Genomic DNA, 129,801 nt, shown 5'->3' on the forward strand with positions numbered 1-129,801 from the left:
AAAGTGTGACTGTTTGAGGTTGTGGACAGGTGTCTTTTATATTGATAACAAGTTCAAACAGGTGCCATTAATACAGGTAACGAGTGGAGGACAGAGGAGCCTCTTAAAGAAGAAGTTACAGGTCTGTGAGAGCCAGAAATCTTGCTTGTTTGTAGGTGACCAAATACCTATTTTCCACCATAATTTGCAAATAAATTCATAAAAAATCCTACAATGTGATTTTCTTTTCTTATTTTGTCTGTCATAGTTGAAGTGTACCTATGATGAAAATTACAGGCCTCTCTCATCTTTTTAAGTGGGAGAACTTGCACAATTGGTGGCTGACTAAATGCTTTTTTGCCCCACTGTACTGTACTCTATATCATCTACTGCATCTTGCCATCTTTATGTAATACATGTATCACTAGCCACTTTAAACTATGCCACTTTTTGTTTATATACCCTACATTACTCATCTCATATGTATATACTGTACTCTATACCATCTACTGCAGGGGTGTCAAACTCATTTCGCATCGTGGGCCACATACGGCCTAGGGAGATGTCAAGTGGGCCGGACCATTAAAATTATACCATACTCTGCTATAAATAACCAAAATATCATGTCTTTCCTTTGTTTTGGTGTAAAGAAGCACAAGAACATTAGGAAAATATTGAAATTTAATGAACTATCCTTTTACAAAACATTTCATGAAACACCTCATATTTCCTTAGACAAATGTGCAATTTACTTTTTTATGTGCAATAAAGCTTGTCGCTTCTCGGGACATACAAGTTCAGCCGCCTTCATCATGCATCGTTTAACAAAGTCACCGTCGGAATACGGCTTCGATGCTAATGCTATTTCGCTAGCAATTAGGTAGCTGGCTTTTACCGCTGCTTCACTGACTTCTCGGCTCTGGATGAAAGTTGACTGCTGTTTCCTCAGACCCGCCAGCAATTCGTTAATCTTATCTCTTCTCAGTTGTCCTTGCAAGCCGTCATATTTTTCGCTGTGATGAGTCTCGTAGTGGCGTCGAATATTATATTCCTTCAATACCGAAACTTGTTGCAAACACACCAAGCACGAAGGTTTTCCGTGCATCTCTGTAAATAAATAGGACGTGGTCCATTTTTCTTTGAAAATTCTACACTCCTTATCTACTTTTCTCCGTTTGGATAACGACATTTTGGCTAATGAGGGTGTAGCGGAGAGGTAGAGACCAAGGTATTAACAACGTCGTAACAAGCAGCAGATGGCGCATTGATACCGTCTGCTGTTTTCAGTCTGTCTCAGTGATGCAGCTTGTCTTCTACTCTGATGGAAAGAGTGCGCCCCTTAGCGGATAATCCATGAATTGCAGCGAATTAAAAATATTAATTCCATGTCTTTTATGCATTTTTTCCACTTTCAAATGATCCTGCGGGCCTGATCGAACCTCCTTGGGGGCCGGTTCCGGCCCGCGGGCCGTATGTTTGACACCCCTGATCTACTGCATCTTGCCTATGCCGTTCTGTACCATCACTCATTCATATATCTTTATGTACATATTCTTTATCCCTTTACACTTGTGTGTATACGGTAGTAGTTGTGGAATTGTTAGGTTAGATTACTTGTTGGTTATTACTGCATTGTCGGAACTAGAAGCACAAGCATTTCACTACACTCGCATTAACATCTGCTAACCATGTGTATGTGACAAATAAAATTTGATTTGATTTGATCTGACATGACTGGATTGGTGAAATATATTTGGTGGAATCCTTGCCTTCACCCATCCAACCAGTGATTATTTCAAGAGGGGAGGATGGATGGATCATAGACATAGATAGATACTCTATCTCTATGGGAAGGATGCCCTCTTCAAGTATTCAAACAGGTCTCTTGTCTCTCCAGCACCCTCTGTTTTGAAGGTCTCCCCAGTGTGCTGTGTGTTCGGCAGTTGGAGGCGGCTTATGGTAGAGAAATTAACATTCAATTATCTGGCAACAGCTCTGTTGATATTCCTGCAGTCAGCATGCCAATTGCACACTCCCTCAAAAGAGACATCTGTGGCATTGTGCTGTGTGACAAAACTGCACATTTTATTGTTCCCAGCACAAGGTGCGCCTGTGTAATTAATGATCATGCTGTTTAATAAGCTTCTTGATATGACACATCTGTCCAGGTGGATGGATTATTTTGGCAAAGGAGAAATGCTCACTAACAGGGATATAAAGAAATTTGTTCACAACATTTGAGAGAAATAAGCTTTTTGTGCATATGGAACATTTCTGGGATCTTTTATTTCAGCTCATGAAAAACGGGACCAACACTTAACATGTTGCGTTTATATCTTTGTTCAGTATACATGCTCTTACTTTTACTGTTCTTATAAAACACATACATGTCATACATGTTGATCAAAGTCTCTTGAATTTCATTTCCATTCGTACTAAGGTGATAATATGTCTCAAACAGCTCTTACTCATTAGTCATGAATGATTTAGTGAAATACATGACACATGAGAGTGTTTGGACTGACACTGCTTTAAATCATAATGGCCATGTTAGTCATTGAGAGGATTGGTGCTACCCTGCATCCCATGCCCTAGCTAATCTCTTTGCCTACTCATTGATGCCAGTAACACTATCTCCTGGGCATTGTGAGCCCAGCTATGCTGTTACATCAGGCCTGATTGTATGGTGCAAGTCGCTTTTTCCACCATTGATCTACCATAATATTCACTAGCTCTCTTATACTGTATGTGATTTTCCATTAAAGTCCCTTTTATCCATCTTTGCAAAGGTTACCTGAGACAGCTAATCTTATGGTAAGTAATCGAGGAAAAAAACTATGCTTATAATATAAACTACAGTATGGACAAACATATCATACATCATGATGGTTTCATTTGATCATTTTCCCTCACAAAGAATATGAGGTTAATAGAAAATATATGTTGTTTGTTGTACCATAGTTTACCATTCTCTCTCCCCTTGTCTGTGACTTGTAGGGGTTTCAGACATAATATCACGTGGAATGCTCAGGCTCTGGGCTTCAACTCGCAGGGCCCTCCCAGCACCCCTCCCTTCCTCTCCTGCCCCTCCATAGAGAGTGAGAGAGGGGACCCCAGACCCCCACCACGCCCCTCTCGCCCTAGACCAGCCCTGTCACCCCGCAGGGTGCCAAAACAGAAACAACCACCCAGCTTAACCCCAGTACCCCGCCGTTCCCGTCTCCTCAAGCCCCAGTCTGAGGCAGTAGAAGTTGGCCACAGCCACCTGAGAGAGATGGGGTACTTTGCCTCGGCAGAGATCCTGGAAGCAGCATGCAACGCCTCTATCCCAGGCCTTACTGGGGTGTCCAACTTCACTGTGTTCCTCTACTGTAACCTGTTTGACATGACGATGGGTCTGTGAACCCGGAGGTTGGTCAGGTGGGATCCGACCTACACGTCACATGTTCTGACGCCGCCTGGTACCTGTATGCAGCCGAGGATGACTTCTTGTGGGTCCACGTCTGCAGCGAGTTCTTCACTCACCAGTTCAACAATACTGTGTGTGCCAACTCCTCCTTTTGGCTGCAGAGAGCACACCAGGTACAGTCCATGATCAAACCCCACTACTGAATGCAAAAGAGTTGGGTTCCCAACTCACTTTTTTAACTTCTCCACAATGTCTAACTACATTCTGCCTGTGATGTTTGCAGGCTGCAGAGATGAAGGACTACCACTACTCCAACCAGTCCAACCTATCTCCTGATTCTGCCTCCTCAACCCTCCTCTCCTCCCTTTCTGCATCCTTTGACTCTCTATGTCCCCTATCCTCCAGGCCGGCTCGGTCCTCCCCTCCTGCTCCGTGGCTCGACGACTCATTGCGAGCTCACAGAACAGGGCTCCGGGCCGCCGAGCGGAAATGGAGGAAAACTCGCCTCCCTGCGGACCTGGCATCCTTTCACTCCCTCCTCTCTACATTCTCCTCTTCTGTCTCTGCTGCTAAAGCCACTTTCTACCACTCTAAATTCCAAGCATCTGCCTCTAACCCTAGGAAGCTCTTTGCCACCTTCTCCTCCCTCCTGAATCCTCCTCCCCCTCCCCCCCTCCTCCCTCTCTGCGGATGACTTCGTCAACCATTTTGAAAAGAAGGTCGACGACATCCGATCCTCGTTTGCTAAGTCAAACGACACCGCTGGTTCTGTTCACACTGCCCTACCCTGTGCTTTGACCTCTTTCTCCCCTCTCTCTCCAGATGAAATCTCGCGTCTTGTGACGGCCGGCCGCCCAACAACCTGCCCGCTTGACCCTATCCCCTCCTCTCTTCTCCAGACCATTTCCGGAGACCTTCTCCCTTACCTCACCTCGCTCATCAACTCATCCTTGACCGCTGGCTACGTCCCTTCCGCCTTCAAGAGAGCGAGAGTTGCACCCCTTCTGAAAAAACCTACACTCGATCCCTCTGATGTCAACAACTACAGACCAGTATCCCTTCTTTCTTTTCTCTCCAAAACTCTTGAACGTGCCGTCCTTGGCCAGCTCTCCTGCTATCTCTCTCAGAATGACCTTCTTGATCCAAATCAGTCAGGTTTCAAGACTAGTCATTCAACTGAGACTGCTCTTCTCTGTGTCACGGAGGCGCTCCGCACTGCTAAAGCTAACTCTCTCTCCTCTGCTCTCATCCTTCTAGACCCATCGGCTGCCTTTGATACTGTGAACCATCAGATCCTCCTCTCCACCCTCTCCGAGTATGGCATCTCCGGCGCGGCCCACGCTTGGATTGCGTCCTACCTGACAGGTCGCTCCTACCAGGTGGCGTGGCGAGAATCTGTCTCCGCACCACGTGCTCTCACCACTGGTGTCCCCCAGGGCTCTGTTCTAGGCCCTCTCCTATTCTCGCTATACACCAAGTCACTTGGCTCTGTCATATCCTCACATGGTCTCTCCTATCATTGCTATGCAGACGACACACAATTAATCTTCTCCTTTCCCCCTTCTGATAACCAGGTGGCGAATCGCATCTCTGCATGTCTGGCAGACATATCAGTGTGGATGACGGATCACCACCTCAAGCTGAACCTCGGCAAGACGGAGCTGCTCTTCCTCCCGGGGAAGGACTGCCCGTTCCATGATCTTGCCATCACGGTTGACAACTCCATTGTGTCCTCCTCCCAGAGCGCTAAGAACCTTGGCGTGATCCTGGACAACACCCTGTCGTTCTCAACCAACATCAAGGCGGTGACCCGTTCCTGTAGGTTCATGCTCTACAACATTCGCAGAGTACGACCCTGCCTCACACAGGAAGCGGCGCAGGTCCTAATCCAGGCACTTGTCATCTCCCGTCTGGATTACTGCAACTCGCTGTTGGCTGGGCTCCCTGCCTGTGCGATTAAACCCCTACAACTCATCCAGAACGCCGCAGCCCGTCTGGTGTTCAACCTTCCCAAGTTCTCTCACGTCACCCCGCTCCTCCGCTCTCTCCACTGGCTTCCAGTTGAAGCTCGCATCCGCTACAAGACCATGGTGCTTGCCTACGGAGCTGTGAGGGGAACGGCACCTCCGTACCTTCAGGCTCTGATCAGGCCCTACACCCAAACAAGGGCACTGCGTTCATCCACCTCTGGCCTGCTCGCCTCCCTACCTCTGAGGAAGTACAGCTCCCGCTCAGCCCAGTCAAAACTGTTCGCTGCTCTGGCACCCCAATGGTGGAACAAACTCCCCCACGACGCCAGGTCAGCGGAATCAATCACCACCTTCCGGAGACACCTGAAACCCCACCTCTTTAACCTGTTGGGGACAAGGGGTGATATTTTCACTTTTGCTGAAAATCGTATGATTTTTAAACGGCCTCGTACTCAATTCTTGCTAGTACAATATGCATATTTTTAGTACCATTGGATAGAAAACAACCTCTAGTTTCTAAAAACGTTTGAATTTTTTCTCTGAGTTGAACACAAGTCATTTGCAGCACTTTCCCTGAGCAGGAAGTAGAATGCAAGATGTCTATGCTCGCTTCAACGCTCTGCCTATACATGGTCATGCCACCTATGACCCGAAACACACATCACATGCCTTCCCATGGGTGTCAAGAGGACGTCAGAGGAGAAATTTTGTGTTTATCTTGTTCTGACGTGAAATAAGACCTATTTCTTTGACGTGACCGTCCATTTCCGGAAGTCTGAAGTGCGCGACTTTGAAGAGAGATTGTGTTTTGTTTTGCTGCCGTTTCGGATGTCAACTATCTCCGGCTCGGATTTGATTTGATAAATGAGACCATATCATCGTAATGTATGTTTTTTCAATATAGTTTAATCAGATTATTTGATTTTTTTCGGGAGTTTTGTCGTGTTCCGTCGTGTGACTTTGTTTACTTGGAGAGATCCGTGCCACGCGACTAGTACCCATGCTAAATGAAGTGGGAAAGGTACCATTCTGAATGTAATGAACGACTCATCTGGACTAAGGACATCTTGATCAACATTCTGATGAAATTTCAGCAAAAGTAAGATCCAATTTATAATGCTATTTCATATATCGGTGTGCATGTGAACTGGTCGTGGGCGCCCAGCTGGTTCTGGCTGGCGTGGCTATGCTAATTTAGCGCTACATTTTGTTTTCGCTATAAAACATTTAATAAATCTGAAATATTGTCTGGAATCACAAGAATCCTGTCTTTCAATTACTGCACAGTATGTATTTCTCAGATATGTTTTATGATGAGTAATTAGTTATTTGACGTTGGTGTCTGTAAATGTTATGGCTGCTTTCGGTGCAATTTCTGATTGTAGCTGAAATGTAATTTATGATTTATACCATAAATATGCACATTTTTCAAAAAAAACATATGCTATACAATAAATATGTTATCAGACTGTCATCTTATGAAGTTGTTTCTTGGTTAGTGGCTATATATATATATCTTTATTTGGTCGAATTAGTGATAGCTGGTGATGGAGTAAAACACTGATGGAGGTAGAAAAGTGGTGTAATAGATTTACATATTTTGTCTTCCCTGTAAAACATTTTAAAAATCGGACATGTTGGCTTGATTCACAAGATGTGTACCTTTCATATGCTGTATTGGACTTGTTAATGTGTGAAAGTTAAATATTTTAAAAAAATGTTTTTTTTTAATTTGCCGCTCTGCCTTTTCAGTGGAATGTGGGAGGAGTGCCGCTAGCGGCACCCGTGGCCCCTAAAGGTTAAGGAATACCTAGGATAGGATAAAGTAATCCTTCTAACCCCCCCCCCCCCCCTTAGAGTTAGATGCACTATTGTAAAGTGGTTGTTCCACTGGACATCATAAGGTGAATGCACCAACTTGTAAGTCGCTCTGGATAAGAGCGTCTGCTAAATGACTTAAATGTAAATGTAAATAGGTGACCTGTGTGTGCAGCTGTCAGGGGAGGTGGTGGAGGGCGGGGCCAGCCCAGGGCCTGACGAAGCCTGCCTGGCCCAGCTGGGCACCAGGTCCCTCAGCACCCAGGACATCAGACACTGCTTCCTGCCCAACACTTCTGCTCTGGTCTCAGCCCTGTGTGGCAGCGAGTCCCCTGAGGCCCATCCCTTCCTCCCATCCCTTCCGGAGGGCAGCTGGGCTGCAGAGTACTGCTCCAGGCTCCACAACTCCTCCCACCCTGAATCCATAGAAGAAACATGTAACTACAGGAAGTGGAGCCTGCAGCATTTCACCAACGCCACCCTACTGGAGCTCTGTGGCAGTACATCTGTCCTTCTCACTATCACGCATTAGTTTCGCTTCCCCACCCGCCATTTTTAAAAAGACCCGACGGGGCTCATTGCCTGCTTGAATTATGCAGAAACGGGCAGTGTTTAGGTCATGTAATTGATTTTGTTGGAAAGGGGAGAAATTGTGCTTTACAATGGTATTGACATTAGAGTTGATCTGGAAGTATTACGTTTTTGGGGCGCTAAAATAAGGGCAATTGTACGGACCAAGGCGATGTACGAGTTTACGTGAGCTATCTAACAACAACAACCAAATACTTCCTGTTATGTCTTTTTCTGCGATCGCAAAAAGCCAGTGTAGTCTGGCTGTAGTGTTGTGATACTTATTTACTACCAACATCAAGTTGTAAAAGCTCTACCTGATTACTAATGAAAAGCTGTGTAGTAAAGCTGTAGTGTTTTGACTACTTATTTGAATACAACATCAAGTAGTAAAACTCTACATGATTACTACTTGAAACACTGGTTTTCCAACTGAACTCTACTTGTGTATCTTGAGCAGTGCATGAACTACACATTCACTACACAATCCCTACAAGTCCCTACATAGTCACTTCTACAACAAGCATAGGTTTGTATAGTAATTCCATAGTACTTTTTCATGAGGGATTCAACTGTATCAAACACCATAACATATCAGAAAGTCTACAGTAATGTTAGCTAGCTTCCTTTTCACATTATGATGGGTGTTTAGGTCATATATTATGCCTATTGTCCCTCCATCAGTAGATTCATATGGTAGGTAGGCCAACATACCTTAAATTACCTAACTAGCCTCTTGAATGGAGGACTATGGCTATACGTATTAATCCAATAACACAGGCTGGTTTGCTAACCTAGAGAGCTAGCAAGACTGGTTCGCACCGGATAGCGAATGTTGGGTTGTTGGATCAAATCAAATGTATTTATATAGCCCTTCTTACATCAGCTGATATATCAAAGTGCTGTACAGAAACCCAGCCTAAAACCCCAAACAGAAAGCATTGCAGGTGTAGAAGCACGGTGGCTAGGAAAAACTCCCTAGAAAGGCCAAAACCTAGGAAGAAACCTAGAGAGGAACCAGGGGTGGCCAGTCCTCTTCTGGCTGTGCCGGGTGGAGATTATAACAGAACATGGCCAAGATGTTCAAATGTTCATAAAGGACCAGCATGGTCAAATAATAGTAATCACAGTGAACGGGTCAGGGTTCCATAGCCGCAGGCAGAACAGTTGAAACTGGAGCAGCAGCACGGCCAGGTGGACTGGGGACAACAAGGAGTCATCATGCCTGGTAGTCCTGAGGCATGGTCCTAGGGCTCAGGTCCTCCGAGAGAGAGAATTAGAGAGAGCATACTTAAATTCACACAGGACAAGACAGGAGAAATACTCCAGATATAACAAACTGACCCTAGCCACCCGACACATAAACTACTGCAGCATAAATACTGGAGGCTGAGACAGGAGGGGTCAAGAGACACTGTGGCCCCATCCGATGATACCCCCGGACAGGGCCAAACAGGCAGGATATAACCCCACCCACTTTGCCAAAGCACAGCCCCCACACCACTAGAGGGATATCTTCAACCACCAACTTACCATCCTGAGACAAGGCCGAGTATAGCCCACAAAGATCTCTGCCACAGCACAACCCAAGGGGGGCGCCAACCCAGACAAGAAGACCACGTCAGTGACTCAACCCACTCAAGTGACGCACCCCTCCTAGGGACGGCATGGAAGAGCACCAGTAAGCCAGTGACTCAGCCCCTGTAATAGGGTTAGAGGCAGAGAATCCCAGTGGAGAGAGGTGAACCGGCCAGGTAGAGACAGCAAGGGCGGTTCGTTGCTCCAGTGCCTTTCCGTTCACCTTCCGTTCAACTCCTGGGCCAGACTACACTCAATCATAGGACCTACTGAAGAGTTGAGTCTTCAATAAAGACTTAAAGGTTGAGACAGAGTCTGCTTCTCTCACATGGGTAGGTAGACCATTCCATAAAAATGGAGCTCTATAGGAGAAAGCCCTGCCTCCAGCTGTTTGCTTAGAAATTCTAGGGACAATTAAGAGGCCTGCGTCTTGTGACCGTAGCGTCCGTGTAGGTATGTACGGCAGGACCAAATCGGAAAGATAGGTAAAAGCAAGCCCATGTAATGCTTTGTAGGTTAGCAGTAAAACCTTGAAATCAGCCCTTGCCTTAACAGGAAGCCAGTGTAGGGAGGCTAGCACTGGAGTAATATGATCAATTTTTTTGGTTCTAGTCAGGATTCTAGCAGCCGTATTTAGCACTAACTGACGTTTATTTAGTGCTTTATCCGGGTAGCCGGAAAGTAGAGCATCGCAGTAGTCTAACCTAAAAGTAACAAAAGCATGGATACATTTTTCTGCATCATTTTTGGACAGAAAATTGCTGATTTTTGCAATGTTACGTAAATGGAAAAAAGCTGTTCTTGAAACAGTCTTGATATGTTCATCAAAAGAGAGATCAGGGTCCAGAGTAACGCCGAGGTCCTTCACAGTTTTATTTGAGACGACTGTACAACCATCAAGATTAATTGTCAGATTCAACAGAAGAACCCTTTGTTTCTTGGGACCTAGAACAAGCATCTCTGTTTTGTCCGAGTTTAAAAGTAGAAAGTTTGCAGCCATCCACTTCCTTATGTCTGAAACACAGGCTTCCAGCGAGGGCAATTTTGGGGCTTCACCATGTTTCATTGAAATGTACAGCTGTGTGTCATCCGCATAGCAGTGAAAGTTAACATTATGTTTTCGAATGACATCCCCAAGAGGTAAAATATATAGTGAAAACAATAGTGGTTCTAAAACGGAACCTTGAGGAATACCGAAATTTACAGTTGACTTGTCAGAGGACAAACCATTCACAGAGACAAACTGATATCTTTCCGACAGATAAGATCTAAACCAGGCCAGAACTTGTCCGTGTAGACCAATTTGGTTTTCCAATCTCTCCAAAAGAATGTGGTGATTGATGGTATCAAAAGCAGCACTATGGTCTAGGAGCACGAGGACAGATGCAGAGCCTCGGTCTGACGCCATTAAAAGGTCATTTACCACCTTCACAAGTGCAGTCTCAGTGCTATGATGGGGTCTAAAACCAGACTGAAGCATTTCGTATACATTGTTTGTCTTCAGGAAGGCAGTGAGTTGCTGCGCAACAGCTTTTTCAAAAAGTTTTGAGAGGAATGGGAGATTCGATATAGGCCAATAGTTCTTTATATTTTCTAGGTCAAGGTTTGGCTTTTTCAAGAGAGGCTTTATTACTGCCACTTTTAGTGAGTTTGGTACACATCCGGTGGATAGAGAGCCGTTCATTATGTTCAACATAGAAGGGCCAAGCACAGGAAGCAGCTCTTTCAGTAGTTTAGTTGGAATCGGGTCCAGTATGCAGCTTGAAGGTTTAGAGGCCATGATTATGTTCATCATTGTGCCAAGAGATATAGTACTAAAACACTTAATTGTCTCCCTTGATCATAGGTCCTGGCAGAGTTGTGCAGAGTCAAGGACAACTGAGCTTTGGAGGAATACGCAGATTTAAAGAGGATTCCGTAATTTGCTTTCTAATGATCATGATCTTTTCTTCAAAGAAGTTCATACATTTATCACTGCTGAAGTGAAAGCCATCCTCTCTTGGGGAATGCTGCTTTTTAGTTAGCATTGCGACAGTATCAATTTTTTTTTTTGTGTTTGTTCTTATTTTCTTCAATTAAGTTGGAAAAATAGGATGATCGAGCAGCAGTGAGGGCTCTTTGATACTGCACGGTACTGTCTTTCCAAGCTAGTCGGAAGACTTCCAGTTTGGTGTGGCGCCATTTCCGTTCCAATTTTCTGGAAGCTTGCTTCAGAGCTCGGGTTTTTCTGTATACCAGGGAGCTAGTTTCTTATGAGAAATGTTTTTAGTTTTTAGGGGTGCAACTGCATCTAGGGTATTGCGCAAGGTTAAATTGAGTTCCTCAGTTAGGTGGTTAACTGATTTTTGTCCTCTGACATCCTTGGGTAGGCAGAGGGAGTTTGGAAGGGCATCAAGGAATCTTTGGGTTGTCTGAGAATTTATAGCACTACCTTTGATGCTCCTTGGTTGGGGTCCGTGGTAGTGGCAGACTCCACTAAGCTGGCAGGCTGGCTAACAGCCTGCTGCCTGGCCTGCATCCTTATTTCATTGTGGAGCTAGGGGAGTTAGAGCCCTGTCTATGTTCTAGATAAGATGAGAGCACCCCTCCAGCTAGGATGGAGTCCGTCACTCCTCAACAGGCCAGGCTTGGTCCTGTTTGTGGGTGAGTCCCAGAAAGAGGGCCAATGTATCTACAAATTCTATCTTTTGGGAGGGGCAGAAAACAGTTTAACCAGCGATTGAGTTGTGAGACTCTGCTGTAGAGTTCATCATTCCCACTAACTGGGAGAGGGCCAGAGACAATTACTCGATGCCGACACATCTTTCTAGCTGATTTACATGCTGAAGCTGTTGCGCTTGGTGACCTCTGACTGTTTCATCCTAACATCGTTGGTGCCGACGTGGATAACAATATCCCTATACTCGCCAGTTTTTGCTTTAGCCAGCACCATCTTCAGATTAGCTTTAACGTCGGTAGCCCTGCCCCCTGGTAAACTGTGTATGGTCGCTACTGATTCGTTTTAAGTCTAATACTGCAAGTAATGGAGTCGCCAATGACTAGGGTTTTCAATTTGTCAGAGCTAATGGTGGGAGGCTTCGGTGTCTCAGACCCCGTAACGGGAGGAGTAGAGACCAGAGAAGGCTCGGCCTCTGACTCGCTGCTTAATGGGGAGAACCGGTTGAAAGTTTGTCGGCTGAATGAGCGACACCGGTTGAGCATTCCTACAGCATTTCCCTCCAGAAGCCATTTCCCTCCAGAAGCGATGGGATTTATACTACTATCTGTACTTACTGGTGACACAGACGCTGTTTCATCCTTTCCTACACTGAAATTACCCTTGCCTAACGATTGCGCCTGAAGCTGGGCTTGCAGCACAGCTATCCTCCCCGTAAGGCGATCGTTCTCCTGTATATTATGAGTACAGCGACTGCAATTATAAGGCATCATGTTAATGTTACTACTTAGCTTCGGCTGTTGGAGGTCCTGGCGAACCATGTCCAGATAAAGCGTCCGGAGTGAAAAAGTTGAATGAAAAAAAGTTGAGTGGGGGGAAAACTAAAAATATAAACTGTAATTAAAAAGTAAAAACCGTAAAGTTGTCAGGTAGCAAAGTAAGGTTAGCAACAAAACGCACAGCAGCACGTAAACAAGTCTACAAGTTGTGACCGGAAATGACACGTTCACGTTGGTTTGATAGGTTTAACACTAAACAAATGGGATATTTCATTTAACATTCTAGAACACAACTGATCAGGGGGCGCGCTGAACGTAACCACTGCCAGTAGTCCAACCAGTCGCAAGATGGAGGTATTATTCCTAAAGGTTTTAGCTAAACTTTTATTTGAGTCGACCACTGACCAATGTTCGGTGGAAGATTAAAACACTTTTCAAATTTTATTTTCAATCTATCTACTAACAGGGTTGCAATTGTATTTAGCCTTGGATCAGACAAGCCAAGGAAAGTGACCAGATTGAAAAGTATAATAATGTCGTTGATTGGCTGAGTAGGCTGGCGTAAATAAGCTATAGTTTGCACCAATGGTGCGACCTGCATGTCACGCGGTAGGCTATTCAACAGCGTGTGCATGATTACACGCGCCATCCTTTTGCAGCCATTAAATGGCAGTGAGCACCAATATACTTCAACAGAGCCAGGTGGGTTTTCCATCCTCACTTGTCTGGGCAAAGACAATTTAAAAGGCTGGGGTGGAAGGGTTTGCTTCGTTTGAGTTCTTCTTGAAAGGCTCCTCAGCTCAGAGCTTTTGAAAACGAATTTGAAGTGGTGCACATCACTGCTTGTTTTAGGGTTGTGAGTGAGGGCCCTATTATTTTAAACCTAAACCATAATGTTATGCATATAGGCTATATCATGATGCATATCTGATGCTCATCAAAATGAAAACATCTGGTCTTTGCACCCCCCCTAAAAAACAATTATTAACACTGTGCAGACAATATTTGTTATAGATTATTCCAGCAGATGGCGCTATACTACTGTGTATATTACTCTTGAGCAGTAGGTGTGTCCAAATCCTGTGCATTTCTCCTTGTCCTCGTTCGCCATGACGTATTTCCTGAGGGGCTATGTGATGTGGACCCCTCAGCTGTTTTGAGAGGTTTCATACGATCATGTTTTTTTTTTACCATTAACAATGTAGTATGGTAGTTGTAAGACTATATTCGATGAATTAGTATATCGAAGAAGACAGGGGATCATGCGTAATGTAAACGGGAACTGGTAAGCCTACAGAATAAACCCTCCTAAGGCATTGGAAAGTTTCCTGATAATTGAGGCGCTCATGGGGAGTTTTGTACTGGCGTACCTTCGTTCCTGGAAGAGGCCAGACTAGTTGCTTAGTGTGAGGAGTGTGCTTTGCCTGTCATCGGTACTGCCTTGTCCCTATCAACGGAGACACTCGGGCTGTAACTGTCTGTGTCTGCCAAAAGGGCATTACGAGCCTGGCTGTAACGTTAGCTGAAACATGACGCCGTCGACGTAGATCCCGGTTGTTGTTGTTCTGTGGAGTGGATTTGTTTGAAATTATATTCCGATTACCGTCCAAATCGGAAAAACCAGAGAAACAGGCTGGGATTAGACACGGGAAAAATTGTGTGAAAGAGCGCGTGCTCTGAGCGCCGCAGAAACGCAGTAGGCTACATTGTATCAAGTAATTGTAGCTGATAACGCGACACAGTGTTACTTTACTGAAATACCAGCGGGAGACGATTCAGGAACGTCTTGTATGCGAAGTTTATCGCCCAGCTGTATGCAGTTGTCAAGGATATTTGTGGTAAGTTGTCGTTTTTTTAAATAGCAATAATACGCCATTTCTGCTATGAACCACAATTGTTGTCATAAAATATAATGAAACTTGAATGGTTTAGTGAAACGTGGGATAACTTTTTGAGACACGAGCAGAAGTTTTATTTTATAGCCTAACTGGGCATGTTGACTGGTATAACTGCCAAAAGAGGAGATATTCACTGTTTTGCGACCAACATTAAGAAAGACGTCTTGAAATACTTTTTGATTTGAATTGTAGCTTGGCTCCTTATGATTTGAAGAAGGATCTATTTGGTGGAGAAAACGCCATTACTGTAGCTTTGCTACTGTATATGAGTAATCATTTTACATGGTAATGTAATACTTATGGCAGGGAATATTCATTATCTGCAAGCAACATACAGTGGAGTGTTAGAGGAGCTCAAGACAAGAAGACAGGATATTGTAGTATGCTGTAAATGTTCAAACCTTAGGACCTGGATATTCTTTGTGGATTGTGATACAAATGTATTGTCTTCATCACGTATTCAAGGGATTATCACCTTTAAGTGCCCCTATCATGTCTCCGTGTTAGAGTGTGTGTCAGAGCACAGCAGTCCTCTCCCGGAGTTCAAATTTGCCTATGGGGAAAATGCAAATTGTGCAAATAACCACTGGGCTCTGTGAAAGTTTGTTCCTGTTTGAGATTTATTGATTTCTTGACTTTCTAGCCATTGTTCAACTCCTGAACCAGTGGCCATGTTTTGATTGCTAGTAGGGAGACCTGACACCTCTGGCAGGGGAAAATGCTGAAGGATTCTAACCTTGGGCACTGCTCTGTGGTTTGCCAATGTTATCTCCTGTCAAGGGCAATAGCAGCATCACCACCCCCATCTGCAGTTTGACTTACACTTTGTGAAATTATCACCCAAGAATGTAATGTGTTTTCCATTTGGCCTTTGGGTTACCCTTTTAGATAATTTCAAGCAGAGTTATGAAATGTATGACTACTTGGTGATTTTGATTCACATCTATCTGTTAACACTTGTGCAGCTTTATAAGATTTGCTGCCAAACTTTGACGTATGGTATCATTTACTCTGCTAACACTTATGAGCACTGGCAGCAAAATGGCTGGTTTCCCAGTTTCTCCTGCGAGCAGTAAAGTAGTTGAGCTTTTGTTATTCCACGGTGTATGGTTTTTATACTGACATTAAACTCCGGCTGAACGGTTGAGTGCCCAGATGAGGTCACTAGGGGTGTGTGTACTTTGAGCCATGCATGTCTGTGAACGTTAAAGGGAGGCTTGGGGAAGGTGCACACCTCTGTCTGTGTGTGCTGCCTCCGCATCAGATCGGACTGCATCAGAATCACAACAACAACATTAGTCTGAAGCGCAAAGGTGAGCTGCATATCTTACAGCTTTTTCCCCTTGAAAGTGTTATGCTCTAAAGACTGTAGTTTTCTTTAGGGCATTCAGAGAAAACCCAGTGAGTTTAATCAAATTTTCATCCAGATAAGTATTTTGTCTTGTTTGCAGCCTCTTAAATTGGAATGTTTTGGTCTCTGAGCTCGACAAACAAGTTGTTTTGCCAGAAGCTAATTACCACTCTGACCATGTGGTTTAGCAGGTTTTAAACCAATGCTTGATCTGGACCTCTGCATTGTGTCTTTAGCATTGCAAATAATTCTGTAAGTGGATCATAAATCTTTGGTGTGCCCGAATAAATAAATTAACCGTAGAGAATCAGACTGATTCGTGCTCATCTCAGAGGAACGGTCTGACTTTACAGACTGTCTAACTTTGTGTTTGCTGCTCTGATAGCACTGGCTGCAGTTGGCAGAGCAAACTCCTCTCCTCTCATAGTTGTGGCAGCACCGCAGTTCTTCTTCCCTGCAGGGTTCCACATGCACTGAGGTTAAGGGAACAATGGGCCAAATAGTGTATCTGGGCGTGATATAATGGCTTTCGTGTGGCTTAAATGTTTCTCATTTCTGAGCTAAGGCTTTTTCATTTTTTTGCCAGGCATTTTTTTTCTCTCAACCTTTTCTGTGAAACTAGTAATGTCAATCGTCATTGTGGGATAATTGGAATGTCAGTTTCTTGTTTCTTGAGCTGTCAATCCGGGCATATTCCTGCTATTGTAACAGTGAGGTTCTTTCTGCCATTTATAGTTAAAGTTAAGATTGCATTGTATTTGGTGGCTTTGGCCAAGTGTTCTGTCAGAATAATACATCCGTTCTGAAAGCTGAAGTTGTTCCACCTGAGTCTTCATACTGGTACTTTTTGTGGAGTTGTTTTTTAATTGTTTAGTGATGAAAAGATTCATCACCCCCTCTAAAATATAATCATGTTGCCGGCCAGTACGACAGCAGAACAAGGCATTATATAAAGTGGAAATGTTGCTGCTTGTTAGGTGGGTATGTTTTGTCGGGTCTATTGTAACAGCTGTAACAGAACACACTGCCTGGAGCACTGCACAGGGATTTGACGGCCACTCTGCCAATGGATTTCACAATTCCTAGTGACTAGTAGTATTTCAACTAGGTCTTTGAAAAGTTCTCATTGAAGGAAATAACCTGGAATGCATCACATGTTTATTCAGAATTTTTTTGTCTTGTTTGTTGCCTCTTAAACTGTAGTTTTGGTCGCTGTTGAGCTCAATAAACAAGTTGTTTTGCCAGAAGCTAATAATCACTCTGACCATGTGGTTGAGCAGGTTAAGACAATGCTTAATCTGGACCTCCGCATTGGAGGTCGACCGATTTTATGATTTTTCAACGCCGATACCAATTATTGGAGGACCAAAAAAAGCCAATACCGATTTAAAAGTATTTAGTCAGCCACCAATTGTGCAAGTTCTCCCACTTAAAGAGATGAGAGAGGCCTGTAATTTTCATCGTAGGTACACTTCAACTGACAGACAAAATGAGAAAAAAAAATCCAGACAATCACATTGTAGGATTTTTAATGAATTTATTTGCAAATTATGGTGGAAAATAAGTATTTGGTCACCTACAAACAAGCAAAATTTCTGGCTCTCACAGACCTGTAACTTCTTCTTTAAGAGGCTCCTCTGTCCTCCACTCGTTACCTGTATTAATGGCACCTGTTTGAACTTATCAGTATAAAAGACACCTGTCCACAACCTCAAACAGTCACACTCCAAACTCCACTATGGCCAAGACCAAAGAGCTGTCAAAGGACACCAGAAACAAAATTGTAGACCTGCACCAGGCTGGGAAGACTGAATCTGCAATAGGTAAGCAGCTTGGTTTGAAGAAATCAACTGTGGGAGCAATTATTAGGAAACGGAAGACATACAAGACCACTGATCATCTCCCTCGATCTGGGGCTCCACGCAAGAACTCACCCCGTGGGGTCAAAATGATCACAAGAACGGTGAGCAAAAATCCCAGAACCACACGGGGGGACCTAGTGAATGACCTGCAGAGAGCTGGGACAAAAGTAACAAAGCCTACCATCGGTAACACACTACGCCGCCAGGGACTCAAATCCTGCAGTGCCAGACGTGTCCCCTGCTTAAGCCAGTACATGTCCAGGCCCGTCTGAAGTTTGCTAGAGAGCATTTGGATGATCCAGAAGAAGATTGGGAGAATGTCAGATGAAACCAAAATAGAACTTTTTGGTAAAAACGCAACTCGTCGTGTTTGGAGGACAAAGAATGCTGAGTTGCATCCAAAGAACACCCTACCTACTGTGAAGCATGGGGGTGGAAACATCATGTTTTGGGGCTGTTTTTCTGCAAAGGGACCAGGACGACTGATCTGTGTAAAGGAAAGAATGAATGGGGCCATGTATCGTGAGATTTTGAGTGAAAACCTCCTTCCATCAGCAAGGGCATTGAAGATGAAACGTGGCTGGGTCTTTCAGCATGACAATGATCCCAAACACACCGCCCGGGCAACGAAGTAGTGGCTTCGTAAGAAGCATTTCAAGGTCCTGGAGTGGCCTAGCCAGTCTCCAGATCTCAACCCCATAGAAAATCTTTGGAGGGAGTTGAAAGTCCGTGTTGCCCAGCAACAGCCCCAAAACATCACTGCTCTAGAGGAGATCTGCATGGAGGAATGGGCCAAAATACCAGCAACAGTGTGTGAACCTTGTGAAGACTTACAGAAAACGTTTGACCTCTGTCATTGCCAACAAAGGGTATATAACAAACTATTGAGAAACTTTTGTTATTGACCAAATACTTATTTTCCACCATAATTTGCAAATAAATTCATAAAAAATCCTACAATGTGATTTTCTGGATTTTTTTTTTTCTTCTCATTTTGTCTGTCATAGTTGAAGTGTACCTATGATGAAAATTACAGGCCTCTCATCTTTTTACGTGGGAGAACTTGCACAATTGGTGGCTGACTAAATACTTTTTTGCCCCACTGTATATATTATATATTTGTAATAATGACAATTACAACAATACTGTATGAACACTTATTTTAACTTAATATAATACATCAATAAAATCTATTTGGTCTCAAATAAATAATGAAACATGTTCAATTTGGTTTAAATAATGCAAAAAGTGTTGGAGGTGAAAGTGCAATAAGTGCCATGTTAAAAAAAGCTAACGTTTAAGTTCCTTGCTCAGAACATGAGAACATATGAAAGCTGGTGGTTCCTTTTAACATCAGTCTTCAATATTCCCAGTTAAGAAGTTTTAGGTCGTAGTTATTATAGGAATTATAGGACTATTTCTCTCTATACCGTTTGTATTTCATAAACCTTTGACTATTGGATATTCTTATAGGCACTAAGGTATTGCCAGCCCATTCTCGGGAGTTGATAGGCTTGAAGTTATAAACAGTGCTGTGCTTCATGCATCGGGAAGAGCTGCTGGCAAACGCAGGAAAGTGCTGTTTGAATGAATGCTTACGAGCATGCTGCTGCCTACCACCGCTCAGTCAGACTGCTCTATGGAATATCAAATCATAAACTTAATTATAATAAACACACAGAAATACGAGCCTTAGGTCATTAATATGGTCAAATCCGGAAACTATCATTTTGAAAACAAAACGTTTATTCTGTCAGTGAAATACGGAACCGTTACGTATTTTGTCGAACGGGTGGCATCCATAAGTCTAAATATTGCTGTTACATTGCACAACCTTCAATGGTATGTCATAATTATGTATAATTCTGGCAAATTAATTACGGTCTTTGTTAGGAAGAAATGGTCTTCACACAGTTCGCAACGAGCCAAGCGGCCCAAACTACTGCATACACCCTGACGCGAATGCGCTTTTGTTAAATCATCACCCGTTTGGCGAAGTAGGCTGTGATTCGATGATAAATTAACAGGCACCGCATTGATTATATGCAACGCAGGACAAGCATGTGTAGTTAACTAGTGATTATGTTAATATTGATTGTTTTTTATAAGATAAGTTTAATGCTAGCTAGCAACTTACTTTGGCTCCTTGCTGCACTCGCGTAACAGGCGGTCAGCCTGCCACAGTCTCCTCGTGGATTGCAATGTAATCGGCGTAATACCGATTTGTTATGAAAACTTGAAATCGGCCCTAATTAATCGGCCATGCCGATTAATCGGTCGACCTCTACTCTGCATTGTGTCTTTAGCATTGCATATAATTCTGTAAGTGGATCATAAATCTTTGGACACGAAGAAGTTTTGGTGTGCTTGAGTAAATGTTGATTTTTTGTTATGTTATTTGTGATGGAATTAGGATGCTATAGTACAAATTTAAACATTTAGTTATGAGTCAGGAGGGATTTTTCCTCATCCCTATACATTTTCTGAAAGGCGCAGTCAGAAGTAGTTTTATAGCTAGATCAGTATTGAAGCGATTTTAACTGTGTCATGCTACTTCGTACCTCTGCCTGCTATTTTTATCTTTAATGGGTTGAATCCTCCAAGATTTTTCACCCAGCTTCTCATTTAGCATATTCATGCCATGCAACACTATCTCTCTGCTTTGTTTCTGCATTTCAAGACAGTCTTTCTTCCAGCCGATCTGTAATTTGCAATTATTGGGTTTCAATTGCCAAAAGTGCTTCAAAGGGGAGCTGAGCGTTGCATGTTTTTTCATATTTTCTTCTTTCAATTTTCCTGTGTGGAGCTTGAGCCTCCAAGGTTCCTCAGCCAGAGCCTCATCCCAGCTGAGGTCTCATAACTGACTGCCAATGGCTAACACTCATCCTCATAGGGGAGATTTCAGCTGGTCGTCCCATCACTCTCTCTCTCGGACCCACTCTGTGACTCATCATCATCCAATTTCCTTTTGAAAGACCGAGCTGGAAATGAAATGTTTTGTTCGATGAAAAATCTTCTTGGAAAGTTGAGGAACAGGTAGGGCCAGTGTTCTTTGTAGCTTTTTGGGAGGTAATGGAAGAACGGAAGTCTCAAAGCAGCCTCAACCACATTCTCTGAAGTCAGCAGGCTACATTTCTTAATTGGTTTCACTCTGAACACCTCTCATACTAGTGGTTAGGGATCTCTATGGGGTTGGACATTTTTATTAGAATTTTTTTTTTTTCATGATTCCAGTTCACAGTGCTCTTTACTTGGAAAAGTTTGTCTGAAATTGGAGTGCCAAGTTTTCTCATGAGTGAAAACCTAGACTAGTCATTGCTGGGTGACTTCTAGTCATTGCTAGGGCGAAAGTCTATCTTGCCTTACAGAAGGAGAGTGAGAGGGGAAGTAGAGTTGTACATGTTTGATCATAAGCTTTGCATTATACATGGTAAGAGACATCCACTTCTCCACCACCTCCAGTGCTGAGAAAAGCCAAGAAGCAAAGTTAGGAGAAAAATAATTCCGTATTTGTTACTAGTTTGTCAGGTGAACAGGCTGTTGAAAAGTCTGCCACACACAAACCGTCTGCATTTGCAATCCACATTTTCATGCTATAGAAATTGGTATGGATTCTGTTTCCTTCAACTAATGATTGTTGTTTTCTTTAAAGTGCCTTTTGTAATTCCAAATACAATACAAGTTTAATTGTCATAGCTTCACTGAAAGGGAGAAGTAAGGACCTTGGACTCCTTTAACTCAAGTCTGTTGTTAATCTTGTATTGTTCCCCTGTAAATGTTGATATCTTCACATCACTCCGTTCTCCTTTTGTAATGCTGTTGTCATGGTTGCAATGTAACAAGTGAGCAAACCTTGGCAGGATTAACTTCCCTCTGACAATACATGCTGCTTCAGCACACTATTACAGCAGTCTGAAAAGAAGTTGTGAGTTGTTGTTCTCATTGTGCTGAGCTCTGCTACATGTTTGTAACTCTCTCTTTCTTCTTAGGTGATCCCGGTGCAGTGACTGTCCTGTGCTGTCTCTCTGCACCCCTGTATGTCCCCCGGCCACCCCCGGCCTATCATAAAGACGCTGAGCTCAGGGACTGCGCTGCTGTAGGACCCCATGGCTCTGGGCCTTCCATCCTCCTCCATGGGCCCCTGGTCCCGGCTTGCTGAGCGGCTGCTTTTGGTGCCCCTGCTTGTCCTGCTGGTGTCTGGGCTGGGCATGGCCCTTGGTCAGAGGGTTTACACCAACACATGGGCCGTCCACATCGCTGGAGGACCAGACGAGGCTGACCGCATTGCTAGTAAACACGGCTTCGTCAACCATGGCAATGTGAGTTTTTGGGGATTCTTCACCCTCTTTTGTTTGTCTCTGTGTGTTTTGTCTAAGTGAATAATTAGGAAACATCTACTGCAGAAAGTGCTGCTCTAGACCGCTTTTCCCACATTGCCTGTTAGTGCCAAAATACCTGACCTTAAATTGGCTTAAATATTTATTAGAGGCTGGCATCTTCCAAGTCTGAGGCACTCGGAACCAATTTAATTATATCACTTTACTATAGCAGAAAAAATACTTATCTTTAAAAATATATAATATATTGGAGTAATATTGACAGTGTTTGATATTTATGTCCCATATAACTTGTAAAAAGCATTGCTTCTTCTGGAGATTTAGGCTAAATATTAGTTTACCAGAGGCAGTGGTCCTTATAGAAACCCCTTGATGACTGTTTAGTTTCAGTTCATCCATTCCAGAGAAATGACTCACCCAAAAGACTAAACAGAGTTACCTGAACGACTGCAGCATTGCCTTTCTGGGTAAGATTTCTCTTCTGTTACTCTCTTACAGAGAGTGGCTGACCACAACCTCCATACGAATCAAATCACATTTTATTGGTCACATACATGTGTTAAGCAGATGTTATTGCGGGTGTAGTGAAATGCTTGAATCATACACCTGTGTGTGTCTGTGGAGATTTCTGCACTGTCCTGAAAGCATCACTCTGCTTTTCACACAGCTTTTGATCTCATTGCTTAAGGGGAGGAGGCCTTCAAAGTCCCCCATATGCTCAGCCTGCTGTTTTGTTTGTGGTAAATGAGTTCATCAGAAAAATGGCCTCCTTCGTCTCTCTAACATGTTAGCATTCTCAACACTAACAGTCTTCCATGCTTTTCAGTTTCTGTTCAATGAAACATCCCACAAACTTTTTTCTGTGGTGGTCTTCCTTTGTCGCAGATGAGAGGCAAGTCATGGTACATTTCATGTGGCGTTAACAGAACTTCTTCCCGCTCGTCTACTCAATGCGTTGTGTTGTGGCATTTGTTTGCATAGCGGAGCTGTGTGTTTGTCAGGAACAGATGATCCTATAGGAGCTTCCTGACCGGAACGCCCAATCAGAGCATGGGTGAGATGGGACTTTGAACTATGAATTGCACAGTGCGGCTGAGGGAAGACTGACAGGAATGGGACTCCAATCCTATGAGCAGCACCACCAGGTTTTAGGTTTTCACTTTTCCTCTCCTTCCTTCCGTTTTGAGGACAATCTATGAATAATTAAGCTCTCCTTGGGATAGTTTGTTGTTGGTGCCCCAGTGGGGGGTGTAAGAAATTAAACATTTCCTGTTTGTAAGTGGGCCATTATATTCTCTGGTTGCTCCATCAGAAGACTTCAATGTGGGCATGATGAGTAGAATTACTTTGTTTTTTTGCATCCATTTCACATTTAACTTTTATAGCTTCCTTCCTGGTTAGCCTGTATCCTGCTAGGCAACTAGATTTCACGTCTTCCAGGTATAGATCATTCATGATGCATCTGTTCATGGAATAGATCTGAGTGTAAGATAATAATTATTCCGGTGATATTGTTTTAGTTGGGTTTTTTATCATTCTGACATGTCTCTCTGTAATAGTTTCCATACAGATTTTTTGAATGCTGCCTACTTTGGAAATGTAGTGGCTGTCAGTCAATTTCCTTTAAAATGCTCTTTTGCCTAAAGGTCTATTTTATACTAATGCCATAGGCAATAATGTTGATTTATCAAATAATGATCTGAACCACATAGTAAACATCAGCTTAGCCCTTTTTAGAGCTCAGACCGACTCAATAAAGGTTGCAAATGGGGGGGGGGGGGGGGGGGGATCAATAGTTTCTGAAAACTCACCAGAGAGATGAAATAAGATTGCTTAATCCCTTTGGGGAAAATATGTTGGGAAAATAACTGGGGAGGATTGCGAAATCACTAGCTAGTGAGCGAACACAAAATGGTTGCAAGAAAATATGATCCTTTTTAGTTCATTTCTTTATAATTTGTTTACATTGCATCCATGAACAGATTATATTTTGGGCTATGGGAAGGTCAGACGATAAACCTTCCCTCCCACTGACTCCTAGGTTGTGTTTAGTGGGTGTATAATGTCAGTAATTGGTAGTGGTGTGGGCTTGTTGGCTGACGTGTGGGTTACTGATTGGTTCTTATGGAAAGGGGGACCCAGTAATTCTTCCTTCTGAGGGAATCGAAGGAGAGTTTAATCAGCCTGCCCTGCCAGTGTGACCGGTGACTGGCCCTAACATGTGGTAGTTTCAGTTTATTTTATTTTTACTGGGACAGTGCACATTAATCAACGTTTCAGTAAAAGTGCCGGTTTTAGCCAGCCGGCTAATTTTCAACCGCAGTCCTGAGCTTAGCTTACCTCTGTAGCAGTCAGCCAACCAGGGACAGTAGTGGATATTTGGGGGGCAAGGTAAGAGATTGTAGCTCCTTCTTCCACACCAACTGACCCTTCTTTCCCCTGTGTGATATGACAGTAATTGAAGAGCTTGGTCGGACATGAAGCCAGGCTTCCTGCCCTGGGGCAGGCTTGGCCTGTGGGTCTCTCTGTTGACAGATGTTAGGCTTCTCCATTTTAAAGACCCCACCACTCTTCACAGGGCATCCATTTTTGATTAGTGTCCTGTTTTCCGACAGCATTTCTTACTGATCATTAGGAATGTTGCAAACTAATCAGTAATCTCACTGTGAAATGTCCAATGGCTTTGTTTTTACTGTGATTACTGGTAAGCCATTAACTATGTGTTGGCCATAAGGGAGTAAGGAAACCAGACATGACCATTAGAGACACTTACTCAGACTGTGTCCAGGAAACTGCGAGCTGTGTGTGGGCGTCTCTTTCTGTATGACTGCTGAGTAGATTTGTCCCATCACCATAAAGGGATCTGAACATGTTGGAGACTTAAAAAGCTGTTTAGAGTCAAAATGGTGAAACGTTTTGGGCCTCTGTTCGGTTGACCAAAGCCAAGTTTAGCCAAGCCTCATTGGTCAGATCAGTAACTCTACTCAGCTAATGTGCTTTACTCTGACCTTTTGCTCTGGCAAAAAACAACACTATTTTCTCTACATGGTTATACCTGGCCCAGTCCCAGACCTACAGCGGGAAGGGACATGCTGTAATGACAACACTTCAGCTTTTATAAGCTCTTGTCCTCCACTTTAGAGTTGTCTGAAATGTAGTTACATTTTTCTCTCTGCAGCAATGTGGTATTGGAGTCTTCTCAGACATTTAGATTGCTCTTCCATTGCCCTCGGGACTCTTCTTGAGGAATAAGGCAGCCAACTTCCTCAATACAAGCGTGTCACTTCTGTGGTGTTTGCACCCCCTCTAATGGTATATATTTGGCCTTCATGTTTACTCAATTGCAGTGTGCTCCAGTTAGAGGACAAAGTTGATCCTGGTATGCTGTTAGCTTTCACACTGCTAGTGAGTACTCAGTCACTGTGTGTGTGATATTAGAACGCTACCACCTCCAATGTGGCTACAGGAAAACCACAGTGTTTTGACATCTGCATAGGCTGTTGTAAACACATTATCTTGACAACCAGATCAACCACCTCACTAGTAGTTTCTACATGCCTCATCCGCTGTCTCTTATCAGCTTGGTGACGCACTGCGTGACCTTAACTCCCTCAGACCCAAATCAAAAACCTGCCGGGAGGAAAAGGCCTTTCACAGGGTGACGTGGCATGAAACCTGCAAACGTAGAAATTCCCAGCCAATGTGTCCCTGGAAGATTGAACATATCACCTAGAGCAGCACTGACTACAGCTGTGTTTGTTTTGTGGACAAGGCAAGGCCACAAACGGCATCAGGCAAGGTTGATCACTTGATGGGCTGTTGATGCAACGTGTGCAGCCCCCCCCCCACTCATTAAAATAGACCATTAGGCAAAGGAGAGCGGGACAACTGGGCACTAAAAGTGAGAGGGAGTGAGGAGCTTTGTATGGCCTGCTTGGCTGAATGAAGTGTGAGATGATTGGCGTATGGTAATGAGGGGAGCAGCGTTTTAAATTTATGAGGGGGTGCTGGGGTGTAGAGCAGCGAGTCGGACGGCGGTTGTGTGTGGTAAGGTTATGCTGGGGGTGTTCCGTCCGTCTGTATTTTGAAGGCCTTCCGGACTCCATCTCATTACCATGTGGATCAGTGTGAGTATGTGTTCATCTGCTTTATCTAGCTGTATAGAAGGCCATGGCTAGAGCCCACAGCTGCATGGACAGAGGCCATATAGAACCATGACTACACCTTACTACATGGAACAGTCACATATGTTCAGCCAACAGTACATCATTTATGTGCGGTATCTGGAAGGAGATAAAACGATCATGCAGAAATGCAATAATACCATCATGCAGAGAGAATCTCTATTGAATAGTTGTACTTAATGATCTTCCTGATGCAGTGAGGCATCCATCACCAGTCATTTGGGAAAAGCAATTGTAGTAGATCTCTAATCAAAGCAGTGATTCTGCCTTCCCTGTACTGCTGGTGAAGGAAATGAGGGTTGCATGAGCAGGACCTGGTGAGGAATGGCATGCCCCAGCTGTGGTGTGGGGCTGGTGTGTGCAGGTGTTGTATTGAAGTGGAGGGAGGGCAGGGGGATCACAGGCTGCAGCTGAGGAGGTTTTATGACCCCCCTGATTGTCCCTGTAGAGTTCCATTCCACCCCTGGGACTCAGCAGCTCTGGCCCCTGGCTGTTTTTTTACAGCAATGAGCCACTGATGTCTCTGTTAAAAACGCAAGCACCTTTTTCTAATTTCACTGTTTAAAGTGGATTTGATAGGTGGCCAAATGGCCCGAGAATATATCATTTTTCTTGTTGCGTGCTAGAGCTCTCCGAGAATGCAGGTGTACTGCAGTAGTTGGCGTTTCTCAACCTTGGGTGTTTTGCCTAAGCTCTGTGTCAGGCCTGCCTGAGACGTCTCTACTCCATCATGCTCGAGACGTCTCTACTCCATCATGGCTGAAGCTCATAAAGCCTGTGATGTTGTTGATGAGGCTTGAGTCCTGGTGTTAAACCTGTCCCTCTGCTGGAATAGTCTGCTATTTCTGGGGCTTACCTTGACTCGTGTGGTTTACTGCCCCTACCTGGCTTAATGGTCTCATCTCTCTGGTCCTCTTTCTATCTAATCCTGATTAAAGACATCTATCCACAGTCAATTACTGTCATTATAGAGTGATTTCACCCTGGCTTTTATAACATGGGTGACCTTCTGGCACTGTCATTAGGTTGGGGTAAGTCAACTAGCAGAAGTTACACACACTTGTATATGAAGTTGAGAGGTGTTTGAAAAGCAGTGTTTGCATGATGGATGGATGGATGGATGTCTTTTCTCCACCTACTTTCATAGTTCCCAGGAATTTAGAACAGGTTTGTGCTGTTTCCCTTTTCGAGAAATGATGCAAATGCCTTGCTACTGGTGTACAGATCTTTAATAAAATCTTCATTGTCTGTCCTATTTTCTTTAATGACAACTTTTGATTATAGACATATGTGGGAAGGAAGCTGATGAATAAATAAATGCCTCATCGTTTCCTGCACACGCACATCAAAGTAGAATCCAGCGTTTCTCAGAACCCTGCCGTTTCCTTTTTTCTCAGAGTGCTGTGGTTTCTGTCACTAATGGCTGATGTGAATGCTTCCTGTGTTCAGGGTGTAAGCTAGGATGAGGAAGTGCAAGGTGGGGTACTCTTATTAGAGAAGGTCAAATCTCTTCATCTTTATGATAATAAGTACAGGAGCCTCCAGTTCATTCCACTGATTCAACCTCCAACTCTGTGCCTGTATTGTGTTAAGAGTACTCTATCCCTTCTGTACTACGTGGAACCACAACGCACAAGGCCTAGCATTAAACCCATACATGATCTAATGAGGAAGGATGGTCTATCTCTGCCATCATGAGACAGGCTGATTCTAATCAGTGCTGCTACAGACCAGCACCGTGACTGGGCGTGATTAGTGTTACTGGGGGCATTTCCATCTAAAAGGACCCATGAGCATCAACATGTGAATTTCATAGGCTCATGTCAAATGAAGGCGAAGAGTCTATCCTTTTTGAGAAATTAAGGCATATACATTTTTCAACCATTTTCCATCGTACACATTAGGAATAAGCAAAGGTTTATCAGTAACGGAATTACTGCAATGAATTGGCTACAATGGGAGATGATGGTAGTCACAAACCACAGTTGGCTCACCTGCTACTGTCCTCCCTTCCACTGGCATACTGTTTTGGCTCATAACCTTATATTTTCTATATTTTTTTCCCCTTTTCTCTGGTGGTCAAAGCAAGACTGTGAAAAAACTCTGGACAACCCCTCCCTCTCACTTGTTTTCTCTCTGCTGCTCTCCCTCTTCTCTCTCCAGTTAAAGGGTGCATTCCTCTGCTGATGCCTGCCAGATCTTACAACGCCTAGATAGGTATTTTATCAGCTAGCCACATATGTTATAACAATCTGTCAGTTGGTGACAGTCAATGACGTGCCATGCAATCAGCGTCTGAGCTGCATGCACCTACTACCTACCCTCTTTCCATTTACTGTAACAAGCATCTTCACCGACAGACACTGGATGTCCATGGACGTTGAAAAGTAGTTAGTTGAAATTTGGTCAATCCACCCTGGCCGGACCAAATCTGAACCAATCATAGATGTCTGTTTCACAAGTTTGGACAGCACAGTACAGCAGTGCACACTGGAGTGGAGTACAGTATAATGTACTATACTGAACATATCTACTGTACTCTACTCTGCTCTACTGTGATGTCCAACTTGTGAAAAACAGATGTATATGATTGGTTCAGATTTGGTCTGGTCCAGGTCAACCAAATGTGGTCTTGTTTGGGGGCGGAGCTCATTATAATAATAGCCAGTGTGTAGATTAATACCCAAATAATAGAAATATTTCTACCTTTGTGTACCAATTCAGGCTACATCACCTTGAAGATAATGATATCCATAATTATGAATTTCTGTATAGTACAGCTCAGGGACCAATGATGTAATTCTGTTACCGGATGTAAATCCACTTCACCTACTGTATTTCAGTAACCAAAATACATTTTGGTTACAAGGTGTCATGTCATAGCTGACAACCCATTCTTTCTGCGGACTTAATCTTCATTCGTAGCAGATATATTTTAGTTTTTGGAAAAAGTAATTTTTCTGTAATTCTGTTACTAAACTTTGCATCTGCACAGCTCTTCCAGTAATTGTGTTTTTGTGAGATTTTCTGTGTAAATTGTTCAAAGTAGTCCTTGTGTTTTAGAGCTATGGTTTGTTAAACATTGAAATTGATGGTTTTTCTTTGGCATACAATTTAAAGTGAAAAATCAGAGTCAAAGCGTAATTCTGTTATTGTGTAATTGCCTTGGGAAAGATTGACATCAATTTCCTAAAGGCATGGCTAACTATGGAAAGCTAAGGCCTATACACTACATGTAGCAAGACTGGAGGCCTATCTGTGCACCACAGGCATCCGCAGTGTTTATCTGTTAGATTCCCCATCTGTGTAGTTCTTGTTTTCGCTCTAGACTTCTCTGTTCTGTTGTCAGAAGTCTCTCTGCTCTCTCCTTCCCAGTGCTTTTATATTTGTTTTGATCTTGTGATTGTGCGAAACGACAAGGTCATTTTCATTCAAGGTAATGCACAACACATCCAGATGCTCATCTCTTTAGCAGTTGATCTCTGGCATAGAGATGGACAATGAGGACTAGAAGATTGTAAGTGCGCCTTGTAGCGGTGCCAAATTACTGTTGGTTCCAAATGTCCATGGGCATATTGTAGTGCAGTGCCAGAACTCCCTGCACCTACTGTAAATCACCAGGCCTGGTGCCAGGTGAGGACAGATGAACGCTTGCCGCTGCAGAAAAACACTATGTAAGCAGACACACACACACACACACACTCTCTTTGCTATGTTGACCGAAGTTGGTTTTGATAAATAGCTTTGCCATGTCTCAAATCGGACAGAGGGCAATCTTGAACGATATAAATATAATCCAGTGTTCATGGGAACTGTGTGTGTTTCCAACTCTTCAAGTCTCTCTACTAGCTGCTGGACCTGGGCCACTCCACCAGCAATAAATCATCTGTGACCCTTTTTGTTTTACTCTTGATGCTTTCTCTAGCCATCTAAAATGTAGCTATGGCTAATGTGGAACAGAACCTCAGGCTCAAATACAAGAGGCTGGACTCACATAGCCCATAATTGGTCCCTGGGGAGTCCAGGCAATTGCCTGGGAGGCAAAGGGGGTTTGAAGTGATTTGCTGGAGAGCGAGGAATGAGGAAGTTATTGGGAGAAGGCGACACGGAGAAAATGGCGTGCTGATGGGCTTTGAGGCACCACTAGGCAGAATTCAGCTCTACTCCACAAAGGTGCTTTCTCCTGTGCCCAGCACCAGTTGAGGTCCTAAACATAACTGAACTCACCCCTATCATGCTCCCTCGCTCCTCTTCATACAACCTCTCTCAAACACAAACTCCACTTCAACCCCTACTCCCCCTTTCCTCTCACAGCCTGAACAAGGACTTTCTCATGATATGGTTTCTTGGAGAAACTGTTAGCGCACATTGTGGTGAGGTGACTTTGTTGGCTTACGAGTTACCACTCCCTTGGTTGGAGAGACTGTATTGCAAACACGTTGGCTATAGATCTGCTGTGGTAAGTATTGCATTATGGCTTTGCAGTGTTTTGTAACATGGCAGACTTGTGCAATCACTGTGTCAATCTTTAACAGGCCTGTGACTGTGCTGTGGACTCTACTGTGGCCTAATTTAGCCAATGAGAGCTGACGGGTCTAAGGGAGCGTGCAGCTTCTATACAGCCAGAGCAGAATGCCTCTTAGAGACTGCAGCTTTGAAGTGCTGTAATGATATCACTGCGACCGTGGCTCTTAGACCTAACCATGGGAGTTGGCCCTTTGAGATGGGCGGTCTCATAGTGCAGAGAAATGCGACTTTCTCCTCCCACCTCTTTAGTGGTCAACAGTTTACCTCTGCATTGTCTTTGAACTTTGTTGCTCCCTATAGACGAGTGCCCCCCCCCCCCCCCCCCTTCTCCCATCCCCCTCTCTGCTGCGCCCCCTGACATGCATTACGCTGTAAAGGTATTCATCAAAGTGTCTCTGGCATCTTGCGAATGGTGGAATCAACTTTGTTTTGCTCCAGAGTTGGAGTTGAGGCATGAGACATTTTGATGGTTTTGGAACACGTATAACTTTTCGTAATCTTTTTGGTGATGAGCCTGAAGGCAGAGCATTGTTTAAAAGGTAAATGACCTTTCATCATCTGCGAAACCATCCTCAACTTGGCCCGTGAGAACAGTCAATAGTCGAGGGAAACGCATTGCATTGCAAAAGCTGCTCTTGTTTGGTGCTGCTTAAAGAGACACATGACCTGAGTATGATGTAAATCTCTGGACAGAGCCGCGCTGGGATGGCCGCACCCCGACTCCCAAACAAGAAAAGCCAGCTGGTCAGCAGGCGGCCATCTGGAGCCTACATCGGAGGAGTGGACACCTAGATCGCCAGGGACCAGAAACGAGCCAGGGGAACTTCAGTGTCTGTTATTCCCCTGTTCTCCCTCAGGACAGGGATGGGTCAGGGCTGAAGGACTGAGGTGAACCACTCACAGGTCACAAGGGCTGTAACTAGAGCCAGATGTGCTGAGGGGACACAAATGACCGCACACACTCACAAACACACGAAACAGGCTGGGCCACCTCTCCTCACATCTGACAGGGATGTGTGTAGAAGGCTGTGACAGTAATTGAATAACCGTGTAACTGATGGTTATGGATAAAGACCTTCATGACCATAAAATAACCGTCAAAACGGTTTAAATAGGCTTACATCCATTTTGGGATTTTATTTTTATTAACTTTATTTTCATGTAGATAAAGTTGTCCTAATAGCAGGAGTGTGCTAATGATTTAAGCAATTGTTTTGCTAACTTAGTCTGTCTATTCAACTTTCTACATCTCCTCTCCTATGGCACTTTAGTAAAAATGATTTTATACAATGCACGTTTTCATTGCTTGCTAGTAAAGAAATAAATTGGTCAAGTTTTTTACATTTATTCAACAGCAGTCGAGAAGGTTGTTCTGGCTCTGAGGCCTATAATGAACTAATGTTGTGTCGTGGACAATGCGCCAATCCTCTCCAACCTGGCATGGTATAATTTGATACGGAATAGTTTCTTAATTTATAGACTAATCAATGCTGATCAGGCCCAGTTCTGGCTGATATGCCGCCCTAGCCGAGAAAGAAAAATTGCCGCCCTCCTATCCCTTCCAAGTAGAATAGTAGCCTAGGCTATACAGTGTCGGCCTGCAATGCATTTTTACGAATGCCCATGTGGTAGCCTTGTGTTTGAAAAACAGGCAATTTAATGTTAATCCCTGTCATTTGGTTATATTCATTTCTGTGAATGCATGTATTATTTACCGTTCTCACGCCTGCTGCGTGCAAAATGTAGGAAAGTGCCCATTTGGCAATGTCTGATTTCTTTCATAACTCAACACCTCCACCACTAATAAGCTGAGCTTCCCAGTAATTTTTTCTTCACCTCACACGATGTTAACGAAGTCTGTTTTTCTCACATCTATTGCAAAAGATAGTTCCTTAGTATTTGAAAAATCTTTCCAACACTCCCGGGCCTCTAATCACCAAGCCTCAGTGTGAAAGAGCAAAATATCATGATCTGAAAATTCCAAATATCCAGTGGAAACGTCATTAAACAAAGTAATCTGTCCCGAGCTCACTGGTGCGGAAAACTCTGAAGGCCCAGAATAAGCTAGTTGATACAATGTTTCAAGTCAGCTATCACCAGCTTCTGGCTGGACCCAGTTGATGATTTGATGCAATGTTGCACTTTACTAGCAATAGCTCAAGTCAAAGTGAGGCAGGGAGGTGGAGTAGAGAGATGAATGTGATAACCAGAATTTTCAACAGAATATTTTCTGTTTTTATTTGTCTGCTTTAGGCCTATGTATTTTACTTAGTTGACAATGGAAGTTATAGGCCTACTGCTGCACTGGCCCAATAGGCCATCTCTGAGTTCTATGCGTTCATTTCTTTAGCCGCCAACGGACCACAGCGTATCAATGTGTCCACATGGCAGAGGCTGGTGCTCTCGCCTTAGTTGAATTTGAACTTTTAGATTTTTTTGAATTTTACTTCATAATTTTATGATTAAACACGTGACAATGATTTTAGAAATAAAAATGTTATTGAAATGAAACTTTCACAATAATGCACATAATAAATAACTGTCATGCAGATCGGTAGAAATGGTAGGATAAATTGTAAGCTTCTCCAAACTTCCCCTGAAAAGAACCCGCATCAATCAAAGCCACCAGCATATGTCAGACACGAGCAAATATTTATCCTTTCCTTAAAACGTATGAAAAAACCTAGGCCTACCGTAGGCTTTCCGGATAGGCTGTAAGAGAATGAATTGACAAGGAAAGTATGAAGGCGACAGCTATGCTGTAGTATGAAGTTGACGACAATTAAAATAGCCTATTTATCAGTGACGCTGATTATTGAGGGTGAGTGTGTTGGAAAGATTTTTTTAAATACTGTAAGGAAATATAATAATCTGGATGTTGACTTACTGTGTGAGGTGAAGACAAAATGGCTGAGAAGGCCAGCTTATTAGTGGTGGCGAGTTTAGACAATCAGACATCCCCAAATGGGCACTTTCCTACATTTGACATTTGCGAGAAGCAGGCCAGGTACTTCTATGCATGCTCAGGCGCGTACGCATCGTCGACATTAACGAGACAGAGAAACCAGACACATGCTCATTGCTCACATGGAGTGCCTAAATAATGGTATGAAATAAACCAAAACGTGCTTCTCACAATTGTAGCAAACAACGTCTCCTCTACGAGAATGATAATGGTAAATAACTGTAATTAATACATGCATTAACAGTAATTAATGTAACCAAATGAAGAGGGATTAATGGTATATTTACTAGGCCTACTGGTGTCATATGTAATGGGGAATTGATAAAAAAACAATCAAAGGGCAAACAATTCACACAATGAATGCGGGAGACAGCTGAGCGCATGCATTCTGGAGAGAGATGCCATTCTTTGCCACCCCCCCCCCCATTCTTCTTGTTGCAACATCTTAAATTGTACTGAAGACACATTTATCTTCACATTTTAGATGCTTTTTACTGACAGCCGCAACTCAATCAGCTAGACATATTGCAACATGCGCTGCGCAAATTGCAGGCTTGCGAAGTGGGCATAGGCCTACTCATTTGTGACTTCAAACAATCCACAGCTGTTTTTTAAAAAGAAACCAATGATCCTCTGTGGCTAAGTTATGCTCTCTGGTGAAGTTTTTATTTTGACTGGAGTAATTATATAATTTGGGCAAAACATCAATTTCCTTTAGGGGAAGCCAGCACCCTAACTGTGCGCTGCGCACCCGCTAACTTTCATTTCCAATTCGCAAGAGGCTGAAACCAGAGATCTATATATAATGCTCATGAGATGCTCATGTCTCTAACAATGGGAGTCGTTGTCACAAAGGCGGGAAGGCAGCTATGATCCATTATTAATGTAATTTGTGTGCCGTTCAAAGAGTGAATGGGCAAGATTTGAAGGGGTGCCCGAAAGATGGCACCCTACACAGGACAATGTTTCCATTCACTGCCCTGGGGCGTTGGGATAATTTTTTAGGCCAGAGGAAGAGTGCCCCTTACTGGCCCTCCAACACCACTTTCAGCAGCATCTGCTCCTCTGACCAGGACCTACCCTGCTCAGCGGCAAGCCAGCAGTGGGATGCAGGGTGGTATGCTGCTGAATAGTTTCCTGTGTGTATCAAGAATGGTCCACCACCCAAGGACATCCAGCCAACTTTACATAACTGTGGGAAGCATTGGAGTCAACATGGGCCAGCATCCCTGTGGAACGCTTTTGACACCTTGAAGAGTCCATACCCCAATGAATTGAGGCTGTTACGAGGGTGGGGGGAGGGTGCGCAACTCAATATTAGGAAGGTGATCCTAATGTTTGGTATACTCTGTATGCCTATTCAGAAAGTTTCCTGAAATAGCCTGTCTGGACTCCATCTCTTTAAGATCGCGCCTGTCATGATTTCATCTTGTAAAAGCCTATTTTCAGTAGCTTAGGCTACATTATTTCTGTCATTTCGGCATCCTCTTTTTGAAGAACATATGCCAACGTTGTTGCGGGTCTTGCTTCCATTCAGCCACAAGACCATTAGTGAGGTCGGGCACTGATGTTGGGCGTTTAGGCCCAATCAAGTTCTGCCACACCGATCTCAACAAATAATTTCTGTATGGACCTCACTTTGCGCACGGGGACATTGTCATGCGGGAACAGGAAGGGGCTTCCCCAAACTGTAGCCACAAAGTTGGAAGCACATAATCGTCTAGAATGTCATTGTATGATGTAGCGTTAAGATTTCCCTTCACTGGAACGAAGGGGCCTAGTCTGGACCATGAGAAACAGCCCAAGACCATTATTCCTCCCCCACCAAACTTTACAGTTGGCACTGCATTTGGGCAGGTAGAGTTCTCCTGGCATCCACCAAATCCAGATTTGTCCATTGGACTGCCAGAGAACGCGTTTCCACTGCTCCAGAGCCCAATGGCGGCGAGCTTTACTCCACTCCAGCCGAAGTTTGGCATTGCGCATGGTGATCTAATGCTTGTGTGCGGCTGCTCGGCCATGGAAACTCATTTCATGAAGCTCCCGACGAACAGTTATTGTGCTGACGTTGTTTTAGAGGCAGTTTGGAACTCGGTAGTGAGTGTTGCAACCAAGGACAAATTATTTTTACGCGCTGAGCGCTTCAGCATTCGGCGGTCCCGTTCTGTGAGCTTGTGTGGCCTACCACTTCACGGCTGAGCCATTATTGCTCCTAAACATTTCCCCTCCACAATAACAGCATGGGTAGTTCTAGCAGAGCAGAACTTTGAAAGTCGCTGAGCTATTCAGTACGGCCATTTTACCTCCAATACTTGACTATGGAGATTGCATGGCTGTGTGCTCAATTTTTTTTTTATACACCTGTCAGCAACGGGTGTGGTTGAAATTGCCGAATCCAATAATTTGAAGGGGTGTCCAGACTTTCAGAAAGTTCCCATGCTTGAGGGCCAAGGAGACTTGAGACTTCTGCTGAAGCTTGTTTTTAATACTCTGAGCTGTTGAAATGAAAAACTATCAATCACGCTGATACACTTTTAAAAGGATATTCCTCAAATATTTGGTTGTAAAGGATACAGCGTGTGGGAAGGGAAAGTTAGTGTCTTTTGTTTCTGGCAGCTGGGAGCTGGGTTCATTGTTCACTATTGTGCAAGCGCTCAGGGAAATGGTGTTGGCTGGCGTTCAGCAGATTGAATAAGTCCTGTAGGTCGCTGGTGCATGTGGCTGGATCTAATATCACGGACCGTCTACCCGGGACAGGAACCACTGCCCTCAACCAGGTCCGCTTGAAACCCTGCCTGCCAGCCATCCCCTGGATGACCTAGTCTCTCACAGCCAAGCACACACACACACACACTCTCTGACTGTTGGAGGTGGAGTGACCGCTTGGTGTGTTTTCAAAAGGTTAACGCTTAGATCAGAAGACTTTTACAATGAAGTCTGCCTTAAAAGCCTTTTAACCAGTGTAATGGTTGTGGTGGTGTAGGATGAATGCAGGGTTTGGGTGGAGTTTTTATGGTGTTTCCTTGTAATAGGAGTCATGGTGGTGGGTGTCAGATCTTAGTGTAGATTTGAGCTGTCTGCTCAGCACCGCTCTGTAACACTGTAGCAGAGTAGCTGGGCTCACATTTCAGCTCTTCTGTCAGCATTACCACAGAGAAATGTAACCTGGGTATCATTTTCTGCTGGGCTTATTGTGTTGTGGACGTGCTGCTGCTTTGTTGTAACATCATGAATGAATCACCAGGTCATACATTGCATTAAATGCTCTTACACCACACATGCACACACAGGCCTGTGTTGTGAGGAGGGCTGCTGCATTAGGCATGCCATGCTGTGGGTCTCTGGTCTCATCCTGCCCACTGCCAACACCCCAGAGAAGGCTGCTGTAGCCACACTGATACTAACATCCTCCCTACTTGTTACACTGTCTCCCTATCTCTTTTCACACTCTCCACCTCTCTCCTCTTACCTCTCTCTCCCGCTCTCCACCTCTACTGGCCTTCTGTGTGACACTGTCCTCTATTCCACTCTCCCCTTCTCTTCCCTATCTACAGTATTGTTCTCTCCCCATCTCCCTGACACCTACAAGACTCACCCTCCTCATCTCTATATTCTGAACTTTACTCTTCTCTTTCTTTACTCTTCCCCCTCTTGTCCCCTATCACCTTCCCTCTCTGTTGATCATTTCACCTCCCTCCGACTCCTCCTAGTCACATCACACACATCACGCCATTACCTCCACACGCCACCGTACACTCACTAGACTTTGATTTGTTTTTCTATGGTTCCAGTAATGTCTTGGTATCGTGCCAACTCCACGGAAATCATTATTTTAGAGGACATTCGCTCCTGAGTACACCATCTGTACAGTAGTTTATTTTATTCAGTGTTTATTTTTAAAGTGTTTGATGTCTTAGTGCCTTGTCGTGCAGTCATCAGACTGCCGTATTAAAGCTGGCAACTTAGTCAGGATGCAACTTGATTCTGTTCCTCTGAATTCTCATTACATTTCACTAGAAAGCTTTGAAATTGTTTTGATCTTGACTGCACAGTGACTCACAAGAAAGACAGGAACACAGTCACTAAACATACCAGTAAAAACAGCTTGTATGATCTAGGAGGCTGTATGTCTGTTGCTGTGGGGTAGCGTACGTGGGAGGGTGGGTGTTTGTGTCTGTCTTGGTCTTTTTACAGTATCTGTTGCAGTGATGCATTTGACTGCATGTGAATATTTTATTATCAGAGATGCAGGTTTTACATGAAGGGACCACAGCCAAGCAACCCCCCACCACCCTTTGTTTCATCAGTTGTTAATGAAAGTTGACTCTCCACTCCATATGAGCAAATTGCTTTGACTGTTCTCATTCCCTGTTTTGATTTTATTTGTGAAATACACTCAACTTAGCTATGACAGCAATATATTTAGATTACTTTGCGATTGTCTGGGCTTGCTAGCAGTAGCCAATAGCTAGCCAGCCAGCAGCCCTGGGTGGAGAATTGCACCCTGGGAGTTAAAATGCACTCTGGGAATCGTAGTATGCTGTGTAAAATCCATTGAATTTCTATGGCGTGTAGACTATTGCAATAAAGAAGCTTCAAAAATGAGCTTCAGAGTTTTTGTTTCGGAACTAAACTATTCATTTAATACAATAAATGATTTAGCTGTAATGAAAAATGAATCTTAGGTTTAATGAATGTAATTTGACCAAATATTATGGCCATGAGAAAATTAACCCTGATATGTATCAAATTACAAAAATATAATTTAATACGGATGTAATTAAATGTGTAATTATTGTCTCAGATATGATTTTTCATAAGGAAAATGTATATTCTTCTGTTAATATGGTGTTTTATTTTTTAAGAAGTTATAATAGAAGATATATTTGAGTTTTTCTAGCTGTTATCAACATATTGTTAAATGTTTTAAAAATTAAAGCCCTATGGGTATTCTGACTTTAGCTAATATGTTTTTTTTTGCCGTGGTATGTCTTCGGTATCGTTTCCGTATCAAGTATTGGAATACAAACCTGGTATCAGTATTGAAGTCAAAATTCTGGTATTGTGACGTCACAAATATTTTTTTGTGGTTATGACAGTTATATTATTTTCATGACAATCTTCATCCATAACCATTGGTTACACAGTTAGGGCTGGCACAATTACTGTATATCTGGGTCTGAAGCTGGTTTGGCTGAGAGGGCAACACCACAGACTAGGACAGAAAGCTAGCGAGGTTATAATTGGTAGGCCTCAGTTCTCTTTCTCTCTCTCTCTGCTCTCTCTGAGAGACTCCGACTGCAGCCTTTCTCTGGAAGTCCAGCTCCCTTCCATTCCTCGACTTGCTAGTACACGAAGTAGACCACAAGGCCTGCAACTACGGTGCATGTGAAATAGCTGAGCAATGCCTGCGAGGGAGCTTTCCCAACCGGTGGGGTCAGTCCTCACTCCACACAGCCAAGTCAGTCGGCCTCCCGCTGCTCTGCAGGCCCATAACATTCTCCCCTCGGACGCAAAACCTGCTCTCGACAAACACACTGAGACTGTGAGCTGCTCAGCTGAGGCCAGAGAAACCTCTCATTCTCTGTATCAGTTTGGCTTGTTTGCCTATTTTATAACCACTGCTTCTTTGGAAGTCAAACTTCGACTGTAGGTTGAGCAATAAGTTAGCTTACAGTAAACAGAGGCTGATGAGTCATCAGGGTACAGTAAGTGTAACAGTCCTGCTTCCGTCCCTCTCCTTGCCCCAACCTGGGCCTAACAAGAAACCCTCTGAACACATCGACAACAGTCACCCACCTATCGCTCCACAAATGCCGCTGCCCTTGCAGAGCAAAGGATACAACTTCTTAAAGGTCTGTGACGACACCGATTTGAAACGCTACTAGTGTGCACTGCTAACTAGCTAGCCATCACACATGCATATTAATGCACACTTGTACATGTGTGAAATAGGACAAATATAAGCACCCACCAAATTATGATGATTATTATTTCACACCAGTTACATAAGCAGATTTCTGTTTGCATGTTCAAGTTCAGCCCCGGAGGAGGATGGTGAAGTGTGTTTCATGAAGGTTTGATGTTGGAGGATGAGTGTGAATTCCTCTGATGACTGAGAAAATGGTGTAAATGTGCATTCAATGCTGCCTTTTAATGGGGGTGCTGGGCCTGCACATTCAAATACTCCAACACCATCCCTTAATTGGTTAGTGTTTTGATCCAAATGTGTCAATTACAGTAGGTGTTGGAGCTTTTGAATGTGCAAGCCCTGCTTTATTATATTACTGACTACAATAGTCTCTGAGTGGTGTTAAGGGTTTAAGTTTTGGTTGGCCCTCCTGACATCTCTCACTGCTGAGCAGGAGGGTGGCTGGGGGCCAATAGTGACCTGTGACCCTGAAGCAGTTGTCATGGTGACCGGCTGGCTGGCCGCAGGGCTCAGAGTGGGGGTGAACCCTTGGGGACAGAATGGAATGTTCCCCCCTGTGGGGTGACTGACCTGATGTGCCTGTACAGCACACTCCAAGTCTGAACACCACAACCTCTCAAAACACACACTACAATCACTGCCAAGAACTTTGTTCACAATGGTCTAGTACCCTGGACAAGAACATCATGTCACCGTTTTAAATAAGTAAATAAATAATCCTTTATTTAACCAGGAAATCCACATCGATATTGACATCTCTTTTTTTTAAGTGAGTACTGGAGTTTATTTGTCTATGGTCTGCTGCTTTGACTGTGTCTCTTGTTTTCTGTTCTTGGACGTTGTCTGCTGATGAGGGGTGTCAGGTGAGGAGGCTCAGTGTTTGGCTGCTGTCTGGAGGAGAGTCTGCCAGGTGGCTCTGTGTGCTCAAGAGGACATTGAACACATCCTGTCACCGCTAAGGAAGGCTCTGCTCTGCCACCCTGCCCCAGGCTCCATATCCCGCTGCCATGGTGTTTGGCAGAGCGGCAGGCTTTACATTTAGACTACTGCTGGGAAGACACCTGATTCCAGTACTCCTGAGAGACAGTAGAGCGTTTGGCTTGACTGAGTTAACAGTATGCACACACAGTCCTATCCAATCCCCACACCTCTGTGATTTTACAGGGACAAAAGCAACATGAGCGCAACTCCTGTATTGTTTTAGTGATTCAGTGCCTGCTCGCTTTAGCTGGGCTGTGCATCTCATTTATGCGTGCTCATGTCCTGGTTCGCGCCTGTGTCTGCCTTGCATCCTGGAAACAGTGTGTCTGATTGGTTTATTTGACGTTGGGCCCAATTCCGAAGTCGGTGACATCGATCTGAAATACACCCATGTTATTAGTGTTCAGTGGGCTCCTCATAGACACTCAGTGTAGATGATGAGACTGGGGTTGTCCTCTGCTGTGCCGCCGCTCTCTGTATGAATAATTTTGTGTACCTCTCCTCTCCTCCCCACACATCTCCCGTTGCCTGAATTATTTGGTTGGATGAATTTATTTATTCATTCCGGCTGCTGAGAGAGAAACTCTGTGTGGAAATCAAAACAAAATTGACCCAAATATGCTGGAAATGCAAATGTTTTTTCACCCCGAGATGAGAAATGTGTTGATTCTCTCGGAAATAGCAATAGCGAGGTCAAGTCCTGTACCATTATCGCCCATCACTCTACCGGTTGGATGAAGCCTCTTTCATTTTAGTTTGATGAACAGTCATTCCACTCCTACCTGGCTTGTGAACCAGCAAGCAACCCATTAGAGGCGCTTCCTAACCATTGCACGGCTCTAAAACATCCCTGATGTTTACCCAGTATGGAACTGTTAGACTAATGATCAACCAATATGGACACTGTGCTATGCATCGTGGTTGCCCAGTGCACAAGAGGAGCAGAGCAGTCTGTCAGTTTGGTCTAGTTTCCCCTGCAGCTCAGTCTATAGGCCTACACTCCCAACCAACACCTCCCCATCACCTGGCCCTCCTTCCCTTCCTGGTCTCTGACAAGGGTTAATAGCCTAATTGTATTAACCAATCAGACCTCTTTGACAGTTGGCCTCAATTGTTTCATGAATGTGAGACAACCAGAGCATATGTTTTATCTGCAGGCCGTGTGTGTGTGGCTTATGCATTTTTTCAGTGTGTGTGAGTCTGCATACATTTTGTCTGTGTGCGTGCGTGTGTGTGCGCCCAGCTCTCTAGATCAGTTATCTTACATTGTGGGATTGATTGTGTTAATCCTACTGTGAATGTCAGTCAGTCAGGCAGGTGTTCCACAAAGAGCTTCCCCATGCAGTGTCCTTCAGATCCAGCCCTCATTGTGCCCTGGCTAAGAGCTGGAGTTCCCATCACACCCTCTGGTACCCAGGGAAATGATCCTGTACTTAAAATATGTCCTTTTATTTCCTCCTACAGATAAATCTCCAGAAAGTGCTTCTTGAAAATGACCCTCGCTTATCTATAGAAACACTATTTCCTGGAGCTTTTTTTTGCCAACAATGTGTGATTTAATGCCACCCTATTTGATATCTATTACAGTTTTGACTTTGGGGAGGGACTGGCGAATGCTGGGCCAACAATCCTATCCGGTGTGAGAGAACAGCCTGAACATAATACTAGAGGTCGACCGATTTAATCGGAATGGCCGATTTTAATTAGGGCCGATTTCAAGTTTTCATAACAATCGGAAATCGGTATTTTTGGACACCGATTTGGCCTATTTATTTATTTATTATTTTTTTACACCTTTATTTAATCTTTATTTAACTAGGCAAGTCAGTTAAAAACACATTCTTATTTTCAATGACGGCCTAGGAACAGTGCGTCGTTCAGGGGCAGAACGACAGATTTTTACCTTGTCAGCTCGGGATTCAATCTTGCAACCTTACAGTTAAATAGTCCAACGCTCTAATCACCTGATTACATTGCACTCCACGAGGAGCCTGCCTGTTACGCGAATGCAGTAGAAGCCAAGGTAAGTTGCTAGCTTGCATTAAACTTCTAAAAAAAACAATCAATCAATCATAATCACTAGTTAACTACACATGGTTGATGATATTACTAGTTTATCTAGCGTGTCCTGCGTTGCATATAATCGATGCGGTGCGTATCGTTGCTCCAAAGTGTACCTAAACATCAATGCCTTTCTTAAAATCAATACACAGAAGTATATATTTTTAAACCTGCATATTTAGCTAAAAGAAATCTAGGTTAGCAGGCAATATTAACCAGGTGTAATTGTGTCACTTCTCTTGCGTTCATTGCACGCAGAGTCAGTGTATATGCAACAGTTTGGGCCGCCTAATTTGCCAGAATTTTACGTAATTATGACATACCATTGAAGGTTGTGCAATGTAACAGGAATATTTAGACTTATGGATGCCACCCGTTAGATAAAATACGGAACGGTTCCGTATTTCACTGAAAGAATAAACGTCTTGTTTTCGAGATGATAGTTTCCGGATTCGACCATATTAAAACTTCTTATGGCTGCAATCCCGCTAACGGGATCGATATGACAACAGCCAGTGAAAGTGCAGGGCGCCAAATTCAAACAACAGAAATCTCATAATTAAAATTCCTCAAACATACATGTGTCTTATCATTTTAAAGGTAATCTTGTTGTTAATCCCACCACAGTGTCCGATTTTTCAAATATGCTTTTCAGCGAAAGCACTACAAACGATTGTTAGGTCACCACCAAACCACAATAAGCACAGCCATTTTTCCAACGAAAGATAGCTTTCACAAAAAGCAGAAATAGAGAAAATGAATCACTAACCTTTGATTATCTTCATCAGATGACACTCATAGGACTTCATGTTACACAATACATGCATGTTTTGTTTGATAAAGTTCATATTTAAATAAAAAAATCTGAGTTTACATTGGCGCGTTACATTCACTAGTTCCAAAAACATCCAGTGATAGTGCATAGCCACATCGTTTCAACAGAAATACTCATCATAAATGTAGATGATAATACAAGTTATACACATGGAATTATAGATATACCTCTCCTTAATGCAACCGCTGTGTCAGATTTCAAAAAAACTTTACGGAAAAAGCAGATCATGCAATAATCTGAGACGGAGCTCAGAACAATAGCCAAATTAGCCGCCATGTTGGAGTCAACAGAAACCAGAAATTACATGATAAATATTCCCTTACCTTTGATGAACTTCAACAGAATGCACTCCCAGGAATCCCAGGTCCACAATAAATGCTTGATTTGTTCGATAATGTCCGTTATTTATGTCCAATTAGCTACTTTGGTTAGCCCGTTTGGTAAACAATTCCAAAGTCACAAAGCGCGTCCACTATAACGTGACGAAATGTCCAAAAGTTCCGTAACAGTCAGTAGAAACATGTCAAACGATGTATTGAATCAATCTTTAGAATGTTGTTAACATACATCTTGAATAATGTTCCAACCGGAGAATTACATTGACTTCAGTTGAGCGATGGAACGGGGCTGCCTCTCACGTGAACGCGCGTGTTCAATGCGTGGTCACCTTATGGCAGTGGTGAATCATTCCTGTCTCCTTCGGCCCCCCTTCACATTAGAGTCATCAGACAAAGTTCTATTGACTGTTGACATCTAGTGGAAGCCGTAGGAAGTGAAAACTCATCCATATCTCGCTGTAATTTCAATGGGAGCTTGGTTGAAAATCTACCAGCCTCAGAAAAAATCCAAACAGGAAGTGGAACTTCTCAGGTTTTTGCCTGCCATATGAGTTCTGTTATACTCAGACATATTTCAAACAGTTTTAGAAACTTCAGAGTGTTTTCTATCCAATACTACTAATAATATGCATATATTAGCAACTATGACTGAGGAGCAGGCCGTTTACTTTGGGGACCTTTCATCCAAGCTACTCAATACTGCCCCTGCAGCCATAAGAAGTTAATGACCTAAGGCTCGTATGTCTGTGTGTTATTATGTTATAACTAAGTCTATGATTTGATAGAGCAGTCTGACTGAGCGGTGGTAGGCAGCAGAAGACTCGTAAGCATTCATTCAAACAGCACTTTCCTGCGTTTTGCCAGAAGCTCTTCGCTGTGCTTCAAGCCTATCAACTCCCGAGATTAGGCTGGTGTAACCGATGTGAAATGGCTAGCAAGTTAGCGGGGTGCGCGCTAATAGCGTTTCAAACTTCACTCGCTCTGACACTTGGAGTAGTTATTCCCCTTGCTCTGCATGGGTAACGCTGCTTCGAGTGTGGCTGTTTTTGTTGTGTTCCTGGTTCAAGCCCAGGTAGGAGCGAGGAGAGGGATGGAAGCTATACTGTTACACTGGCAATACTAAAGTGCCTAAAAGAACATCCAATAGTGAAAGGTTAATGAAATACAAATGGTATAGAGAGAGAGAGTCCTATAATAACTACAATCTAAAACGTCTTACCTGGGAATATTGAAGACTCATGTTAAAATGAACCACCAGCTTTCATATGTTCTCATGTTCTGAGCAAGGAACTTAAACGTTAGCTTTCTTACATGCCACATATTGCACTTTAACTTTCTTCTCCAACACTTTGTTTTTGCATTATTTAAACCAAATTGAACATGTTTCATTATTTATTTGAGACTAAATTGATTTTATTGATGTATTATATTAAGTTAAAATAAGTGTTCATTCAGTATTGTTGTAATTGTCATTATTACAGATTCTAATCGGTATCGGCTTTTTTTGGTCCTCCAATAATCGGTATCGGCGTTGAAAAATCATAATCGGTCGACCTCTACATAATACCCTGTCACTTACACCTCCAGTCGATCATCATCTCCTGCTTCTGTCTCCGCTAGGGGGGTCATCAAATTACCCCAAGGCCCATCCGCTCTCACTGTTCTGTCACTGTAATGTTGTCTCTCCCCGTCTCTCTGTAGATGGAGGGGTAATACACTGAATCATCCAAATAGAGAAATGGGTCTCTGTCAGCGTCTCCGTTTGTTGGAGTGTGTTTTGGCTCACTCAGATTGCGTACAAGTGGTTTCAATGCTGAGTAGGATTATGAGTTGGATTAGTTTTGACAACTTGTTTTGAAGACCAGACACAAACATGAGATCACATACAGTGTGGCAGATGAATAAGCTACTACATGTTTTGTACATGTAGAGAAGTCTTCTACAATCCATCTGGTGACTGGAACTTGTAGGACCAACAGATCTGATGTGAGTAATCTTAAGCCTTTTCAATTTCCTCACTGTCTGTGGCAGGGAAGTTCAGGTTTCGAAATGTTTTACTTTAGATTTTGACACCCCAAACATCCAATATTGTTGTACATAAACGAGCATAATGTTTTAAGTCTAGCAGCTATTCTACCCCCGCCCCGCTTAACAAAGACCACACCGTTCAAGATTTGATCATAAACTGATTTTATCGTTGCAGCTTTGTCTCCATGGGAACGGGAGTAACTAACAGTCTTGGAAAGCCCGTCTCCCATCTGTTGTGTATTGGGGCAGTGTGGACAACTTTCTTTTGTCCAACTTTTCCTTCCTTCTGCCCATTTTTTACTTACAGTGCAGTCAGAGGGAACACAATGACGTGAGCGGCTCTTGGAGAGGGAGGATCACACATTGTAATGTGGGCGTAGCCGCGTGCCTTGGCAGCAGTGGAGTGGATGGACGGGGGGGGTTGGTGGGTGTTACTCCATTTTATGTTGACTCTGTTCACCTGCAGTCAGAGGGCCACCTGGGATTGAGATGGTGGAAAGACTAATGAAGATGGGTCATGTGGAGAAATGGAGAAAAGGAAGGGTGCTGATGAGAGAAACTGAGGAAAGGACAGACTTTTAAGACACTGCATACCTGTATATGCAATTGTTGGATTGGAGGGTGTTGGCTAGGGCCATTCCCCCCAGAAATGTCCGGGAACTTGCAGGTGCCTTGGTGGAAGAGTGGGGTAACATCTCACAGCAAGAACTCATGGACTGCACCAGATTTGCCAGGAGGAGATGCACTGCACTACCTAATGCAGCTGGTGGCCACACCAGATACTGACTGTTGCTTTTGTTTTTGACACCCCCCTTTGTTCAGGGACACATTATTCCATTTCTGTTAGTCACATGTCTGTGGAACTTGTTCAGTTTATGTCTCAGTTGTTGAATCTTGTTATGTCCATACAAATATTTACACATGTTAAGTTTGAACTAAACTCAGCAAAAAAAAGAAACGTCCTCTCACTGTCAACTGCGTTTATTTTCAGCAGTCACATTTAGTCTGGGTCTGCATTGGCATCCATCACTTAGTTTGAGCTCCTTAGCGACTCGCTGGAGGAGAGCGGTAGAGAGACCGGGCCTAGTCTCACAGGCTAACTGTTTCTCACTAAGGACAAAGCTGCTTTTAAACTGCTTTTAATTCCCAGGGTGACTGTGACACTTCTGGAGAGCCCTCTGGAAAGTCTATTATAGCTTGTCCAGGAAGGGGGACCAGTTTTAGCTCCCCAGCGTAGGAGCAGTAAGAGAGGTAACCTACCCCTCTGAGGGGATGGGGACAGGACTACTGCTTTAGAGAATTGTTAGAGGCTGTTAAGTCTCTTCCCTCAGAGGGCCCAGTGCTGCTTCCATGTTTCTGTTCTAATCCTGTTCTGTATATCCTCCTGCTCTACTCTTGGAAAGTGTGAGGCGACAGAAGGGAGAGCGGAGAGCTATAAATAGATCCAGGAGTTGATCTCATTAGCCTCTGGTCTCCCCGGCCTATCATGACTGAACCCACCTGAGAGTTGGCCCGCTCGGCTCTGTGTCGTGTGATAGGAGGGGAAATGAAGTGCAACCCTGGAGAAGGAATGGGAGCCATGAATAATGAACGAGTTCATCAGGATGGCTTTAATGGCTTCTGGTTTAAGAGGTAGGGTACAGTTGCCATGGATATAGTGACCAGAACCATTCTACTCCTTCTATCCACACACACAGTGCAGAACTCACTGTAGTGCCCTTACTTGCTAGTACCTCTGTCAGCATCGTTGCCCTCTTGTGTGCAGTAAAGTTAACCTTTTAAAATGTTTTTGGAATGTTGAACACTCCAGGCCACAATGACAAGTGATCAAACTGTGACACTGTTAGTGTATTTTAAAACACTCTGGTTCCACTGGCATTGCTGTGACTCACTCCTGCATTCATATTATCCCTCATGTTTATTCATCAACACACATTAATTCTGTTGAACCCAGAAGCATGTATAGCATTATGCTGTGTGTGTGCAGTCCCGGGTGGTACTCTCTCCATGCATGTCTACACACACAATGTCATTTGTGCCAGCGCTATAATTTCCTTGTTGCTGTGGGACGTGGCGGGCTGCTCCGTGGTAATGCAGAGAAGAGCCTCGGCCTCGTCTCAGATTAGATTTAGCGCTCCCTCACAGAGACCTGAGCAATCATCCAGCCTGCCATGCCACTGATAGGGCCAGCTCCCTGGTGTCAGAGCCTGATGTCCTCTCTCTCTCTGAGCAGGGTAATGTGTTACTGGCTCAGGTTTAATGAAATAGAATTCCAGACCTGCCAAAGTTTGAGCTTGCCCACCAGGCTGCATGAGAACATACACATTTGAATAGATTATTTCTGCTCAGGGCGGATATGATTGCAATGAGGGTGACCTTTCATGTCCACAAGCATAAACAAGTGATGCAGAGCAGCTAGACTGACTTCCAAAATAAAGATTTGTAAGGCAGTCTGGGAATTGCCAATATTATCACAATACTTACTGTAGGTGCCGATATGTATTGAGATTTTCACGATTAAAATGTGCAGTGCATTCAGAATGTATTCAGACCCCTTGACCTTTTCCACTTATTCTAAAATTGATTAAATTGTATTTTTTCCTCATCAATCCTAACACAATAACCCATAATGCCAAAGAAAAAACAGGGTTTTAGAAATGTTTGCAAATGTATTAAAAACAAAACACTGAAATGTCACATTTACATAAGTATTCAGACCCTTTACTCAGTACTTTGTTGAAGCACCTTTGGCAGTGATTACACCATCGAGTCTTCTTGGGTATGATGCTACACGCTTGGCACACCTGTATCAAGCTTTGTCAGGTAGGATGGGTAGCGTTGCTGCACAGCTACTTTCAGGTCTCTCCAGAGATCTTCTATCGGGTTCAAGTCCAGGCTCTGGCTGGGCCACTCGGGGACATTCAGAGACTTGTCCCGAAGCCACCCCTGCGTTGTCTTGGCTGTGTGCTTAGGGGTGTTGTCCTGTTGGAAGTGGAACCTTTTCCCCAGTCTGAGGTCCTGAGCGCTCTGGGGCAGGTTTTCGTCAAGGATCTCTCTGTACTTTGCTCTGTTCATCTTTGCCTCGATCCTGACTAGTCTCCCAGTCCCTGTAGCTGAAAAACATCCCCCCACAGCATGATGCTGCCACCACCATGCTTCACTGTAGGGATGGTGCCAGGTTTCCTCCAGAAGTGACACTTGGCATTCAGGCCAAAGAGTTCAATCTTGGTTTCATCAGACCAGAGAATCTTGTTTCTCATGGTCTGAGAGTCTTTAGGTGCCACATTTTCATACTTGAGTAAAAGTAAAGATACCTTTTTAAAAGAAAATGACTCAAGTGAAAGTCACCCAGTAAAATATTACTTGAGTAAAAGTGTTTGATTTAAATGTCCTTAAGTATCAAAAGTAAAAGTATAAATCATTTGAAATTCCTTATATTAAGCAAACCAGACGGCACAATTTTATTTTTTATTTTTTTATTTACAAATTGCCAGGGGCACACTACAACACTCAGATGTCATTTACAGATGAAGCATTTGTGTTTAGTGAGTGTGCCAGATCAGAGGCAGTAGGGATGACCAGGGATGTTCTGTTAATAAGTGTGTAGACCATTTTCCTGTCCTAAGCATTCAAAATGTAACAAGGGCTTTTGGGTGTCATGGAAATTGTAAAAAGTCATTTTTTTAAAGGAATGTAGTGAAGTTAAAGTTGTCAAAAATATAAATAGTAAAGTACAGATACCCCAAAAAACTTTAGTACTTTCAAGTATTTTTACTTAAGTACTTTCCACCACTGTCTGGAGGTCTGTCAGTGACCATTGGGTCTTTGTCACCTCAGTGACCAAGGCCCTTCTCCCCAGATTGTTCAGTTTGGCCGGGCGGCCAGCTCTAGGAAGAGTCTTGGTGGTTCCAAACTTCTTCCATTTAAGAATGATGGAAGCCACTGTGTTCTTGGGGATATTCAATGCTGCAGAAATGTTTTGGTACCCTTCCCCAGATCTGTGCCAACACAATCCTGTCTCGGAGCTCTACGGACAATTCCTTCGACCTCGTGGCTTGGTTTTTGCTCTGACATGTACAGTCAACTGTTGGACCTTTTTTATATAGACAGGTGTGTGCCTTTCCAAATCATGTCCAATCAATTGAATTTACCACAGATGGACTCCAATAAAGTTGTAGAAACATTTCAAGGATGATCAATGGAAACAGGATGCACCTGAGCTCAATTTGGAGTCTCATAGCAAAGCATCTGAATAATTATGTAAATATGGTATTTCTGTTTTTAATTTAAGAAAATTGCAAAAATGTCAACCTGTTCACTTTGTCATTATGGGGTATTGTGTGTAGATTGATGAAAAATATTAATTTCATCCATTTTATAATTAAAAAAAATATTTGACCTTTATTTAACTAGGCAAGTCATTGTAAATAAGAATATATTAACTGACAGCCTAGGAAAAGTGGGTTAACTGCCTTGTTCAGGGGCAGAACGACAGATATTTACCTTGTCAGCTCGGGGATTCTAACGCTCTAACCACTAGGCTGCGTGCCGCCCCAGAATAAGGCTGTAATGTAACAAAATGTGGAAAAACTCTAAGGGTCTGAACTTTCCGAATGCACTGTATTGCGGTTCATTTTTGTCAAGATAAAAGTGCTATTAACAGTTGTCTCACTATTTAAAAAGATGGAGAAGAAGCTATAGGATGAAAAATACTGTAGTTCTGACGCAGGTACAGCTGACCAGCGCTAGCTAATGCTACCTACCTACTGAGTTAGAGTATCGATATAATATTGCAATATGTAACTGTATGGATTTTCCCCCCTATTACTATTGGTGGGTGACTTGATATGGTTGCGACTGCGAGGGAGGTTTTTTTTGTGTTAGATGTGTGGCTGTGATTATATAAAGGACTCTTCGGGCCGACTCCTTTAGATTTCATGCACCATGCTTGTTATATCGAAGGTTCTTTGAGTCCCTACTTCAGGCGTTCCTTTCCTCTTTTTTGATTTTAATGAAAAACATGTGCAAATCTCAGACAGAATTGCACAGCAAGAGAAGAAAAAGTCTGTTCCTCTTCAGATACTCTGCTGTTTTCCAGTCTCTCGTAAAGTAGGCCAATGGCGTGGTGGGGAGTGTTTGTGTAGTGGGGGGTGGTAGTCTTTGTAGGGTACGATTATGGTATATTTGTACTGTAGGCCAGGGGGGATAGCTAGTCTGTAGGATTTTAGATTCTATTTAGATAATTTTGTATACATTTTGTAAACTGTAGTCACTCAGGTTGCGCTGGGCAAAGTAGAGCTGTTTAGCAGACCCATTCTGAGCCTGTGAGGCTACATGAAATTAACCCCCCCGAATCTCAGAAGGGGTTATTAGTGACTAAGTCTAGTCCACATATGAACATTCCAGACAGGCTCTTATTATATTACCTGCCCATTTAATATCAGTCACCACCACTGGGCCCGGTAGAGCTGATCCCCATTGAAGGGGCTGTGTGCTGGGAACTGTCTGCCAGGTGTGCTGGTGTAATCTCTCGTGGACAGATTCTCGTGGACAGAGGGTTTTCATCATTGATTATTTGGATGAATCAGGATTGGGTGAAGGCGGTGCTTAAACTGATGCATTGATTTTCAAGCCTGTGTTCGGATGATAAGCGGATTCCACAGCCACAAAGGCAAAAATTCATCCACAAAATATTTGCTTTTTGGCCATTTATCAACACATGAAATTAGTGGAAGGGAGGGGTTTGGACGAGAGTTTCCGTTTGCGAGGGAGGAAACTTTGCTGCCTAATCACAATTGTTAATGGCATCCCCCCCCAGAAGTAAAACAAGAAATGACAAACTTTCACAGTATAATTTTACTTCTGGGTAACCAAGATTGATTGTGGTGTGCTTGCGGCGAGGTAGTTGTGTGTGTAGTGGTCCGGCACTTCTCAATGGAACTGGTTTAGTTGGTGTCATGTCTCCTTTGGACCTGTGTGCAGGTGTTTGCGTGGGTGGTAATGTTTGTTGGGTGGTAGTGTTTTGGATTTTGTGTGTGTGTGTGTGTGTGTGCGCGCGCCCCCCCTTTACTGCAGCTTGTTAACTCGCTGATGCACAGGCCCCGTTAATGGGGCGTCTCGGCAGAAGTAGCCCTGCATCTTTTCCTACTGCCTAGAGTAAATATTAGCTTTCCTCTGGCCACATGCTCTATCCTCATGTCTCTTCTCCTGTCTGAAGCACTTCATCCTCACTGGGTTCACAAGCTGAGAGAAAAAAGTATAACATCTGTCCTGTTTGATTGTTAGTATAATGCACCACACACACACACTCCCATATTACGAAACGTATTTATGTCCCCTATTTGGAGAAAGTATTTTTAGTGTGTATTCTTCTTAGAGCTTCTCACTACTGCATGGACATGAAAAAGTTCAGCCTAGATAACAGAACCTCCGATGCAGACTTCAGTTGCAAGAGGAGTATTATTTGTTTTCATGCTTGAAAAGCCAGGGCACTGAATGTTTATTTTTCAGATATTGCTAAGATGGTTCGCCGTCAAGCTGTTACATGAAAGTCATGATTAGATTTTTGGAGCTCTAGAAATAGTGATTCCATTTTATCAACAAGCAGATTAAAAACAAAGGGAAACCAAGCCATGTTTCTTAGTTATTTACTTGGAGGAAACATTGAATTCATAGTAGCAGCATGAAGCCATATGTGTGTCTTTTCTGTCCGCCTGGCTCTTTACGCTGAAAAAGTGTGGTGGAACGGATACCATTTCATTTTTTAAATTGAATTATTTCCATTCTCAACCCCTTCACACATGCTCACACACATGCGTACATTTGCAGTCTATTATTTAAACATTGCACCGTAGGACTCAATGACTGAAATTGCATGTTAATTTTGAACAGCAATAACTTTCCATTCTCATATCTGTGCTGCACGCTGCCTCTGTTCCCAAGGCCAACGACGGTCCAGCGTTTCTATAACGTTTGTCTTGCTTAAATGGGTCCTGGGGAGTGTGACTTAATTAAAAGCTTAAATGATATTCCCTCCTAGTGAACACTAGGATTAGTTTTTCCTGTGGCTACTGAGCTACACTCCACCAGCTCTCCTCTGTTCATAGAAAGTCTGTTTTCTCTTTGGTGATTTGAATTGTTGAACAGACTTCAACATGTTTTGTGCAAGCTCCATTGAATTGTGACCTCCGTCTAACCATTTCAACTGTCAAAAAGACAAAGGCTTTTTAGATTTAATTACGTTTTTGATTGAGGCCATTGTGTGGCTTTATAAAACTGTCTTACATTTTCTCTGATTCACCTTTAAAATGGAACTTTCACTCCATCTGGATATTTCTCCAGGGAATGTAGCGTGGACCTCTAAGGACAGTTTTTCATTGTGCCAAAACATCTCAATAGACCAGCTATTATTCTCAATACTGTTGAATTTCAGACTTGTACGGAATGTTAACGCTCGATACAGCAGTCAACTGGTCAAATCTGGTCGAGATGATAACTTTTGTGGGAAACACACCTGTGCATCCCACAAGTTAACTCACTATACTGGCACAACATTAAATGGAAATATTTAGTGTTTTTTTCTACCAATTCTCCATTAGGGTATGCCGGCTGTAAATCAATATATTGATGTACAACATCAACAAATTGAAACAAATCATGTTTTGTTACAGCCCCATTCACCATGAGGCCTGCTGAAAAGTAGTGTTGATAGTTGGAGTACTCGGCGCTTTGAAATAGACTGGACCATCTCTCCTAAAGTACAGATGGTCACATTAATCTGTGAAGTGTTGCTTGGTCATGGAATATTCTAAACATGGTTTTGTATAAACTTTAATTTACAATCCAAAATGGGTAAATCATGTTTGAGTTGTCACAAAGTCAGTATGCTCATTAAAAAAGTATTTAACACTCTGGGCCTTTTGTGAATTTCCCTTACATTACAACTGTCACCTCTGTACAATTTAGAGTATTCTCACACCGTTCTTAATGGTCTTGGACTGTTTGTTCAGTGTTTGTGCGAGGCCAGCTGTTTGAGCCCTCAAAGGACCAGTCAACTTTAACCTTTGACCTTTACTCACCCCCTAACTATAATGCCCTTGAAAACACTATGCACTTCAACATTGGAGGACGATGTATTGTCAGTTATTTAAAACGTGTGTTGAGTCAAGTTGCCTTTATGCAAAGTTTCCCCTTATCACTTGACTGGCCACTGTGTTCCAAAGCACAACACTGGTGATGTAGAAGAGTCCCATCTGCTGAGTTGTCAGGTGCTCAGCCGTATTGATCTGGCTGTAATTGATTATGATAGTCTGAAGATAAAGGCTTCTGTTAAACCGTGGCTGTGCTTTTGCAGGGCCCTGTAATTGCATATGCACGCTGTCCCTGTGCTTATCTCCCTGCTTTCTCCCAGCACCATACAGCTCGGTCAGCTTAAAGACCTCAGCAGCACGGCGAGTTATGCCTCCAAGGACACTCCTCATCAACACCAGAGACTGACAGCCTCTGCAGTAGTTGTGCTACAACACTGTAAACTTTTACACACCGATCAACTCCATAAACTACACTGGTACTCCTGCTGCTGGGGGTAAAGGGATGTCCTGTCCTCCGCTTAAACTTAAATAAACCCAGTGGGTTTGGTTACACGACATGCTAACAGATTGGGTGCGTGTGTGTGTGGCTGCCAGTGGGCTCCCACCCTCACCCCCAAACCATTGACCACCACGAATTGGAACACTTATGTTTTACCCGCAACTATACACACAACAGTTTCTAAATACTTTGGCCAGAGTTTAGTTATTATTTGGTTGCTGCAGTTATTGTCATTAAAATGCCAACATTTTGTCACCCAAGTCTTATCTAAGTCAGTTGTTCTTGTCAGCGCTATTAAATCCATTACTGTAAACTGTTTTCAGAACAACACAAGCAGGCAGTTTACTGTTCTGAGAGTGATACACCCTGTCAGACAGTGCAGAGAGAGGAATTTGGTATCTTGTCCGGAATGGGCTGGTATGTGGATAAATGAGTGTGCTGTAGAGGGCCATATAAGGTTTCATAAACACACCGTTTATCTGGCAGGCGGACGGATGCAGTAGTATGGTGCTGCCGGAGTGAAGGAGAAGTTCTGTCAAAGTTGTAAGAAAATCAAATAACGTTTTATTTGTCACATGCGCCGAATACAACAGGTGTAGACCTTACAGTGAAACGCTTACTTACAAGCCCTTAACCAACAATAAGTGTTAAGTAAAAAAATAAAAGTAACAAATAAATAAACAGCACCAGCGGCTATATACAGGGGGTACTGGTACAGAGTCAATGTGCGGGAGCACCGGTTATTCGAGGTAATATGTACATGTAGAGTTAAAGTGACTATGCATAGATTATAAACAGAGAGCAGCAGCAGCGTAAAAGATGGGTCTGGGTAGCCCTTTGATTAGCTGTAAGAAGAACAGAATGCATGTCTGCTCACTGTGTATGGCTCCCAAACCATTTATCTGAGGTAATACATTCATGTTTTGACTGGCATGCTCATCTAATTAAAGTTTGCCTGTCTGGGCCATGGTGAATGGAGGGAGGTAGGTATTTATTTGTATAATCTGGTTAGATTTGGTTGTTTTTGCTAATCTGAGAGGCGTATAATCTGGAGTTTGGGGTGCTCTAATCTGGAACCAAAGACAGACCCACATTAACAACCCACTTGAGCAGACTGGAAGGAGAGTGTAAGAAGGAAAGATGAGAGGATGGTGGATGAGAGAGAAAAATGACTCCTGAAAGAGATAATGGAAAAGAGGTACCAACAAGGATGAGGAGAAGGCGTATTATTCTGGCAGACTGAATGGCAGAACAGACCCATCTGCAGTGTGGGCATATAGGCCCGGCTTGGCCCAGCCCGCCTGACCATTATTAAGGGAAACTGCCTGTTAGCGCCAACTGCAGCCCAGTGCAGCGTGGCCTGGCTCTCTCTCTCTGCCACCTCCCTTAGCCCCTGCCCTCAGAGCAGCAGCTGAGACGAGGTGTGGCTCCCAAGACATTCTCTAAACCTGGAGGAGGCATTTATGTTCCAGCGCAGAATGTAAATAAGGTGGGAAATCATTTCTGGGAGATGTTATGTTTTTAACTTGTTCGTCTAATGGCAAGTATGTATTTCAAAGTTTGTTGATTTTATAATAAACTTAACCTTAAGAGGTTAAATCTTGGTTCTTTCTAGAAATATTGGCCATTGGCAGACCTCTGTACTAATCAAGTGACTCTATTGTGCTTCACTTGGGAAATGAATGTAAAAAATGGAGGCTGTGAATCACTTTAGATGTGTTGAGTCAAACACATTGTTCCAGATCCATACCGGTCTTTACTCTTTCCACACGCGCTGCTCTATAGCCATTGGAGCTGCTCTAATCACCAGAGGTATTCCCTTCCTGAGCTCATAACTCCTTCTGGAATAGAGAAACTTTTACTTCACTTTGTTCCCATTAGGCCTGCCCCTCCAATTTGTCTCCAGACATTGCGCTTTTTGTAATACCTAATTGTGTCTACAGTCTGAAGACGCCACACCTTATGATAAGTGCATTCCCACAAGGTAAAGTTGGCAGGGCTCGAGTAGAACGAACAAACAACCCAACAAACATGCAGTTATTTCGGAGCCTGTTGCTCTGCATCCCAATGAGGCTGATGGATTAGCGCTCCGCTCCAGTAATGGGCTGAGAGGCGGAGTGCCAGAAGTCCCATTCTGCTTTTATCAGTGGCTCGCTGCTTCTCACATTTGTAATGGTTTCTGAGCCGGCTGTTTTCCACATTTTCCTTATCTAAACTTCTTTGGTGTGTAATTGCAGTAAATGGCCTGTTTCCCCCACAACCGACTAGTTAAAGTTTACTGCCCGAACGTGGATGCCAGATTAGATGGATGACAATAAGGCTCTTATGTTTGGTTCACAAATGCAGACACGGGGCTAAAATAACCCAGGGGGCTTTTAGTCGTGGTGGAATGGGTTTATGTTTGAGTGTTTGAGTCCATCCGTTCGTAAGTTTACGCGTCTTTCCAAGAGTGTGGTGTATTCTTGATGTATGTGTGTGTGCTCTGCTTGGTCCCTCCGAGAGCGGAGTACTCTCTGACTTCTACTGAAGGGGCAGGGGTCATCTTTGAACTAATTGGGTTCACCTCGCTCTGGTCATGACATTCTGGGGTCACACTGCTTTCAAATGTCAGCCTCCAGCCGTGTTCCATGCCAGCCAGTCCTGAGAGCAACAGAGCATCAATGCCACAGCCTCTCTACCCATTCAACCATCTCGGCCGTAAACCTTGCCAAGGACCGTCCACCCACACATCTTTTGAGAACCATTCGTGAATTCACCTTTTGTATACAATGACAGTACATTTCTCACATCCTGACTAAAGTCAGCGGTGCGTGTTATAGAGTTAGGACATTGTTATTGCAGTTTTTAAGCTCTGCAGTTAAGAAGTTGGTTTGTAAAGGCCCTTCAGTGAACTCACTTCTGATGTAGCAGAGGAGAGGGCTGGGGTCTTTCTGAATGGTTGATGATCTGGAAAGGACAGTAACATTCTGTGATGTAGTACTCTAGGACAGTGTGGCGTGATAAAGAGTGTTTGAAGGTAATCACAGACCGGCCATAGCGTATGGCAGCAGTCAGTCAGAGACTACGCATAGAAGCCTAAAATCCCTAATTGATTCCATGGTCATGTTTTGAGTTAACGTTTACTTTATGGCGTGCTGCTGTGCGCTTGTCTTCCAAAACATTCCACACTCTTTCAACTGTCGCCTAGCAGCATTGAGGTTTGGCACGAACCGTCAAGACTTCAACCACAACCCATTATCTGATTTTTATCAGTGTCAAACTCTCAGGCTTAAACCATTTCTCAGACCTCTATTGAATTCTAAGGCCGCAGCGTTGGAGAATTCTTAACCGTAATTTCCAGGCTAATGAAGCACTGTAAAGCGGATGGGCGATCTTAAGCAGCGATCACTTTGGCTGAATCAATCCTGGCTGCTTTGTTTCACGCGTCCCTTTTACTTGGTGTTGATGTGATTTAAGAGCTGCCTTAATGGACCCTGCGGCTCTCTGTTGAAGCCATATCTACATATCTCCCCCCTCCACCTTACTCAAGTCTTTGATCGAAGCCCACCCTCTCAGGCTGTTATCTAGGCTCACACACAATGGGGCCCTCAGCCCACCCTCTCAGGCTGTTATCTAGGCTCACACACAATGGGGCCCTCAGCCCACCCTCTCAGGCTGTTATCTAGGCTCACACACAATGGGGCCCTCAGCCCACCCTCTCAGGCTGTTATCTAGGCTCACACACAATGGGGCCCTCAGCCCACCCTCTCAGGCTGTTATCTCACACACAATGGGGCCCTCAGCCCACCCTCTCAGGCTGTTATCTAGGCTCACACACAATGGGGCCCTCAGCCCACCCTCTCAGGCTGTTATCTAGGCTCACACACAATGGGGCCCTCAGCGCTCCAGGTCTTCTTCCCTTCTTTCTTTAGCATCCGATCTCTTCCATCTCTGGACAGGACAATGGGCTCTGTGGAGCCGCTCATGCTTATGTGATGTCAGCATTTTATTCCATTTTCATCTCCCTCTCTCATGGGTTTACATTCTGTTCTTATTCACACACACACACACACACATTTCCCCTCTCCCCATCTCTTTTGTGGTGGTGGGTCGGGCTCTGGGAGGCATCTCATTGTGAATCATGTCATATGCTCTTTCTGGGTTATTGCCTCTCTATTTTCCGCTGGCTGTGTTCTGAGAGGGGGGATATTTGTGTTGACCTGCTTTGAGCCAGCCTGTTTTCTGGGATTTAAATGGGAGCAAGAGATGCTGAACCCCCCCCCCAGAGTGGAGGACGGGTGTTCTATTTCCCCTCCACTGCAGCGTCTAAACGGTACTGTACTGACGCTGCCAGCCAAGACAAAACGGCACAGTCACTATGTGGCCTGAAATACCCCAGCCTAAATGGTCAACTTGGTTATATAAGGGCCATACTGTAGCTGGGTCATGCTAGGCCTATTCATTCAGAATAGTCCTTCCTAGCCATGTCCCAGCCCTAGGCTTTGTCACAGCCAGGATAAACATATTGTACTATTTATTATTACATAGTCTGCCAAGATTCAGTCTGAAGTCATTCTCTGGTTTTCTAAAGCAGTGCCCTCATTTGGTGTAGACATGTTATGATCCACCTACAGTACTGTTAATGCTGTAGACATGTTATGATCCACCTACAGTAGTGTGTTAATACTGTAGACCTGTTATGATCCACCTACAGTAGTGTGTTAATGCTGTAGACCTGTTATGATCCACCTACAGTAGTGTGTTAATGCTGTAGACATGACACATCTAACTGGCAGGCTTTAGTTAGCTACAGTGATTTATACACTTCCATTCTTTCTAATGAAATCATTAATTGGCCATTCAGAACCGATCAGGCTGCCATTAGGTTGAGCTCTGCTCATTCACAAGTTCTGGGTGGGCGGTTCAGCACTCTCTCTCTCTGAACATTTAGCCTTTTTCATTTTTGATTGCTGAGGGCCTCATTTGGTCTTTCTCGTCTGACAGTGCTCCAACTTCACACTTCCTGTCTCTGGCTCTGTCATTCTTAGCGGGGGAGGGATTGATGCCCAGCCCAGCCACACCACCAGACTACCGTCTACCATCACATGCTGCTCTGTCATTAGGAAAGGTGCAGAGGGCATATGGAAGGTTGACTCATCAACACTGTGTGTGTGTGTGTGTTTTCACATATTTAGCCCAGGACTAGAGGTGTTATTGTGTGGTTATAATAATCTCTGCACCCGCAATGACTGGACTGAGGGCAGAGGATTATGGGACAGACATGGCCTGTGCCCTGTTTAACCAGGTCTCTGTGTGTCAGACAGTTTCTCTTAAACATACGTGCACTGTACACACACTGTGTCCCAAACCATCTTACTCAGTGAGGTCACGGCCAGGGCAGCAGCTGTGATCCTGCCGTTGACCTTGTTTTAACCAGGGCCCGTAGCGCTCCGCTACCCTCCGTCAGGTCGTTAGTGCAGCTCGTTCTCAATTAGTGTCGCTGTAATGCTGAGCTGTAATGCTGCGTTGTTAGGCCCTGCTGGAGTACACCAGGTTAGAGACTGTTCCACATCTGCCTCCCTTCCTCACTTGGTAGAGTACTGTACAGGATCAGCCTGATATCATTTCTCTATGCTATTTTCCAACTGTGTGCTTTCTCCTTGACTTCTGTTCTGAGCTAGTCCATGACCTTGTGGCAAGAAACTTCTCTACATTGCGGCACTTCCTTTTTTAAACTTTGTCTGAGCTTTCTAGAGAAGGTGTCAAAGCAGGGCAGGTAGTTTCCTCCTGAGCTCTGAGAGCAGCTGAAGTGTGCGTGTGGGTGTTTTGTGGTACAGTAACTCAGACAGGGTATGTTTACTGCAGCGCTGTCACCCCCTCAGTCTCTCCAGGAACTCAGCTGTAACTCATGAAAAATAGCTGTATAAACAATGCTAGAGGGATTACATGTACTGTTTGATGATGAATACTGGTGATCAAATTCCTTGACTTAATGGAATCATAATGAGATGAATGGATTCCTATGTATATTTTCATGAATCCATAAGTCAGAATGAATTGGCTGTTTCATCCTCAACTTTAACACACGTGTCAAACTCATTCCACGGAGGGCCGAGTGTCTGTGGGTTTTCGCTCCTCCCTTGTACTTGATTTGATGAATTAAGGTCACTAATTAGTAAAGAACTCACCTGGTTCTCTAGGTCTTAATTGAAAGGAAAAACCTGAAGACACTAGGACCTCCTATGGATTGAATTCACTTTAACAGGACATATTGTCTGGCTTCTGTCTTCACACCCCCTCATGTATAATACGGGTGGATTTACATTTGTAAAGTATCTAGTGATCTATCTTCAACATCAGATTTGCAACTTTTATGTTTACACTAGCCTGGGATGTGGTGTGGCCAAAAACCACATTCCTGTGTCTTGTGAGTGCAGCTATTAGCATACCGTAAATATCATAGTATATAAACAAACAAAACAAAAATTGCTATTCAAACTATACAGGAGCTTCTCAACTAAATCTTGTTGCACACTTGATTTAATGCAATGATTCACAAATGTGTGGATACTTTTAAAAGCAAAAATGCTGTCTGCTGGTATAAAGGTAATTATTGCAGGTTCATGTGGTGTGGGAGAGCCATTGTCTTTGCACTGTACCACTCAGAGGGGGCTATGTCTCCAACACTACCGTCGGAGCAGGATTCCCCTCAGGGTTCCCCTTTAGGAAAATGTGGTGCCGGACATTTGACCGGCAACATTTAAATATACCGGACATTTGAGAAATTCTCCGGACCCATATGCATTGAGTGCGTAACCTGATTAAGGCGTCCACCCACGGTGCACAGAATGACAGAAATCACATTTAGAATATGGTAATTTATATTAACGGAACATGTAAGTTGAGGATTCAACGATGTGCTGTCCTTACCGATTCTGATGTTCACTTTGAACATGTAACTGTCCATATTTACTCTTCCTCAGCCAACAAGACGAGTAACGAACAGCAAAATCACTGGCATATGTCAATCTACTATAGTAAAGAAGTTTAGGCTGCCTATTCTATTGGTCAGCTTGTCGAGAAAGAAATAGCCTATTTCAAACGGACTCTGGGACAGTTGTGGGACGATAGATCCCAAATTCATACAACCAGTATGCCTAGGCTCAGTGGCGATTTTAGAATGTAGATCTTGGTGGGGCGAGAAAATAAAAAAAAGTGGGATGCATGCCAGCAAAGCCACTACACAATACATTCATTGCACTATACCGGTGACAAGTGGTGCCCACAAACTGTTAGGGCCTACATAAAACTGTACCAACAGCAGATGCACGTAGTCAATATAACTATTTGTTCAGCACTTTTGAAATGTACAGCGACAGTATTCATGTACACCGAGGAACTTAACTTTCCACCTTCTCCACTGCTGTCCCGTCGATGTGTATCGGGGGTGCTCCCTTTGCTGTTTCCTGAAGTCCACGATCATCTCTTTTGTTTTGTTGACATTGAGTGAGGTTATTTTCCGGACATCACATTCCGAGGGCCCTCACCACCTCTCCGTAGGCTGTCTCGTCGTTGTTGGTAATCAAGCCTACCACTGTGGTGTTGTCTGCAAACTTGGAGGCGTGCATGGCCACACAGTTGTGGGTGAACAGGGAGTGCAGGAGAGGGTTGAGAACGCACCCTTGTAGGGCCCCAGTGTTGAGGATCAGCGGAGTGGAGATGTTGTTTCCTACTGTCGTGTCTTTGGCTATGCCGGATTAAGTGATATGACATGCTATTCTATAAAATAATTTCTCTGTAATTAATATTACCTGATTAAACTAATCATGTAGATGTAATTAACTAGAAGGTTGGGGCACCACGAAAGAATGTTTATAGAGCTGTTATCTTCCGAATAAACTCTTAAAGACCTGGTCATCTTTTACCTCAATAGCAGTCAATATTTAATCGCCGCCTTATTCAGTCTCATCTGAAAGTTGTAAATTCTTGGTTATCTTCACGAACCCTGGCTAACAAGTTGAATCAGCAATACAAAATTGTTTTATTTATTTACTAAATACCTAAATAATCACACAGAATTACATCTACACAGAATGGATCATACATTGATTACAAATTATGTCAGAGCCAACATGTCAATTCTAATAGGCTTTTCGGCGAAAGCAAACACTGCTATTATCTGAGGATAGCAACAGAGTAAACAAAGAGAGAGAAGCATATTTCAACCCTGCAGGCGCGACACAAAACGCAGAAATAAAAATATAATTCATGCCTTACCTTTGACGAGCTTCTGTTGTTGCCACTCCAATATGTCCCATAAACATCACAAATGGTCCTTTTGTTCGATTAATTCCTTCTATATATATCCAAAATGTGCATTTATTTGGCGCGTTTGATCCAGAAAAACACCGGTTCCAACTTGTGCAACGTGACTACAAAATATCTCAAAAGTTACCGGTAAACTTTGCCAAAACATTTCAAACTACTTTTGTAATACAACTTTCGGTATTTTTTAACGTAAATAATCGATCAAATTGAAGACGGGATGATCTGTGTTCAATACAGGATTAAAACAACCTGTAGCTAGCTTTCTGGTCAAGCGCCTCTAACAAACAGTACACTTCAAGTGACCCTCGTTCAAGATGGCCGTTCTTCTTCATTACACAAAGGAAAAAAACTCAACCAATTTCTAAAGACTGTTGACATCCAGTGGAAGCGATAGGAACTGCAAGAAGGTCAATTACAAATCTGGATTCCCAATGAAAACCATAGCTACCTGGCCGCTTATAACGTTAGCTTTGGGCAACAGGGTTAAGTAGCTGGCTAGCTATTTATTTTCATGAACTGAAGTTCAATTTCAATAGGCGAACAACAATTCCCTACCTAGCTAATACTTACTCACACGGATTCCTAAATCATTGCTAAGAATAATGAAAATGACTGCAGTTTCTACTGATCATTGTTTTCAGGCAGGTTGTATTGGTGCTAGCTAGGTACCAAGCAAGCTAGCTAGCTACCCCAGAAGTTGCGGTCGAACAAATAATGCTTTATTACCAACCCACTATTGTAAACACATTGTTTGTGGCCGTTGTTTGCTTGGTTGCAGACTTTTTTTTTGTACAGCTTTGCCAGTGCTACTGATAGCGTTCTTTAATAGAACTGTGTTATTTGACGTGTCAAATGAAAAGTTTATTTAATGCGTCATAGTGTTATTTGAAATGTATCCTTTTTGACACGCAAAGACCCAAACGGCATTCCATAGTATGTCGTGAAGCTAATAGCAATGACGCTATTATTGTGTAACCGGTAGGGCAATATCTGAAAAATAGCGCACTTGGTAGTGTGTACCGGTGCTCGACCAGTCGCGAAAGCCAACCAGTCATGAAAGCCAACATCACCCACGACAGAGAACGGTTGATTGTCAAGGGCAATAAATTCCATTATCTTGGCGTTTCTGGTTTTTGCCTTTTGAGTTGTCTCGCTGAATTTTTAAAAACTCTTTCAAATGACTGTTCAACTTGTTGACCGCTCGATCCACACAGCAGACATTGTGGGCTTGGTTAGGAATGCTGTGTTGCACGTGTAGCGCAAAATTACATTATATAGATATGCACGTCAGCTTTGACATCGGTTTTGCACACTGGCGTTAAACTAGACAGGGCCTATACCAATGTAGGCATTTTTAGCTAATATCGTCCAATTCCGATATGTTCACCGATATATCGTGCATCCCTAATTAAAAATGATTTCCCAGTAGCTTGTCGGTTTGATTCATGATGATTGCTAGCTAAGACTTTGAAAGTAAGATGTTGACATGATCAGTCCAATCAAAGCTACTGTACATATAATGTGATTTGATGTAATTTTTTCTCTGGCCAATGAACTTGAGCCTTCTTGGAAGTGCACTTGTAATATAACTCAACGGTCATCCATCTCGGAATTCGAAGATCCCTGAAATCCTGATTTGACCTCCTTCCCAGTTGTCTTGAAAGCACAAGACTTCAGCAGCAGTGCTTGCGCTGTATGACAGATTTTTCACTCAAAGGCTCTGTATCTGTATGCTATACGGGTGTGATAAATAAGATACATAACGGATAAAATGTACACGCACCAATTTAATTCCACTCAATTATGCAAAGTAACCTATAGACCAATTTAAGCATGACCAGTCTAATGTATTTACATGGACTGGTATTTCCGTCAATGAATAGGCTGAAAAGCATTATTTTACATGGATTTTTTCTTCTACCTGCGCCAATTTTATTTATTGGCTTTTCTATTTTTTGATAGGACGAAAGCCAGCTATTACCGGGTAATGGATAACTTGTCCCGGAAGTAGTGTGAGAGACATCTCTTAAAGAGATTACATTTTTAACTACACAAGTATCTCTCCTGGACCTAGTTTGTGTCGTAGAAGTAGTGTAAAGAGGACCCTTGCAAATTGAATACCTTATCTCCCTAACATGTAGTGATGCTGATACACTGATGCTGCATCAGTGACGCTGGGATTAATGACTGTTTGTGTCTGTCTGCAGGTATTTGGTGACATCTATCACTTCCGGCACCGTTCTGTGGAGAAGAGGTCTCTGTCGGATCACCGAGGGACGCACGTCCGTCTACAAAAAGAGCCTCAGGTAAGACGCCTTGGGAGGAGGTGTGAGTGTGTGTAGATGTTGGGTGGGTGAGTGTATCAAAGCGGATGAGGAGGTTGAGAGTGAGTGTACAGCAAGAGCGGGTGGAGGGATGTGAGTGTAGGGGAGGATGGGTTATATCAATAACATGACTTCACCAGCCGCAACAGAGGGTGGGGGTTGGATTGGGCTTGTTGAAAGATGATTCATTAATCTAGAGTCATACTGTAATGCACCTCCCATTAACAACACAGCCAGTGTGAGAGAGGTGAGAGGTGATGGAGGGCAGTATGTGAAAGAGGTTGAGAGTCACTGTACTGTAGCTAGGTTGGATTTGTTAACTTATATTCCATAACATGACTGGCGGAGCCGTTGGTACTACATCACCACCTGTGGAGTGGCCATTAGGCAGGCAGTGGGGGTCAGGGTCGATGCAGAGGGGACCACGGTGAGCTAACAACCACAGGGCAGAGTGCCAGAGACCTGAGCTCTCATTTATCACCTGCTTTTAATGGATGTCTCGGACACCCTACAGCATCTGCCTGGTCTGTTTCCTTTCCCTGCTTTATGTTAGGGCTGGGAGGCGAGAGCATGCTAAACATGCTACTCACATACACACACGTATACAGTGCTTGGCTATACTGTGGTGTCTAATGATCTCATTCTCAAACCACCTCTGAATAGATTAGGTTTCCAGTTTGATTTCTAATGCCTGTCATGTCTGATTTCTCTTCCACTCCTATTGTGTGTATGTAGTGTGTACTGTGGATGTTTGAGTGATGGGGCCCTGTTTAAAAGGTCTGTGATTAAGTGTCGCTGGGGCTGTGTGTAGTTCTCTCCTGGTCTCGTGTTTCCCTCTGTAGCTCTTTGGGCTCTGGCTGTGTTTCCATGGCTGTGAAAGTCGAGCGTTAGTACTGCGGCACAATGAATGTCCTGCCATCTGCAACAGCCGTTCAGAACCGCTCCGCTGTTTGTCACTCAGCGCAGCTCAGGTCCAGATGGGAAGATCAGAGAGAGAGAGAGGGCTTGTAACGCAAACTCAGACTCATGTCCAGGAAAAGCTAACATGCACGTGCAGATATGCATACACAGTCACACTCACCACTAGTTCCTCCCCTGACTAACTAATGTTGGTGCTGTTGTGGGCTGGTTCTGCTAATGGGGGCGGCTGGCAGTTCCACATGCTGTACAAAACACAGCTTTAAAGGTATGCAGGACCTGCTGATTCAGAGGTACTCTTCCCCTCCCATGTCCAAGAACAGACGTGTGTGATTGAGTATGCTTTCTTATGGGGGTGACTAGGTGTGAATGAGCAAGACCTGTGGTACTAACTGACATCCCCTGGGAACCCACAATTGAAAATCCCCTGTAACTATGGAGTGTCATGGGAAGTCCATTGTGTGTTAAGGGAAGGACTAAGTGCTACTGCAGTCTGCCAGTGGACATCTCCCCTATCCAGCCCTGTTCCTGTAGAGAACCCATGTTTTGGTTTCCCAGCGTTATGGGAGGTCATTCAGCCAGCGAACTGTGTGGCCAAGTCTCGCTGCTGTTTTGTCTTGAGCAGGCGCACGGTGGGAAAAGCGTTGTGTGGCCTATCTCCTCTTACCCTTAGCAGCACAGCACCAAAACAACACTGCTCCCGCCCCAACCCCACTCCTCCCCTCACCACTCAACTGATGGGATTTCCTCTTTCGCCGCCGCTCCATTTCCTGTTGTTGAATTCCTTTTCTCCCTGAGCACCTCAAAGAAAGGGGAACCTCCTTGCACCTCCCTCCCTCCTCTGCTCAGGTCAGCCCTGTGGCCCACAGCAGTCACACTGGGGGAGATGGATCTCAAACAAAAGCAGCAATAAACCCTGCTCAAAGACCCACATTACTGTGGACTAAACGGCCAGGGACTCTGCCAAAACGTAGTCTGGCTGACAGACCCCGCTGATCTGGGAGCTAATGCCTGGGCTTGGCCCGGCTGCTCATTCACATCTAATGGTGATGTATTGCTCTAATATTGTGTTGCTGTTGTAAGACCATTGCTGTAGTGAAATTGTGTTAGGCCTAAACGATATACCCATAGAAATGCCATCAATCCAGCCATCAGTATTACCTCAAGTTATTCCTGGTCAGGCCATGTGGTCAGGGAAAACCCCTGGACCTAATCATTTTACAATCCATACAGCTACCTTTACTACAGCAATGTAACACTACAGCCATGCTCTGCCATGGTAATAGTACTCTAGCTGTGGTCGTTGCTTTGGTGTGAGCCTAAGGTTGTGTTTTGTTTGGTTGTGTTCATGTTTGTATATGGAGGAGAAGAGAGCAGGAAGGAAGGCACAGAGACCTGTCTGCTCAGTATCTGCTGGACAGCAGCGTTTAACCAAGCAGCCGGGGTCCTGTATGTGAATGGTCTGGAGCGAGGAGAAAAGCTGTCTCAGATAGCTGGTATCCGGGCCCAGTTATAATGCAGATCTTATCTGTTAACTGCTAGCTGTTCCCTCTGTTCTGTTCCACTTCACTCGGTCTGTTTAAGAATTCCCGGAGACTCCCTCTCTGGCTCGCTCCGATTTTCCCCTTTTCAAACATTTGCTTAATTATCTCTGTTTGCGATAGGGAAACTTTGGCAAAGGCCTTTAAGTGTAATTAACATTGGAAACGTCTGTCTTTCTTGACTGAGGATCGGATGGTAATCTGTGGTAAACTTAACTCAGAGACAAAGTTAACTTCTCTTATTGTGTTGATTTTAAATCATCCATTCAAAATGTTTATTCACTCCCTGTCTCATATGAAAAACACAAGCCTCATTAATGCTGTTTCTGGGGGTGATCCGTTAGGCTAATTTGAAAAGAGCAGTCCTATGGAAAGGATTGGTTGGGCCGTGTGAGTTTTAGCCTTCCCATCCTCAAATCAAATGTTAATGGTCACATACACATGGTTAGCAGATGTTAATGCGAGTGTAGTGAAATGCATGGGCATCCTCTATGCAGTCAGGCGCTACTTGATAACCCTGTGCATCTTAAGAGAGGGGATTTAGCTACTCTGGGATGCTATCTTTCATGATTGACCTGTTTTAATCAATAACCGCAGAGATACTGACCCCCTCCCCCAGGCTGACGCTGTCTGAGCTTAGCAGACTGTTCATTAACAGTCCAGAACCTCCATTTCTAATCTCATCTCCCCTGGTTGAACTGGATGGAGGTTTACCATCTGGAACATCAAGGTAACAAACTATCAACAGTGTTCTTTCTGGTTGTATTGTGGTTGGCAGAGTTCATGAAAGCAATGACAGGCTCCATTGGCCAAATGTAGACTGTAAACAGTGTTGCCCTGAGTTACCATAGAGACTGTTGTTTTCATGGAAAGTGAGTTTCTCCCTAATGTGCTATGTGTGTTCTCAGTACTCACACCACATAGTGAGCCCAGTACCGGCAGCTAATCTGCATGCTTGACTGAGTGTGCTTGAGCTGTGATTAAGGGGTCTTGTAGCAGGCCTTGTTAATGCCTTGTTTGCAGGAGAATGAGCCCAGACTGTGGCATGGCACAATTACAGGGGTCCTCTCCCTCCCTCTTTTGGCCCTCTCACACTCCGCATGGCTGACCTAGCCTCATTCTGTGGCCGCCAGTAAATCGCAGAGTAAGAGACTTAACAGTCAGGGGGAAACCATGTTGCTTCTGGCCATGCAATATCACCGTTTCCTTTTTGAACTTTATTTTTGATGTCCCTGGTCGCCTCAGTCGTCATTATTCTGTGGGGAGCTGGTGAGTGTAAAGCTGATGACTGGTCTGTGGGGAGCTGGTGAGTGTAAAGCTGATGACTGGTCTGTGGGGAGCTGGTGAGTGTAAAGCTGATGACTGGTCTGTGGGGAGCTGGTGAGTGTAAAGCTGATGACTGGTCTGTGGGGAGCTGGTGAGTGTAAAGCTGATGACTGGTCTGTGGGGAGCTGGTGAGTGTAAAGCTGATGACTGGTCTGTGGGGAGCTGGTGAGTGTAAAGCTGATGACTGGTCTGTGGGGAGCTGGTGAGTGTAAAGCTGATGACTGGTCTGTGGGGAGCTGGTGAGTGTAAAGCTGATGACTGGTCTGTGGGGAGCTGGTGAGTGTAAAGCTGATGACTGGGTGAAGACTGCAGCCTGGATTAGAGATCAATGGAAACTGTTGCTTCCTGACAGGAAGCCACGTGGACTCATGGGTAATGGAGTGAAGTCGGATGGTACATCTCAATAGTCTAACGTAGCTTCCTCATCTCCTTTCCATTGCCTGCACTGACATTAAACTGGGACAGCAAATTCCTGGTAGGCATCCTGTCATTTGGCTTTCACCTACCTTAGTGTCAGTGCAGAGACGAGGAGACATGGAGGAGAAGCCTCTTGTATTGTGATGCCCCCATAGACTGAACTGGGAGAGTGGTTCAGCCTCCCTAAACCTCTTCTCCTATCCATGTCCCACTATTTAATCTGATATCCCCTGCTGTAGGACACAGACCATCACCCATGTTATCTCTGTTTTCATATTGCTGCTGTCCGTACAGTAGCACCCCACCCCCAGTCCCCCATTCTTCGTAATGTGTTGACCTTGTGAAGGGGCCACCCACTGTTGAAGCATCTGCTCCAGTGTGATTCTGTACAACTGCCAACCAGCAAGGGCCTTTCAACACTGATTCATGTAAACACGTCCGATTTCCCCCCCCCCCCCCCATTTAATTTCTTTTTTTTTTTAAATAAAAAATCTGTACACCAATTATTGGTTGGATGGCAGCGCATAAAGGTGCGTGTTGTGTCGGTAGTAACTTTGGTGTTATTGACGCTCTTGTGGTTTGAGCTGTTGGCAGAGAGGGGGCTTCTGTGGTTCCTGGTTGACCTTCATGCCTGCCTCTCTGTCCTTGCAGCGGTCTCTTGTCTCCCTGCTGCAGCTTCTCGTCCACTTCCCCCTCTGCCTGTGTCCCTTTCAGCCACTCCACTGTACGTGGAGACAGCAGCCCGTAGAGGGGGTGTGACGCAGGGTTGTCGTTGTGTGCAATCTGCCTCTGTCCACACTTTCTGCCGCACGCCGGCTGGAACTCCCAGAGAAGAATTGCTCAAATCACATTTTATTGGTCGCTTACACAGTTTCTATCTCCAACAGCGCAGTAATACCTGGCAAAAATAATAAATAAAACACAACGCACACATAATCCAGAAAAATCCATCCCTGCTTACTGTTATTACCAGGGCTTTGTGTGGGGAGGCAGAGCACAGCGAGGAGGGAGACTGAGGATAAAGACTGGGTGTCGTAGTGTGTGTGTGTATCCTCCTTTCTATGTTGATGTGTTGTTTGTTTGTTTGTGTGTGTGCGTTTAATGTGATTTTGTGTGTCTGTGTGGCCCCCTATCTGACCTCATCTAGCAGTTGTAATTAGTCTCAGCGCAGGCCGTCGTTAGGCTCGGTCTCTAATGAGGAGCCCCTGAAACGTATGTTAGAACTGCTGTTCCCTTTATCGCTCTCTGCTGTCATCCCGCTCTGCTTGCTGAAACTAGATTTCTCTTTCATTCAGGGGAAACGGTGACCCTCATGTTCCCTCCTGCTCATCGTTATTTCTTATACCCTGTACTAATGGTCCTCTGGTATATTGAGTGCTGTTTTAGCACGGCTACTTCAGTAATGGCCCTCCTCTGGTTGAAATCCCTGTTACTAGTGTAGTAGTGGCGTTCCCATCCGCATATTAGCATGGTGAGCGAGTCTACTTAAAGATGGAATCCGCAGTAGAGGAAACGGTGCCACTGTCTGCCCCACGGCTTTTGTTATTGTTTTTGTTTTGTTGACGAAGTGGATGTGAGGAGTGTCGCCCAATGTGGTCAAAAAATTGCAGTACACATTGCTGCTTCTCACTAGTACACTGTCTAATGAAGGAAAAAAATAACAGTTTGCAATAACTTTTTTGTTGTAGTTTCGCGAAAGAATGTGGTAGTTTCACAATTAAAGATTCCAGCTTTAATGGAGTGCCCAAGCTGAATGTAATCACGTCTCTCTGTTTAATGCCATGACTGATGCCTCTCTGTATCTGTCTGTGTGTGTGTTCCTCAGGTGACGTGGGCAGAACAGCAGGTGGTGAAGAGTAGGAAGAAGAGGGACATCTACACGGAGCCCTCAGACCCCAAGTTTACCCAGCAGTGGTACCTGGTGAGTAGACCTAGTCTGGCTGACGTTTAACAATCTGTATCACTTTATTATCTCTCAATAGGAAGAATGTGTCTCAAATGCGTAGGGAGAGAAATCAATACCCACTCTCTGCTTCATTGCTGTCATAAATAAGCCACAAATGCTTCCTCAGTGTATGGACTGAAATTTCAGAAACATCCTCTTCAGACTACTGCCCATCACTGAAGCCACGGTGAGACAGACAGTTCAAACCTCTTCTCAGTTGATCAGTAATTCCTCCCTGTGCTCGGCTGTGTGCAATGTTATGTCTGGATGCACAGGGCTCTATAGAGCCTGTATCTTTATTAAAAGGGAAATGACATAAGAGCCCATTCAGTGGCACAGCAGTGCCCAGCACTCTGTTTGATCTGTCTGCCCGTTCTCAATAACTCAGTGGATAGTTCCCTGTTGGCTGAGTAAAAAAATAAAGTTTACTCTATTCAATAGACTGTATTAATACATTAATACCCTTTGTTTGAAGGAGTGGATGCGATTAAGCGTCTTGGTTGATGCAGAATGGACTGCTTAATGACCATGGTCTTTTAGGAGTCCATTATCAGAACGGCATACACATTTGGGTTTCCAGTCTTAAATTGAATTCATCTATTTATTGTATTCCCCAGACAATGGCACAGTCCCTGAACGAGGCAGTGAATACAAATAATGGACTGAAATTAAACCAGTCTCAGTTATTGACTGTATGTATCATCTTAAATGCAAAGTGACGCACTTTGACTTTGAGAAGGTTACACAGTCTGATCCAGTGGTCCATGAAAGAAACGGTGAGATAAACAAGTTGTGATTTCTCTTCACTTTGCTCCACCTTTAATTAGTCTCAAAGAAGGTTCAAGGCAATATAATAGAGTTGATTGTAATTCTCAACAAACAATCATTCCTCGCTTATTCTCCAACACGCTCACGCTGGAGCTGAAGCAAATCCAATTTCGCCCCATGTCCCCGAGCTGTTGTTGGGGGGGCTGACTTCACCAGTGTGACTAGCTACATTTAATTCCCCTCCGGAGTTCACAGCTCTGTCGCACACAGCTCGCTAGCTAACTCTCCAGGCACACTGATTTGACTAAAGCAGTTTACTATCACGCTACAGAGGGAGGCAGGGAACCCGGGGCCCTGCGATGGAGAGGTACAGCTGGTGCTACTTGCGGTTAGTGGGTTTAGTAAGGCTACTGTGGAGTGAGGTACGAGGAGTAGAGAGTATGCAATGAGATGGTTGTGAGGGTGTAAGGAGTGTAGAAAGGGTATTTAGTTTTAGTGGGAGCATGTAGCTGTAGCAAAGGTATAATGTGCATATAACAAGGGTGCAGTCAGGCAAAGCAGTTTTCTAGATGGGGTGCTGCTGTATGAGCATCTGAGAGCCTAGTCTGAGAGCCTAGTCTGAGAGCCTAGTCTGAGAGCCTAGTCTGAGAGCCTAGTCTGAGAGCCTAGTCTGAGAGCCTAGTCTGAGAGCCTAGTCTGAGAGCCTAGTCTGAGAGCCTAGTCTGAGAGCCTAGTCTGCGCCCAGGTGATTCTTGGTTGCAGATAGTATCTGTGTAGTCAGTTGACACTGTGTCTCTATGATAAGGACATGGATAGACTCTGCTGCTACTTCCTCTGCTTATTCTTATGTATGACAGCAGCTCATATCACTGGTCTGTCCCTCATGGATTAAAAAAAAAAAAATCTCAAGGCACAGTGTGAGATTTCGAAGGCAGGAAAGTTTGTTCATGTGCCAATATTTAATGCAGTAAGAATGGTCAATTTAGGCATAGGAAAAATACAGAAATACCAATGTCCAAGACCATTACAAGAACCTGGAGAATTTTCAGGGTAATTTCCAGATTTGAGCAGGATTTTCTGAGTGAGATGAATCCACACAGACCAAAGCTTTGGCCATGGATATCTGACACTGAAGGCCTTGGATGAGAGGAAAATAGTAGGACGCTTTTCAGACAAATTACATTAAATTGCGGCAGCATTCTAGAGAAATGGCTTTGAACTGCAAGGCATTAAACATGGTATTTGACCAAAGGTCAAGTATGATGTGGAGAGAATACCAAAAGGCCTGTGTAGAAGTCTATACCATTACCCTGCTAGATGGTTGTCCACTAACAGAGACTCTCGGGGTGGCTCTGTGAGATGTATGCTGGGTCTGGTGTGGGACTGATGCTACATGCTGAGTGATGAGTCTGCCTGTCTGCCTGTCTTTGTCTGCCTAGCACCACAGGATGTTGTAAGCCTGTCTGGTGCCACAGGATGCCGTCTGCCTCCCGTGGGGATTTAGTCATTTTCTGTTATGATTGATGTCTAATGCAGTCTGACACATTTCTCATGGAACACACCACCCAAACACTCATCTATATATTTCTGTTTGGAGACGATCGCGGTATATTTTTTCATTTCATAAAAACAATTATAAACTGGGTGGTTTGAGCCCTGAATGCTGATTGGCTAACAGCCGTGGTATATCAGACCGTCTATCAAAACATGTATTTTTACTGCTCTAATTACGTTGGTAACAAGTTTATAATAGCAATAAGGTACCTCAGGGGTTTGTGGTATATTGCTTAATTTGATGATGCAGAGATATGTTTGATCATTTTCGTCATCTAACATATGTGTCTTGTAATGGCTCTTTAGACTCCATTGACTGTTCTTGGTGTTTTCTACTCCACAGTACAATGCTAATCATCGTGACCTGAATGCTAAAGGTGCATGGGAGCTGGGCTACACTGGGAAGGGAGTGGTGGTGTCCATCCTGGACGATGGTATAGAGAAGAACCACCCAGACCTTATATCAAACTATGTGAGTATCACCATCATATTACTCCTAGCTTCAAGGCTGGGGCTGCTGCATCTCAATAGTTTAAGGTGGCTTCCTTTCCATGATCCATGTTGATGAGGAGAGGAGGCCATTTTGGACTATTGGTATTCACCCCTAGACTTTTACTCTTACCCCTCTTATCATAGATGAGTGATTCTGATTGTCTCTGTCTGTCTATAGGACCCAGACGCCAGCTATGATGTGAACGACGGAGATCCAGACCCTCAGCCACGATACACACAACTCAACGACAACCGGTAAGACCCTGATTTTAAAAAGACACTGTTTCAGTGGCAGCAGAATTTGATCTCACCGTGCCTAACTTGATTCTTTATACAAATCTACCATTGACGTCAATGCATGATTAACATGGAAATACGCGTCACGTCGTGTGCCCATGCCACATTATGATTCAGTTCTGAGAGAAGAGACGTGTAGGATGGTTCTTATATTAGGCAATACTTAACGCATCACACGGGAAACGTCACGCCTCTACATGAATAGGCTGATTCATTGTGGTGTCCTCATAAAAATACTGTCATTTCTCATGCAATCAGATGGGTGTGTGGTTCTATTGGAGAGACACAGAGGAAGGGATCTGGAATTGGTGGGGTAATGGAGTGAGTTATGGGGACCGTCACTCTGGCTTGGGTCCAGGTCTGTCAGCTGTTAGAGCAGAGTTTCTCTGAGTGAAAAGAGAAAGAGACATGCACTCAATGAATGTGTTGAATGTGACAGTTGAGTTATTTTAATAAGCCGGGAGACAGATTGAAGTAGTAGACTCTTAGAGGGTCGGAGAACATCTCAATGGGTTTTGGGTCTCCCCCCAATCGAGAGCAAACGCATGTGCTTTAGCGTCTTAAATCACCCAGCTGCTACCAGGGCATTTCTGTGGCCTAGTTAAGTGGAGTAAATCTCCTGGGATTAAGTGAATTTGTGAAGAAAGCAGCTTTACTGCAGTGGCCTGAGCAGATAGCATTAAGACTTGTTTACTACCACCCCTGATGTCTTCCCTGCTGCCCTGAATTGATCGAATTAATTTCATCAGCGTTAACGAATACAACAAATCTCCGGCCTCTGGAAAGGCCTGCTCCTCTCGTTCTGCTCCCCTGCATGCTTCCCCTTTCTGACTTAAATTTGTGATTTTCCGTAATCTGCTGTTTTCGGGCTGCTAGCCAAATACCCTTTTTTTAAATCTTGAGGCTAACCATGCTTGGTGATGACAGGCAAAGAGGGTTATAGTTAGACGCTAGTGGAAATCAAAGGTCTCCAGCTGAGACTGCATGGGTCTGGAGCAGGCACTGTCCACATGGAGGCCAGACTGGTGTAAGGAGAGATGGAGATGGCCTCAAGTAAAACGACAGTGCATACATTACTTCCTACACTAGTGTGTATAGCCATAGGTCTTGAGCCTCCTGCTGTCAAGGCGAGAAAGTGAAACGGCGGAGTAAGAGCTAACGCCAATGGAGCTCTGCCACTTACCACACACACGCGTACACACACACACACACACACACAGAGCCATACATTATGATTCCTCCAGCATACACACAGAGCCATACATTATGATTCCTCCAGCATACACACAGAGCCATACATTATTATTCCCCCAGCATACACACAGCCAACAGACAGTTGATTCCCCTATCCCCCACACACAGTGCAGTAAATGCCTTTGGACTGAGAATCCTCCTGGCTTGTACTCTCCCCCCTGCCTAGCTCACCCCAGCCCTTATCTCCGGCCGCCCAGCTTTGCCTCGCTTCCCCGTGGCAGGACTGAGGTGTGTGTAACTGCGTGGGGTTGGTGTAGGCGTGTGTGTAAACACCCTGTGGGCAGGCTGGAGCTCTGTAAGGCTGTGTAAGGGTCTGTTCCCTGCAGAAAGCCCAGCTCTGTTCACCTCCATAAAGATCCCTTTCTTCCCCTGCGTGAGGAACGCTCCTCTGCAGCAATGTGGCCATTCAGCCCTGTATTTGTCCAAGTCAACATGTGATCTGGCCCTGTGGCTCTGCAGCCATACTGTCTTAGACCAGGATGCTCAGTCTCTCTAGGGGGCTCTGCTGCGAGCTAAAATTGGAATTGAGGGGGTTTTCTTTTTATGTATTGAATGTTTCCCAAAATGCCCATCCTCCGCTGGGAGTGGCAGGCTTTAAAGCTAGGTCTAGCGCAGGATAATCTCCATAAGATTTGAACTGAGGTTCTCTTGTAATTGATTTTGCCCACGGAGGCTTTTCTGTTATTTGAGGTATTTTGGTAAAGCAGTGGGAAGTAGACTTGAGATTTTTTTTTTTAAATGTCCTGGAGGAAGTTGATTTTATCACGCGGTGCTGTAACTGCTGTACTATGGCTGATATCATGTTATTCATATTTTAATTAAAAAGAGCCAGGGAGTTTGAATCGTGCATTACATTAAGTTGGCTTGCTGCAAGATACCATCAAGGACAATAAACTTTGATTAACTGTACTGTAGTTGTACCCACACACACAGTAATGTAGCTGTATATTGGGTGAACATTGGGGATATTGCTGGTAGCAGTAAGTGTTGGTGATCATCATCTGACCACCTTTTCTCCAGGGTGCCAGCACTCTGTCTGTTAGTACAAGACAGAAAGACCTCTTGCTTTGAAACAGCAGGCATGTGTGTTTGTGTAGTCTTTGCTTTCAGTTTCCGCTGTATCACTGTCACATGTCAGGTTGTGTGCACACAGCTTGAAATGTTTAGTACATACACATGTTTGTGTCTGTGCCAAGGCTGCAGGGGCCAAGGAAAATAGTTCAATTGATGTTATAAGTTTGCGTTCTGACTTATCAAATGCTGCTATCAGTTAGAGGAGGAGAACGCTTGTTCTTCATTACAGCCCTTCATTTCTTTGGAACATTAAATCCCTCTTCCTAATGTGACCGGTCGTCAGTGTTGGGAGGAAGGCTCTATTTATCAGGAGCACTCCACAGAACAACCCAGGTTGATTCATTTTACATTGTCTCAGATTAGTTACACAAGATGTTTGCTTTGTATTCCCCCTCTGCCTCTGTTCCATAAACACTGAGAGACCTTTTGTCCTGTAGGTCAACTCATTAGTCAGCTGATTAAGTAGGAGCGGGGCCAGAGCAGTTGTTCAGATTTACCGCAGGCTAATGATCAGCTGGGGCCACTGGCCCAGTCTCAGAGAGCACAAATGATTTTCTTCTCAGTAATTAATTTAGGTTAGGAAAAACAGTGAGTGGAAGGAGCGCCTTGTCAAGCTATCAATAGCCCAATATGGCATCTGAGAGTGAAGAGCTCTCACACAAAGACAGGCTACTCAAATGGAACCCTATTCCCTATGTAGTGCACCGCTTTTGGCATCATTAAAAAGTAGTGCACTATGGGTAATAGGGTGTCATTTTGGATTTTGAACCAGGACTTCCGTGGACTGGATGGTATTTTACAGCTTCCAATTGTACCTGCCTTAGGAAGTTTCATCATGTTACGCAACGATAATAGGTCTAACGTTATGTATGACCTGAAAGGACATAATGGCTGTTAGCACTGTGTTTCTGCTCTGTAGGAAACCTCTAAAGTTCCACCTGTAGTTTTTCCCACATAAAAATATTTGTCTCGTTAATCTCTTTTCTTATAACAGTTGGCTTCGTTTGAAATATTGTCTTTATGGAAGTTCCACCTGTGGTTTCCCCATCGTATAAACATTTATTATGCTAATGTTAAGACCTTTCAGGAGGCAGCTGGTTGCCATGGGGATGTGAGCACCAAATTGGCTGAGTCATCCCAAAAGTTCATCAAACTGTAGCCGTATGGTTTCAGCACTCCAGTTCCACACCAGTATGGGAGCGATGTTCTATCGAAACTGATAACTATGAAATATGAGTTCCAGCTAAGGAGAAAGCCAAGTCAGCATTCTCACAGCACAATGATAATGTTGTTTTAGCTTACCATGGAAATCAGCTTTCCTGTTTTATTTTAATATGCCCTTTGATTAAGTTAGTCCAAACTTCTGGGAGGTTTGTCTCGTTCCTCTCCTAGTTTATCATTCCAACACCGTCTACAGTATCCTATCCTCAGTTTACCTTTATGTATTACTTTCTGGCCAGCTCAGTTAAACTGGCTTTGTCAGTGGTGTTAAGACTGGCGATGGAGATGGCCGTATCTCTGCTCCAGTAGTTCTGGTCAGGCTGACTTGCCAGCTCCTCAGGGACCAGCCTCATTTCCTGCTCAACTGCATCCCATATGAAGGAAGGAAGGAAGGATGGAGTTGCCCCTTCACACTGAGCGTAAGTTCTTTTTTTCGTTTTCCCCCTGCGGGTGAGGTTTTGGGCATGGTAAGCTCATCCTAGATCCATACCTAATGGTAAATTCTGCCAGGAGGAACGGCCAGCTAGCGGTCTGACGGAGATGGATTATTTGACCTACTGCAGTTGTCAATTGAAGCAAGGACAAAGACAATTGACCCAATGTCATTACATAAAAGTAAAATTAGCACTTGGTCTAATTCAATGTCAGTTTTGAATTCTAGCCTAGGATTAGGGGAGCTGATCCAAGATTTGTGCCCATCTTCCAGACTACAGTAAAGCAATTACTCAGAGTTAGTCTAATGTTTCAACGTGACTTTGGTGAGGTATTACCCTATGGGTGTATCGGAGTGCCTGGACACTGCCTGCCTGCTTTTAGTTGAGTCAGTGTTTAAGAATCTTAGAGTAGAAGGTGTTTCCTCCACACAGTGATGTGATGCAAGTAGGGCTGTCTGTTCTTTGAATGAATGCTAATCTAATGGTTGGCTTTGGGCTGGCAGCCAGCTGTAGCTGTGTGTAAGTCTGAGTCTTCTCTCCAGACGTGTGTCTGTGATCAGATAATGCCTGTTGTGTTCAACTCATTGACATGGCTTTTTGTTGCTCTTATCCCTCTAGATAAATATCACTTTTGTGTAGAGGCTACAGAGCATTGTTACACAATTAGTCAAAGATTCAGAGGATATTATAAAGGCTGTGAATAGAGTTTTGGCTCCCGCAACTCTTGAAAACCTAAGGATCCGGATCCCGTTCTGCGCATGTGTTATTTTACGTGCACAGTTTTCTATGTTGCTGCTGCTGACACTCCACCGCCCTTCACATTTCTCTCTTTTACTCATCCTCTTCTGAACCATGGTGATAGCCTCTGCCTCATAGTTCTGAACAGCTGAAATAAAAACCCTGCAGCGATTTGAATGAACATTCAAGGCCATTAGGAAGGCTACAACCTTCTGTCTGTTGTAACGGATATTACAGTTCCACAAGCAGGACGCAGTCCCTACACATTGCATTGGAGCAAAAACAAGTAGCATTTTGTGTGATGTAGGCTAATCTTTGTAGTTGCTGCCATATTGTAGCCACAAGCCAGAGTTGCTGAAAAAGAACACTACTACTTTGACTGCCTGTCTGCCTCCTGCTTAGCCGATGTTGGCAATGATGACGAAACGGGAACATTAAAATCGCTAATTCGACTGCGTGTCTGTGTCTTGCTTGTGTTTGATATGCTGCCTAAATGGCTGCATGTAACTCCCCACTTGAGTTTTGCATTCGGGCAAAAAGCAATCTACAAGTTTGTACGAACATGTTGATCATTTATTTTGTGTACAATGCATATAGCTGCATGTAGCCTAACTCCCCTACTGAAAACAGAGTATGAAATCACTCTTATGCTTAATAACCTACTGAGGCATGGAATGCAGTAGTTGGAACATGTCCTTTGTGTACCACATGAAGTTTGTAGGATAACGCCAGACAAAGGCGTTCATCGCTGATCAAGGAGATGGAAGCGGCAGTAGAGCACTGAGCAGCAGCTACCTTATAAAAAAATCCAGCACATAAGCAGAGATCTCTAGCCACAGAAAATCCGGAACCGTAGCCACTATTTTTAACCTCAAATATGAGACCATCTCGTGTGTGTGTGTGTGTGTGTGACAGACAGACAGACAGAGATTATAAAAATTGTTATTCAACATGCCTGTAACAGATGGTCCAGGGATTGGATCAGAGCTGATCTCATTACGAACAGTAACCGTTGAATAAAACTGAAGGGATAACTATAATCTGTTACTGATGATGCACCTCCTCTCTACATACTGTAGTTTATCATACCAGCACGGTGCGATTCAGAGTCTTTATGTTGAACGTGAGTGTCAGTGTATTCTTTCATGAAATATAAGATAGAGGCCGACCCACTCACATGAATCAGTGTCTGATCCCAGGCAAGTACATTTAGTTCATCTATATTATATATCATTGATGGTTGTTTTATGGAAGGCGTTTTAACTGCACACTTTACAGCAGTAATATAAAGTAGAGTTAAACTTTCTGTCCTCTGGTCTGTGACTGATGTTAAGTGAGTCTGCCAGTGTGTCAGGGGGATATTAAGGCTCTGTGATGTTAATTTATCTCACTGTGACTTGATGAAAGATGCCCTCCTCCCCTGTGTGAGTGAGAGATGTCACTTTGTTCTGCCAGAGTGGAGCACAGTGTGTTTTGATAGGCCAATTCATCTGAGCCCCCTCATATAGCCTACACCAGAGCTCTGCTCAGCAACAACCTCTGTAACCACACCACAAGGTTGGGTTCAATCCCATGTCAATGCCAGGCTGAGGCAATGCAGGAAATCGAATCAATTGAAATTCAATTTGGCGGCAGGTAGGCTAGTGGTTATGAGCATTGGGCTAGTAACCGAAAGGTCACTGGTTTGAATCCCGAGCTGGCTAGGTGAAACATCTGTCAGCGTCTGCTAAATGACTAAAATGTCAAATTTAAACCGATCATTGTCATAGAAAATCTTGGGAATGTGCTGTTTGTTTGTGTGCTTCCATTGCATCAGGAAATTAATTGGAAGTGACCTTGACTCTGTCCAGCTGGTTGAACCCCCAGTGGTTATTTGGCTGGAAGCCTGGAACATAATATTAAGTCAAGACAATCATCCAAAATACATAATCAAATTTGAAGTTTTGTATTGGCCTAGTCAAAGTGCAGACCTAATCCCAATATGACAGGACTTGAAACAAGCAGATCATGCTTGAAAACGCATAGATGTCGCTGAGTTAAAGTAGTTCTGCATGCAAGAGTGTGCCTAAATTCCTCTACAGCGATGTGAGAGACTGATCAACAACTACAGGAAGCATTTGGTTGCAGCGGTGGCACAACCAGTTATAGTGTAAGGGGGCAATTACATCGGAGCATGGACTCTACAAGGTATCGAAAGCTTTCCACAGCAATGCTGGCCCATGTTGACACTGCTTCCCACAATTGTGTCAAGTTGGCTGGATGTCCTTTGGGTGGTGGACCATTCTTGATACTCACAGGAAACTGTTGTGTGAAAAACCCAGCAGTTTTGCAGTTCTTGACACAAACCGGTATGCCTGGCACCTACTGCCATAACCCATTCCAAGGCACTTAAATATTTTGTCTTCCCCATTCACCTTCTGAATGGCACACATACACAATCCATGTCTCAATTGTCTCATGGCTTAAACATCTTTCTTTAACTCTCAGGGATAGGCGTCCCGCTAGCGGAACAACTTTCGGTGAAACAGGAGGGCGCGCGATTCTAATACATTTTAAACATTTAGGAACATAAGTGTCTTTATATCGGTTAAAAGCTTAAATTCTTGTTAATCTAACTGCACTGTCCGATTTACAATAGGCTTTACAGCGAAAGCATGCCATGCGATTGTTTGAGGACTGCACCCCACATCAAAATATTTTTCCACCAGCACAGGTTTCATAAATTCACAAACAGCGATTAAATATTCACCTACTTAAAAAAAAATCTTCCTCTGATTTGTCATCCAACGGGTCCCAGCTACAACATGTAGTTTCGTTTTGTTAGATCGAATCCTTCTTTATATCCCAAAAAGTCTGTTTAGTTGGCGCCATCGATTTGAGTAATCCACTCGTTCAACATGCAGAGAAAGGAATCCAAAAAGCTACTGCTAAACTTTGTTAAAACGAGTCAAAATACGTTTCTCATATTTCATAAGGAAAGAAGTATGTTCAATAGGAAAACAATATTAGCAGGTGCGCGTCCTCTTCGTCGCGCACATAGACTGATTTCCAAGTCTGTATCCCAGTACTAAAACTCATTCTTCCCCGTTTGGGAAGAAACAAGCCTGAAACCTTGAACAAAGACTACTGACATCCAGTGGAAACCATAGGAATTGCATACTGGGAGCTAGATTACTTTTATCCCTATACGTTCGATTGGAAGAGCATGCGCTCTCAAAAATTTTATTCTGGTTGGTTTTTCTTTGTATTCTCTCCTACCATATCTATTGTGTTAGTCTTCCTACATTATTTTAACATTTCTACAAACTTCAGAGTTTTCTTTCCAATGGTACCAATTATATGCATATCCTGGCTTCAGGGCCTGAGCAACAGGCAGTTTTCTTTAGGCACGTCAGTCAGGCGGAAATTGAGAAAAATAGACCTTAGCCTGAATTAACCTGTCTCCACTTCATCTACACTGGTTGAAGTGGATTTAACACAATTCATTAATAAGGCATCATAGCTTTCAGCTGAATTCACCTGGTCAGTCTGTCAGTGTACATTCCTCATTAAAGAAGACTTCACAAACCATTTCTTCAGCACCTCCAAAAGCCCACTTTCATCCTAGACCAGACTGGATGACCGTGGCATGTTTGCTTTGTTCCCTCCATTGGAGCAGCAACCCACAGTCTGTAAAGGCCCACTCACTCGCTGGATGTGATTGACTGGGCTGCTGACCCAACCAGTTATGTCCTCCACATTCTCTGAATGAGGAGGCCAAATAAGCACATTGTGTGGCTCTGAGATGGACTGCTGCTCTGCTGCGTTGCTGGCCAGTCGACTTGCCACCATTGTGTGATTCCTGACCCTAAGATGTCTTGCAACATGAGAGACACCAAATGGTCTCTCCTGGATCATTTTCAACCTTTTTAGATATGTTCATACGCCTTTAGTTGTGCAAATGGATCAAAATGCCCTTGTCTCGTGGAAAGAACATTTTGCATCAAAAGGATCGCACGTCTTGGTTTCTGGAAGATGTTCAGATTGGGATATTTTCAGCGTCCTTTAATTTTACCCTAGCAACATCACATGCCAGAAGAACGTGTCAGATCGATCTAGGTGGATATGTATTTGTCAGAGGCAGATGTGACTGGGCTCAAGACAGACTGGTGTTATAAGCTTGGGCTTGCCCTACATCCTTTCAGACATCTGAGCTGTGCCTTATCTGCTGCATCGCTGGCCTGCTTTCCTACCGCTACAAAGGGATGGATCACTTACAAACACTGCCTGGACAGATTAACATACCTGCCCTGGTATGAAAGTGGAGATTAACCTCTAACGAGTCACAACCCCGGATCCGGGATCCCCCCCATCAAAAAAGCTGACTAGCATAGCCTAGCCTAAAGCCACAGGGATATCATATAATCAAATGTTCATGAAATCACAAGTCCAAGACACCAAATGAAAGATACAGATCTTGTGAATCCAGCCATCATTTCCGATTTTTTAAATGTTTTACAGGGAAGACACAATATGTAAATCTATTAGCTAACCACGTTAGCAAAAGACAACTTTTTTTTCTCCACCATTTTTTTCCTGCATGGGCAGCTATCACAATTTCGACTAAATAAAGATATATATAGCCACTAACCAAGAAACAACTTCATAAGATGACAGTCTGATAACATATTTATGGTATAGCATATGTTTTTTTAGAAAAATGTGCATTTTTCAGGTATAAATCACAGTTTACCATTGCAGCCACTATCACAAAACTCACCCAAAGCGACTAGAATAACTACAGAGAGCAACGTGTATTACCTAATTACTCATCTTAAAACATTTCTGAAAAATACACAGCGTACAGCAAATGAAAGCCCAACATCTTGTGAATCCAGACGATATTTCAGATTTTCTAAGTGTTTTACAGCGAAAACACAATATATTAGCATACCACATGAGCTAACATCACCCCAGCATTGATTCAAGGCAAAAAGCGCGATAACGTTATCACCACCAAAATATATTAATTTTTTCACTAACCTTCTCAGAATTCTTCAGATGACAGTCCTGTAACATCATATTACACAATGCATATAGAGTTTGTTCGAAAATTTGCATATTTAGCATCACAAATCGTGGTTATGCTATGTAATCAGTCAAAACATGGCATGCATTCTGGCCGGTGCCATCTTGGAAGGGCACCTAAGTTTACGATTATTTATTGATTAGATTGACTAAAAAAATACAGGTTGGACAGCTAATGAAAGATGCATTGGTTATTAATGCAACCGCTGATTTAGATTTTTTAAATTAACGTTACTAGACATACAGTGTGCGTTACAGCCAGACTAGTGCCGCAATAATGGCCGAAAAATGCGTTTACATTTTTCCACATAAATACGGAATAAAATCATAAATAGCTCTTACTTTTGGACGAGCTTCCATCAGAATCTTGGGCAAGGTGTCCTTTTGTCCAAAAGAATTGTTGCTTTGTTGTAAAACGTCCACTTCAACTTCGGAACTAGCAGCTAACAGTAGCTACGTGGCACACACATGTCCAAATCCTCAAACGCAATACTACGAAAATTCCGAAAATAGCAATATACTCGCATAAACTGATATAAATCGGTTTCAAATAACTTCGTTATGATGTTTCTAACACCTATACCGAATTAAATTACAGACGGACATATCTAAGGCCGATAACTGAGCATTTCAAAATGCTATCCTGAGATCTTGCTTTGCGTAATGGCGGAAGTCGAAAAGAGAGCGCACCTCGTTCCTTGCCCTTTTATAAGCTCTGAGAAATACGTAGAAACACCATTCCACTTCTCATTGGTTACTGACATCCAGGGGAAGGCGGGTGCAGTTCATTTCGATCCATAGGGCACACACAGAGCTTTAAACTGATCCGAGATCAGAGCCTAGTTTTCAGACCTTCGCATGTCCTGTCATGATTTTCGCTGTAGAAAGAGTTCTGGTTCACCCACAGACATAATTCAAACGGTTTTAGAAACTAGAGATTGTTTTCTATCCAATAGTAATAATAATATGCATATTGTACGAGCAAGAATTGAGTACGAGGCAGTTTAATTTGGAGACGCAAAATGTCGAAGTTGAAACAGCACCCCCTGTAGTGACAAGAAGTTCATTGCCAATCTTCCATTGTCAGTTCACACTGATAGCGGTGTACTAGCTGCCAGACTACATGTGTGTGTGTGTGTTTTCACTTACCTTTGTCGTGTGTGTGAGAGAGAGTCGTTCTTTAGATGTGTTTTGAATTTTCTTTGAATTACTTCTACACCTTCTACCCTTCACCATTCAAGCATGTTGTTAAAAGGGCCTCTGGTCCTGCAGTTAAGCCAGGTTCCATGACACTTGTTAGTGGGACATTGAGCACTCGGGTAACTCTGACATTAATCTTTGACTCGCAGCTCATAGCAGCGTCTAAAGAGATCTCCGAAGGATTGGTTGATCCACTGCCACAGTGCAGCGCTCTCTGATCCTCTTGTTTAACAGGGCCTGGTCTTCGCCCTGTGGGTTTAATGAAGGGAATACATTAGCCTAGCCTAACGCCCATCAGTCAGGCCTGGATAAATGAGGTTAAAGTGTTGCGGAGGTTGTTTGAGTACAGCTGACCCCCCAGAATTAAATGGCAGTTACAAGACGTCCCACTATAAGACAGGTACTGGAGGCATTAAGTCCCTTTCATATTCTTTAATTGCTCATCGAGGGCCATGGCTAACAGCTTTCATATGCTGCTGCTTTCATAGAGCTCTGGTGGCTCAGTCTGTGTTCCATAGAGCCACATGCTGAGACCACATGCAAGTTATCAATGGAGGGTGTCAGTCTCTCTCAGCCCACTGGGGTATTTCCCGTGGGCTATGATAGAACACCATAGTACTGGTTTATTTACTCACCCTGAATGAGAGCCTGCTGGCTGGGCTGCTTTCCTTGGCAGTGGAGCTGCTCTCTGCTGCTCTGGTGTATCCTACCCCTGGCATTATCCGCTCCCACTGATTGTCCTGGGGAGCTGATGGTTTGGAGGACGTTTAGTATCCGTGTCCATCCGGTGGAGCAGAGTGAGCGGAGGAATGAACCTGACTGGAATGTGGTGGTCCACATTCTCCACCGATCCCCTACAGTGCTGAGAGATCAAACCGGAGAGGCACAGACCCAATGAAAAGTCCTTTTGTGGAAATGGCAAATCTAATTTGTTTCCCCCACCGTAAGATGGTAGCATGTCAGTTCATTTTGCCTTTCCTTGCTGCCGGCAGGCCCTGCGGCCCCAGACTCAAGGTCAGGCCTGCTGGAAGGGAACAGTCTAGTGTTTCATGACCCTCGCTCACTGACTGACTGTTTTTCTCTGGGCTACAGCTGAGTCGGAACAGCTGAGAGGCAGCCAGAGCCAAGGACTTGTCTATATGAGTTTGTTTTTTGTCGATGGCCATCTTAGACCACAGTATCACAGGGAGTGCATTCCTACACAACCTCCTGAATCTGTTAATTTACTCTCTCCAAGAGCTCCATTCATAGATAATGCACACTGCCTGGAGACAATTATGTAGTTTGTAGCTAATGTACACTGTGTTTATATGGGTAAATCACATCAAGATGAGGACTTATATTCTCTCCTTCCCCCCCTGTTCTCTCTCTCGTTCATTCGCTCTCTCTCGTTCATTCACTCTCACTCTTGCTCGTTTTCTCTCTGTCGTTCTTTGTCTTTCTCTCTCTCTTTCCCTCCCTCCCTCTCTCCGCCTCTTTCTCCCTCCAGGCATGGGACTCGTTGTGCAGGTGAGGTGGCAGCGATGGCCAACAATGGGATCTGTGGAGTCGGGGTGGCTTACAACGCCAAGATTGGAGGTACAGTACCATAGAACAGAGGGCGATTGATGTCATCTCTCTGTTTCTCCTCCATTTTATCTTTCAATTCTTCACGTTTTCTGACTGCTAAGACAGCTGAAATACGCATGTGTGCTGCCTCCGTACTATCCTGAGCTCAGTTTGAGCAGGAGTTGCTCAAGGATAACTCTTCCTCCTCCACTTCTCGCCCGAGATGACAGTGAGGCTCTATGAACATTAGGTGTGTGTGATAATCTGTGTGCAGCGTGGCTCCTCTGAGCCCATGCCTCAGTGTAAGCGTGTGTAATCCCTTTAATTAGAGCCATCTCTTTTATCCAGTCAGTTCATGCTCTCATCTCATTACCCCTCTGCATGTTTTATCTGTCCATGCCGCTGCATGTTTCCAGCTGTCACAGCCTGGCTAAATCCAACTCATAGTTTTAGTCCTTATTGGTCACATCCAATAGCTGCCTGCCGCCACTTCTCTACTGTCTGGAGTAGTACTGTCTCATTTAAACCATGAACATACATACAAGTCTTATTCGGTTAGTTGAAAAATGAAGTCTGCAGAAGTTTTAACAGTGTATGCCTCCTGCATTCAGCCTCTTCAGCACGACTGCTTCCTTTATAAAGGTAGACTCCTGGGCAGTGATTAAACAGTCTGCCTTGGAACCTGCGTGTTAATGAGATGGTTAATGAGCAGCAGCTTCTGCTCACCTTCCCCACTCAGAGGACAGAAACTTTCTGACCAACCACAGTCCTTCCAAGACTGCAGCAAGGGTGCCCTGTCAGGCGTAAAGGAGAGTGAAGCAGAGGAACAGCAGGCTGTGTGTGTGTGTGTGTGTGTGACCTACCCGCAGGCTTGGCCCAGTCCGGCAGCTGCCTGTTAATAAGTGAGTAGAAATACCCACTTCTAGAAATAAATATTTGTTTATTTTTTATTTAACCAGGTAGGCTAGTTGAGAACAAGTTCTCATTTACAACTGCGACCTGGTCAGGATAAATCAAAGCAGTGCAACACAAACAACAACATAGAGTTACACATGGAATAAACAAACATAGAGTCAATAATACAGTAGAAAAAGTCTATATACAAATGAGGTAGGATAACGGCGGTAAGGCAATAAATAGGCCATAGTGGCGAAATAATTACAATATAGCAATTAAACACTGGAGTGATAGATGTGCAGAAGATGAGTGTACAAGTAGAGATACTGGGGTGCAAAGGAGCAAAAAAAAATTATAATATGGGGATGAGGTAGTTGGATGGGCTATTTACTAAGCTGGTGCTTAACCTGTCTAGCCCCCGGGTTCCGCCACATTCCACTGAAAAGGCAGCAAGAAATTCCAAATTTTTTGTTGTTGAAATATTTAACTTTCACACATTAACAAGTCCAATACAGCAAATGAAAGATAAACATCTTGTGAATCCAGCCAACATGTCCGATTTAAAAAAAAATGTTTTACAGCGAAAACACCACGTATATTTATGTTAGCTCACCACCAAATACAAAAAAGCACAGACATTTCTTTCACAGCACAGGTAGCTTGCACAAAACCCCCAAATAGAGATAGAATTAGTCACTAACCAAGAAACAACTTCATCAGATGACAGTCTTATAACATGTTATACAATAAATCTATGTTTTGTTCGAAAAAATTGCATATTTCAGGTATAAATCATAGTTTTACTTTGCAGCTACAATCACAAATATCACCAAAGCAGCTAGAATAACTACAGAGAGCAATGTGAAATACCTAAATACTCATCATAAAACATTTATGAAAAATACATGGTGTACAGCAAATGAAAGACAAACATCTTGTGAATCCAGCCAATATTTCAGATTCTTTAAGTGTTTTACAGCGAAAACACAATATAGCATTATATTAGCTTACTACAATAGCCAACCACACAACCGCGTTCATTCACTGCAAAGGTAGCGATCGCAAAAAAACAGCAAAAGATATACATTTATTCACTAACCTTGACAAACGTCATCAGATGACAGTCCTATAACATCATATTACACAATACATACAGTGGGGAGAACAAGTATTTGATACACTGCCGATTTTGCAGGTTTTCCTACTTACAAAGCATGTAGAGGTCTGTAATTTTTATCATAGGTACACTTCAACTGTGAGAGACGGAATCTAAAACAAAAATCCAGAAAATCACATTGTATGATTTTTAAATAATTAATTTGCATTTTATTGCATGACATAAGTATTTGATCACCTACCAACCAGTAAGAATTCCGGCTCTCACAGACCTGTTAGTTTTTCTTTAAGAAGCCCTCCTGTTCTCCACTCATTACCTGTATTAACTGCACCTGTTTGAACTCGTTACCTGTATAAAAGACACCTGTCCACACACAATCAAACAGATTCCAACCTCTCCACAATGGCCAAGACCAGAGAGCTGTGTAAGGACATCAGGGATAAAATTGTAGACCTGCACAAGGCTGGGATGGGCTACAGGACAATAGGCAAGCAGCTTGGTGAGAAGGAAACAACTGTTGGCGCAATTATTAGAAAATGGAAGAAGTTCAAGATGACGGTCAATCACCCTCGGTCTGGGGCTCCATGCAAGATTTCACCTCGTGGGGCATCAATGATCATGAGGAAGGTGAGGGATCAGCCCAGAACTACACGGCAGGACCTGGTCAATGACCTGAAGAGAGCTGGGACCACAGTCTCAAAGAAAACCATTAGTAACACACTACGCCGTCATGGATTAAAATCCTGCAGCGCACGCAAGGTCCCCCTGCTTAAGCCAGTGCATGTCCAGGCCCGTCTGAAGTTTGCCAATGACCATCTGGATGATCCAGAGGAGGAATGGGAGAAGGTCATGTGGTCTGATGAGACAAAAATATAGCTTTTTGGTCTAACTCCACTCGCCGTGTTTGGAGGAAGAAGAAGTATGAGTACAACCCCAAGAACACCATCCCAACCGTGAAGCATGGAGGTGGAAACATCATTCTTTGGGGATGCTTTTCTGCAAAGGGGACAGGACGACTGCACCGTATTGAGGGGAGGATGGATGGGGCCATGTATCGCGAGATCTTGGCCAACAACCTCCTTCCCTCAGTAAGAGCATTGAAGATGGGTCGTGGCTGGGTCTTCCAGCATGACAACGACACGAAGCACACAGCCATGGCAACTAAGGAGTGGCTCCGTAAGAAGCATCTCAAGGTCCTGGAGTGGCCTAGCCAGTCTCCAGACCTGAACCCAATAGAAAATCTTTGGAGGGAGCTGAAAGTCCGTATTGCCCAGCGACAGCCCCGAAACCTGAAGGATCTGGAGAAGATCTGTAGGGAGGAGTGGGCCAAAATCCCTGCTGCAGTGTGTGCAAACCTAGTCAAGAACTACAGGAAACGTATGATCTCTGTAATTGCAAACAAAGGTTTCTGTACCAAATATTAAGTTCTGCTTTTCTGATGTATCAAATACTTATGTCATGCAATAAAATGCAAATTAATTACTTAAAAATCATACAATGTGATTTTCTGGATTTTTGTTTTAGATTCCGTCTCTCATAGTTGAAGTGTACCTATGATAAAAATTACAGACCTCTACATGCTTTGTAAGTAGGAAAACCTGCAAAATCGGCAGTGTATCAAATACTTGTTCTCCCCACTGTATATGTTTTGTTCGAAAATGTGCATATTTAGCGGTACAAATCGTGGTTTTACAATGTGAATACGTAGTCAAAATGCACAAAATTGTCCGGAGAAATCTTGGACAGTCACCTAATCTAATAACTCATCATAAACTTTACTAAAAAATACATGTTGTACAGCAAATGAAAGATACACTAGTTCTTAATGCAACCGCTGTTAGATTTTTAAAAATAACTTTAGTACGGCATACAGCTTACGTTATAGCGAGACAAATATGACTAAACATTTTCAACAGAAATACGAAATAACATCATAAATGGTTCCTACTTTTGATGAGCTTCCATCAGAATGTTGTACAAGGGGTCCTTTGTCCAGAATAATCGTTGTTTGGTTGTAGAATGTCCTCTTCTCCTGTCGAATTAGCAACCAAAGCTAGCCATGTGGCGCAAACGTGCCCAACTTCACATGACGCAAAGAAAAGAAAATTCCGAAAATCGCAATTAAACGTTCAATAAACTGATATAACTCGGTTTAAAATAACTACTTTATGTTTTTATCACATATCAAATAAAATCAAAGCCGGAGATATCTAACGTCTATACCGAAAGCTTTTCAGAACGCAATCTGGGGTTCCTTCTCGCGCCTTCCAAGACAATGAAAATTCCAGACACGTCATTCCAAAAGCTCTTGTTCGGCCTCAGATCAAGCTAGACACCCCATTCCACCTCTCACTGCCTGTTGACATCTAGTGGAAGGCGTATGCAGTGCATGTAGATCCATAGATTTCAGGCAAATTAATAGGAAGGCCCTGGAACAGAGCCTCGATTTCAGATTTTTCACTTCCTTACAGGAAGTTTGCTGCAAAATGAGTTCTGTTTTACTCACAGATATAATTCAAACGGTTTTAGAAACTAGAGTGTTTTCTATCCAATAGTAATAATAATATGCATATTGTACGAGCAAGAATTGAGTACGAGGCTGTTTAAATTGGGCACGATTTTTTCCCAAAGTGAAAATAGCGCCCCCTATCCCAAAGAAGTTAAAGCTAGTGAGGGAGATATGAGTCTCCAGCTTCAGTGATTTTTGCAGTTCGTTCCAGTCATTGGCAACAGAGAACTGGAAGGAAAGAAGGAGGAATTGGCTTTGGGGGTGACCAATGAAATATACTTGCTGGAGCGCGTGCTACGGGTGGGTGCTGCTATGGTGACCAGTGAGCTGAGATAAGGGGGAACTTTACCTAGCAGGGTCTTGTAGATGACCTGGAGCCAGTGGGTTTGGCGACGAGTATGAAGCGAGGGCCAGCCAACGAGAGCGTACAGGTCGCAGTGGTGGGTAGTATATGGGGCTTTGGTGACAAAACGGATGGTACTGTGATAGACTGCATCTAATTTGCTGAGTAGAGTATTGGAGGCTATTTTGTAAATGACATCGCCGAAGTCAAGGATCAGTAGGATGGTCAGTTTTACTAGGGTATGTTTGGCAGCATGAGTGAAGGATGCTTTGTTGCGAAATAGGAAGCTGATTCTAGATTTCATTTTGGATTGGAGATGCTTGATATGAGTCTGGAAGGAGAGTTTACAGTCTAGCCAGACACCTAGGTATTTGTAGTTGTTCACATATTCTAAGTCAGAACCGTCCAGAGTAGTGATGCTGAGCGGGCGGGCAGATGTGGGCAGCGATCTGTTGAAGAGCATGCATTTAGTTTTACTTGCATTTAAGAGCAGTTGGATGCCATGGAAGGAGTGTTGTATGGCATTGAAGCTCGTCTGGAGATGAGTTAATACAGTGTCCAAAGAAGGGCCAGAAGTATACAGAATGGTGTCGTCTGCGTAGAGGTGGATCAGAGAGTCACCAGCAGCAAGAGCGACATCATTGATGTATAACGAGAAAAGAGTCGGCCCGAGGATTGAACCCTGTGGCACCCCCATAGACTGCCAGAGATCCGGACAACAGGCCCTTCGATTTGACACACTGAACTCTGTCTGAGAAGTAGTTGGTGAACCAGGCGAGGCAGTCATTTGAGAAACCAAGGCTGTTGAGTCTGCCGATAAGAATGTGGTGATTGACAGTCGAAAGCCTTGGCCAGGTCGATGAATAAGGCTGCACAGTATTGTCTCTTATCGACGGCGGTTATGATATCGTTTAGAACCTTGAGCGTGGCTAAGGTGCACCCATGACCAGCCCGGTAACCAGATTGCATAGCGGAGAAGGTACGGTGGGATTCGAAATGGTTGGTGATCTGTTTGTTAACTTGGCTTTCGAAGACTTTAGAAAGGCAGGGTAGGATAGATATAGGTCTGTAGCAGTTTGGGTCTAGAGTGTCTCCCCCTTTGAAGAGGGGGATGACCGCGGCAGCTTTCCAATCTTTGGGGATCTCAGACGATACGAAAGAGGTTGAACAGGCTAGTAATAGGGGTTGCAACAGTTTCGGCTGATAATTTTAGAGAGGGTCCAGATTGTCTAGCCCGGCTGATTTCTAGGGGTCCAGATTTTGCAGCTCTTTCAGAACATCGGCTATCTGGATTTGGGTGAAGGAGATTTGCACTGCCCCTTCACCAGCTCTCATACCATACACACCTACACAAACACAACTATGTCTTACTATACACGTGAGGACTTTTTGCCGACCAACAATTGATTCCCATTCAAAATCCTATTTTACACCTTACCCTAAACCTAACCCTAATTCTAAACCTAACCCCTAAGTTAACTTTTTTACAAGTGAGGACCAGAGAAATGTCCTCACTTCTCTGAATTGTATTGGTTTATTATTCTTGTGTGGCATTCTGGTACTCACAAGTATAGTAAAACGTGTGTACACACACACACACACACACACACACACACACACACACACACACAGGGAGAGATTCATCTAATATCCTATCACTCTATGGCAGTGACTACCAATGAAAGGCAGGTCTTTGTCATCCCACCAGAAATCCTACCACTATTCCAGAGCACAAACTGTAAGCTCAAGCTTTGACCTTAAGATTTAGAAAGCTGTATTGGCTTCATCCCACCTATAGAAGAATCCCTGTGTGTTGGTGGAGGTAAGGGGTAGCAGAGATGGGCGCAGCGCTCCCCAGATAATGGGCTATCTCCTCCTATAAAACGATTTGCTCGTTTCGTTCTGAGCTCTACGGGGACCCTGAGTCAGTGCCCTCGCCGCTGGATGCCTTTGGAGAACTTCAAAGGGCTGAACTTTGTTTGTTTACTTTAACCGGTATAAAGGCAGTATGGATAGCTTGACCCTCCATGCATCAAAGCAGCCGACGCGTTTGTTTTGAAGATGTCTGCCTTCGATTTCTCAGCTTTCTGTCTGCTGGGCTGGGATGAGGGTGCGGAGAGAAAGAGGATGAGGAGGCTCTGAAAACTGCCCTAGAGGCTGGCGCTAGAAAACGTTCCAAATTAAATTCAGAATCGATGGCTTTAATATACAAAAAGCGCTGGCATATCCCAATTCAAGTGTCCCTCTTCTGCAGAGGGGATTTGTGCAAAGCAAAGTCCACCCGGATTCAAACTTCATCTGTTTTCTTGGGAGGGAAACAGAATGTTCTCATTTATCACCTGTAAACGAACCTTCAGTATCAGCGCTTCTTCAGATCTAAGGCTTATTTATCACCAACTCTGCTGCTGACTGTTTGTTTTTCTGTGGAACACTTGCTACCACAGGTTTTGGTATTTGAGTTTAACCTCACCTGCATTTCTCTTCAAAGAAAAGGAGTAGATGGTTACTAGATTGTGTGTGTGTGTAGGAGTGCGTATGCTGGACGGCGAGGTGACCGACGTGGTGGAGGCCCAGTCTCTCAGTCTGAACCCACAGCACATCCACATCTACAGTGCCAGCTGGGGCCCAGAGGATGATGGGAAGACGGTGGATGGGCCCGCCAAGCTCGCCAAGGAGGCCTTCCTGCGCGGAGTGACCGAGGTGTGTGTAAATATCTGTGTGTTCTGGGCCTCAGTTGTGTGCCGCGTTCCCAATGCCTGCCTCACCATCAATAGTTTGTGTGTGACTTCCTCTACACACAGCCAGTAATTAGGTAGTAAACTATTCAGCCATTTTGAAGGACAAAGGCGGCTTGAACAACGCAAGCGCACTTCATGACCCAGACGATTATGAATGGGGAAATTTTATTTGGTCACAGTGGAAGTATCAGGCTTTCTAAACTCCACTAAGGATAAAATAATAAATGGCCTGAACAAATACTGTAGGAAAAAGAATCCTCAATACAAAGTACTGAAAATATTGTACATTCATAACCACCTAAAGTGCACTTTACACAATCATTTCTCTTCACATCACTACCGTACCACAATTGTAGAAGTGATTTCAGAATCTGAGTGGGAGGATATTTGTGTTATGAGAATATCTCAATAAAACGGCATTGAGCTCAGGTCACGTGCACATTTTCTTTTGCATGTGAAAGGCTAACAGATGTAAATAGTTCATGGGGCTTTAACGTTACTGTGGCAGGATTCAGAGAGACTGAAGTCTTAGCTCCAGCTCCTCCGTCTCACATGGGCATCCGGGCAGAGCATTGGCATACTGCCAACCCTGAGACAATGACATACTGCCAACCCTGAGACGTTACCTGTGTGTGTGTGTGAGAGAGACTATTGCTTTTTGGCATTTTGATCACTACTTAAAGAGCAGGATGGTTACTGGTCCTGGTCTTTCGTGTCAATAGGAAACAGTAGCTGGTTTGCTGAAGGCTCAGTCCTTTTAATGGGCTTCTTACTGTATACAGCCTCCACCCAAAAAATGTGATTACAAATGCTTATACTATAGTTAACTTCTTTTGGCTCAAATCCCGTTAACGGGATCGATTTGACAACAGCCAGTGAAACTGCAGGGTGCCAAATTCAAACAACAGAAATCTCATAATTAAAATTCCCATACAAGTATTATACACCATTTTAAAGATATAAACATCTTGTTAATCCAACCACAGTGTCCGATTTCAAAAAGGCTTTACAGCGAAAGCATACCTTGCGATTTATGTAAGGTTAGCCTAGTCACAGAAAACACAGCCATTTTCCAGCCAAAGAGAGGAGTCACAAAAAGCAGAAATAGAGATTAAATTAATCACTAACCTTTGATCTTCATCAGATGGCACTCATAGGACTTCATGTTACACAATACATGTATGTTTTGTTCGATAAAGTTCATATTTATATCCAAAAATCTCAGTTTACATTGGCGCGTTATGTTCAGTAATGTTTTGCTTTCAAGACATCCAGTGATTTTGCAGAGAGCCACATCAATTTACAGGAATACTCATCATAAACGTTGATGAAAGATACAAGTGTTATGCATAGAATTAAAGATATACTTCTCCTTAATGCAACCGCTGTGTCAGATTTCAAAAAAGCTTTATGGCAAAAGCACACCATGCGATAATTTGAGTACAGCGCTCAGCCACCATACAGATACCCGCCATGTTGTGGAGTCAACAAAAGTCAGAAATAGCATTATAAATATTCACTTACCTTTGATCTTCATCAGAATGCACTCCCAGGAATCCCAGTTCCACAATAAATGTTAGTTTTGTTCGATAAAGTCCATAATTTATGTCCAAATGCCTCCTTTTTGTTTGCGCGTTTAGTCCAGTAATCCAAATGCACAAGGCTCTAAGTTCTATTACAGTTCGTAGAAACATGTCAAACGATGTATAGAATCAATCTTTAGGATGTTTTTATCATACATCTTCAATAATGTTTCAACCGGACAATTCCTTTGTCTTTAGAAATGAAAAGGAACGGAGCTCGCGCTCACGGCTGCGCGCGTGACTAAACTAATGGCTTTCTGCCAGACCCCTTAGTCAAACAGCTCTTATTCACTCCCCCTTCACAGTAGAAGCCTGAAACAACGTTCTAAAGACTGTAGACATCTAGTGGAAGCCTTAGGAAGTGCAATATGACCCCATTTACACTATATTGGATAGGCAATCACTTGAAAAACTACAAACCTCAGATTTCCCACTTCCTGGTTGGATTTGTCTCAGGCTTTTGCCTGCCATATGAGTTCTGTTATACTCACAGACATCATTCAAACAGTTTTAGAAACTTCAGAGTTATCTATCCAAATGTACTAATTATATGCATATTCTAGCTTCTGGGCCTGAGTAACAGGCAGTTTACTCTGGGCACCTTATTCATCCAAGCTACTCAATACTGCCCCCCATTCCCAAAAGTTAAGCAATAAGGCACGAGGGGGTGTGTTTAGTCTTTGTATGTGTGAGTGGAGGGAACAGTAAGCATCCAGACTGCAGACGTATAGGGGCCATATGCCAGGCTCTCTGTAGTGTACACATGGGAGCCTGCATCCATCTGATCCCAGCTCTAAGGGTAAGAGGGTGTGAGAGAGCCAGTCATAAAGCATTGAGCCGAGCCACAGAGAGCCAGGGCCAACGGGCCATTCAGACGAAGAACCATCAGACCTTATGGGGCAAACCCCATCTGAGGGCCGTTACTGGTGCTCTGTCTGCCTCCCTTTTATTACAGGCCTGTCAAATAAAAAGCATATGGCATGTAAACACATACTATTCTATAGGGAGCCATGGCGTCATCAGTAGCTCCAGTCTGTTGTTTACACTGTTCATGATGGTTGCGTGTGATGGTCAATGTGTAGACGCTGCACCACCCAGCACAATGGAGCATTCTGTTGGACTTTGATATTTATTCACTGTGAATGCTGAATAGCACAGATTTATTGCTCCGGGTTTGTTGACATACGGTCCCTGTTGTCTTGTATTGCGGCCGTGGTACATTAAAGCTCTTTGGATTCAAAGCGTCTGAGTGATCACACGGTCCTGTGATGTATGGATGAGCTGTGGCAGGCCTTTCAGAGATGGACCCTGGAAATAGTTGTGCTGTAGTATCAATGGGAATCTAATTTAGATTGAATGACACCTGTGTTCCCCTCTTTCATTAGCTGCACCACACCAAGATACACATGCATGTGGTCATGTACGTCAGAAAGGCCTGTCTAGAAGTGGTTGTCTAGGTTTGTTATTGACTCTGTTCTGTCTGTCCGTCTCCCTCTCCCTCTAGGGTCGTGGGGGCCTGGGCTCCATCTTTGTGTGGGCGTCAGGGAACGGCGGGCGTGAGAAGGACAGCTGTAACTGTGACGGCTACACCAACAGCATCTACACCCTGTCCATCAGCAGCTCCACCCAGAACGGCAACGTGCCCTGGTACAGCGAGGCCTGCTCCTCCACCCTCGCCACAACCTACAGCTCTGGCAACCTCAACGAGAAACAGATAGTGAGTTCAGTAGACACGTGGTCGCGCACACACATACATACACACACACATATACACTTACAGTGGCAAACGGAGCGGGGAACACGGATTTTGATTAATAAACATACTGAACACACACTCATTCACTCCCAGTGTGAGCGTCATGAGGAGAGCGGGAAACGTTTGTCTGTACAGTCTGAAAATGGGCATGTCAGAAAGCAGAACATTAAACTGAGTGGTGGTGTGCATTTAGGGTGGAGGAGTGTGTGAGTCGGGGCTCCTGTCCTGTGAGATTCTTGTGCTCTGTGGTTCCAGGGCCTCAGTGGTATTATGTTGCTAACTGCAATGGGAGATCACACAGCTTCCACTGAGCTTTGAAGAGGAGGAAGTCTATTTTACAGCATATTAGTCAGGGGAATGATGTGTGCTTCAGTGAGAAGTAAGAATGGATGGATGGAAACTTTTGATGTATAGCCAGGGTGATTTATAGAACCAGGTTGACTTGGCTCCTGGGATCCGTAGAGTATCTCAGATGGTTGAACCCGGAGCCAAAGCACTAGTCCAGACTCTCTAGCTGTACTCTAGAGGTTTGAGCATTTCTGGATGTCCTAGTTAGCCTGTATCCTGTTGCACTTCTTTCTTATTTTTGTTGCACTTTGTCGGTGTTCCTATTGGTTTTAGTGCTCCTCCTTCCAGTCAGATAGACTTTAAGTCAAATGCTTACTGGACTGTTTGGTGATTCAAGGCAGGTTTTGTGTGTGTGTGTGTGTGTGTGTGTGTGTGTGTGTGTTCAGTCTGGAGGAATGACTGAGTCAGTTCTCACTGGCCTGCCTCAGACAGCCATGGCCTGCAGTGACACTATCTCTTTCCCACTTTCGTTCTTTTCTCTCTCTTCATAAACTCTTGCTCTTTGCACTCTTACCCACCCGCCCTCTGAGGCCCATTTGAATGAAGAACTGTAAAACGTTAAAATCCAATCTCCATGTCTCGCCCTTCCACACACACACACACACACACACACACACACACACACACACACACACACACACACACACACACACACACACACACACACAGGAGGGATGTGGAGGAAGGAAAGCCTCTCACTAGGAGAGATTACAGTACAATACTGTATAATGGACGTTCATCCCAACCTCTTGCCATGAGGCATGCTGTGCACACATGATTAATGAATTGGTGTGTTTCCACATTCATGATTAATCATGTTAACCATGTGTTGATAAATAAACATCTATCAAAGTAGATGTGGCTGAGTAGAATGTTTTTTATAGTGTATAACTTACACTCCTACTGATTGTTTCAATAGAAAGTTATTTTTGCCCATATATTAGGTGTTAACATTTCAGCCCGGTATGCGCAGCACCATATCTAACTATAAACTCTCTTCCTGTCAGGTGACAACGGACCTCAGACAGAAGTGTACTGACACCCACACGGGCACCTCCGCCTCGGCTCCACTGGCTGCTGGGATCATCGCCCTCGCACTGGAAGCCAAGTGAGTGACTCTTACCACCTGTCTGTCTATCTCTATCTGTGTCTCTGTCTGTCTTCCTTTGGTTGTCTAATGTTTGTCTCGATGTCCCCTTGCTTGTTCCTATTTTTCTCTCTATGATCTCTGTCTGTCTCTCCCTGAAGGAAGGCAACTGTCTTGTAATAATGCATTGTGGATCAGAATAGATTAGTCAGTTATCTCCTATCATTCTGCTATGTACGTGTCATCAGCTCAGCACTGTAGTCTGGTTAGGCAACGGGGCACGTGTGACCCGTTAAAAACCTCTGTAGTTCCCTGTCCATTAAAAGTGTCTGACTGTACTGCAGGGCTTTGACTTTCCCTTCAGTCAAAGCTGACCTTTAAATAAAAGAGAGCTGATGAGGTTTAAACTCACTGTTTCGCTGGGGTACTATACACTATTTGACTCTGTTTTACTGTAGGATTTTACTGTTGCTCTGCTGGGTGGAACTGCAGTAACACAGGGTTTTATACGGAGAACAGAGGAGAGTGTGGGAGAGCAGAGATGAGACTGACAGGGATCTCTGGTCTCTTTATCTTTTCAATGCAGTAACATTAAGCCTGATGTTCAACTCTTCTAGCACACTTGGGCACCTAATGCCATTTCCTTTGCAGTTTGTCGCTATGCATTGTGGTACAGTAGGATATGTTGTTGCATGTTGTACTGTCTTCATAATTATGTTAAGTGTATTTCAGATCTGGAATCTTCTATATTGATGAAAGGTATGGTTGTTGTGTGTGTGCAGTAAAAACCTGACATGGAGGGACATGCAGCACTTGGTCGTGAGGACCTCTCATCCCGCCCACCTCCTCACCAACGACTGGAATACCAATGGGGTCGGCCGAAAAGGTACAGCGAGGCGTTCCATTAGTTGAGCTCGGTTGACCATCACTCCCGTGCCCTGTCAGTTGCACAATGGAGACTGATCTATATTGTATTTACATCAATTGATTTAAAGTTGCCTACATTAAGCAATTACAGAAAGCCATGGCTCCAAAGTTCAGGGAGAGGTTTTACTGGGCACACAGCAGGGTACATGCAATAATCTAATAGTGAAGAGGCCCTTATTGAGTTGGAACTGGAATCGTGATGAAGTAGCCTTTCAGCAGTCTGATATCGATCTCTCTCTCTTTCCTTCTCTCTCTCTCCCTCTATCGCTCGATCTCAGTAAGCCACTCATATGGGTATGGTCTGCTTGATGCCAGTGCGATCGTGGCTCTGGCTGAGAACTGGACCAATGTTGGGCCCCAGAAAAAATGTGTGCTGTCCATGGTGGCAGAGCCCAGGTGAGCTGCACGCATACACTCACACAAAAGCTCTACCAACTCTACCTGTAATACCACCCACTGTTTGGCTGGCAGGAGCATCAGTACTAGCTTCATAGGGATTACATTGGTTTTGGGTATAGTACAGTTAACCTACCAGGTGATTAACATATAATAAACCTATGTGATCCTTAATAGAATAGGATGCTTCAGATTGTGTGTGTGAGAGTGTCACATCTGGGGGGGGGGGGTCGGCTGTGGAGGTGATGAGCGCTGCTGTGTGTGGGCTGGTTTGTGATGGGCATTAGGTGTGAGAGGTGCTCATGTGGGACCAAGCTGTCATACCTCAGTGTGACTGCACGTCATGTTTCCATTCTGAGCATGGCACCGGGGGCCCATTGATATGCTCTGCTGGGTTCTTGTGTGTGTGCTAGGGTGATGATCTTTTGAGCCTGGGGGAGCATGTTTAAGGGAAATAATCACTTACAGATTAGTCTCTCTGCTTCCATGTTCCCCACACTTCCCTGGCTGTCTCTAAACCTCTGTCGATATTTTACTCTTTCACTCTCTCACTCCTTTGCTCTTGCTGTCTTTCTGCTCCTTTGCTCTTGCTCTCTGTACCTCTCTCATTCTCTTTCCCTCTGTCTTGTGCTCCTATCTCTTCCTCTGTCTCTATGTATTCCTCTCACACTTTCTCTATCTCTCCTGTCTTTAACCCTGCCTCTGCTACATACAGTAGCTGACAGGATCCCAGCCCTGTTGTATTCTTTCTGTACTGGTCCCCAGATCACAGCCTACCACTGGAGCCTGTGTTAAAGGTGTTAGTGGCATGGTGTTTGTGCAGTGTGCATTGTACAGTGCAAGAGGTGTTGCTTCTCCTTCACTCTTTCTGACTGCTGCGGATTGGATCCTAACATTTTAAGGGATTTAATTAGGAGGAAGCGGTGTGTTTTTTCACACCCAGTTCACCGATTACGGCCCGTATTTTCTATTAGCTGGGCGCCACGGCTTTTGTAAAGCCTCATGCCCTCCTCTCTCTCCCCAGCCCTCCTCTCTCTCCCCAGCCCTCCTCTTCTCCTCCTCTGGGTTCAGTTGTTGTGGATGTGGGTAAGCTGCTAAGCGGATTGAGGGGAGTCTAGGGAGCCTGGTACTTTTCTCCTGTGGAGGACAGGGCTGCTGCAGGACCTGAGCTGCTAATCCTCTTTCAAGGCCGCAAACCCTGTGCCCTCAGCAGGCTCTCTCTCTCACACACTAGTCTCTCTCTCTCACACACTAGTCTCTCTCTCTCACACACTAGTCTCTCTCTTTCACACACTAGTCTCTCTCTCTCACACACTAGTCTCTCTCTCTCACACACTAGTGTCTCTCTCTCACACACACTAGTGTCTCTCTCTCTCACACACTAGTGTCTCTCTCTCTCACACACACTAGTCTCTCTCTCTCACACACTAGTCTCTCTCTCTCACACACTAGTCTCTCTCTCACACACTAGTCTCTCTCTCTCACACACTAGTCTCTCTCTCTCACACACTAGTCTCTCTCTCTCTCTCACACACTAGTCTCTCTCTCTCACACACTAGTCTCTCTCTCTCACACACTAGTCTCTCTCTCTCACACACTAGTCCAGAGCGACAGTCACACACTAGTCTCTCTCTCTCACACACTAGTCTCTCTCTCTCACACACTAGTCCAGAGCGACAGTCACACACTCATGCAGCATCACTCACACACTCAGAGAACCATTATAGTCACGCACACAAATGCTGTGCTCACTCCCAGCTGTGACATCTTTCTCATAGACACCAGAAGCCAGCAACATGAAAACACAAGCCACTCCAAGCCAATTGTCATCTTCAATCACTATGCTGTCTTTGTGTAAATGTATGTATTTGGTCATATATGCTGATGTGCTGTTTATCTGTGTCAGGAACATTGGTAGTCACCTGCTGATCACCAAGACAGTGGATGGCTGTGTTGGGACAGCCAACCATGTGAGCTCCCTAGAACATGCCCAGGCCCAGCTCACCCTCTCCTACAACCGCAGGGGCAACCTGGGCATCTACCTGACCAGCCCACAGGGTACCCGCTCCACACTGCTCGCTCCCAGGTACACACACACACACACACACACACACACACACACACACACACACACACACACACACACACACACACACACACACAGTGTATTACATACTTCCTGTCTCTCTCCTCTGCAGGCCTCATGACTACTCATCAGAGGGCTTTAATGACTGGGCTTTCATGACCACACACTCCTGGGATGAGGACCCCCTGGGGGAGTGGACCCTGGAGATGGTAAACGTGGCAGGGGCAAGCGACTATGGTAAGACACCTCATTTACTACCTTATTTGCTATTGTTATGTCTGGAACATTGTCTGGGAGCTAAGAGAGAGAAAGAGAGAGTGACAGGGTTTCTGTTAGTGCAGCCGTGTCTGACTAGCAGTGTCACTGAAAGAATGTGTGTGTGACGGGATGTGTGCTTGTGTTTGCATTTATCTGTGCATCATATGTGTTTGATTCATTGATGTACTGCGTGTGAGAGAGAGTGCGTGCATGTGCAGTAAGTGCTTGATTTATGTGTTAATGGATTTGTGTATTTCATAGTGTGTATGTACGGCATTCATGTGTTGATGATTTTGTGTGTGTGAGATGCTTCCAGATCGCTAACAGGGAGTGTTTTATGCGAGGGGCAGCAGTGTCTGTGCCTTGAGAGCTTTCATTTTGATCCCTTTTATACAAGCTGTCAGGCAGTCTCTCTCTAGCTCCACACACCCACCTCTAAATCAGCTTCATTAAACCAGGGAGAGTAAATCAAGCAGGGGAGTGGAGGGCCCTGCTGTCTGACCCATGCTGACCCAGGCTAACCCAGGCTGATCCAGAATAACTATGACCTAAGGCCCATCCAGGCCCTCTCAGACAATCTTTTTGGGGTTTATTTGTAGTTTTCTCTCTTGTTCTTTCATTTTGTTTTCTTTCTCTCACTCTTCTCTCTCTTTCTCGCTTTCCCTCCCTCCCTCCCTCTGGCTGTAGATCCCTCAGCCCCCCCCCCCCCCCCTTCTGGGATTTAGGAAGTTGGACCCTCAAAGGGCTCGTCATATAAATGGCTCTCCCGGGAAGTGTTGTTCTGAACTAACGGGTCTGTAGAGAAACACCAGAATGTATGCTTATACATTTAATGCTTTACTTCTAGGAATCTTTTCCTGTCATTCCATCCAGGAAATCCAAGAATATAAAAGGAGCAGGTTAGAAGCTGCAATTACAGAACCCACCCTGAAGAGTGCCAAAGCCTTGTTGGCGTATACGGTGGCTTGGAGATCTGTGCTGTTGTTGCTTATGTGTAACACTCTCTCCCTCCCTCTCTCTAGGCACTCTGACTCAGTTCACCCTGGTGCTGTATGGTACAGGCTCAGACTCTCCCAGCTCCACAGCCAAGGACCTCTCTCAGTCCAGTAACGGCAGCTGTAAGACTTTTGACCTACAGCAGATCTGCATTGGTAAGAATATTACTGTTGGTTACTGTAAGAGAATGTAGATTCTGTACCTAGGGTTAGGCCACTAGGGTCTCGTAGAGCTGTGGTGTGCCCAGGCTTTTGTTCCTGCACAGCACAAATGCACCTAAGTTAATCCATCATGGTCTAATGGATCAAAAGTCTGCCCCACTGTGGCTCTGCCGGCTTCAGTTGCCTACCCCTACCCTAAACCTAACCATTTAATGAACAGGTACATTTACACTGTACAGGTAAGACCGGAGAGATGAAACACTGGCTCTCCTATCAAAAGTGTATGGCTTGTATAGGTTAAACCCTAGAGCAGGAGTCTCCAACAGGTAGATCGTTAGCTACCAGCAGCTCGCAGCCCACCTATGATAAGCTTGCCAATGAATTCTTAAAGTACATGCATTTTTTCATGTGTTCCATCGCAAACTGTCGTAAACATAAGGCTCCTGGCTACTATCCAATCAAAGGCACATTGACATTATCCCATCCCTGGTTAGCCACTGTTGACTTAAATATCCAAACGTAACACAATATCTGGCAATTAAAATCCGGCAATATTGTTTGGTGAGCGCGTTTGTCTAATGATAGCCGGCGTCTTGTGGGTAGACAGGACTTTCCGCATAAACCTTCTCAATTAAATGTAAACAAACATTTAACCTCACAGAACTAGGCTATATCATAATTATTTGTATCAATTGGGTGGCGATTGCTTTGCAAACTGCCATGTTCTATAGACATCAAAACTTGTCTTCTGATGTGGTTTAAGCATTGACATGGACACCATTTTTGTTTCTTTATGAATAATTGTTATATTTAGAGTAAAGGATCAAATTAAACTGCGAGAAATGATTTCAGAAAATACAAAACATAATTTTATGGGGCCTGTCATGACAAATACTGTTTATTAACCATTATATTACCCGGGTATATTGACAGAAAGCACAAATCTTGTTCACTAAGGATCCGGGGAAGAGTTGCATGGTAGAGGAGAATAAAATAATGTGCCTATTTGAAAGCTATAAAAAAAAGAGTAGCTTGTGACATGTTTACATTTTTAAAAGTAGCATTCATGCTAGAGGTTGGACTGGGAGAGATAGGAACAGTCTGACCCCTGCAGGATCCCCTGGGTATCACAATTTAACACTTGTTTGCATACTGTATCAGATAGTGAGTGGCGTAATGGCATAGATGTAGGTTGTGAAGCTAGAACTCTGGATGGTTGAGTTTGTTGATCAGCTCGTCCTCAGAGACATCTGCTGCGATAAAGTAAACATGGGGGCAGATTAGCGAGGACTGCATTTTCCGAGCTAAACTGACTAAGATGCACCTCCAACACACAACACACAATTCTGCCCCAAAACAATCCTAAAAACAGGACAGGTAAAACAAAATAAATGACATTATGAATGAACTACCAGTGGGTTACATTGGTTTCAAGTTTGTATCCGTACATATTTGACGAGCTGATCATAGTGAAAAAGAAAATAATTCTGCATTTGCCGTTGTGTAAACACATTGATTCTCATTGCAAATAGGCCCAGGATAACTCCTGATAAAGTTGGGTAGCTTAGTCATGGGAATCAGGACTAATAAAGCAAATGCAACTGCCTGTTTTAGGAACAGTAGGCCTACCAAATGGATGGGCATTCATAAAATTCCATTGCAGGCCGACACTGTAGGCTACACCCCACCGACTGACGCCAACATCAATTGGGTGTCTTTTTTTGGTCCTGTCCGGACCAGTCTCTTTTTTGTTGTTGATTTCAACGCCCACGGATGTAGATTTTTGGTCCGGACCAAATCTGAACCAATTATAGACGCCTATATTTGGTTTGGTCTGGGCCTCCCGAGTGGTGCAGTGGTCTATGGCACGGCATCGCAGTGCTAGCTGTGCCACTAGAGATTCTGGGTTTGAATCCAGGCTCTGTCGCAGCCAGCTGTGACCGGGAGACCCATAATTGCCCCAGCATCGTCAGTGTTAGGGAGGGTTTGGCCGGCATGGATGTCCTTGTCCCAACGCGCACTAGCGACTCCTGTGGTGGGCCGGGCGCAGTGCACATTGACATGGTCGCCAGGTGCACGGTGTTTCCTCTGAAACGTTGGTGTGGCTGGCTTCCGGGTTAAGTGGGCATTGTGTCAAGAAGCAGTGCGGCTTGGTTGGGTTGTGTTTCGCAGGACGCACGGCTCTCGAAATTCGCCTCTCCCGAGTCAGTACGGGAGTTGCAGCGATGAGACAAGATTAACTACCAATTGGATACCACGAAATTGGGGAGAAAAACAGGGGGGGGAGTAATACATTTTAAAGTTTGGTCTGGACCGACCTTCATTTGGTCCAAACATAGACGGCTGGCTATAAATTACGTATTTTCAACTTTCATTAAGAACTTAAATTTGACCCAATTTGAACATCTGGAAAATATGTATTTTAACCTTTCATTCAGAACCTAAAATGAACCTCACTTCAACGCCTGGAAAATAATTAATTAATGGGACTATTCTAGTTTTGTGGGGGTATAGGAGGAGGGTGGGAATTTTTGTTGGTCTCATCTAGAGCAGCAGAACGGCCAGGACCGGGCCTGGCTGTGATCAACACATTCAGCCAGTTAGCAGATGACAACTCTTATTAGTGCAGCCAGACCAGCCCTGTAGACATACTGTATCATTTGTTGGAATTTAGTCCCTACTCCTCCCTCTTGCCTCTGTCATCAACCCCTTCTCCCTCAACACTGTCACTACTCCCACCCTCTTCCTCTCTCTTCCTTCCTCTGTCCTCCTCTTTTCCTGCTGTCCCCTTTCATTTGATCCTTCCTCTCTCTCCCACCCACTTCAACTCTTTCAACAGGGAGAGAATGACAACTGATTATGAACCAAGTAATTAGATTGGGGTAATAGTCTGTCTGACCGTGTAGGCTGGGGGGAATGCGCCTTGGGTGGATGCGGAGGGGGGGTGTGGAGCCTCAGTAGCTGTCTGTGTGAGATTAGCTTTCCAAATCATTGGGGGAGATAAGGAGTTACAGGGTGCTGCTACTGAAACTACTGCGGTGATAACACACTAATGCCACTGCCAAACTGTTCACATGGATGTGCAGGCTTATTAGAAAGTCCATATATCTGCGATATTATTATTTCCAACTGGGTTGGCAAAGCACGGCTCAAGGCATAGATATGCTACAGTGCATTTCTCCTCAGATTGATGAGGGATTTACACACGCTGCATTTGTCTCGGCACACAATCTGCACAGCTCATCAACACATTCACACTCTAAACAGTTTGCGGCAGGAAACTGTTCATTCTAGCAGAAACTACATGAACATTATGCAGCTTGAGTTGAGGGAACATTCACAGGCTCATGATTTTAATGCCCCAGAATGAGGCGATGCGTAATGTGCTGCATGATTGTCGTGGCAGACTATTCAAATACAGTTCACATATTTGAAGCTTTGTGTGAACTATATCCATTCATTACCGGTGGTTGTGCACTAACCGTGTTAAATGAAGAATTTGAACACCAGCAGTACTAAAATATGTCTGTTTCTCCTCTTGTCTCCCTGTATGCAGAGTGCAATGGTGGCTACTACCTCTTCCAGCAGGGCTGTGTGAGGGGCTGTCCAGCCGGCTACACCGCAGGCTCCCAGCTCCTCAGTTACACCATGGGGAACTCTGTGGATCCGGCCTCCGTCCCCTCCTGCCTGCCCTGCCAAGCCCCCTGCCTGACCTGCAGCGGCCTCAGCCCCAGCGCCTGCCTCTCCTGCCCCCCTCACAGCCACCTGGACCCTGTGTCCAGCACCTGCCTGCACCTCAACCAGATCCAGAGGGAGTCCCCCGGCAACTTCATGGTGGGCCAGGGCAACACCGGTCCCCGCCCAGAGCTCAGCTCGCGCCTGCCCGTCACCATTGCCGTGCTCAGCTGCATGATCATCATGGCCACCTTCGCTGGGGTGTTCGTTCTGCTGCAGCTGAGATCTGGAGTCCTGGCCAAACTGCCCTCACTGGAGGAGGCCGGCTCAGGCCTGAGGGGGGGCTTCGGCCTGGGGAGCAGCAGCAGAATGGTGTCGTACCGCGGTATCCCTACAGTGTGGGGCGACGAGGGGGTGAACACTGACTCCGACAATGATGAGTTTGACGTCCACAATGAGAAGACTGCCTTTATCAAAACACAAAGTGCTCTTTAACCCCCTCCTGTCTTCATATTCCTGCTTTCTACAGCCTCTCCCCCAATCACTCTGAGTCGTCTAATTCCGGGCTCCCTGTCCTCATGGTCCCCTCTGGTTTCTCTTTCCCTGTTTCGCTCCCTCGTTCTTCCCTTCATCGGGTTTCATCCCCCAGGTTTAGTGTTCCACTCTGTAGTGGGTGACCTGATGGGAGACTGGAGTCACGTGGAACAGGGATGGCCTGGGCGCGCTCGGCGCTCGCTTCACACTCGGGTGCTTTTCTATTAAACTGTCTCTCTGTGCCCTTTCGCCCTCAATCACCATCAGACAGAGTGTTTTCTGAACACAGCCCATTTCCCGGACGGCTCCAGGGTTTCCCTGTCACAATAAACAAACCATTATTGTTTGCTCTCTCCCTCCTTTTTTTTCTTCTTCATCTCCAATTCCAGTGCAGTAGCCAGATGAGATTGTAAATTGGGGTACACTGTGTGTTCAGTGGACAGCGAGATCGGGGTAGGGTCAGGTTCTGAGAAGCCACAGCGGAGTCCTCAAAGTCCCACCGTTTTGGTGAATCAGCCCCAGGCCCTCCCAGAGCTGCTGAGTGTGTCCATGCTGCAGTATGACTATCTCTCTCTCAGCTCTGGCTGGATACAAGGCTATGAGTCCATGAGACTAGCAACGCTCACTCTACCCCCAGCATGGGGGGGATGGGGTTCGGGCTGAGTGCTCGCTCGCTGCCAGATCTCCAAAGATAGGTCAGCAGTTCACCCAGCTACGCTGCCACACTTTACTGGGCCTCAGAATTTTGACCAAAATAATATTGCCTCTATGATTTAAAACCCCATTCCCAAGGAAATTGGCTTTCAACTGAAGTATTTTAATTGCTCAGCTTCTGAGGGTGAGAGTGTTAGTGAGATGTATTGTGGATGGGGCTCAGTACAGTAGAAGTTACTTTTAGCTTCTCTGAGCAGCAGGTAGTGAGAGGAGTGTGTGATAGAGAGAAGGGTTTTACGCACTGCAGAGGAGAGAGAGAGCGAGAATAACAAAGTCTGGCCATGATTACCAGACGGGGCACTACACTCTCTCTACTCTGTTGCTCTTTTAATGCTGTTCATCACACACACTTTGCACTATGTTGGTCTTATGTGTGTATGTGTTTTTGTGTGTCTGAGTGTGTGCCGGCCAAGTGTGTGAGCAGGTGTCCAGTTGAGCAAAAGGAAGGAATGACCACATTAGGAATACTAAGGATGTGGTTGTGTTTGTAGGCTCAGTTATGATACTGGTTGGCCTATGTAGTTTCCCTGTCTGCTGTTCTTTAAAGAACTGCCTATGTTAAAGAACTGAGGTTGGCTATAATAAGCAAACTTCTTTTAACATTTTTTATCTGTCAATGAGACTTATCACAGCTTCTCTCCACTCGCCCTCCAGTCGTCATCAGGGATGTCGATGCAAACTAGAGATAATCTGTTTCATATACTTGCCAATGAATTATATCCTTATATCCAGCTCAGATGTGTTCCAAGGGAGGTTTTTTTTCTATTCAAACTGTATCTTTATTGAAAAACTTAAGTGAATTTTTGGCTGCATATCTTCCTTCTACAATCTGTACCTCATTAATTCATCCATTGGACAAATATTGGATCCATTCATCTTTTTTTTTTTCTTGAAGGTCTTTTTCGCTGAGAGTGGTATGTCATAGTGACAACATGTATATAAGATTGATGCAGCTGCTCATCCCGTCCTCACTCATATCACACAGCAACGGCAGCAGAGTATATGTGTTCCATAGCAATGATGAAGGATTATATAGGTCAAAGGTGAAAGCTTTTCAGAGAAGGATATTTCTTTTGAACCTTAGGAGTTTTCCTTTCACTGATTTACACTTCTACAGTAATAATAAGACGGAAATGTCTTTATCTACAGTGGTAGGGCTGCGGTCTCGCTCATTTTTGTCTCTCTCCTCCCCTACTCTGTCTTGGCACAACTTAAATGTAATTTAATATATCCTGATTTATGCCCTCGGAATATATTGTTTTCATGATTGTTTTTTAAGGTGTGTGGGGGGATCCCTGTGCTTTAATTCTTATGTAATTATAAACATTGCTGAGGAAGACTTAATCTTCAATACACAGATTGGGGAGTTGCTATCCTCTGAGTGCAAAGTATTGACGGCCAACTTTGAGCAAAATATGTAATTATTACACAGATGGAATAGTGTGCCATTTAGCCTTGGCTGATGTAAGGTGCAGTAATGCTGTCATTGATGATAATTTGTTCCCTTAAATTTAAGAAATAAAAGATAGCTCCTAAGAGATTTATCTTCCTACCAGAATTATAGTTGAGCCGTGGCTCAGGCAATCATTTGAATGTCCCAACGTACTTCCCCCACTTACATTGTTTCCTCTAAGTTGGTCACTCCTGAATGTAAAAATCTCTATTGCATTATAACAGTATGTCTAAGGAAATGGACAGCTGCTGGGAAAGAGGTTGCGCCCCTTGCAGTGCAGCCTCAATACTACATCTGACTGCAGCAGAGTTTCTGGCATTACCAAAGACAGGGCAATTTAGAGTTGTGTTCAGTACAGTTCTGCTCCAGATTGCTGAGCCTGAGTTAGGGAGATGACGCAATCTGAGGTTTTCTATATGCATTGATTCATAAATCAGATGAATATGTCCTCTTCTTTTTTTGAGCTCTTTCTGTTATTCCTCTTTTTTAATGCAGAGACCTTTCCCTCTCCACCCCCTGCTTGGTGACGGTGGTGGAGCAGACATTCTGTATGCTGAGATACAGCGTTGGATGTGGAGGGAGCAGATTGAGAATGTATCCCATTCCCATACACTAAAGGGCTGAATGAGGCTGTGTGTGTGTGTGTTTATAACTACAGAAGAAACACACTCATGGGGGTTAAACAGAGCTCTGGACATACGGCCCATCCAGCTCTGTCCACCTCTCCACACCTCTCCTTATGAAGTCTTTGGCCTGGGGCTACATATTATACCTTACAGAAACAGTGACCTATGAATAATGTAGAAGAATGACTACCTTAGATGGGACATAACTCTAAAATAAGGCCTATTTTTGTACTATATATATATATGGTGCAGTGTAATTTTCTTGTAATTTAAAGATTTTTCTTGCTCTTGTTAAATTTGTCCTTTTTATTTAATTGATAGATTCTATGAAAAATAAAGATCTATGCAAACTTCAGGATTTGTCATGTGCTTTTCTATGTGATTTAATGGTTGGCTGTATTTCAATCAATATCTTCTGTCCAGCTAGATTGAGTAGAGTACTTTATTTCACCTGAGTGCTGTGCTCTAAGAGAGTACAATGGCAGTTCATATATAGAGTCAAAGGATAGCTCTACAGGAGTTGGACAATTGTGGTAAATGAAAGTAAAAGTATAACTGTTTCTTACATCCGCAGTACTGTGGCCTCCACCCAGGGTTGGGTAGGTTACTTTCTTAACATAATCCGTTAGTTACTAAACTCAGCAAAAATAGAAACGTCCATTTTTCAGGACTGTCTTTAAAAGATCATTTGTAAAAATCCAAATAACTTCACAGATCGTCATTGTAAAGGGTTTAAACATGGTTTCCCATGCTTGTTCAATGAACCATAAACAATTAATGAACATGCACCTGTGGAACGGTCGTTAAGACACTAACAGCTTACAGACGGTAGGCAATTAAGGTCACAGTTATGAAAACTTAGGACACTAAAGAGGCCTTTCTACTGACTCTGGAAAAACACCAAAAGAAAGATGCCCAGGTTCGCTACTCATCTGCGTGAACGTGCCTTAGGCATGCTGCAAGGAGGCATGAGGACTGCAGATGTGGCCAGGGCAATAAATTGCAATGTCTGTACTGTGAGACGCCTACGACAGCGCTACAGGGAGACAAAACAGACAGCTGATTGTCCTCGCAATGGCAGACCACGTGCAACAACACCTGCACAAGTTCGATACATCTGAACATCACACCTGCGGGACAGGTACAGGATGGCAACAACTGCCCGAGTTACACCAGGAACGCACAATCCCTCCATCAGTGCTAAGACTGTCCGCAATAGGCTGAGAGAGGCTGGACTGAGGGCGTGTAGGCCTGTTGTAAGGCAGGTCCTCACCAGACATCACCGGCAACAATGTCGCCTATGGGCACAAACCCACTGTCGCTGGACCAGACAGGACTGGCAAAAATTGCTCTTCACTGACGAGTTGCGGTTTTGTCTCAACGGGTGATGGTCGGATTCGAGTTTATCGTCGAAAGGATGAGCGTTACACCGAGGCCTGTACTCTGGAGCAGGATCGATTTGGAGGTGGAGGGTCCGTCATGGTCTGGGGCGGTGTGTCACAGCATCATCGGACTGAGCTTGTTGTCAATCTCAAAGTTGTGCGTTATGTGGTACCCTTCCTGCAGGCTCATTCTGACATGACCCTCCAGCATGACAATACCAGATACTGTTACTTTTGATTTTGACCCACCTTTGTTCAGGGATACATAATTCCATTTCTGTTAGTCACATGTCTGTGGAACGTTGTTCAGTTTGTCTCAGTTGTTGAATCGTATGTTCATACAAATATTTACACATGTTAAGGTAAAGGACCTTTTAATGGAGTCAGACCGAGGCTCTGCATCTGTCCTCGTGCTCCGCATCTGTCCTCGTGCTCCTAGACCTTAGTACTGCCTTTGATACCATCGATCACCACATTCTTTTGGAGAGATTGGAAACCCAAATTGGTCTACACGGACAAGTTCTGGCCTGGTTTAGATCTTATCTGTCGGAAAGATATCAGTTTGTCTCTGTGAATGGTTTGTCCTCTGACAAATCAACTGTACATTTCGGTGTTCCTCAAGGTTCCGTTTTAGGACCACTACTGTTTTCACTATATATTTTACCTCTTGGGGATGTCATTCGAAAACATAATGTTAACTTTCACTGCTATGCGGATGACACACAGCTGTACATTTCAATGAAACATGGTGAAGCCCCAAAATTGCCCTCGCTAGAAGCCTGTGTTTCAGACATAAGGAAGTGGATGGCTGCAAACTTTCTACTTTTAAACTCGGACAAAACAGAGATGCTTGTTCTAGGTCCCAAAAAACAAAGATCTTCTGTTGAATCTGACAATTAATCTTGATGGTTGTAAAGTCGTCTCAAATAAAACTGTGAAGGACCTCGGCGTTACTCTGGCCCCTGATCTCTCTTTTGACGAACATATCAAGATGGTTTCAAAAATCTGTAAATTTCTGTCCAAAAATGATGCAGAAAAATGTATCCATGCTTTTGTTAATTCTAGGTTAGACTACTGCAATGCTCTACTATCCGGCTACCCGGATAAAGCACTAAATAAACTTCAGTTAGTGCTAAATACGGCTGCTAGAATCCTGACTAGAACCAAAATATTTGATCATATTACTCCAGTGCTAGCCTCCCTACACTGGCTTCCTGTTAAGGCAAGGGCTGATTTCAAGGTTTTACTGCTAACCTACAAAGCATTACATGGGCTTGCTTTTACCTATCTTTCCGATTTGGTCCTGCCGTACATACCTACACGTACGCTACGGTCACAAGACGCAGGCCTCCTAATTGTCCCTAGAATTTCTAAGCAAACAGCTGGAGGCAGGGCTTTCTCCTATAGAGCTCCATTTTTATGGAATGGTCTGCCTACCCATGTGAGAGATGCAGACTCGGTCTCAACTTTTAAGTCTTTACTGAAGACTCATCTCTTTAGTGGGTCATATGATTGAGTGTAGTCTGGCCCAGGAGTGTGAAGGTGAACGGAAAGGCTCTGGAGCAACGAACCGCCCTTGCTGTCTCTGCCTGGCCGGTTCCCCTCTCCGCTGGGATTCTCTGCCTCTAACCCTATTACAGGGGCTGAGTCACTGGCTTACTGGTGCTCTTTCATGCCGTCCCTAGGAGGGGTGCGTCACTTGAGTGGGTTGAGTCACTGACGTGATCTTCCTGTCTGGGTTGGCGCCCCCCCTTGGGTTGTGCCGTGGCGGAGATCATTGTGGGCTATACTCGGCCTTGTCTCAGGATGGTAAGTTGGTGGTTGAAGATATACCTCTAGTGGTGTGGGGGCTGTGCTTTGGCAAAGTGGGTGGGGTTATATCCTTCCTGTTTGGCCCTGTCTGGGGGTATCATCGGATGGGGCCACAATGTCTCCTGACCCCTCCTGTCTCAGCCTCCAGTATTTATGCTGCAGTAGTTTGTGTCGGGGGGCTAGGGTCAGTTTGTTATATCTGGAGTACTTCTCCTGTCTTATCCGGTGTCCTGTGTGAATTTAAGTATGCTCTCTCTAATTCTCTCTTTCTCTCTTTCTGTGATTATTATTAATTGTCCATGCTGGTCATTTATGAACATTTGAAAATCTTGGCCATGTTCTGTTATAATCTCCACCCGGCACAGCCAGAAGAGGACTGGCCACCCCTCATAGCCTGGTTCCTCTCTAGGTTTCTTCCTAGGTTTTGGCCTTTCTAGGGAGTTTTTCCTAGCCACCGTGCTTCTACACCTGCATTGCTTGCTGTTTGGGGTTTTAGGCTGGGTTTCTGTACAGCACTTTGAGATATCAGCTGATGTAAGAAGGGCTATATAAATACATTTGATTTGTGTTTGCTGAAAATAAACGCAGTTGACAGTGAGAGGACGTTTTTTTTTGTTGCTGAGTTTAGTTGTCTAAAATTGTAATCAGTAACGTAACTTTTGGCTAACGTTACCCAAATGTAACGTACATTAAGTTACATCTGGAATACTTTCCCCTTAAGAGGCACAGGTTGACGTTTTTCGTCATGAATCTTGTTCTGGAGGCAGCTATGCAGAGTGGTCACTAATTGCCACAGTCATAAAATATGATTTTAAAACAAACATTAACCACTGTTAATGCCGAAGGGTAAATTAAGAACAAAAAGCAAATTTTTGGTTTCATTAATTTGTACAATATTGACTGCAGCTGGGTCATTTAGCGGAAATCGCTCAGCTCTGCGTCGAGGACAATACTCATCTCAATAAACGTCAACCTGTTAAGATGCATTAGAAAAAAACAAAAATGAATATTACCAAATGAACAACATCCATTGCAGGATAAATTACAGAGTTGGCCATAAATGGATGTTGCATTTAATTTGATGGGTTGGTTACGTAGGCTTCTTCTAACCCATTGCTTTCTACTACAGATAATACGATTACGCTATATCTTTACATAAAAAACACCAGTCTGTCGGATTTCCGGTCATTCCAATTAATGTAGTACCCCTTGATCTTCAAGAATAGGATTTGGAAATATAGATTAGCCAAATTGTTTTACCTCAGCATAACCCCAAAACTAATGACTAATTAGCCTACTCTGTTGTTTATGATTTATTTTGATGTCATGGAGGATTGATTAGGCTCTTTGCTTTGAGTTGAAAAATAAATGCTGCTCTCAGAATGTCATGATGTTGGAAAAATTGCGCACAACTTTGCACAGGTCTTATTTTCACGATATGGACATTAATTCGCATTCCAAAGCTAATAAACATATGGAAATGTGAGCAGCATTTTGTATTCCTAGTTGAATTAGTTAGGGAGCGTAAACAAAGTACAAACGTTTTATACATTCGAAATTCAATAGCTCCTTGGTCATGTGACCTACTTGACTCAAACAAGGTTCAGAATGTACACTGACTATCCTTCTATATTGCACACCCTTTGGTTTGTTCATTTTCATCTCACATGTTTTTACATGAATTTTTCAAACTTTAAAATATCAATAGCTCCTTGGTTGTGACCTACTTGACTCAAACAAGGTTCAGAATGTACACTGACTATCCTTCTATATTGCACACCCTTTGGTTTGTTCATTTTCATCTCACATGTTTTTACATGAATTTGTCAAACTTTAAAATATCAATAGCTCCTTGGTCATGTGACCTACTGACTTCAAACAAGGTTCAGAATGTCCACTCAGTGGGCCTACACATTGCACACGCTTTAGTTTGTCAATTTTCATCTCACTCGATTTTACCTGAATTTTTCAAACTTAAAAATTTCAATAGCTCCTTGGTCATGTGACCTGACTTTAAACAAGGTTCAGAATGTACACTGACTATCCTTCTATATTGCACACCCTTTGGTTTGTTCATTTTCATCTCACATGTTTTTACATGAATTTTTCAAACTTTAAAATATCAATAGCTCCTTGGTTGTGACCTACTTGACTCAAACAAGGTTCAGAATGTACACTGACTATCCTTCTATATTGCACACCCTTGAGTTTGTCCATTTATCTCACTCGATTTTACATGAATCTTTCAAACTTTAAAATGTCAATAGCTCCTTGGTCATGTGACCTACTGACCTCAAACAAGGTTCAGAATGTCCACTGACTATGCCTTCATATCGCACACTCTATTGTTTGTCTACTTTCATCTCATGCTATTTGACTTAAATCTGTAAGCCTGAGACCCAGTGGGTGTGGACATTGCTGTACAGTGGACACCCACACTCAGAAGTCATTTAAGTCGCTCTGGATAAGAGCGTCTGCTAAATGACTTAAATGTTAAATGTGAAATGTGAAAAAGAGAGTATCTGACTGATAGAGCCGTTAACAGTGATTACTATTATCTGTCTGACCCCCTTGTACCCTCAAACCCTTCCAGGATATTACAATCTCACAACGCAGGATATTCGATGGTCCCTACATTCCTTTCTAACAGTCCTCAAGCTTCAATAGGATAGTCAATGACTGTGTAACTGTTGAAATTCAGAGTCAATGTTATCATTTTAGTAAGTCTTCTGGTCGGGCATAAAATGTTGTCTCCAGTTTTTTGCTTTCTCAGGTCCTGCTGAGTGGAAGGTATTGATGCCTTTTCAGTCTAGCTTCAGTTAGGTGTCATTATATTATAAGCACCACGCCACACCACTCCCGTTTCATAACACCCTCAAACCTTCTACCATTTGTCTTCACTCCAAGAACCATGAGGGCCCTCTAGCTGTAGACGCCCCAAGAACCATGACAACTGAGATTCCCATATCCATAGCCTTCTTAGCTTGTAGGTCTAAAAGCGTTTTTGTCCATACTATGTTGAAATATCAAAGACTAAGCTTTTTGTGTAACTCTGGAAAGTCAAAGCCTTGTTTTCCCTGGTACATAAACGTATACTACTAACTAGTTCTGTTTATTTTGACTTTGCAACATAAAAATCTTGTTGGGAGCTGTAAAAACACTTTCACAGATGTATGTTGATAAAGAAATACTACAGCTCAGTGCAATGGTAAATGTTAAGTCAGCTGTGGGATATGGACAGTAGAGGAGGATGCTGTTGTAGTGACAGAGTCATCACTATTTTCAGGACTTTTTTTATCAGGGTCACAGCACTGGAGAATAACCTGGTTCTGATCCAGATGTACCGGACTCATTTGCCTGAGGGTGGCCTCTAAAATAGTAAATACCGTTATGTATGCTTGTACACTGGTCAACCTTAGGCACTGCATGCAATACTTGCTGTTGTTTGTAATAGTTATTGTTATGTTTTTGTCCACATTTGTTTGGAAATACGGGTAACTGTCCTTTGTAGTTGGCATACAGCTGCATGGTACTGTGACATTAGTTGTCATGTTGTCACTAAGCTGGTTGTTGTTAGTCTAAAGCATACTTTACAAAGTTTGTTTAATATTTGCATTTGTCACCCAGCTCTTTGACTGAAGAGTCCAGTCTGCCTTTCACAGCCCTTATGAAAAGACGACATTGTAATTAATTTGGTGTTCGAACAGAGGTACTTAAAGGAAGGCGCACGGGTAGGCCTCATGAAAAACAATGTTTCATATGCTCTTTTTAATCACAGTATTAGGCAGTGATTTGTCAGTCAGAGTGAGCTTGATAATGTGAAATAATCCTTTTCATAGCATCACTTTCATACACTGTACATTAAGACAAATCCTTCTACGTTGAGTATTAGAAGCAGTTTACATAACCTGATAATGACTTGATATTTGAGTGCATTCACAACAAACCACCTGCAGACAACTTACAAAATGCAATAGTGCATTTGAGGGTTCGTTTTTATGATGAAAATAGTTATTTGATGCATAGCCTACTATTTGTAACTGGAAAAATACATTCCCACATCTTTTGTGTAACACAAATGTATAACATTCACACCACAATTACACGTTGAAACTACAGTTTTTTTCCTGTGCAGTGATCAACTTAGATTCTGATAGCTTTTTGTATTTCTGAGTGACGTAAAGCTATCGACATAGTGATGAATTAAGTTTTAATGTCATTACAGAAAACATAAAACAAAATGATCGAGTTAACACATTAGAAACAGAGCATGTCATGAAACTGGCAAATAAAGATGACAATGGAAAGGGAAATATTGATGATGGCCAGAAATTCAGTCAACACCAACTAGACCATTACTCCAGAGACAGAGGGACAGAATGTGAGGCAGAGGCTCTAGAGGACAGGAAAGATGACATACAAGCACAAAGTGATGAAGAGTACTCCGGAGACAGGGACAGAACAAGTGAGTGATGCTAAAAGAATGACCAGACCAGGGGCAAAGTCATTTTACATTTATATTAAGATGGACAGGTGGAAGAAAATAAAGCCCTTACCAGGTACCTCAAATCTACAACAGCCATGGACAGATGTGCTTTATTCTGAATTTAATAAGGTCAATCCATGCTGCACCTTGGCATTCAAATACCAGCAAATCAAAGCTAGTCACAGCCGGAAAAAAGACTCGCCTTACTTCTGTACCTCGGCCACCTGCACCTTTCAGTTGTGTAAAGCGTAATACATGTTTAAACAACAAAAAAGGCCTAGCAAATATAGCAAATATGTCAACATCATGGTATTCAGATTTGGTGAGGTGACACACCAACGAAGTGGAGAGAAGATGTAGGCCTGTAAGATATAATCGCAGAGGTGCAGTAGCAAAGGCAGCACAAAAAGGTGTTCGCAGCTACCACTACAGACAGTTAGAAAACACATGTACAGAAGAGATTTTGGCAGGCAACATTACAAGAAGCCCTTCAAAAGATATTCTCAGTGATTGGGGCTGAAATCAGAAAGAGCACAAGGCTGCACGATGACATGATGCTAGAGCTTGCACAAACGGTTTTGAAGGAGTGTGCCACAACTTCAGCTACTACATCTGGATACATGCAGCACCTCCAAGTCGAGCCGTTTGGCATTCACTTGTTCACAGAAGAGGGTTTGAAGATCCTAGTTGAACATCTGAGAAAGCGCAGTCCAGTGACTCTTCATATTGATACCATTGGTGGGGTTGTGTCTAAGATTAGCAATCAAAGTAAAAGAGTTCTGTACTATGCTCTGGTTCTTCCCGGAATGGGCAAGGATAAACCCCCCCATCCCCGTATCCGAGATGATTAGTGTTCAGCACTCTATCCCAACAATAATCTTTTGGTTAATGGAGACAGTATGCAAGGTCTCACAAATGACAAGCTGCAAGCTGAGACAGGTGGAGGCTGATTTCAGCTGGGCGCTGATTGGAAGTGTATTGCTCTCATTTAACAAAGAGAGCATCACTTCTTATCTAAACAGAGCCCACAGCAGAGATTCTTTGGAGGAAAAAGAAGATTGCGAAGACTTCACAGTGCTCTGCCCACATCCGCCCAGGGATTTGGGAAAAAAACAAATGACAATGGGCTCAAAGAGTATGAAACTTTTTGGTTTGCCTTGTTGCTCAACAGCACCTCTTTCTTCAAGGCACTCAATGCGTTTAGACAAGTGTGTGCTTTTCAAATCACAACATAAAAGTAATCTTGTGGATGAAACACAAAAGCATTTAGATGAGAGTATTGAAGTCCGAGAAGGTGAAAGTGGAGGACGTGATGAGAGATTGCACTTTTTTCATAACTGTCATGTCAGCAAAAAATAAAACAATATGTGGACAATCTCCCTTCACACGTCAATTCACGTCAGTTCTTAATCATTTGCAGAGTCTTCTGCAGGAGACACAGACAGGGCCTAAAAATAGTTTTTTCTGCCCTGGGATAATCAATGTTCTAATGGACACTTAGATGGCCATTTTCCCCCTATGGAGTGGGATACTGCTGGGTGACCTTACAAGATATTGTAATGTGACCAACACAACATTGCAATCAGTGAAGTCACGGGACACCAACTGCTATGTGGAACAATGGTTCTGGATCCTGAAGCATTCCATTTTGCAAAATAAGAAATTCCTCCGTCCAGCTGAATTCATTTAGAAAATGCATGCCACCCTCCAAGGAAGGTATAGGGAGCACATAATAAAACATAACCTGCCAGAATCACTGTTCACTAAATCCCCCTACCGCAACAAGTCGTTGGACCAGGAAGAGGAGCAGTGGGCCAAGAGACAAATAAAAGACTCACCTCACAAGTCCAGGTCAAAGTATTTCCAGCCTCCCAGACAATTTACCTGGTAAAAAGAAACCAGCAGGGAAGGCACACCACAAGAAATATGAAAGCAGGGATGAGGCAACATCACTCCAAGACAACGAGGCTGCAGGCCAGGTATGTTTTTTTCCAAATGTTAAAGGATTGTGATAGTTTGTTTTCAGTTCTTGTTTAAGCGGACAATAACTCTTCTAAATGTGTTTAATTTGCATATTGCAGGTCACAGCTCTGTGGCGAGGAAACAATTGCGAGGTGGTGGTTGCTGTTGTGAGGTCTACAGACAAAAAGTCGTCTTTCCTTCTCCATCATTCAGAGTTTATAACTCTGCAGCCCCATAAATGGCTTGTGGGTGAGGTAATAAATACTAGTCATAACATGACATAAGCATTTTTCCAATCACAATTCTAAACATATCGTGGGGGGAAAAATCATACAGTATGAAGGATGAACATAGAAGTACATTAGATTAGGGGCGGCAGGTAGCCTAGTGGTTAGAGCGTTGGATTAGTAAGCGAAAGGTAGCAAGATCGAATCCCCAAGCTGACAAGGTAAAAATCTGTTGTTCTGCCCCTGAACAAGGCAGTTCCTAGGGTGTCATTGAAAATAAGAATTTGTTCTTAACTGACTTGTCTAGTCAAATAAAGGTAAAAAATAAATAAATAAAGATGTGCACCTAACCAAGTCTAAGGACATGTAATATCATTATGTAGTTAATTGGAGTTGAATGTTTCTGATGACGTACACTTTAATATTTATGGCCCTTATTCTGTCACTTTAAAGTAAATAGTGAAGATGTGTCATCACGTAAACACAGTATTGTCAGCAATAACACACTTTTTTGACTACATAACACCTTATGTATGATACTTAATCTCCCTAAAAAGGCATATATATGTGACCATGACCCATTAAATTGCATGTAGCCAGAATATATTAGACAAATAAAAACAAAGGCAAATGTAATTATGTTTGTTTTAAATCTTGATTAACAATCCTTCTAACCAACCAATATTCTCTGAAATGTCTATGTATTTTAGTTTATGCTTAATTATTTGTGGAATTTTAAAGGATTAACTATTGATACATTTGTGGAGGGCTTAGTGGCAAGCATGTGAAATTATTTATTTCAGGTGAACTTCGGTAACTACAATGCTGTCATGAGTTTCTTGAATGTGAACCAGAACTACTGGAAGTTCATTGTTAGTAAAATCCTTTCTATGAACGGGGCATGAGAGACTAGTCAGTGGTAGAATTGAGTTGGTACTTTATTGGCCCAAACACCCACAAGGTTGAGGTTACTCATGGACAGTAATTAGTATTATTTTTTTATTTTTTTGCATTGACGCATTGGGTCTTCTAACTGTCCAAGAATAGGATCCAAACTGTTAGGAAATATTTGTTCCCATAAATACAAAGGAGGATGTCTCTCCTCATACCTCTGGCACTTTAGTCAGACTTATTTTCAGCAAACTCAAATCAAATGTATTTATATAGCCCTTCGTATATCAGCTGATATCTCAAAGTGCTGTACAGAAACCCAGCCTAAAACCCCAAACAGCAAGCAATGCAGGTGCAAACAGCAAGCAATGCAGCAAGCAATGCAGGTGTAGAAGCACGGTGGCTAGGAAAAACTCCTTAGAAAGGCCAAAACCTAGGAAGAAACCTAGAGAGGAACCAGGCTATGAGGGGTGGCCAGTCCTCTTCTGGCTGTGCCGGGTGGAGATTATAACAGAACAGTGTACCGCTGTTAAATACTGTGGGGGGAAAAAACAGGGACAATAAGTACTTAGAATTACCAATTATTATAGATAAATATTAAAGAAAAGGGTAAACACAACACTGGGCTAAACCCCCTAATTGTCAAACTAATATTAATGTACAACAATATAGAAGATACATGACTAGAGGTTATGCAATATTGGTGTATATCCACTGCACGCTTCTTAGGTGTGTAATTGACATGACCAAGGAGCTACTGAAGTTTAAAACTATGAAAAATGTACGTTACTCCATGTGATTTTACAGTACACAAACAAGAGTGTGCAATATATACAGTTGAAGTCGGAAGTTTACATACACTTAGGTTGGAGTCATTAAAACAAATTTTTCAACCACTCCACAAATTTATTTTTAACAAACTATAGTTTGGTAAGTCGGTTACTTTGTGCATGACACAAGTCATTTTTCCAACAATCATTTACAGACAGATTATCTCATTTATAATTCACTGTATCACAATTCCAGTGGGTTAGAAGTTTATATACACTAAGTTGACTGTGCCTTTAAACAGCTTGGAAAATTCAAGAAAATTATGTCATGGCTTTAGAAGCTTCTGATAGGCTAATTGACATTGTTTGAGTCAATTGGAGGTACCTGTGGATGTATTTCAAGGCCTACCTTCAAACTCTGTGCCTCTTCGCTTGACATCATGGGAAAATCAAAAGAAATCAGCCAAGACCTCAGAAAAGAATTGTAGACCTCCACAAGTCTGGTTCATCCTTGGGAGCAATTTCCAAACGCCTGAAGGTACCACGTTCATCTGTACAAACAATAGTACGCAAGTATAAACACCATGGGACCACACAGTCGTCATACTGCTCAGGAAGGAGATGCGTTCTGTCTCTTAGAGATGAACGTACTTTGGTGCGAAAAGTGCAAATCAATCCCAGAACAACAGCAAAGGACCTTGTGAAGATGCTGGAGGAAACAAGTACAAAAGTATCTATATCCACAGTAAAACGAGTCCTATATCGACATAACCTGAAAGGCCGTTCAGCAAGGAAGAAGCCACTGCTCCAAAACCGCCATAAAAAAGCCAGACTACGGTTTGCAACTGCACATGGGGACAAAGATCATACATTTTGGAGAAATGTCCTCTGGTCTGATGAAACAAAAATAGAACTGTTTGGCCATAATGACCATTGTTATGTTTGGAGGAAAAAGGGGGAGGCTTGCAAGCCGAAGAACACCATCCCAACTGTGAAGCACGGGGGTGGCAGCATCACGTTGTGGGGGTGCTTTGCTGCAGGAGGGACTGGTGCTCTTCACAAAATAGATGGCATCATGAGGGAGGAAAATTATGTGGACATATTGAAGCAACATCTCAAGACATCAGTCAGGAAGTTAAAGTTTGGTCGCAAATGGGTCATCCAAATGGACAATGACCCCAAGCAAACTTCTAAAGTTGTGGCAGGATGGCTTAAGGACAACAAAGTCAAGTTATTGGAGTGGCCATCACAAAGTTCTGACCTCAATCCTATAGAAAATTTGTGGGCAGAACTGAAAAAGCGTGTGCGAGCAAGGAGGGCTACAAAAATGAAATAATCTGTTTGTAAACAATTGTTGGAAAAATTACTTTTGTCATGCACAAAGTAGATGTCCAACCCGACTTACCAAAACTAGTTTGTTAACAAGACATTTGTGGAGTGGTTGAAAAACGAGTTAATGACTCCAACCTAAGTGTATGTAAACTTCCGACTTCAATTGTAAGTCAGTGATTGCGTTCGTAGCTGTTTGTATGAATTTACATACAATACATGTTAACAGCATGGAGAAAGAGAGAGACTGTTGCTGTACTCCCACGTAAGGCCCCTGCTTCTGGTACCATTGAAGGTCAGTTGTCAGGCAGGCAGCTTGAAGATGTCACCATCCAGGTCCATGCCACAGCATGCAGTGACCTGATAGGGAGATGACAATAAATGGATTATGTACCTTTCATCACCAAAGCCATGTTAGCATTTACTGCACATGTTGCTGAACAATTTAACCCTTTTGTTAGTGTCACAGATATGGAAATTGACATACAATATTCAGTTCATAGGCATTGATTAATACCTCTAGGGCAGGCCGCAAGTACTTCATGTTTTCAATTGAACCAAACTGGAAGACCAGGTGTATTGAATTTAGGCAGTGGTGGGCCGTCAGGGCCTGCAAGGCCTTCTCTGCTGGCCTAAACATCATCAGAATATAATTTTTTTTTAAATATATTTTCCCACAAATATGTATTAAATTATTCCCCAGAGTAAGAGTTATACTCTTCATTTCATAGCTTTCCTCTTGGTTGCACTGCTTCCAGCCCCAGGTTGAGATTTGGAGGGCTGGTATTTACGTTAGATCTTTTATCCAATCATATTCAGCCATCATGTGTTGCCAGGGGTCTAAAATCTGCCCTCAGGCCTTCAGAATCAACAGTGCGGGCGCTTGTAGCTTAAAGTGAATGGAAATTAAAATTTAGTGTCAACCAATCAGCTTTAGAGTTGGCTATTGTACGCCTGCTGGCTGGCTCCAGTGTTACACAGGAGCCAGCTAGCAGGCGTATGGCGTCCACGTCTTTTGATTGGATTACCAATATTGAGAGGCAGGTCCTATGGGCAGGTCTATGCAGATCTAGGAAACTAAATTTGATAAACGAATTAATTCGCGTTCTACTGTTTTTTGAACCCACAATGGCGGAAGGAGAAGAAGATATCGATTTGGTCGAGGATATAATTATAACGCCATTCTCAAGACGAACTTTTCAAGAAAAGTTAGACATTGTAAGGAGAGGTCGCCCGACGCCACAAAGCCTGTCACAGGCGGGAAAGGGGTTCGTTCGTTCGCCACTTTCAAAGTTTCAACTATGAGCGCTGTCAATGGCTCACAGGCTCCGAGAAGCACTGCAAACTGTACTGCTGGGAATGCCTATTATTTGCAAGTGATCGATTTGGTGTTTGGAGCCACACTGGCTTTGCAAACTTGAGTTGTCTAACCAAGGCAGCAACGAGACACCAAAGTACGGCTGGGCACTTACAAGCAATGGTGCTTTTGAAAACGTTTGGGGACACCAGAGTGGAGCTACAGCTCTCACTCGTCCTGCGTTATGTGACGGACACGGGAGTCAAGGAGCGATTTATCCGGTTTGAAGATGTGACAAGCGGCAAGCGAGCTGATGACATTGCCGCTCTTATTTTCCGTTTCTTGGAGAAAAATGAATGTAGTCTGGATAAAGTTGTGGCACAGTGTTTTGATGGCGCAGCAGTCATGGCATCTGGACTCAATGGGGTGCAGGCTAAAGTTAAGGAGAGGGCACCGATGGCCTTATTCATTCACTGCTATGCACATCGACTAAATTTAGTACTGACTCAAGGAGCCTCAAAGCTTAAAGAATGCAAGGTCTTCTTTGCCAACCTCAATGGCCTTGCAGCATTTTTCTCACGATCCCCTAAGCGCACGCAACTGTCTAATAATCAGTCTTTGGTGAGTAGGCATACAATGCATGTTATTTTTTATTAAATGTGTATGTATGTTTCGCATTTTATTTCGTTAATATTAAATAGCCTATATATTAACAAAATAAAATGGCAAATAGCCTATGTTGCAAATTATTTGTTTTCTTTTATTTTCAGTGAATAGTTATGTGTCTTTATCATCACGGTGAAACTGCTTTGGGTGCGACAATGCGCTGTTTAGTGAACACACTGTATTTATTTTTTGGGGGACTTAAAGCTCAAAGTTTGTGGACCAGAAATGGATAGAAGAAGAATATTAATATAACTCTGTTGCACTCGACTATGTTCTTGCCTATTAGTTGAACTGTACTGTATTGTACTCTTCCCCTGCAATTCTCTGAAAAAAATGTCAATTTCAAGGTGACGCAACGCCTGGTTATACTGCGTTTCTGTCTAAATGTATAGTGTCTAGAGCCATGGCATCTAAATGATGGTAATAACAGGTGGATTAATTCGGGTGGGACTGTGTAGGACCTCACTGAAGGCCCAGGCGCCAGGCCCACGGCACGCTACTGAATTTAGGCAATCACTGAACTGATCAATTAGCCCAGTTGATCAGGGCTCTGTTCAGCACATAAAAACCTAATAGAACGTTAAATGGAACGGAGCTCTACCGAACGACCAGTTGAAAAAAAGGGAGGGGTTGGGTTGTGGGTTCTAAACGCACAGCTGCCATTTAAGTGTCACTCATTGCTTCAAGCCACACCTACTGAACGGCACAAACGTATCTCAGTCTGTTCAAAAATGTTTTGCAAACGTTCAAGTGAACTGAACACAACTCTGGTGTACGGCAATCCAGGAAGAGGGTTGCGTCTCACAGTAGGGATAATGATCTAGTACCTCCCCCTTGTCAATGTAAACTTATCCTAAAATCAGTTCTCTTTGTGAATATGGGCCCTGGCCTGTCAGTAATGTCCCTTCACCTGAAATACAACAAAGAAGTCACCTTTTCCTAGAGAGATTTACACAGTTATCAAAACGTCACGCCAGGGTAAACCTACACGAAATTCCCTTCTAAAATTCCCTATGGGAAAATGAATGGAGGAAAACGATTAGAACAATTTCCCTGTTTGCCCGCTAGGTTTTATGGGTATTATGACTCATACTGTGGTGGTGCATTCTTATGCATGTACATTTCATACTAATACATTTCATTGTGCTGTATGCTGGTGTTCTGTATGTGTTGCATGTGTTCTACAGCATTTTCAGAAAGTATAATTTTGGATCATGAGTGTCACTAGGGCAAGTAAGGTGGGGGTGTGGCTATATATGTAAAATCTAAATTCCATGTAAGTGTGGCAAAGTCTGAAACTATTTGTAAACAGTTGGAATTTCTTGCTTTGAATATTGAGGTTTCAAAGGGTCTCTCTATAACTGTGATTGGCTGTTATAGACCCCCCTCTGCTCTCGGTGATGCATTTTCTTCTTTGATGCACCTTATGTCTCAACTTCTTTACAGTGAAATGATCTTGATTGGTGATCTCAACTGGTGTTGGTTAAAGCCGGTGTCGGATGATTTAAAAATGTTTTGTAATTCTATGAATCTTACCCAGTTGATTAATTCACCCACTCGCCCAAATCTTAAATGCCCAGATAAATCTACCCTGATTGATTTGATATTGACAAATGTTCCACATAAATATTCTGCCGTTGGTGTTTTTTGTAATGATTTAAGTGACCATTGTGCTGTTGTTGCTGTTAGAAATACTAAGGTTCCAAAGACAAATCCACGTTTTATTCGTAAAAGAAATTTGAAGTGTTTTAATGAGCAGGCTTTCTTTCATGATTTGTTTTATTTTGACTGGAGCAAGATTGAGCTTATCCCTGATGTGGAAACTGCCTGGATATTCTTTCATGATGGTTTTTTCCAAATAGTAAACAAACATGCACCATTCCGCAGGTTCAGGGTTAAAGGGCGGGATAATCCATGGTTTTCTTCTGAGCTGTCTTGTATTATTCACGACCGTAATCTAGCCTGGGCTAAAGCAAGGAAATCTTGTTCTGATGCTGATTGGCTTATTTTTAGGCAGTTAAGAAACAAGTGTTCTTTTCTTCTCCGGAAGGCCAAGTCTGAATATTTTATGTCTGTTACCACTGATAACCTGAATGACCCTAGAAAGTTTTGGAAGGCTATTAAGTCTATGTCTGGTAACAGTAATGTTAATGAATTACCGTCATGTGTTTTGAAGGACTCTGTTGCTATATATGACAAAACTGAAATGCTGAATTGTTTCAATGAGCACTTTGTATCATCTGGTAGGCTGTTTGATTCAGTGTCCTCTGTCTCTGTACAACCCTGTGTGGATGAACCAGTGAGAGCTGGTCAAACTTTTAGCTTTCTGCCATTCTCAGTGCAGGTGGTACATAAAGCCCTGAAATCCTTAGATCAAAGAAAGCCTGCAGGTCCTGATCTTTTGGATCCCTGCTTTTTAAATCTGGCAGCTGATTTCATAGCTGAACCACTTGCATATCTGTTCAATCTAACCCTGGAATGTAATGAAATTCCAAAGATCTGGAAATCAGCATTTGTCCTACCACTTTTAAAAGGGGGAGATCCAACTCTTTTAAATAATTATAGGCCAATCTCAAAGCTGTCACCCCTGGTGAAAATACTTGAAACCCTTGTAAGTGAACAGCTAAAAGAGTTTTTATTTACAAACTCTATTTTATCAATGTACCAATCGGGCTTCAGGAAAAAGCATAGCACAATTACAGCAGCCATGAAGGTTTTAAATGATATCACTGAAGCCCTTGACAAAAAACAGCACTGTGTCTCACTTTTTATTGATCTCTCTAAGGCTTTTGATACAGTTGATCATGCTATACTAAGGCAGAGATTGTTGAGTGTAGGTCTTTCGGAGCATGCAGTTGCATGGTTTGCTAACTATCTGTCTGATAGAACTCAGTGCACTCAATTTGATGGGCTTATGTCTGTTAAATTGTCTGTCCTGAATGGTGTGCCCCAAGGCTCTGTACTTGGTCCTCTCTTATTCACTATTTATATAAATGATTTAGACAAAAATGTCCAAAATGCACAACTTCATTTTTATGCTGATGATACTGTTATTTACTGTTGTGCCTCATCTCTTACAAAAGCTTTCCAGAACTTGCAAACTGCTTTTTATACTGTTCAACATACCTTGTGTCAATTGAAGCTTATCCTCAATACTGACAAAACTAAACTAATGGTGTTTTATAATGCAAGAAATAGACCTCTGAACCTTTCACCTATTACTACCTGTCAGGGTAAGGAGATTGAGGTTGTAACCTCATATAAATATCTTGGAATTCTAATTGATGACGGCCTCTCTTTTAAATTGCATATTCAACAACTTACAAAAAAATTGAAGCTGAAATTGGGATTTTATTTTAGGAATAAGGCCTGTTTTTCTTTTGAAGCCAGAAGGAGGCTAGTATCAGCTAAATTTATGCCTTTACTAGATTATGGGGATATTTTATATATGAATGCTTCCGCTCAGTGTTTGAGATCAATTGACACTCTTTACCATGGCACTTTGAGATTTATTTTAAACTGCAAAACCCTTACGCACCACTGCACTTTGTATACCAGGGTTGGCTGGCCTTCTCTAGTCACTCATAGGCTCAGTCACTGGTATACTTTTATTTACAAAGCCATTTTGGGTTTACTACCTTTTTATTTGGGCATTTTTATTGTTCAGAAATGTGGTGGGTACTCTCTTCGTTCGCTAGACTTT

At 43.6% G+C, this 129,801-nt stretch overlaps 1 protein-coding gene across 4 annotated transcripts; it reads left to right on the forward strand.

Annotated features, from left to right (window-relative positions):
- Positions 1–13,378: 13,378 nt before the first annotated feature.
- On the forward strand, positions 13,379–111,631 carry LOC139563237 (furin-1-like). Of its 4 annotated transcripts, none has more exons than XM_071381693.1 (16): positions 13,379–13,461; positions 21,860–22,189; positions 65,162–65,260; positions 71,306–71,401; positions 74,091–74,219; positions 74,418–74,494; positions 87,014–87,102; positions 94,466–94,638; positions 97,764–97,976; positions 99,371–99,471; positions 100,233–100,336; positions 100,656–100,773; positions 102,680–102,859; positions 102,972–103,096; positions 104,140–104,268; positions 107,831–111,631. In XM_071381693.1, exons 2-16 carry the CDS (start codon positions 21,977–21,979, stop codon positions 108,442–108,444), a joined length of 2,460 nt encoding a protein of 819 aa, XP_071237794.1. In that variant the 5' UTR covers positions 13,379–13,461; positions 21,860–21,976; the 3' UTR covers positions 108,445–111,631. The 4 variants fall into 4 exon arrangements, with proteins under 4 accessions (XP_071237794.1, XP_071237795.1, XP_071237793.1 ...); XM_071381694.1 differs by lacking the exon at positions 13,379–13,461 and adding an exon at positions 13,936–14,044; XM_071381692.1 differs by lacking the exon at positions 13,379–13,461 and adding an exon at positions 14,459–14,597.
- Positions 111,632–129,801: the final 18,170 nt, after the last annotated feature.

This window comes from Salvelinus alpinus, chromosome 33 (assembly GCF_045679555.1).
Source record: "Salvelinus alpinus chromosome 33, SLU_Salpinus.1, whole genome shotgun sequence".
Classification (NCBI taxonomy): Eukaryota; Metazoa; Chordata; class Actinopteri; order Salmoniformes; family Salmonidae; genus Salvelinus; species Salvelinus alpinus.

Excerpts from the sequence above, each read along its gene's own strand:
- LOC139563237 (XM_071381693.1), top strand. The coding sequence starts at position 21,977 with ATGGCTCTGGGCCTTCCATCCTCCTCCATGGGCCCCTGGTCCCGGCTT. Across the intron at positions 97,977-99,370 it reads ACCTCAACGAGAAACAGATA|GTGACAACGGACCTCAGACA; the intron begins GTGAGTTCAGTA and ends TCTTCCTGTCAG. Across the intron at positions 100,337-100,655 it reads CAATGGGGTCGGCCGAAAAG|TAAGCCACTCATATGGGTAT; the intron begins GTACAGCGAGGC and ends GCTCGATCTCAG.